Here is a 144179-nt window from a genome sequence, read left to right as displayed (position 1 = left end):
TATGACAGATGCAGTAACTGAGAAGTAGATATAGCTATAACAGTTCCTAATTTAAGGAGATTAGATTTGGGGAAGGGAATTCAGGTAAGGGAAGGTTGGTTTTGATAAAATCTCCATGTTATACCCAGGATTAGAATGAGAAAATTATTTCTTTTTTTTTAATATAACTTTTTATTTATTTATTTTTTATTAAGTCAAATACACCTAGATCATGAATACATTTATGCATATGTGGAATACAATGTTGATTTTTTTTTATACAATCTGACATGGGTTAGATCAAACCAATCAACATAGCTTTCATCTCATTTACTTGATTATTCTGCTAAGACATTTATGTTCTACACTTGACAGATTTGACTTGTCATATGCTCCATAGTTGTGGTCCCGCCTTTTACCCTCCCTCTGTCAAACATTCCCTATCCCCTCCCTTCCCACTCTCTTTCTCTCCTTCATCTTGGGCTATAGTTGTGTTCTATCTTTCATAAGAAAGTGTGAGTAAATATAAGTAGGTTCCATAGAAGTACTGAGTACATTGAATACTTTTTCCTCCACTCTTGAGACACTTTACTCAGGAGAATATGTTCTAGATCCCTCCATGTTAACATAAAAGAGGTAAAGCCTCCATCTTTTTTAAGGTTGCATAGTATTCCATGGTATATTATATATCACAATTTATTAACCCACTCATGGGAGTTACTGTTAAGTTAACCATTCCCCTATAAGTGATTTTATCACTTTAAATGTTCTGTGGTGGCAAAGGAAAGAAAAAAATTGACAAATGTTTTTAGAGCAACTTGCTGAGGATCTGGCTGCTAATTCCTATTTAATTAACTAGGTAAAGAGTCTCCTGAATTGTAACAACATTAATTTTACAAAAACTACTCAAGAGAAAAGGCGTAAAGTCTACTCTGTTCCTTAGCTAGAAATAAATCTACATTAGAAGAAAATTTTTCTTTCTTATTCACTTATACATACACACATGTATTTGTATCTTAGGTTTTTCTGTTCTTAAATGTTTCTCTAAATTATTGTTTTAGTCTTTAGTTAAAGCTTTGTTTGGGCTCTCTTTTTAGAAATATAGATTGTTGGCATGAAAGATATAGAAATTCATGGTTATAAAATTCTGAGATGAGTTTTCACAGAAAAATGCGATTACTCAGTATGCAAAGACATAACAAGATTCAGATGAACAAGTAAACACAGACTCTGGATTAATTCAAACCACCTTTTTAAACTTTGATCCTATACCTCAAATATTGGAAATATTATTTAAGCATTTACCTTTAAAGGACAGATTCTTTATACCCAATTTAAGAAATATTTATGGAGTACCTTCTATGCCAGGTGCTGAGATTGCAGTAGAGGACAAAACAGGTAGCATTTCCCATGATGGTATGTTTGGTTTATCTAAAGAAAAAGGTATCTGGAAAGTAAGTTATAAGTGAACTGAGAGCCTTCTCAAAAGACTCTGATTCGCAAAGTTGTCTTACAAAGTACTTGAGATGATTTTGTAAAATAATGCTCATAAAGTCTCTGGTACTGAATATAGATCATCATACACTCAATAATTTGGAGCTCCCCAACTCCTTGGCAATGAAGCAAACGAAGTGGATTTTTAATATGTTCCATATTTGAAAGGATGATCAGGGGAAAAAACGTATCTACCTATTCCCTACTATAATTCTAATGCTTAGCTTAGGTTAGTGAGTGACTGAATATCAATTCAGCCTCTTAAAGCTTAAAACAATAATACATGATGGAAATGTGCAGTTTTATAGCATTGCCTGTTCTTTAAAGTTTAAAACAGTTTCCCACTCACCTTTTATAATCCCATGGTGACCAACACCATGCCGAAGAAAGTATAGAAACTACAGACCAATGGCAGGAGACTGGTCTGGACTGGCAGAATACGGAGTCCCATCTCTGCCACTTCTCACCTGTAAACTGCATAATCTCAACATGACAGCATCCAAGCTTGCCCAGTAGGTTCTCAAATCTTCGCTTCCCCTGAAAAATAGTCAAATGAAATAATTCAAGTGTAAGTACGCTGAAAATTGTAAGACACAAACTAAGTACCAAGGGGTATTATTGTTAAGACAATTTTGCGCAGTCTGGTTTCCTCCAACCATCTCTTCACTGAGAGTCTTTTCTCAAAAGTTACCCACTAAAGACATTTGAGACAAAGCAGGCAACAAAGTAGTTTTGTTGCCAGGGAAAATCAGCTAGCTGGCTGCCAAGAGTCCTCTCTCTTTGCCATTTACTTTAGTGAACTCAATCAGTGCAGGCTGTGACCCTCAGCCTGGCAACTCCAGAAACTCCACTTTAGCAGTTTTGTAAAGCTGATTCTATTCAGGGTGCTGACTCATGCTGATTTGGGTATATAAACCAGGGTATGTGTTAGAAAAGAGAAATAGAACTATTAAACCATCCCTTTCTGTTGGACTTTCCCTATGGGAAAGTTACATGGGAGTCAATTTGAAGGGACATTGGTGAGCAAAGAATTGGATGTCTTGTAGTTACTCAGGTGATTGGAATGTTTAATGGTACCATGTGTCTGCTTCCATGATAAGGATGCATCTGCCTGAGAAAGTGGCTGTTTACACCATCTAATCAGGGCGCTCTTCTCCGGCTTGTGCCTTTCTGCTGCTTCTTTGCTGGCCAACTTCCCTTCTGAATGACACATTCTTTCTTCAGATAAGGTAATGCCTTCAAATCCAGTCCTGTCTTACTGGCCTGGACACTATTCTGTCTCTTTTATGTAACTTTGCCTATTTCTGGCGTATCAAACCTAAAATGTTTGTTTTATAGTTTAATTCCCATGTGGCCATCTTGTTTCTCTTTTCCCTGTTGTTCTTCAGTGGAACTTCAGTGTTGTCCCATCTTTCACCAACAATAATAACCTTCTAATTCACCAACAAATTCTATGGTTCCTTTCTGGCCCTCATCATCTCTCATGTCTATGAAGCATGCCATCTTGCCTGTAGTGGCCAGTGCCCAGTGTCATCTCCTTTCTTAATAGTACTCCTATTTCTTTTTGGGGGAATTACTTTTTCCCATTTTATGTTTGACCTTGGCGGAAGGGTAAATCTGGGTATGTGAATGTCCAACTGTGGAAGTGTAGGAGACCAGATTCTGGTACTGCCAGGACAGGCACGTGACTAGACTTTAGACACTTCTGGAACTTTTAGTGGCAATTATTCTTGTTGTATGGAAAATTGAGTAGCAATAGTAGCTAAATCACAAGCATACTAGTGTAGATTCCTACTAGAAATATTTGCTGAATGGTTCCAGTTTCCTGTATTTGAGCTTCTAGAATGATATTTGTGTGTGTGTGATATAGTGAAGGGGTTTGGGGTCGCCAGATGAGGGGGTCTTGGCACAAGAAATGAAGAGGCTTGACACAAAGTCTGTGTAGGGGGACTGAGGAACTCTGCGAGGAGTAACCTCGGTCTATATTTATTATCATAAAATGGGAAGAAGTAGACCAAAGCTGCTTGTCCAACATTAGCACTGATTAGGGAGGACATGGAGAAGGTCAGATAGAATGTCTCCACCTCTGTTTTCACAAACGGCAGACTTTGAGCACAACCTCTGCCTCCAACATCAAGTGACCTTTGGAATCTAGAGAATCGTTACCATCGTTATTATTGCCATATCTCACATATACATTTTCGCTTCGAGGCCAGTTTTCTGATCTGCACATACACAACTCACAAGCCATTTTCATGATTCTCTGGGTCTCTCATGTAGGAAGCGAGTCTTACGCTGAAGATCAGGCCTCAATTTCCACTATTTTAGTTATCCCCTACAGATAGATAAATGATTGATAGATAGATAAATAGATGAAAGAAAAAATATACCTTATAAGGCAGCGCCTGTGGCTCAAAGGAGTGGGGCACTGGCCCCATGTACTGGAGGTGGCAGGTTCAAACCCAGCCCCGGCCAAAAACTGCAAAAAATAAAATAAAATAAAATTATATATATATCTGATAGATATTGATAGATAAATAGATAATAGATAGATAGGTGATGGATGGAAGGTTGGCTGGGTTATAGATGGATAGGTAAATAGAGATAGATGATAGATAGATAGATAGATAATAGAGGTGATAGATGATAGAAAGGATATAGATAGGGTAAATAGATGATTGATAGATGATAGATAGATATAGATAGACATAAATATAGATGTAGATACAGACAGATTATTGACAGATAGATGATAGATGAAAGACAAGTAGATAGATGCATGTGCTTGGTTCTTCTCATTCTTAAACCTGTTCTTTCTACTGCCTTTTGATTCTGTAAGTCACTGAAATCTTATTATCAACATTTTTTTTTTTTTGCCTCAAGTAGCCAAATGTGCTTTTTGTTGCTTGCTACCAAGAAGATTTTTGTCTCCTGTACTAGAATGAATGTAGCAAAAATGGCTTTTTATCAACTCACCCAGCTCAGCACCATATACATCATAGGTGCTCAAGGAAGTTCACAGTTTTGAACTATTCTATGTTAGATATTCAGAAACTGTAGCAAAGTTGGATTTACATTATTTGAACAGGCCTTTGTCAAACTCATAGCAACCATCATACTAGAATATTTCACCACCATTCAGAAAATTGTGCTCACAAGATTAAATTCTGGAATCTTGACAGATAAGATTTCAGCAACTCCTTGTTTAAACACTTCTTAAACAAATTACGTATCACACTATGTTTTAGAAGTTCTGGCGAGTATCCTCCAGTGAAATGTCCAAAAGCAACTGCCCACGTTTGTAGGTGGTGTATCATTGTGAAATGGCTATGATGTATTACAGTGTTAGTTGAGGTCTCTGGTTTAACCACAGACTCTGAATTCACTGCAACATTGGTTAGCAAATTCAGATGGAGGAATGCATGTGGAATAGACCTTGTAGGTAATAATGTGGGCTGGAGGTTTCCTTTTGGAGCTCAGAAACAATAAATCTGTCCTTTTCTGATGTGACTAGATTTCTATAGTTCCTATTTATTTTTATAGGTTATGTGCTTTTTTTTCAGATTAATATAAGGGTACCATTCGGTTACATTGTTTACATTTGTTAGGTTAAGTAAAAGTTATAGTTGACTCCTTAACCTAGGAAGTATGCCATACACCCCTACCTTGTGACCATTAGATCAGAGTTTACCAAACTCCCTCCCTCCTCCTCTCTTCCCTCTACTTGAATTTCTCTAGTATTAGAGTAATTCTATTTGGCAGTTGTGAAAAAGTCTGTTAATAATGAAATATTGCAGTTGTGTTTCTGGGAAACTCTTTGTTCAATTAAATACATTTTCAAAATAACTAAAAATAGATTATGATAAAAAAAATGGTCAGTATTTATATGGCTCAATGGTTTACTAAAACCAGACTAGGTACTAACTTTGTGTAGTATTTTTGTTTGTTCCTGAGAGTGAACCTATCCTTGGGAAGAAATGTCGATGGAAACCACAAGTTACTGCTGGCCACAGCAGATCTGGGTTTCATCAGAGGTCACAGAACTTGCTGAACACCCTCCATACTTCTACTGGGTATGTATATACGCCATGTAGACAATAACATATCTGCAGATTTTTAACTCTTGACTTGGTATGTCCTTCCCCTAATTTGCAGAACACTCAAACATGTGCTTTCTTCAAAGCGATCCTTGAATGTCCTTGATAAAATCTCTGCTGAGGAAGGTGAGACACTCAAGTCACATTTTCATCTTTAGTTGCTGATTATGATCCTAAAAGGAGACATTGGGGCAACAGTGTATGGATCAGTTCAGGCAAATTACCTTAAGAGAATTTCTTTAAGAGAGGTGACTAAATACAAAATAAAGCAAAGAGTTTTGACACTAAAAAGAATAGAAGAAGTGAAGTACAAGTATACTCCATCCTGCTTAGAGGCATAAGTAAATAAACACATAAGATAGGATTAGTAGGGAGAGCACCTTTCTAACTCAGAGTAATTGCCTTAATCTATTTGTGATGCTATAACAGAATATAAAAGACTTGGTACTTTATAAACAACAGAAATTTATTTTCTACAGTTCTAGAGGCTGGGAGGTCCCAGATCAAGGCATCAGCAGATTCAGTGTTTGGGGAGACCTCCTTCGTGGTTCAAAGACACCATCTTCCTGATGTGTCCTCACATGACAAAAGGGAGGAAGGAGCTCTCTGGGGTCTATTTTGTTAGGGCATTAATCCCATTCATGAGTGCTCTGCCCTCATGAACTTATTGCCTTCCAAAGGCCCCCACTTTTAAAACCATCACATTGGTAATTATTTTTCAACATGAGTGAATTTTGGGGGAGACACAAATAATCAGACAAAAGTGGCGGTGCTGGGGAGAGTTTAACTAAGGGAAGAAGTGATGTGGATCATGTGGTACCATGCATGATTTTAATTTAGGTTGAATGCTAAACTCAGATTTCAGAAATTCTAAATAATGAAATAAGATATAAAAATTATTAGTTATCTATATGGAAAAAATAGAATTTTTGCCTGCCACGAAAATCAATTCCAGATGGGTTAAACACTTAGATGTCAATAGTAAAAGACTTCAAAGTATACTACAAGGTTATAGTAACCAAAATAGCAAGATATTAGTACAAAAATGGACACATAAACCAATGGAACAGAACAGAAAACCCAGATATGAAACCATCTACCTACAACCAACTGATCTTCAACAAAGCATACATCAATGCACACTGGGGAAAAGAAGCCCTATTTAATAAATGGTGCTGGGAAAATTGAATAGCCACATGCAGAACAATGAAATGGGATCCCTATTTCTCACCATTTACAAAGATTAATTCAAGATGGATAAAAGACTTCAATGTAAGGCATGAAACCACAAAAATTCTAGAAGAAAATGTAGGAAAAACTCTTCTAGATATCAGCCTAGGCAAAGAATTTATGATTAGTACCCCAACGGCAATTACAGCAACAACAAAAATAAATAAATGGGACTTGATTAAATCAAAAAGCTTATTCACAAAAAAGGAAATAATCAACAGGGCAAATAAACAACCTACAAAATCAGAGAAAATATTCATAAACTATGTATCCATTAAAGGGCTAAATATCCAGAATCTACAAAGAACTCAAACAAATCAGCAAGAAAAAACTAACAAACAAATAACACTATTAAAAAGTGGGCAAAAACATAAACAGAAGCTTTTCAAAAGAAAATAAACAAATGGCCAACAGACATGAAAAAAGAAATTCAACATTACTGATCAGGGAAATGCAAATTAAAACCACAATGACTCCAAAACAAAAGGAAAAAAATGGTTTTATAACTTTAACTTAAATGATTCATACATCTCATCTAAAATCGTAATAATAATTTTTTTTTCTTTTTTTGTAGAGAGTTTCACTTAACTGCCCTCGGTAGAGTGCCATGACGTCACATGACTCACAGCAACCTCCAGCTCTTGGGCTTACGCGATTCTCTTGCCTCAGCCTCCCGAGCAGCTAGGACTACAGGCGCCCATCACAATGCCCAGCTATTTTTTTGTTGAAGTTTGGCCGGGGTCAGGTTTGAACCTGCCACCTTCGGTATATGGGGCCAGCGCCCTACTCACTGAGCCACAGGCGCTGCCCCCTAATAATAATTTGTGGTGTGTATCGTTTATGTGTATTTTTTGTTTATATGTATTTTTAAATTTTCTATACCTCGTGATGTACTGAAGTCTTAAAAACCTTTCTGGATAGAAAGAGAATTGGTTACCAATTCTTAGGGATAGCAAAGGGCTCAGGCAGAAGCATGCCTTGAATATGAAAACGAATTTTTCCAGAGCCATATGTTCTCTACCTGGCCCATATAACCCAGGAGGAAATATTCCTCTACCTTTACCAGCCCAGAACCAGGTACCAGGCAAGTAGGGGCCACCTCTGTAGCATAGAGCCTGCTGAAATTATTCAGATTAGCCAGTCCTAAAGCGTTCACCCTGGCTAGCCTTTCCCATAGAAACTCCAGTAAAGGCCTTTCCCTCAGCTCCAACCTTACCCCAATCCCTTCTACCAGCTGACCCAGGCTGGTGTTTTCCCATGTGGCCCTGTGTAGCATACCATACCTCCCATTTCCAGGACCTGTGAGTATTAGAAACTTTGATTTCCTGAGCTTGTCTCCCCAGCCCCACCTGGCTCGTCCATCATAAAAAAGAACACACAACATGTAGCTATTATCATATCCATAATTTACACAAAATAACAATCTCAGAGAATCTAAGTAAGTTGCTCAACACTAATTATCTAAGAAGAATTAAATATCAGATTTGGACCTAATCTATCTGATTGCATAATTTAATTAAGCTACGCCACAGTAACAAATAGTCCAGTCAATGATGCAACACAATAAAAATTTATTTTACATTCATTTGAAGGTCTAAAGAGCACTATCTCGGTGAACAGGGTGGCTACCTTCTGTGTAGTTATACAAGGACCCAAATTCTCATTTTGTGGCACCAGAACTGTGTGTAGGAAAGAACCTGGAAGAGCATACTAGGATAACTTGTATGAGCCAGGTTTGGAAGGGTACTCATTACTCCTACTTTCATTTTATTAAGAGAGAACTTAGTCACATACATGAGCACACTTAACCATGAAGATGATTCACAGAAATGTGAGAAGAGTGAAGGGGAGTAGACAGCTGGTGATGTCCACCACAAGATCCAAATATCATGCTCTTCCCAATGTAACAAAATGTTTCCTATGAAGACAAAGACTCAAGGTCAAAAATGACTTCAAAATATCACATGATAATGTCAGGAAAGTTCTGTAATCCTGGGTTATGTATACTCCCTGGACTAACATACTGGTCTTTCCAGAGTATAAAAGGTGTATCCCAAGCAAAGTTGTGTGACATTTTCCCTCAGTAGGAAAAACGGGATCCATGGATGACCACTAAACAATAGCATTAATCACAGAGCTTACCATCCTTTAACTGGTAACTATGAAGGAAAGAGGGGGATGTGTTGGTGTAGTATGTAAGTATATTTTAATGAAAACAGGTAAATAATGAAATGTGGAAGCAATTATGACACTGAAAATCAGTGTAGTTTGGTTGTTATCCAATATCACCTTTCCTGGAGCATTTTTTATTTTGGCCAGATAGTCATTATAGTCCAAAACATTCAAGAACAATGAATGTGATAACCAGGTCTTTCAAAACCAGGACTTGTGAAAAGAGAGCCTTATTCAAACAAAAGAAGACGGTTTCTACATGAAGTGTGATCAAGAATTTAGTGAACTGTGGCAGATATTCCCTGGCCAAGTATATGTCATACCAACTTACTCAGTAATTTTATTTCAAATTTTTCTAAATAATAACCATTTATAAAGTACCTACTGCATACTATGAGCATTAGATACAATATATCATTTAACCACAGTGATATTGTGAGTAATTATTATGATTCCCAATTTTCAGATGGAGATTTCAAACTTAGAGTTTAAAGTTCCTAAGGTCACACAGCTAGAAAATAGGAGAATCGGGATTACAGATAGCTCTGATTCCATCACTCATATTTGTCCCCATTATGATGAAGTCATAGACAGAAGCCAGAAGTCTAGTTCGAAGGCAATAATGTTATTCACAATGTGTCAAAAAGAAAGATGATTTTCTTATGCAGGTTCCAGCTTTTTTACCAGGAAGTCTATAGCTGGAACTATTCATGGTGAGCATAAGTAATATCCTTGCAGCTCAGGATGGTTCCAGTTACCCTCTCAATGGTAGCCCACCAGGGCACAGGGCGCCAGACAGCTAGACTGGTAATAGAAGAAATTAAGATTCTCTCTTAATTTAGATCTTATGGGAACAATGCTTACCCCTGCACTCCCATCTACTTTTGAATTTAGAAGCATGCATTTTTGACCAGGGAAGAACATGTCTGGGGCACTCAAATTACATTCTGAAGGTGTAACAATTTTCTTGGTGGCATGACTGCTTTTGACCAGAAACCCCAGTTTTCTATATGCCAATATGAAATCAAACTAAGACTTTTTCCACTTCCTTAGAATTGACTCTTGAGACCCAATGCTAATGATAAAGATGCATTAAATCAGAAAACAAGGTGAGCCAGAGTTTCTTGGAGGCTTATTCCAACTCCTACTATTTCTTACTAGATAAGTCATATTCCTCTGTCCAACTCCCCTAAATACAGAGAAAACTAGAAAACCAAAGGCATGTGGGAACAGGGAGTCATTGGTCCAGGGATGAGTGCTCTATTCCCTTCTCAATCCCCACTTTCTGGGGAAGAGAGAAAGATGCCACTCAGCTTCAACCCAAACCAAGTGAGGAGGGCACAAGAGAACCACTCAAAGAACCTGGGAGTGCCTGCACCAGCATCAGATTGGCAACTTATTTACTGGCTAGGCATGTGTGCTACTTAGGTTGCACACATGCTGATCTACCTTTTGTGCCTAGCATGGGTAGAAAGGGATTTGGAGAGAAAGAGCAATGTGAAGGTCAGGGAAAAAGTGTGTAAAATTTTCAAGGTTAAGAGGCCATTGCAAAAGGGAAAATATGTCACTGATAATACATCCAAAAGGGCTGGCCACCCAGGGAGATATCAAGAGCATTAAGAGCCTGTTGGACACAAGATGAAGGGCTCAAGAAAGTTAAGCCAAGAAGCACTTCATGTTAGAAAATTAGGCAGTAAGGGGCAGTGCCTGTGGCTCAAGGAACATGGCACTGGCCCCAAATGCTGGAGGTGGCAGTTTCAAACCCAGCCCCAGCCAAAAACTGCAGAAAAAAAAAAAAGAAAGAAAGAAAATTAGGCAGGAAGGAAGCCTCAAATGGGCCTCCCATAATAGAGCACATAATAGGATGTGCACATTTGTCATATAGAGACATCAACAATCAGTCTTAGCCATAGACTCAGAGATTGCCCAGGGACAAGCAGAATTGCTATAACCTGCTAACTTAGAGATGCTCATCCTACTTTATCATTTACCTTACTAGGAAGACCAAGAAAAGGAAGAGAAAGAGGAAACAAATAACAAACAAACAAATAGATCGTTGCAGTAGCCCTGGGTCAACCTGAAGTTGAATGCCAAAGGATAAAGCATGGGCAGTTAGTTGATCATAACATTGAGGCTCTACATTAAAATACACTGGATTGAACTTCTTCAGACATGAAATTTACTGGAAACCTACATGATCTAAAAGGATTTAGACAATTGGATGGCAGGGTCTAGATGTCATTGGATTATTTGCAAATAGTCACTCACATTTGACCTTTCTGCCATTCATCGTGGGCTCATGTTTTGACCTATAGGGTGTTGGCAAATGCAATGTAAATGAGGACTTCAAAAGCACTTGCATGGATTGGCTGGCCCTCTGCATTCCTGCCTTCCTCCATGAGAAGAGCACGCCTCAGACTGTCACTGGTCCATGGGGAACAGATGTAAATCTAACTCATAAACTTCAGTGAAGAACAGCTGGAGTCTTGCCAACTGGTGCACATGTGAGAAATAGATAGATAAGTATTAGTTAATTTAGCTATTTTACCACATTGATAGGCATTTAATTGTTTACCTTTTCAATTATTTTTAATTCCAGAGATTGATGTAATAAATACCATTTTCAATATATCATTATGCATATGAGAAATTATTTCCATAAGCTAGAAAACTAGAAGTGGAATGTCTAAGCCAAAGGAATTGCATATTAAAATTGTGTTATGTATTGTGATGGTACATAACACATGTAGAATTTTATATGTAAACTTGACTGGGCCAGGAAACACCCAAATAGTTGGTAAAACATTGTTTCTGGGTATGTCTGTGAGATGTTTCCAAGAGAGACCAACTTTTGTTCCAATGAACTGAGTAAAGAAAATCCACCCTGACTTGTGAGTGAGCATCATTCAATCTATTGAAGCTTCAAATAAAAGAAAAAGGCAGAGAAAAGATAAATTTTTCTCCTACTCTTCTTGAGCTAAGATATCCATCTTCTGCTTTCCTCAGACATTAGAGTCCCTGGTTGCTGGACCTTCAGACTCTGAAACATACACCAGCATCTCACCCCTAGTTTCTGCCACCACAGCACTCAGGCTTTCAGCCTCTGCCTGGGAGTACACCATTGTCACCCAACATTCTCAGGCCTGGAAACTTGGTCTGAATTATATCACCAGCTTTCCTAGATTGCTAGGTTGCTGATGGCATATCATGGGAATCCTTGGCTTCTGTAATTGTGGGAACCAATTTCTATAATAAATATCCTCAGTTATATATCTCTATATATTCTCTTGGTTCTGTTTCTCTGATGAACCCTGACTAATACACAGCCTAAATTCCCTAGAAAGATATTGTAATTATTTATGTCACCATTATTTACATCTCCACCTACTGTAGGTGGAATGCAAGGTCTAACAATTAAGCTTGCAAACTTGCCAATGTACACTGGAAATTACATTTCCAGCACTATACAGACAACTTGGTAAGGTTTTATAACCCTAGTATATCAGTGTCTCACAATTGTGTTCATGCAGACATGTGGCATTGTCTTGCTGAGTGGCATTCATTATTGCTCTTGCATGTTTTTGTATGCCATCATGAGAATGTCAGAGCTTGAATTAGAGCAACCAACAAACATTCATAAATTTCTTATTAAACTTGGCAAGAGTGGACATGAAATCAGGGACATGTTAGTCCAAGTTTCTGGAGATAATGCCATGAAGAAAACAACAGTGTAAAAATGGATTAAACATTTTTCTTAGAGGAAAGAAACCCATCAGTGATAACAGGAGATCAGGTTGGCCAGCAGTGAAAGAGAACTGATAAAAACATTTCAAAAGTTCATAAAATTATTTGCCAAAATCATAGCTGATTCTGTGAGAACCATAGCAGACCAAGTGAACACTGATAGAGAAAAGTTAGGAAAATCTTAACTGAAAATCTTGGACAACAATTCATGGCTCTTATATCACCATAATGTACCAGCTTACATGGCACTATCTATGAGGAGTTTTTAGCCAGTAAACAAATCACTGTATTGGAACACCATCTCTACTCACCTGATCTGGCCCCCAATAACTTTTTTCTTTACCTGAAAATAAAGGAAATATTGAAAGGAAGGCATTTTGACGACATTCAGGACATGATGGGTAATACAATGTCAGCTTTGATGGCCATTCCAGAAAAAGAGTTTCAAAATTGCTTTGAAGGGTGGAGTAGGCACTGGCATTGGTTGGAAGTTTCCCCAGGAGAGTACTTTGAAGGTGACCGTAGTGATATTCAACAATGAAATGTGAAGACTTTTTCTAGTATGAGTTCGTTAATTTAATTATCAGACCTTGTAAGACCACCTGTTTCTCCATTTCCTCCTAAAGACAGGCCTTAACAACCTTTTAAAGTTTTAACTGGTGAATAAAACAATAGAATCTCACTGTTTAATACCAGTGGTTGAAAATAGTAAGATATTACACATGCACACAAGGAAAATTTCTATAAGTGAGTAGCAAAAATAGAACTATATGAAAGATGACCTAATTTCTTATATATAAAGCAAGTATAAATGTATGTGTATGTAGACATACTTTTACGTAAGTCTATGTAAACATCAAAGATCTGAAAATACAGATCCCAAATTGTTAGCCTGATTCTCCTTGGAAAATTAATTTGGGAACAGAGAATTAAGGAGAAGATTTTAATCGTGTACTTTATATATTTCTGTATTGTTTAAAATTCTGTGATCATGTAATATTTTGTAATAAGAGAAAATGACAGAGTTGAAAATGCTTATTTAAATATAACATAAAGATTTTCATTATCTGGAACTATGCAGCCATAATCTCTATTTAATGGTTCTCTTATTTATAACCTCATTGAAACAAACAAATACATAACTATATTCACATGGTGTGTCTCAATTTTTGCGTGTCTGGAATGTGTCATTAATGTTATTTAAATTAGTAATATCAAATATGATAGGTTATCAATCAAAAAGTATTTTCAACATTGTTTATCAATAAAGCAGTTAATAATAATAATCCTCTTACTAGAGAGGAATGAAATAAAAAGACTGAGCTCATGAAAGTAATAAAGCAATGTTAATGTATTATAAAAACAAACAAGTTCCAGATTTCCATTTGTATTTCAAGAGTTCAGAAGTATCAAAGTTCTGTGTTTATCAATTTGTTTAAAGCCATTAATGAGCCAACCTTTTAAGTAATTTATTAGGAGAACAAAACAACTTTTCCATTGAGATGTTTTTATATCTCCAGTTTACTATCTAAAAGCATCTCAAAATTAAAATTCACTCCCCCATTTACAAATCAAATACACATGTCTGGATGAAGCATTTTTAGTAGCTTTTGATATTCAACACAACATATTTTTCTGAAGTAGGAAAAAAATAAAGAATATTTTGAGGAGTTGAAATTTGACTAGGCAAATAATGAACCCACAAATAGTTGTTTCCCAAACCCTATGTGAAGGGTTTGCTAATTTTCTTCTCCCACTGCTGAAATGATGCACTGGATAAGGAGCTACCCTCTCTATGCCAGCAATGCAATCTGAGTCTTGGGAGCTAATTGGAAAATGATAATGCTGAGGAAACAAAGAATGCTATAGAAACTTCTAAAACTAAGGACAAATAACAAGTATTGTAAATATATCTTGATAAGGAAGAAATTTGAGATTTAGGATCTAGTTTCAAGTGAGCAAAAGACATTAATATGCTTTTCCAAGTAAATACAAGTTTGCCCACAGAGTTGCTTAAATTGGACAATGTTCTTAAAGAGATTTCAGTGCAGCATACTTTTTCTTCCAGTCACATTATAAATTCATCTTCCACAGCACATTATCAAATCTTAAATCTATCTGTTCAGTGATATGTTTCAGTCTTTTATTGGGGGTACAAATACCTCACAAATACAAAACGACTAAGAGAATACTTTATTTGTTAAACACAAATCAACAAACAAAATTAGTTGTTAATAATTTGATTGCTGACTTGAAGAAAAAGTATGCACAATAAATACAGGAAAATAGTAAGGAAACTTTCTTTGGGTTCCCCTGGATCTCTTAGAATTTCCCCCCAAAGTAAGAGAGTTGTTGCATCTTCTATATCGCTTGAACCTTTGCCTTGAGACTCAGAAGAAACCCATTAATCTTAAAAGGTTTATTTGAGAACCATCTGATAATTGTAGGAAGGCATCCGTTTATTCACAGGTAACATTTGTTCCACCCCATTTCCAGATTTTGAGTTAACCATTAGTTTGTTGTGCATGTTTTTGAATATACAAATTCTGAAGGTAGCAGTGGGTGTCAAACTCCCCCTTACATTGTTAGCCCATTATTACAGCTGTTTATAATAATGCAAGTTTGACATGACTTAGGTCAACACTAGAAAATCTCTCCCATCAGGTATTCAACAAGTGCTTCAAGGAAAGCAATGTTTTGCATATTTAAAAACAAATTGGTATTACACATTACGGGTTCTTACGGGGCATAAAAGTTAAGAAAAACTTGAAGAGACAGCCCTTGGAAAGAGGCACAAAGGAAAAGATTGTGGCACTGGTTGGACACAGTGGCTGAGTCTGTAATTCTAGCACTCTGGGAGGCCAAAGCAGGAGGATCACTTGAGATCAAGATTTTGAGACCAGCCTGAGCAAAGTGAGACCTTCTCTACTAAAAACAGAAAACTTAGTGGGGCTTGGTGGTGCTCATGTGTAGTCCCAGCTACCCAGGAGGTTGAGGTTGTTGTGAGCTAGGCTGAGGCCATGGCACTGTAGCCAGGAAAGCAAAACACAGAAGAAAAGAAGGAAGGAAGGAAGGAAGGGAGGGAAGAAGGGAAGTTTCCTGAGACTCCCCACCTTTCCTCTCATATACTTTTACTTGAGTCTACAAGTAGATGCTGCTCCCTTCTTTTCATGCTCTGCTAGATCCTAAATAACTTGCTTCCTGCTCATCTCTCTCACCTAGTTCCTCCCATTCTCCCCTTTACCCTTACATGCATTTACAGTGGCCTGTCTGTTCCTCAAATGCACCAAGCAAATCACTAACCCAAACATTTTTGCATTGATCTTTTCCTTGCCTGGAATGTTCTCTCTAGCCCTGCTGTTTTCTCTATCTGGTATGTTTTACATCTTCCCCCAAATGCTGACTCCTTCTTGAAATTCAGGTCCCAGCCTGAGTATTTTCCTCCTTTAAAAAAAAAACCTTTTCATGATCAATACATATATCTTCATCAAATTTCTCTCTATTTTATTATTTTGTTTAGTATTTTTTATAGCATTCACCACTAACTGAAATGATCTTATCCCTAAATTTACTTATTATCTGTGTTGTTCAAATGAATAAAAGCTCCTCAAGGAGTTTTTGGTGAGCTTTTCAACATGCTCATTGATTAAATGAGTAAATGAATATTATAGACATTTTAGTTTCTTCATTGTTATATAACAATATACTTTATATAACAATAAAGAGCTCAGGTCTCAAGGTTAAAATTACATTTTAATCCCATCCTTACCAATTAGTAGCGTGGGGCAAATTATCTAAGTTTTGCAAGTTTTCTTCCTCATCTGTACTAAGAGTAATAGTGTCTACCTCATTGGGTTTTGTGAAGATTAAACAAAATAAAGCATAATATACTGACTAAAGTATCTGCTCTACAATAAATGCTCAATAAACATTAGTGACAAAGGAATGCTTCTCTCAAAGTACATTTGCATTTGAAAAGATCACAGGAAGAGACTAAATTTTAATAAGAAGATGCTGTGTGTGACTATCAACAGGACAGCTACCACTCTTGAGACAGAGAAGAGCTCTCCTTACTGGAGTACAATTCATAATTGCAAACATGTGGAATCAACCCAAATGTCCTCAATACATGAGTGGATTACCAAAATGTGGTATGTGTATACCATGGAATACTACTCAGCCACAAAGAAGGGTGACTTAATGCTTTTTGTAACAATATGGATAAAACTGGAGACCATTATCCTAAGTGAAGTATCTAAAGAATTGAAAATCAAACACCACATGTATTCACTATTAAGTTGTAACCAATAAGTACACGTGTGCATAGAGGGAAAAACAATTCAATGGAAATCAAATGGGGGAGGTAGAAAAGAGGATGGGTGAAAACCTACCTCACAGATACAATGAACACTATCTCAGGGACAAGCACACTTATAACCCTGACTCAAGCATTAAAAAAGCAATTCATGTAACCTAAAACATTTTTTACCCCCATAATACTTTAAAATTTAAAAAGAGAAGGAAATGTAAATAGAATTCGTCACATTACACTTCAAAGATAACTTTACAAATAGAGAAAGCAAGCAAGAACTATCTATTGCAGGTGAGAGATGCTGAGAGAGGAGGTCAGATTTTTCCAGAAGGTCACCTGGCTGGGGAATAGAAGGTTGCCTCCAGTATCATTTCCTCAGTGACCCCACCACAATTAGACATGGGCCTTGCAGTCTCTCAGAGCTGAAAACACTTATGAGACTGCCTTGCATTGTCCAAAGTGAAGCATAGAAAAATGAGATCAGTTTGATGAATTATAGTAAGAACTCCAACTTCCACATGTCAAACATTCATATCACCTGAGCCGTCCCTTTTCTTCCTCTAAGAAATAAATACTTGGAAGTGAAATTTTGAGGCATTAAAGGTTAGAGCAAGGAAAATAATTTATAGGTATCAAATATCATTGGTTATATACTATAGAGACTAATGCTTCCATCTGCACTGCCAAATCCTTCAGCCAGCACAGGAAGAATGCTATGCGCTTTCCCCCTCTAACTCTTTGTCAATGTTTTCTCACATTTCAACTAATCCTTCTCTTACATATCTCACTATCATTTTATCCCACAGTAACTTGGGTCTTACTAATTCAGCCAGGTGACAATGTGGTCTCTAGGATGGAAGAAACTATTCAGCCTCTTGGTTACACAGTAGTATTCTAGAATGCATCTTATATAGTTGCATTTTCAAAGCACTAAGGTCTTACTATGCCTCAGTGAATTCCATGTTTACTAATTCTGTGTATTAACATGTTTGAAAATTGTCAATGACTATAAGAGTAATAAGGATTTGTAAATACAGTGACTATTCAGAACTATTCCATCTTTCTTCCTCCCAAGAACACAGCAGGATTGTAGTTCCTTTGTCCTTGAATGGATACTTATTTGATTAATGAAGTGAGTGGAAGTGATATGTGACACTCGCAGGTCTTTAAATTCTAGGCGTGATTTAGCTATGCTTGTTTTCCCTGTGCCATAGCATCTGGCGTTGTTCCAGGTAATGCAGGCTTCATCATTTCCCAGGCCATGGATGGGCCATCCATGGAGGACAGGTCATATTTCTGAGAAACACCCCTCTGTCTTAAGCCATTGAGCTTTTGCACTTATTTATGTACATACTATAATCTAACTCGTTCCATCTAATATAAAGATGAAAATGCCTGGAGTGTCCCTTGATGCTGTCTGGTTTTACTTTAGCTTAGAAGTATCTCGTGTTCATCATATATAAAATCAGATCATTGTGTGAGAAAATGTCTAAGTTTCTTCCAAATCACAAATTATTGTATGCTTCTAAATTTACTGGTGATTTTCCTGGGCTCTGCCTTTAATTTGATGTCCATACAGATGCATCTGTGCTTTAATTCAGTAGCCCATTTCTACATTTTTTAATCTGATTATAAGATTCCCTCTCCAAGAGATCTTTTGGAGAAAGGATAGATTTTGATAGCATTTTAAAAAAGACTGCCAGATAAGATCTTTACTATGTTTAGAAGAGACTCTTTTTCTAACGATTTGAGCTTATAGAAACAGAACTCAGCCAAAGCAACTTTTTCTTAGGAATTGGTAGATAAAACAAAAAGCCATTTGTGGCACTATGAAGAGTTAAAAAAAAAAATCTAACTACTGAGAAAAGACTGAGAAGAGAGGAAACTGGCTCATTTTGGGCATGGTAGCAACATTGAAATACTTCTAGAGGAATAAAATGTACTTAAGAAGGGTAAAATATCTGCTAGTAGAAAATACTGTGAAAAGGAAAATGCTTATATTAAGTGTATAAACTATCAACCAGTAAAATATGTTCATGGCTGACAACTGTTTCAGACAAAAATCATCACTCATCATTACACTTTATCCAACTAACCAAGCAAATGAGAGAGAGGGCACTGCTGGATCTTTTATATTTCTTTATTTCTCACATGTTCACTGTGAAATCTCATGACATTACTCACTAAAGGCAACATATGGAATGACTAAATCCCAAGCATTAATGCAAAGCCATCTTTTTTTCTTTTCACTATGCCAGGATGCAAAATACAGCTGAGAGCAGAGTCAGAGCGTAAGACACAGACTTTCTCCCCCTGGGCTCAGATAACAGACGTGCAGCCAAATGGAATTTTACCAAACTTTCTAAAGTGAGTAACATTGTGTGAGCACCATTCCCTTGGGAACTTTATGAAAATGAGATATCTGTCACAAAGTGTTCTCTAAAAAAAACCTAAAAGAAATGGGCATTTGTCGTGACCTGGAGACAATTTCAGAACACTACAAACCCCTTAAACGAAAAAACTTGAACTTCTCTCAAATATGATTATTATCAAAGGAAATTAAAATTTATTGAATGTCCATTCCTCATTCTTTCAGCAACATTTATTGGCTGTATATAACATGCCAATAACTATGCTAGATGCTGTCACATGAACTGGCTCGTTTAGTCAAGAACTCTGTAAAGTACATATTAATTTATAGATGCATCACTTGCTTAAAGTCATGAAATAATATAATCTTTTATGCAAGAGGCATTTATTAAACATCAACTACATTTTGTCACTTTTCTGTGCACTAGAGCCCATGATTAACATTTGGGTGGCCCAGGATAAGGTAAAAACTGAGATCCCTGTGCCACACCTAAATATTTAAAATTATAAACTGTGGTGTGCTGGAGGCAGGTCTTATAGGCGTGGGAGAGCTGATCAAAAGCATGTCTTTCCAGACTCAGTGTTAAGAAATGTTGCCATTTGATCCAGCAATCCCACCAGTGGCTATCCATCCAAAGGGAAAAAAGTCATTTTATCAAAACGACACCTCTACTTGAATGTTTATTGCAGCACAATTCACAATGCAAAGATATAGAATAAACTTAAGTGCCCATCAATTAATGAGAGGATTAAGCACTACTCAGCCATGAGAAGAAAGGAATTGCTATCTTTTGCAGCAATTTGTATGAAACTAGAGACCATTATCTTAAGTGAAGTATCTCAAGAATGAAGATACAAGCACCACATGTACTTTCTAGTAATTTGGAACTAATAGATGGGCACACATAGGCACAGAGAGAAGTCACAGTTATTAAAGTCAAACAAAGAAGGGGAAAAACCAACAGGTACAAAAAACACTATTCAGATGATGAGCGCACTTACAGCCCTGACCTAAGCAATGCAAAAGCTATCCATTTCACAAAAACATTTATACCCAATTAATATTTTGAAATAAAAAATAATAATAAAAAAAAGAAATGTTGTATTGGTATCTTGGCATCACCATGGTGGGAGCACTTTTAGACTATGGTAAATGGCAAATACTATAAGTTGGTTTTTCTTGTTTGTCTTCAGTCAGCCTCTTGTAAGCATTTGCCAGTGGAGCAAATATATGCTTATAACAACCTATTGAATAAAATGTGTTCTATTCCCCAACCCTGAAAAATATACCTTCATAATAACCAGGAAGGCTAAGTTTGAATTTAGTCTCAGATTCCTTGTTGTTCCACAAGAATCTGGCAGGGAGCTGAGCATGGTAGCTCACGCTTGAAATCCTATCACTCTGGGAGGCCGAGGCAGATGAATTCCTATAGTTCAGGATTTCAACACCAGCCTGAGGAAGAACAAGACCCAAGAACTACTAAAAATAGAAAAACTAGCTGCGTGTAGTGGCACATGCCTGTAGTTCTGGCTATTCAGGAGGCTGAAGCAAGAGGATTGCTCAAGCCCAAGAGTTGGAGGTTGTTGTGAGCTGTGATGCTACTGTACTCTACCCAGGGCCACAGAGTGAGACTCTGTCTCAAAAAAAAAAAAAGCATCTGGCAAGGAAGAGTCATTCCCTAGAACTCTAGCTCCTTGACTGTATGTAGCCTGAGGCTTTGGCTCTCTCCACTCTTCATCCCATCCCAATTTTCATCAGGTACTGGGAAGGAGCCATGTGAATGCAAGTAGTTTCTCCAGCACACAAATCTAAGCTTCATCTTACCTATTCACCACACACACACACACAAGCACATAGAGCTGTTCAAAAACTACTCCCTTGTGCTTAGGAGCCCACATACCAGAGGTGCAGAACAACTTTGCTGCTCTGGGCAGAAGGAAGAGAACACTCACAGACCCTGAAAGCAGACACAAGTCTTTACAAGTCTGAAATTTCAGGGTCCTGGATCCCAAAGCATTATTGGAATAGGGAATGGTGTAGCCTCTGAGTGTGTCCCTGGGTCCCATAGCTGAATCACCCAGTGGGGAGTGATACAGATAGAACAGGGCCAGAAGAGAGCCCTCTAAGGGTCCAGGGTAGAGGCCCCTATTACATGATCTAAGAATGATATCTAATACAGAGGTCCCAGAGCCCTCATGGAATTCCCATTCCACTGAGAGAGGATATAAACAGAAACGAATCATTTTCAAAATCAAATTGTCTATAGTACCAACCCTTTTTCTAGCCTAAGTAAAATATTATTAGCAATTGCTATTTATTGGCAGCTTATTATTTAGTCAGCATTTACTAAAGTGGAGACCAAATGAGGAAAACTTCACAATGTGGTTATTAATTGTCATAAATAAAATGATTACCTGTACCAATATTTGTTTATCACAAAATATCTCTCATTCAGGACTCAGAACAACCTCTCATTCTATGACTGTGTTTCTTCTACCTACCCACCTGGATCCTTTTGTAAATTCTGGGTCATCCTTGCTGTTTGTTCACAGGTCTTTTTACCATTGGTAATAAACACACTTTCATCATTTACACCATAATTAGAAATACATGGGCAAAGTGTCAGCTTTGCTATTGCCTACATTTTGTGACCTTATGTAGTTTGTGAACTGATATGTTTCTAATTTTTTCCACTAGAGAAATGCTTACCATTTTTTCCATCTTTTAAAGAGATAAATTTCTTTTTAATTGAGATACAGTTGACAAATAAAAATTATACGCAAGGTCTAATAATTAAGGTCACCAGCTCATCACTATGGTCACCTCTGAAGTACTCCTGCTGAAAGCTTTGTACCAATGCCAAATGCTAGTCTGTCCTTGAAAGCAATTTTGGAACTCTTTCTGCAATGACCATCAGAGCAGTCATCGTGTGAGATCTGACCATTAAGTTTGCAAACTTGCCACTGTGCCCTTACATTCGCAGCACTGTACAAACAACTCAGTAAGGTTTCATAACCTTAGTATATCAGTGTCTAACAGCTCTGTTCCTGTTGACATATAGTAGTGTCTTGCTGAGTGGCATTCATTATTGTTCTTACGTGTTGTTGTTTTTGTGTGTGTGTGTGTGCCATACAATGACAGTTTTGATTGTCATTCCAGAAAAAGACTTCCAAAATTTCTTTAATGGGTGGAGTAGGCACTGGCATTGGTGCATAGCTTCCAAGGGGATTATTTCAAAGGTGACATAGTGATATTTAGCAATGAGATATGTAGCACTTTTTCTAGGATGAGCTCATAAACTTAATTATTAGAATTCTTCATATATTTATGATGTACAATGTGATCTTTTAGGGGCAAGACATGATTGCAAGAGGGACTTTGCCGAACAATTGCAATCAATGTAACCTGGCTTATTGTACCCTCAATGAATCCCCAAGAATAAATATATATATATATTTTTTTAGCATGTGAAATAGTTAAATCAAGCTAATAACATATCCGTCCCTAACACACTTATTTTTTGTCGTAGGAACATTTATAATCTACTCTCTTAGCAAGTTTTAATAATATACAATATGTTATTAACTATAGTCACCATGCTATAAAATAGATCTCTCAAACTTACTCATCCTGTCTGACAGAAACTTTGCCCAAGATCTCCCCGCCCCTATTGCCTGGTAACCACTATCCTATTCTCTGCTTCTATGAGTTTGACTTTTTTATATTCCACATGTAAGTGAGCTCATGTATTACTTGTTCCTCTGTGCTTGGCTTATTTCACTCAGCACATGTCTTCTAAGCTCATCCATGCAGTTACAAATGACAGAACTTTTCTTTCCCTCTGTGGTTAGTTCTTCTTTTTTTAAGAATGAATAATTTTCCATAAAATATATATGTGTGTGTTGTGTGTGTGTGTATATATATATAATCTTTTTTCAATTATTCATTGATGGACACTTAAGTTGATTTCCCTACCTTGGCTATTGTGAGCAATACTGCAATGACATTGGTCTGAGCAATAATTTTTTTTATGATTTTATTAATTTTTTTTTGCAATTTTTGGCCAAGGCCAGGTTTGAACCCACCACCTCCATATATGGGGCCAGTGTCCTACTCCTTTGAGTCATAGGCATCACCCAGAGCAATGATTTTTTTGTATATAAACACAAAACTATGGCAAAAAAAAGCAAAAATAGATAAGCAGGATGGTATCAAGTTTTAAAAACTTCTGAATAACCAAGGAAACAATCAACAGGGTGAAGAGACAAAGTATGGAATAGGAGAAAATAATTTTAAACTATCCATCTGACAAAGGGTTCATATCCACAAGACATGAAAACAACACAATAACAAGAAAATAAATAAATGAAAAAACAGGTGAAGGATCTGAATAGACATTTCTCAAGAGAAGATACAGAAATGGCCAATAAGAACATAAAAAATGCTCAAAACCACTAGTCATCAGAGAAATGCTAATAAAGCCACAATGAGATATCAGCAGACATTATCAGAATGACTTTTATCAAAAGACAAAAGGCAAGTATTGAAGAGGACGTGGAGGGAAGGGAATCCTTGTATACTGTTGGTGGGAATATAAATTGCTACAACCATTATGGAAAGCTTCAAGGAAGTTTCTCAAAAAATTAAAAATAGAATTACCATATAATCCAGCAACCTCACTTTGGGTATATATCCAAAAGATACAAAATCAGTATGTCAAAGAGTCAGCTGCTCTCCCGGGTTCACTTGAAAGTCTTCTTACAGTGAAGAGCAGGGTTTTGCTTAACTGTCTGTTCTGTTTATTTACCTATTTGTGGGAATTGATTCCTCATGGGCAGGTTTTTAAACATTAGCTATTGACAGGTTTATTTGTTGTTTGTTTTGCTTTATTTACTCACTCCATTAGAAACCATGCACATGCAACTCATTTTTTTCAACAACTTAAAGCTGGAACACAATTTATCTTGTTCTAGTCAATACTATGAAAGCCAAAAAGGTGAAATAAATTGTTGTATTTCCATTATACTGTGAATTATTAAAACATAGTAGACTGATTACTTCTGGCATTCCTACAGGTCCAGGCTCCGTTTATGGTGACAACCTGTATACACACACCTCCTCCCAGGCATGGATGACAAACTCACTGCTATTTTCACTGGACACTGGGTGTCAGTAATTTAACCTGGAGACTTGGGGAAGAAAGCGGATGAGGAGACCAGAGATGCAGGGACATAGTTTAAATTTCATGCTAAAGGGAACTGACAGAGTGTCATTAAGGGAGAGAACAGGGCAGTTCTGGAAGGGAGTGGGTTGTCCCATAAAGGAGGCCATCAGACAGTTGGGCTGAATTTTCTTTCCCTCTGTGGTTAGTTCTTTTGTTCCCTTTTGCCTAAGTCCCACTCACAACCATGTGAGTTCTTTGGGCAAGAAGCAACAAGTTGCAGGCTGAGGCTGCTTGTGTGTTTATCAAGGAAGGGTGGTGGAGGTGGGAGGAAGGCAGAGGACTTATGCATCTCTCTCCTGGACTTTAGTTGCCATGTCACCAGCAGATTCTTTTTTCTGCCCAGCAAGCCCTCCCCCTACTGGTCACAATCCAAGTTCATGCCTGGTAGCCAGACTCCCAGTCCCTGGCACAGGCGCACTCTGGCCTTTCCCTTTTGTTGCCCTAGGGACTGTGTGTTGTGAGTCAAGTCATTGGGCAACCAGGTGCCTTCAGAAAACCTCCAAGCTCTCTGATAACTACTGCTCATTCTAGCCAAAACTGCAGAAAAAGGAGGGCAGCAGACTTAGGAGACCAATCCTAGCCTTCCTAGCATCCCCTTACAACTAATCAAGCTCCCTCCAAAGAGACTCATGTTAGAATATTTTATTGGCAAGTAAATACCAAGTCACCTCCGCTCAGGTGAGAGCTGATAGCTCCTCCCTATTATAGGCGCTTCTCAATGTCTCTTCTCCAGTGGGTTGTGCAATAAAACAGCTGTCACTGGGAACAGGTGGGAAGTCAGTGAACACCTTGTTCAATTGCTCCTGCTGCTACTGGTCCAGCAACTGGAGATGTGACAGGTAAAAATGGCTTTTCCTTCTATTCAGGAAAGATTCTAAACTGAGCCCTGGGGTTTTGTGAGTAATTGAAAGTATTTTCCCGTGCTAACTGCTTCCCCTATATACCATAAAACCTCCTTACTTTTCTTCTTTTTTGTTTTTAAACCTCAAAGCTCCTTTCAGGAGTTGCTACACCTTCAGATTGAGACATCCTTCCTCATTTGCAAACCTCAGCTGTGTCTGGGGGCAGGGCCATTGTGGAGCTGCCAGGAGCAAAAAGGCTTCCAAGGAAAAGCACCACATCAGACTGGGAACTGAGGGAAGATCAATCCTGGGATGTGACAGGCACCAGAAGGCTCCCTTGCCAAAGGACTTTAAGGAACAAAGCTGGTGTTTTCTTTACTTGGTGAGTATGGGATGGTTTGGTGCCTAAAGTATATCTGCAAACAGGTCCGATTGAGCTCAACTTTCCCTTATCTGGAGGGTTTGTGGCTTCAGGTTTGTGGATTGGGGGTTTGGGAGAGCATCTAATTGGGACTCCAGTCACATATAGCCCATAGCCTTGTGGGCTGCGATGAGGCTGATCCATCAGCCATTTGGAATAGGTTTGATTTTGGAATGCAGTACATTGATTGTTTCTTGGCAGCTTCACTTTCCCAATTATATTTGGCTTAGTCTGGTAGTCAAATTACTTTGCAATCCCTATACTGATCCAGAAAGTATACAAGAGGGGACAGAGAGAACACTCACTGAAAAGCAGAACTGGGGTTGGGGGAAGAAGGGTTCTGTCTGGATTTTCAAAATGTTCTCTGAATGATCCATAATCCAGCCCAAAGAAAGGTGACTACATATTATACTCCTATACTTTGTTAAACCCCTAAAGCTGAATATAACCTGCTTCTTTAAACTGCTAGTCAATTAAAGCCATTGTGTATGCTTTCAATTGCTTGGCTCCCTTCATGAAGCTCAAGAAGATACATTACAGATATTTTGATATTACAGGTATTTCAACTTAATATAATTCAAAACATAAGTTTCTCATAATGAATATATGTTCTGGTTCGAAGTATTTAGAAATCTTTCTAAAATCTAGACCTAATACTCTGCATTACATTGGTAAGCAAATGCCAAATAATTTAAGTTCCAATCTGAATGTGATAAATCCACCAGAGTGAAGTTAAGTTTGCCTTTTTGTAATTTACAAAGAAAGTGTTTGCATGAAATTCGATACTTAAACTAGGCAGAATAAACTGGCTTTTCGAATAGCTTTATAGAATTCATTATTCACATAAGAATATATTTGCAAATTACTAAGTTTCTCAGCCACTTATGTAGTATTAAATAAAGATTAATAATAATTATGATAAACATTTAAAAATCTAAAAAATCTCCAAGCTGAAGGGCTTTAGGTAGCAAGTGTTTTGGGTAGCGTATGTATTGTGCCTTCAAATGATATTAAAGTTTCTGGAGCACAAATATAGTGTGGTCAACTTCTACATTACCAAGTGGAAATTAATTGAGTTTTATGATTTAAAAGTTTCAAAATGAAAGAGTAATAATTATTTAAGCATATATGGTATAAAGTCAGGAAAACTGCTTCTTCCTGCCCTCTTTTCCAAAGCTGAAATGTCTGATAATGAGGTTAGCTAAAAACCAATAATATTAAGATTAAACTATTATTTTACTAGCACATTTTTGGTACATTGGAGTATTTGGCCATACATTTTTCACAATGACGTGGAATGTCAAAATTTCTATTTCATTTGCTTTCACATCAGTTACTTCCCATCTTTAAACTCATGGTCATAAGATGGAGGTGAATGGCACTGGTCTTATGGGGTTCCCTGGAGGTAAATGCCTAGGGGAAGAAAGTGTCAATTGAGTGGCTAGAAAACAATTACTGCTGAATAAATGGTTTTGTACACACACCTCACATATATACCCATACAATCTCCAAGGTTCTTTCATTTGGATCAATTTCTGATCCTATTATCTAGAACAGTGATTTTCAACCCAGCATACTGGTGTACCATGAGAGGATCTTGGGTGTGCCACAAAAATTTTTAAAGATCATTAATTAAATTGTTTTCAAAAGAAGTTCAAAGCACATTAAGTATATTCTTTTTTTTCCTCCCTTTTTCAATCAACATAATTTAAAGTGTGTCACGGAGGTTTAACTACAGGTTCAAGTGTGCCATGAGATTAATAAACTTTGATCTAGAGGCAAGAGTTCAAACATATTAGGATCCTGCTCTATGAGGCAGGTCTGATAACCTACCTTAAGGAAGAGAAGATAGAAATTAACAGATACTGACATTTGATAACACAGGCCATACGATTCTTACCTTTTATTACTAAAAGCATTCAAGAAGTGACAGCCTTTTATTCTGGGGGTGATGAGTAATCCAGTAGATGAATCAGCAACCTCAGGTCCCTATTATTGATTTCCTATAATTTTATTGTATGTGTAGAAGCTATGAATTTTACCTCAATTTCCTTTGAAATTCCTCCAAAGCCTATGATTGAAATTAGTTGTAATTAACATTTGAGGAATTTTTTTCATTCTCTCTTATTAGAGTTTGAAAATGTTCACTTTATACGGACACACTGAGCTAGCAAACCTAGTTTTGGGGCAATCTCTCTAACAAAACAACAGTGTGGTATCAGCAAATCACAGCCAACATCTCTGAGCTTCACTTTCCCTGCATGTCTGATGAGGGCCTTGAATTCAGTGATATCACAGTTTGTTTCTTTCTACCCCTAAAAGTTCTAAGTTAGTTCTAAGTAGTTCTAAGTTACTTTTATTTCCAAGATTACTGCATAAAACAATTTTCAGAATTCTTCTTGGTTTTCCAATAGTGCTAGAGCAATCAGGTAACAAATTTGAATTTATAACATTAGGGAAAAGCAAAATAGGTAAAACCCACATCCATCACTGAAGTAGAATAATCTCTAAAATAAATCATTTGTTGTGCCAAACAGAAGTCACAGACACACTTTCATAACTCTTCAGAGAAAAAATATAGTAGGTGAATTAGGCAGGAAAACACACACACACAGACGGTGTCTCAAGTGTTAACATGAAATGAAACCTATCCCATCAGATAGGAATCTGCCAAAATCCAAGGGATGTTTTTCAAAAGACGCAAAATTACTCCTTCCCACCAGCAGTAATCTAAGATTTCATAAACCATAATTTTAAGGAGAAGGAAACTGAAAATTTAGTATAAAATAATAAGAATTTTTATTTTATATGTTTTTTTTAATTTAGAAAAAAGAAATCTCTAATAAAAATACATGTCTAGGAGTATCTACTTTTTTCTTTTTTTCAGAGAAACACAATAGCTTATCATCTAACTAAATCTTCTGCCCTTATGCTTCAACTGAGCTCAGTTCTAACAAGTCATGTGGGTTAAGTTAAAAAACAGATTTCAACAAATCATTCCTATACTCATGAATAAGCCCATAAATTTTCAGAAAGAATTTGCTTTTAAATATTGATAGTCCTTGCTGTTTTTTTTTTTGTTTTTTTTTTTAATTTTCACTACATTGGCCCTATTAGAGCTTTAAATAATTCAAAAAAAGTTAGGCTGGGTGTTATGTTCCCGTAAAGCTAAGAAAGGGATTGTAAAGAGAAAGAATGGCCCAACACATTCCTGCAGAGTTACCCAAATAATTTAACTTCAGCAACACCCACATCTTTCCAGTTCTACCACACTCTCCTATGTGCTTTGGGCAGCCTCCCATCAGCCACAGACCTGACATCTCCACCTCTCTTGGAATACCTTTCTCAGGATACCCATTTGACCAGATAATCAGAGAGAGGGGTCTCAGCTTGTCCTAATAGCTGGAATATTCTACTTATTGCTTCCATGAGTTCAACATCAAATGAGATCACCCAATACTGGTCTTTCTTCTGCCTGGCTTATCTCATTTAGCATCTATGTTACCTATGTTATTGCAAATGATGTAATTTCCTTCTTTTTCAAGGCTGAAAAATATCTGTATGTGTGTTTGTGTGTTTATGCACATACGAGATCTGACAATTAAGTACATGAACTTGCCACCATTCGTTTATGTTGGCAGCACTGTATAAACATCTTGGTAGAGTTTCATAACCTTGGTATATCAGTATCTCACAGCTATGTCAACTTGTGATATCTTGCTGAGTGGCTTTCATTGTAGCAGAAAAATGAGGCCCAATGGAGAAAAAGATTCACCTGTGTTTGAAAGAAGAAAGGCTTTATTTCATCCATGGTGGACTAAAGTCCACAATGGCTGAGCTTCCCAATCAGCTCTGTCCCTGTCCTTAGGATTCACACTAGGCAGACAAAGGAATTATTATATTGTACCTCATTGGAGGTTTCAAAACATATGCGGGGTTTACAGAAGCAGAAGCAAGCATTAGTTTCAAGGTTCCAGGAAGCTAAGTTTTTACAATTCTTAAGAGCTGAGTCACTATGGATAGGATTTTGCAGGAGTGTCCTTAAGTTTCTGTGAGAAGCCTTTTGTCCTTCTAGATTAGAACATACTCTTCCCATGTGTTCTTTCTCATAATTATTGTTTTTGCTTATTTTTGTGTGCCATCATGAGAATATTGGAGCTTGAATTAGAACAGTGAACAAACACTAAATTTCTTGTTAAAATTGGCAAGAGTGGTAACCTGGTTCTTTGTACCCTCAATGAATTCCAAGAAAGAAAGAAAGAAAAGAAAGAGGGGGGGTGAGGGAGAGGGAGGGAGGGAGGGAGGGAAAGGAAAAGAAAAGAAAGAAAAGGAAAGAAAGAAAAGAAATGGAAAGTAGATGAGAGGTTTACCAGAAGCTGGGTAGAAGTGGCAAAGGCGGAGTTTTGCTTCATCATTACAGATTTTCTGTTTGAGGTTGGTAAAAATTTTGGAAGTAGGAAATGGTGATAGTGCACAACCCTGTGAACATAATTGATAGCACTGAATTATATGCAAAAATGGCAAATTGTATGTTGTATTATTTTGCCACAATAAAAAATTTCAAAAAAAAACTTGGCAAGAATGGAAATAAAATCAGGGAGATATTGGTGTAAGTTTATAAATGGATTAAATGTTTTTCTGAGGGGACAGAAAGTGTCATTGATGGAGAGATGTCAGGGTGGATATTAATAAGTACAGCTGACACAAACATTGCAAAAATTTGTCAAATTGTGTGTCAAAATCATTATCTGACTGTGATAAGCATAGCAGACTGAGTAAACATTAAAAGTCTTAACTGAAAATCTTGGCATGAGACAGGTAAGTACAAAAATGGTCCCAAAGGAGGTCACTGATGAACAAAAGCAAAGGAGAGATAAAGTTTTCCAAGACCTGTTGCAGAGACAACACTATGCTTTTGGTCTTGGTATCACTGGTGATGAAACATGGGTGTACCAATATGATCCCAAAACAAAACTTCAACGTGCACAATGGAAGTCAGCCAGTTCTTCACAACCAAAAATGTTCCCCTCAGTCCAAATGGAGTCAAAGCAGTGTTGCTAACCCTGTTTGATATAATATTGATTGTTTGTTGTGAATTTGCACTAACTGGACAGTTAACCAAGTTTACTATTCAGAAGTGCTAAAAAGTCTGTGTGAAAAAGTTAGACAAAAAAACACCTGACCTTTTCACCAACATCTCATGGCTCTTGGATCATGACAATGCACCAGTTCACATGGCACTGTCTATGAGGGAATTTTTAGCCAGTAAAAAAATTACTATATTGGAACACCCTTCCTACTTACTTCTTCTGGCCCCCAATGACTTTTCTTTTCCTGAAGATAAAAGAAATATCAAAAGGAAGACACTTTACTGACATTCAGGACATGAGGGGTAATATGATGACACCTCTTATGACCATTCCAGAAAAGTTGCTTTGAAGGGTAGATCAGCAAAATACTCCAAGGGGAATACTTTGAAAGTGACCATAGTGATATTCGGCAATGAGGTCTGTAACAATTTTTCTATGCATTTAGTCACAAAGAGAAACTTTAAGTTGATTCCATATCTTGGTTATTGTGAATAATGTAATGAACATGGAAATACAGATATCTCATCAACATATTGATGTCATTTCTTTTGGCTATATGCCCAGTTGTGAGATTGCCAAATCATATAGTAGTTCTATTTCTAATATTTTGAGGAACCTCCATACTGTTTTTCATAATGACTGAAACAACTGACATTCCCACTAACATGTACAGGGTTCTTTTTTCTCTATAACCTCATCAACACATTATCTTTTTTCTTTTTGATGACAGCAATTCTAACAAATGTGTGGTGATAGTTTGTGGTGATTTTGGTTTGAATTTACCTGATGATGATTGAGCATTTTTATATATCTGCTGGTTATTTGTGTATATTCTTTCGATAAATGACTACTTAGTTCCTTTTCCTATTTTAAATTGAATAATTTGTTTGTTGCTATTGAGTTGTTTGAATTCTTTATGTATTTTGGATATATTAACTCCTTATCAGATATATGAGCCCTACAATATGAGATATATTAGCAACCCTCAGCTATATGTATGGTTTACAAATATTTTCCCTCATTCTGTAGGTTATCTCCTCATTGTCTATTGTGTTTTGTTTTGTTTTGTTTTGCTATGTGTTTGCTGTGCAGGAATTTAATTTGATGCCATTCCATTTGTTCATTTGTGCTTTCATTGCCTGTGCTTTTGAGTTTATATCCGAAAAAAATCATTGTACAAATCAATGCATGAGATTTTCCCCTATGTTTGCGTCTAGTAGTTTTATTTTATTTTTATTATTAAATCATAGCTGTGTACATTAATGCGATCATGGGGCACCATACACTGGTTTTATAGACAGTTTGACACATTTTCATCACAATGGTTAACATAGCCTTCCTGGCATTTTCTTAGTTATTGTGTTAAGACATTTATATTCTACATTTACTAAGTTTCACATGTACTCTTGTAAAATGCACCGCAGGTGTAATCCCAACAATCACCGGCCCTCCGCCCATCCTCCCCCTCCCTCTCCTCCCTCTCCCCCTTCCTCTTATTCTTAGGTTATAACTGGGTTATAGCTTTCATATGAAAGCCATAAATTAGTTTCATAGTAGGGCTGAGTATATTGGATACTTTTTCTTCCCTTCTTGAGATACCTTACTAAGAAGAATATGTTCCAGCTCCATCCATGTAAACATGAAAGAGGTAAAGTCTCCATCTTTCTTTAAAGTGCGTAATATTCCATGGTGTACATATACCACAATTTATTAATCCATTCGTGGATCGATGGGCACTTGGGCTTTTTCCATGACTTAGCAATTATGAATTGGGCTGCAATAAAGATTCTGGTACAAATATCTTTGTTAGGATTGATTTTTGGTCTTCTGAGTATATACAGATAGAGATATAGAGAGTGCAGAGAAAACCCTTGAAGAAATAAATCTGGGCAAGTATTTTATGAGGAGAACCCCCTGGGCAATTAAAGCAGCTTCAAAAATACACTACTGGGACTTGATCAAACTAAAAAGCTTCTGCCCAGCCATGAACACGGTTAAGTAAAGCAAGCAAATAGCCCTCAGAATGGGAGAAGATATTTGCACGTTATGTCTCCGACAAAGGTTTAATAACCAGAATCCACAGAGAACTCAAACGTATAAGCAAGAAAAGAACAAGCGATCCCATCGCAGGCTGGGCAAGGGACTTGAAGAGAAACTTCTCTGAAGAAGACAGGTGCATGGCCTACAGACATATGAAAAAATGCTCATCATCTTTAATCATCAGAGAAATGCATATCAAAATTACTTTGAGAGATCATCTAACTCCAGTAAGATTAGCCCACATAATAAAATCGCAAGACCAGAGATGTTGGCGTGGATATGGAGAAAAGGGAACACTTCTACACTGCTGGTGGGAATCCAAATTAATACATTCCTTTTGGAAAGATGTTTGGAGAACTAAAAATATGTCTAGAATCCTAACAAACAGAATCAAACAACACATCAAAAAAAATTAAACACCACGACCAAGTGGGATTTATCCCAGGGTCTCAAGGCTGGTTCAATATACGTAAATCTATAAATGTAATTCAGCACATAAACAAACTAAAAAATAAGAACCATATGAATCTTTCAATTGATGCAGAAAAAGCTTTTGATAATATCCAGCATCCCTTCATGATCAGAACACTTAAGAAAATTGGTATAGCAGGGACATTCCTTTTTTTTTTTTTTGTAGAGACAGAGTTTCACTTTACCACCCTCGGTATAGTGCCATGATGTCACAGGACTCACAGTAACCTCCAGCTCTTGGGCTTTCCTGAGTCTCCTGTCTCAGCCTCCCGAGCAGCTGGGACTACAGGTGCCTGCCACAATGCCCAGCTATTTTTTGGTTACAGTTCAGCCGGGGCTGGGTTTGAACCCGCCAACCTCGGTATATGGGGCCGGGACATTTCTTAAACTAGTAGAGGCTATCTACAGCAAACCCATAGCCAATAATGTATTGAATGGAGTCAAACTGAAATCATTTCCACTTAGATCAGGAACCAGGCAAGGTTGCCCATTGTCTCCATTGCTCTTTAACATTGTAATGGAAGTTTTAGCCATTGCAATTAGAGAAGAAAAGGCGATCAAGGGTATCCACACAGGGTCAGAAGAGATCAAACTTTCACTCTTCGCACATGATATGATCGTATATCTGGAAAACACTAGGGATTCTACTACAAAACTTTTAGAAGTGATCAAGGAATATAGCAATGTCTCAGGCTACAAAATCGAGATCCATAAATCTGTAGCCTTTATATATACAAACAATAACCAAGCCGAAAAAACAGTCAAGGACTCTATTCCTTTCACAGTAGTGCCAAAGAAGATGAACTATTTGGGAGTATACCTAACAAAGGACGTGAAAGATCTCTACAAAGAGAACTATGAAACTTTAAGAAAAGAAATAGCTGAAGATGTTAACAAATGGAAAAACATACCATGTTCATGGCTGGGAAGAATCAATATTGTTAAAATGTCTATACTACCCAAAGCAATATATAATTTTAATGCAATTCCTATTAAAGCTCCATTGTCATATTTTAAAGATCTTGAAAAAATAATGAAAAAATAATAACTTTGTATTATATGGAATCAGAAAAAAACTCAAATAGCCAAAACATTACTCAGCAATAAAAACACAGCAGGAAGAATCTTGCTACCAGACCTGAGACTGTACTATAAATTGATAGTGATCAAAACAGCATGGTATTGGCACAAAAACAGAGAAGTAGATGTCTGGAACAGAATAGAGAACCAAGAGATGAATCCAGCTACTTACTGTTATTTGATCTTTGACAAGCCAATTAAAAACATTCAGTGGGGAAAAGATTTCCTATTTAACAAATGGTGCTGGGTGAACTGGCCAGCAACCTGTAGAAGATTGAAACTGGACACACACCTTTCACCATTAACTAAGATAGACTCTCACTGAATCAAAGATTTAAACTTAAGACATGAAACTATAAAAATACTTGAAGAAAGTGCAGGAAAAACTCTTGAAGGAATCGGCCTGGGTGAATATTTTATGAGGAGGACTCCCCAGGCAAATTGAAGTGGTATCAAAAATACACTATTGGGACCTGATCAAACTAAAAATCTCTGAACAGCCAAGAACATAGTAAGTAAAGCAAGCAGACAGCCCTCAGAATGGGAGAAAATATTTGCAGGTTATACCTCTGATAAAGGTCTAATAACCAGAATCCACAGAGAACTCAAACATATTAGCAAGAAAAGAACACATGATCCCATCTCAGGGTGGGCAAGGGACTTGAAGAGAAACTTCTCTAAAGAAGACAGATGCAGGATCTACAAACACATGAAAAAAAGCTCATCATTCTTAATCATCAGAGAAATGCAAATCAAAACTACTTTGAGATATCACCTAACCCCAATAAGAGTAGCCCACATAAGAAAATCCCAAAACCAGAGATGTTGGTGTGGATGTGGAGAAAGGGGCACACTTCTACACTGCTGGTAGGAATGCACAGTAATATGTTCCTTCTGGAAGGATGTTTGGAGAATACGTAGAGACCTAAAAATAGACCTGCCATTCAATCCTATAATTCCTTTACTAGGTTTATACCCAGAAGACCAAAAATCAATATAACAAAGACATCTGTACCAGAATATTTATTGCATCCCAATTCATAATTGCTAAGTCATGGAAGAAGCCCAAGTGCCCATCGACCCACTAATGGACTAGCAAATTGTGGTACATGTATACCATGGAATATTATGCAGCCTTAAAGAAAGATGGAGACTTTACCTCTTTCATGTTTACATGGATGGAGCTGGAACATATTCTTCTTAGCATAGTATCTCAGAAATGGAAGAAAAAGTATCCAATGTACTCAGCCCTACTATGAAGCTAAACTATAGCTTTCACATGAAGGCTATAATCCAACTATAACACAAGACTATGAGGAAAGGGCCAAGGATGGGGAAGGGAGGGGGGAGATTAGGGTGGAGGGAGGGTAATGGGTGGGGCCACACCTACGGTGCATCTTAGAATGGGTACAGGCGAAACTTACTAAAGGCAGAATACAAATGTCTACGTACAATAACTAAGAAAATGCCATGAAGGCTACGTTGAACAGTTTGATGAGAATATTTCAGATTATATATGAAACCAGCACGTTGTACCCCTTGATTGCACTAATGTACACAGCTATGATTTAACAATAAAAAAAGAAAAAGAAAGAAAGAAATAAAAATATGTCTAGTAGTTTTATAGTTTGAGGTCTTTTGTTTAAATCTTTACTCCACTTTGAGTTGATTTTTGTACACAGTGTGAGATAGTAGTTTCATTCTTCTTCATATAGATATCTAGTAAAAACACTATTTGTTGAAAAGATTATTTTCTCCATATGTATTCTTAACATGTTTGTCAAAGATTAATCAACTTTAAATGTGTGGATTTATTTCTGGGATAACTATTCCATTCCATTGGTTTGTATTGTTTTTAATACAGTCCCATGCTGTTTTGATTACCATAGTTTTGAAGTATATTTTGAGATCAGGTAATGTGATGCATCCAACTTTGTTTTTCTTTTTCAAGATTGCTATGGCAATTCAGGGTTTTTGTGGTCTCATATAAATTTGGCAGTGTTTTTACTAATTCCCTAAAAAACATCATTGCACTGAATCTGTAGCTAACTCTGGGCAGTATGGATATTTTAACAATACTAATTCTTCCAACCCAGGAACATGGGGTATTTTTCTTTTTTTTTTGTGGGTTTTTTTTTGGCCGGGGCTGGGTTTGAACCCACCACCTCCGGCATATGGGACCAGCGCCCTACTCCTTGAGTCACAGGCGCCGCCCGACATGGGGTATTTTTCTAATTATTGTGTCTTCCTCAATTCCTTTTATTGTTGTCTTATAGTTTTCAATGTATATATCTTTTGCTTCTTTGGTTAAATTTAGTCCTAAGTATTTTTAATGGTATTATAAGAGATTGTTTCCTTGATACCTTTTTCAGGATGTTAATTGGTGTTATATAGAAATTCTGAAAATACATGTATGTTGATTTTGTATCCTGAAACATTACTAAATTAGTTATTTATCAGTTCTGAATATTTTTCTGGAATCTTTAGTTTTTTCTGTACATAAGATCATGTCATCAGCAATGACAGATAATTATTTACTTCTTTCTTTCAGATTTGGATGCCTTTTGTTTCTTTTTTTTTTTTCTTTGCCTAATTGCTCTGCCTACGACTCCAGTACTTTGTTGATTGGAAGTGGTGAGAGTGAACATCTTTGTCTCCTTCCTGATCTTAGAAGAGATTTCAACTTTTCATAATTGAGTATAATGTTATTGTGGGCTTGTCATATATGCCATTTATTATTCTAAAGTACATTCCTTTTATAACTATTTGTTGAGAGTTGTTACCATGAAAGAATGTTGAATTTTATCAAATGTTCATTCTGCATCTATTGAGATGATCATCTAATGTTTATCCTACCACCAACTCATGTGATTTGTTACATTTATTGCCTGTGTGTATCAAGCCACCTTTGCATTCCTGGAATAAATTCCATTCTATCATACTGTGTGACCCTTTCATTGCACTGCTGAATTCATTTTGCTGCTATTTTGTTGAAATTTTTGCCTCTTTGTTCATCAGGAATATTGGCCTGTAATTTCCTACTCTTCAAATGTCCTAATCTGGCCTTGGTTTAAGAGTAATGCTGGACTCCTAAAATGAGTTGGGAAGTATTTCCTCTTCTTCACTTTTCTGGGAAACTTTGAGAAGAACTTGCATTTATTCTTCTTTAAATGTTTGACAGAATTCACCAGCAAAGCCAGAAGACCCTAAAACTTTCATAGTTTGGAGGGTTCTGGTTACTGATTATTCTCCTTACTTGTTACTCTTCCATTCAGCTTTTCTATTCTTCATGATTCAGTCTAGGTAGGTTATTATGTTTCTATGAATTTATGAATTTCTTCTAGGTTATTCCATTTTTGGCATATTGTTTTTCATAGTATTCTTTTATAATCCTCTGTATTTATGTGATATCAATTATAATGACTCCTCTTTCATTTATTACTTGAGTCTTCTCTGTTTTTCTTAGTTTAGCTAATGATTTGTCAATTTTAAGACTTTTTAAGAAAAAAGTTTGAGTTTCATTGTTTTGTCTGCATTTCACTTCTTTCTTCTCTAGTCTTTATAATTTATTTCCTCCTGCTAATTTAGAGTTTAGTGTATTCTTCTTTTTTCTAATTCCTTGAGGTACAAGCAAGTTCATTTACTTAAAATATTTTTGTTCTCATATAGGCATTTATCACTGTGGATTTCCTTTTAGCATTATTTTTGGGGCATCCCTTAAGTTTGGTATTTGTGCCTAGTACAGTGCCTACTAAATATAAGGGATTTTATAAAAGGTATTTTATAAACAGTCTGTGTGGGTGCATGTGTGTGTGTGTATGTGTGCCTACCTCCCCTTCATTTCAAGGCAATAAAGTCTTGTTTCCATTGTCACATGTCACTTTCTATTAATGATGAGTTGATCATTACATGGAAGAAGTTAAGTTCTTTTTCTTTCATATAAACTCTACATTTCATCCATCTGAGTTTAGAGTCCTAGAAAATAGTATGTGAAGATTGGCATGATTTCTGAAGGCCAAATAATATGTCATTATGAAATCGGGATGGACACAGGTGCTAAGTTAAAAATATCACAGTGCTTATTTTTCACTAACTTTTCTTTCCTATAAATATTGCAGGTCCTCAAAGTTGGTTAATTTTTTAATAAAAAATAAATCATTTATTCCCAAGTAATATGAAAGTAACTAAAAATACTCCATATGGGCTCAGAATAAACTAACTAAAATTTGTTGAAGTATATTAAAGCAGAAAATCTCAGAGGACAAACCAAACAAGTTCTTTGCAGAGCTTAGGACCTTTATACATCATTGAGAAAACATACTCTGTAAGTAGAAAATTAAAGATAGAACAGAAATAGCACAATGTTCTGAATTACAATGCCCCTTAAAATAAATAAATCGTATTAACATTCCATTAGTACCATAGAAGCTTTTTTTCCAAAAGCCATATGCAATTGGGCATCAGTTAAAATAACACAGATATGATTGTTACACTTTCAATTTCTGGAACATTTTTTCCCTTCAAAAATTCCAGAACTTTTATGCAAACAGAAAAGTGCTCTTGTCACTGGTTTTGAACTTATTACCTCAAATTTCTGTGTTAAAAGAAATCCTTTTCATCTGGATCCTGACACAACACTTTTATTTACTTTTAGTCACTATGTTTCTGTTTACAGCATATCAAAAACGCTTACCAGAACAAAGGTTCCAGTGTTGATACGTCAAACCACAGACTCTGACAGCTGAACAAATAGCAGGGGCTAAAGTCCACTTGAAATATTCACACTCCTGCAGGTCAGGTTTGGGGCTGCTCTGCCTGAGATTCCTTTAACATTGGCTTGTCATTGCAGGTAGCTGACCAGATTTACTCTTGAAGACTGCAGACATGCATTGTGCCATCCAAAAGGCAGAAGCACTGGATGGGGCTCATTTGATGCAGATCCTCTGGCATGATGGTGCAGAATCTCTCTACCCAGCCGTGTGGCTGAGAGACAACTGCCAGTGCTCCAACTGCTACCTGGATTCCGCAAAAGCAAGGAAACTTCTCATTGAAGCTCTTGATGTGAACATTGGTATTAAAGGCTTGACGTTTGACAGGAAAAAGGTACTCATCTTAAATTATCTCTCTCTCTTGCCCAAGTTAAATAAAAGAGCTACTCTACAATAATTTAAATAACTTTTTATTTGGTCATATCTATAACCATGTATGGAGTCATGTTTGCACAGTGCTTACAGCAAATTATGCACACTCAGTCAATGGAAGTTTCTCCTATTGTTAGAAGTGTTATCATTATTACTAATACTTCTATTTTTAATCATTATTTTTTCAGTGAATGTAGCAGCTTTGAAGACACAAACTATTTCTTCAATAAGAGCAATACTCCCGGGCTTTAGTTTACTCATCTTTAGAACAGGAATAACAAACAGAACTTGCTTATAAAAATGTGATGATTCACTGAGATAAGATGGGTAAAAAATGCTTAACATAGTGCCTGACCTACAGTGAGCACTTAAAATGCAATATTAAAAATATTTGTCCATCGGGCGGCGCCTGTGGCTCAAGGAGTAGGGCGCCGGTCCCATATGCCAGAGGTGGTAGGTTCAAACCTAGCCCCGGCCAAAAAAAAAAAAAAAGAATCAAAAAAAAAAAAAAATATTTGTCCATCAAATTAATAGGTAAATGGACAAGGTTTGCTCTGATATTCTCAAAAACACAGCCCTCAACACCACAAACTAGATGTGGCCACCACGCCTGTTTCTCTCTTCCAAAGTTACCAGGATTCTTATTATCCTTTTGTCCACATCTCAAATGGAGGACTTGCTCCCAGGTTTCACTGATTGTTATAAATATGACCTTAGAAATGTTATTTTGTTTTACATTCCTCACCTTAAAATGGATAATAATAATAATAGTAGCACCTTCTCATGAAAGTTGTTGTGAAGACTAGGTGTTATGTCTACAATGCTTTTTATATAGTAAGTACTCAAAATGGTATTATTTTCATTATTGCTATCATTGTTTTCATTATCATCATTACTATTTCTAATATTCTTGGCAGGATTCTTAGTTGAAATATAGCTGAGGTCATCACAGAAAGTTTGGGGACCACAGATTTAGAAGACATAGGACAAGAACTTAAGACCTAATCAGACTCTATTTCTTGCATGGTACTTAGGGGCATCAAAGTTCATATGTATCCCTTTGGCTTGTAGTTTTTTCTTGTTTTCCAAAACATTAAATTTACTATATGGGTTTTAAAAAAGGAATCTAAGAATAAATGGGTTCCCCGATTATTTTAAATAACATTCAGAAATAGCAATAGTAGAGAATTGAAGTACATAGAAGCATAACATGCACACAGCTGATTTTTTTCTTCCTGTGTTACAAGGTGTATATCACATGGCCTGATGAGCATTACAGTGAATTCCAAGCTGATTGGCTGAAGAAAAGATGCTTTTCCCACCAGGCCAGAACAAAGCTCCAAAGAGAATTGTTTTTGCCAGGTAACCCTGCCAAAGTCTTCAATGTCTTTAAAAGCCCTTATAAGGCGGATCTTACAGTAAGAATTTGCTCAGCAGAAAATTCTAACTTTTATGCTTTGGTTAAAATATTATTATAATTTATGTGGTACGTTTAAAGTTTTGCCAACAAAGATCATTTGATAAGCAATTCTAGACATTCTACAGAAGAAGAAACAAAATAAGTGCAGTAAACGTATGCTCTTGTCATTTAAAGCTAAATCTGGCACAGCACAGCACAGATACCCCATAAAAACTCACTGCAAAGAGGCAAGATGAACTAGATGTGGGCTGGCCCTTTTTAACTGTTTTGTCTAAGGCCGGAGCAACACAAATCAAAGCAGAAGAAATTCCTAAGCTCACGTCCACCAACGTAATGATGATACCAACAAAGCTGTGAAATGGTATGCACAGCCTTGAGTGTGCACATTAGTGTATGAGAGTACGTGTGTCTGTGGACAGGCAAGTGTACACACAAGTGCATGCAGACACATTTGACTGAGAAGAGCAATTTATGTAGGTCTCAAGGGCATCTGTGACCAGAAAAAAATGTTACAAATAGCTACAAAGGATAGATTCACTGGAAAGACAGGACTTTATTGCTGAGCTAAGAAACAAAAATAAAATAAATATTTAAGAAAGGTAGAAAAAAAGTATTTAATGTAACTTTTAGGAGATAACAACATACTTGAAGCAGAGTCGCTGGTGAGGGGTGAAAGGTGTTTAATCTTCACTTTCTAACTATTTTGAAGATTTGTTACATGAGATTATGTAGGTCAAAGGCAAACTGAACATTGTGATGATTCTTATGTATTTATTAGAACCTTGACTTCTACAAACACACTGACAAGGCAAGTTTCCCTGAGCTTTCTTTTCTACTGTGAACTAGGCATAGTAAACTACAGTCCTATTGAACCATCTAAACAGTCTTGCTGAATTTTGTAATACTTCTGAGAATTCTGGTTCCTATACCAAGATAGAGTTTTTGCCTTCTTTCCTTTGAAATTGAAATTCTCAAACATGTGTGGTAACTTTCCATGGCTTTAAATGCTGGACTTACAATAGTTCACCAGGTATGATGATGTTACTGATGAATCATCTTGAACGGAAAAGCTTTACCATTTCCTGCGGTTATCAATGATAGGGTATAACATGGTCCCCTTCCTCTTCAAGCATAAACCACTCTCGTAAAGAATTAGGTTCCTCAGTTCCCTTCTCACCATTCTGACAACTGACAAGGTTTTGTCCTAATGCTTTCTGTCTTATCCACCAATCCATTTTCCCCTTGGTCTAACTTGTTGAATCCACATGAGTATCCAAGGAAAGATGGTTTTCCTGCCTTCCTCCAAGGAGTGCTTTGCTAGATTCTTCAAGAAGTCTCCAGTTACATAACTTAGTAGCAATGGTCTGGGCCAAATAGCAGTGTCATGAATGTACTATTTTTTTTTTTATTTATTTTAGATTTCTTCTGGTACTCAAAATATTTTTCTTTAACTCTGACCTGATTTTGCAATCCTGTTGGATTTTACTTTCATTTCCTTCAAGTTCTTCTTTTGATTCCTTTAGAAATAAAATCCCACTTTTTATTATTACAGCTTAAGCTTTTATGCATTGTAAAAGGGTCTGGCCACCCCCCTCCATTAATATTTCTTGATGAGCACAGTCTCATAGTTAACAGTTCTCAGGACTATCAGGCAGTAGCAAAGTGGAAATGATACAATGTTCAGTTAAGTAGTGGAAAAAACTAGTCACGATGACAGGCTAGGATGGTGAATAATATACAAGGAGCACGGGCTGCTACTTAGACACTGGAAAATATTTTCATCATTTAAAACAAGATCAAATTTTTAAAACTCATTCTCAAGCTGTGCAGTTGGTGAATAAAAGAAGAAATTAACAGGCCATTTTTGGAATGTTGGTTCTATGGCTTTTTGCCTGAAGAATTTGATACCTTATTTCACTGCCATTGCATATTTTCAAATGCTTATGCTACACAGCAGGTAAACAAACTCAGTGGGACTTGTGAGAGGATTATGTTTTTTAATCCCAGTGGCAATGTTTCCTCTTCTGCGAGCACAATCCATGGAGTGAGGGTTATAGGCTGTTTAAAATCTGGAGTCAAGATGCAGAGTAGTTTTCCTTGATGTTCTTCTGGCACTCGCTGTTGAACTCAAAAATGAAAATACAAATGTTCACCGTCCAAAAATACTTTTGTCATGGGACAATCACAGCTGAAAGGAAGACATGGATAATAATCATTCCTTCATAAATTTCTACCCAGTTGCACATACATTGGGTACTTCTTTTGTGCCAAAAATTCCATAAGGAAATAGCAAGATAAAAAAAGACACAGATTCTTTCCTTGAAGGTTTATCAAGCCCAGAAGAGAGCAATAGCCAGGAAAGCAAATACATATAACACATGACTTTAAGGGCATTAGAACCACACAGAGAAGGTTTATGATGACATAGATGGAGGAAATTGAAGAGATGAGGGAATGATCCTCAGGAATGAGGTAATGCTTGAGCTGGGTTTTGAAGAATAAATCAGTATGTCAGGCAAAGATAGAAAGTAAAGGCATTCTCAAGATTACTGAAGGATAAAACAGGATGCATTTAAGAAACTGAAATTAGCTTAATATTGGCAAAGTTAAAATTGTTAGGCAACAAATAAAAGATAAGGGACCAAACCAGAAAGTGGCTTATGTGCACTACTCGGTGCTGGACTTGTAGGCAAGGCAGAGTTTTCCCAACATGAACTCAGGGAATCCAATTCCATTCATTTCTCTAGGCTGGCTCTCTTCCTACAGAGCCAGAGAAATGAGTTTTAAGATCATAATAAATTTAAGGAGATGATTGCCCTAATTAATTTTTCAGTCTACATTTTAGAGTTGTGTATTTTTGATTTTGATCAAATGAGTGTAATTTTTTCAAAGCCTATAAATGTGTGAACATAGTCTATACGTCATTTTTCCCTTCCTACAGTGTTTCCTCCACCAGGGTGCCCCTTTGGCTTGGTTTTACTATTTTAAATTGTACTATTTTAAATTTACTATTTTTAATTGTAAACTTTATGACCACCCTGTAGTTAACTTATAGAAGAGAGTGAAGTGATCACTCATAGAAGACCTTGGTCCAGGCGGTGTTAGTTGGATGGACCAGCCTGGAGAGTGACTGGGAGCAGGGTGACCACAGCATGAGAGCCAAAGAGTCTCAGGGGATGTGGGGGGAGAATCTGTATTCACTAGAACATATGCTGACCTTTGGATAAGATGTTGCTCATCCTGTCCCCTACCCTCTACCAAGGGAGAACCTGATCATTGAAGTCTGGCAGGCCTATGTTTCCAAACAGCTGAATGAAAACCAAGAACTTTAATAGAATATTAAAAACATGAATATTTTATACGTACTAATTGTATTTTACCTTCCATGTAAAATTTTGAATTAATTACATATTCATTTTGTGATTAACTCAGAGATACAAAATTCTGAATATATAATTGGCAGAACTGAAATGAAAAAAATTGCTATATACTATGATTCTACATATATAAATATATATGTGTGTGTTCTTTTTATTAATACTTAACATCAGAACAAATAAATGCTTGCTTTAACTCTTTGAACTGATACTGAAATAGTTTTATGTTAATCGCTGACTTTAATAATATTCATTTTTGAAAACTGAAATTTTAAAAGTTGTGATTAGAAGAAAATCTTTCTTCCGTGGAGATAGTCTGCTTAGTTTTCACAGCAGCCCAGGGACTGAGTGTACCGTACAGTTGAAAGAGAACATTTCCCCACAATTCCCTATGCCTCTCTTATAGCAGAATCAGTCTTTGCTACCTACTGAATCAGAATACAACATTTTAGCCTATAATTATAACCCCTCCCTTGTTTCAAAAGGGGCATTCCTCAAGAGAATGTAAAAACTGTCAAGTAACTATCAAGACCCTCTAAAATCTATTTGCTTTGCACATGGCAAGAAAAATTAGTAAGCTCCCTCCTTTTTTGCAGAGTACCATGTGTTTACAATGAAGATTTTATGATAGTACAAAGAACAAAGTTGGTTTAGTGAAGAGACCATTTTGACAGAGTCTTGTCAAAAAGCAAAAACCACATATTTTTAAATTAGCAAGTAGCACATACAATAAATACCCCTTGCCCATGTGATATTTTACCCTTATCTCTAAGCCTTGGCCCATCCATTCTTGAATACTGAGAGGTGAAAGTCTGTCATGCAAGTTAGCAGTGGATAAGGGCATTTGAAGTATTGTTTAGTAATTATAAAAATAGCAAAAGAACTGGGAGGTTGTTTTTTGTTTTGTTTCTTATTTTTTTCATGGTGCTTTAGAATGTCCCAACAGTAGTAAGGATGCCAAGTCAGAATGGCTTCCAAATAGTCCTATCAACACAGCAGCCCCAGAGTAATCAATCAAGCCTCATGTCATTTACCCCAGTGTCTTCCCTTTCAAGGCAGACTTAATAAAGCTTCCTTCCCTGAGATCACCCAGACTTGTGTTCTGATGTGCAGACTTGAGAATAGCCTACAGACTTCACAGGTTTTTCAACAGAAGCAATATTCTATTCTGGTATGCCTGTCATATGTGAAGTGGACCTATTAACTTTCAAAGAAATACCTTTGGGATTTTGATGAAATTAATACAGCAATGTCACATGCATGTAAGTTTATAAATGTGTACTTTGCTCCATTTTTTCTGTTGTGCCATATTGATGTCTTTCAATGTACCATTTTCTGAACTTCATGTAACCTAGTATTCCTACTTCATTTCTGCATTGCACTTAGGAAAGTACGCATCATATCTAAAGGGTCTAATGCGTCTAGACGGGATAGGGATGCCCTTGTTCTGACAGTATACCCAAGATGGGAGACTGAAAACCTGGGATGCAGCTGCAATGCCCTGTGCTTTTAGCAGACGCCACTATACTGGAGGTTGTTTTCACAGCCCTATCCCAAGCTTTGGTTTTCACTTGTAAACTCTGTGTAAGCTCTTCTTCCTCTTTCAACTCCACCCATACTTGTAGCTAGAAAACACATAAGTGCATGCTCAGAGATAAATATTTAAAATAAGTCTGTTTTACAACAGGATACATTATAGACAATTTTTAGAATCTGTTCACTGCATCTATTACTTTTTTAAATGCTTAGGTAAGAGATATAGTAATTATATCCTTTTTGAAAAATCATTTGCTTTAGCAACTTCACAAGACAATGTTAGTGCTAGGCAGAAGCTTAAAACCTGGCATCCTATAATATTTAAAAGCCTTGGAAAAGTTTAAAGATATTTTTGAGAACCCCAAAAAAATTTAATTCAAAAATTATTATAGTTTACTCCTTTTTCATATTTTTTCAGTATAGTTGATATAACAAGATTTAAGGGAAATATTCTAACTTTCTAACTCTTGGAAAAATAATTTTCTATAGTTCTACTGAAGTATATATATATATATATATATATTTTTTTTTTTTTTTTCAAACAGGGTAAAAGTAGAGTGGGTTTTCTTTAAAGCATGATGAGCTTCCAGGGTGGCGCCTGTGGCTCAAGGAGTAGGGCGCCGGTCCCATATGCCGGAGGTGGCGGGTTCAAACCTAGCCCCGGCCAAAAACCACAAGAAAAAAAAAAAGCATGATGAGCTTCCATTTTTTACAAGCAAGGCTTACTTTTGTTTTCTGCAGCCAAGGAATGAGTTTTATAACATTGGCATTTGGACTATAAATTTAGAATCTATAAATTTAGAAAATTTCCAAAGTGTTGCAGTTTTTAAAAGTAAAGCTGGATTACTATATACCCTGGTTTCACATTTACCAAACCTATTCATAAAATAAATTTAGCCTTGCGTTTTTGCTAGTTGCCTACACATTAGGAGATTCACCAGTTAATTTAAAAAAAGGAAGACAACTGATTCAAAAGCAGAACTAGATTTATAAAATTTTAGTTTTGGACTTGTGGTTAGCTTCATCATATTTAATTTTTTTTTTTTAAACTCTAGACCCAAACTTTCAAATGTGCCCAGGACCACTAGCTGTAGGTTCTCCACGAAGGGGAAAAAAAAAATGGATCTTAAAAAAATGTTAACATTATTATTCAAATCTATTGATTTTCCTAATTTCTGCTATGCAAACTAATTAAATGTTTAAATTCTATTCCATTCAATGAATTCTCTCACCTTACTGTTTTGGGTTTTTTTCTCAAAATTCTATATTTTTCTCAATCTGTAACTTTGTTCTTAATCCAGAATGCAGGACAGCAGTGAAAGTAAGAATACTCTGAGCCAGAGGCCTTGCTAGGGCTGTGACCTTGAGCAACTTACTTAACCTTTCTATGCCCCCAAATCTTCCTCTGGAGAATACAGATAATAATAGTATCTACCTGCCTTCTTGAGTAGTGCAATGTTGGGTGCAGTGCAGCACAATCCCTATGAACTCACGTTTTCTTCTTGTGTTTTCCTTGATAGTGGTTGTAAATAACTATAGACAGCATCCCTGAGAGTTTTAATGGCCATCTTGAACAGTACATATATTTTTTTCTTTAATGCAGAGTTCTGTGATCAAAATTCCTTCTTCTTTGACTCTCCTTGGCTTTCACATTCCCATGCATATTGCCTGTTTGCACAGAGAACACTGATATGCTTATGGGGAGGTTACTGAGTAAAGATTTAATACAATGTCCATCTTACCAACAATTTAGCCTTTTCTCATCTCATATCTGGAGTATGGAAATAACATGGCCTTTGTTCACACCCAGCTTGCACAACTAACTCTGCAGGGTAACCCCCTGATGCCCACAATCATCTCTCTTTCCCCTGGCGCTGGGGGCTCATGGCCTGCAGGGTAAAAGTCTTCACTGGGGCTTTCTAATCATCTCACAATCTAATACCCCCTCCATAAGCATCTGGACTCTTATTTTTTCCCAAGCTTTGCCTGCTTCCTGGATCATGAACTCCACCCTTTCTGTCTGGTTAAACTTTACCTACCCATCCTAAAAGGTCTACTCACATCCAGTGAAGCTCATTTCTGATAATTCTGCCCTATGTTTATATTTATAGTACCATTATAATATCTTATGCTTGGAAAATTATCATCTATATTCATAAGACTATCTCAAAGATTAATAATTTTGCCATTTAAAAAAATAAAAACTTTAGCCATCCAAACAGTGTTTTGATCATTGGCCAAAATTTACCTAGCTGGCAGATGGTTTCACTTAAATATGATTAAAGAAGGCTGTGAAAAGATTGTTTAATTATATAGAAATGTTTGTTGAAGCTGGAATAACCAGGAAACTTAAGAGAAAGTGGCTGTGTTATCTATTAATTAGCTAAGGATAGCATTAGGTGAAAAATACCATAAATTATCAGCTGTATTATGTGCCACCTATGTGGCACAGATGTGCTAGATGCTTGGGAAAGAAAAAAGAAAATTTCTAAATGCAATGTAAGTATCCTCCTATCACTATATAAAAGCAGATCATTTTAATAAGGAAAATAAGGAATAAATCTAAAGAAAAACATCTAAAGAAAGAAATCTAAAGAAATTGATGTGCTCATACGAAAAGGATGCACAGTCTCTGTAAGTCTTAACTTCAGTAGGGCATAATCAGAATTTCTAGCCCAGAATAAACTTATCAACATACAGTAGAACCTCCAGAGATGGCCATCTCCTTATGTTTACCTCCTCCTAACATTGACTTAATCTTCATAAACTAGACATGTACAAGGTCTGACAATTAAGTTTGCAAATTTGCCACTGTGCACTTAAGTTGGTAGCATTATACAAACAACTCGGTAGGGTTTCATAACATTGGTATACCAGAGTCTCATAGCTGTGTTTATGTCAACACGTGGTAGTGCCTTGCTGAGGGGTGTTTGTTATTGTTCTTACGTGTTTTCACATGCCATTGCAAGAAAAATCAGAGCTTAAATTAGAGCAATGAACAAACATTAAATTTCTTCTTAAATTGGCAAGAATGGAAGTGAAATCAGAGACATGTTAGTCCTACCTCATGGGGATAATTCCATGAAGAAAATAGCTGTGTACAAATGGAGTAAATGATTTTTTTAAGGGAGAGAAAACTGTACTGGTGAAGAAGTCAGGATGGCCAGTAGTGAGCAGAACTGATAAAAAAAAATGTGGCAAAAATGTGTTGAGTTGTATGTCAAAATCATCAGCTGACTGTGAGAAGCATAGCAGACCCTGTAAACATTAATAGAGAAATAGTAAAATTTTAACTGTTTGGCCTGAGAAAGGTGTGCACAAAAATGGTTCCAAAGGAGCTCACTGATGAATGCCGTCTGTAAGAGAGTTTTTAGCCAGTAAACAAATAACTGTATTGGAACACCCACCCTACTCACCTGGTCTGGCTCCAAATGACATTTTTCTTCACCCAAAGATAAAAGAAATTGAAAAGAAGATAGGTTGATGACATTCAGAACATCAAGGGTGATACAATGGCAGCTTTCATAGCTATTCTAGAAAAGAGTGCCAAAAAGGATAGTCTATGTACTGGTGCTGGTGCTGATGCATAGCTTCCCCAGGGGAGAACTTTGAAGGTGACAATAGTGATATTCAGCGGTGAAGTATGAATGAGTTTGTGAACTTAATTGTCAGAGCTCATACCTGTCACTGCAACAGGCCTAGTTCCTTACATTGACCACCTGTATATGTTGACCAGTTTGTTACAGTCCTTTGAGTGGCCAACTTACAATGACCAATGATGAAGGGAATTAATTAAGTGATTCACCTGGAATAATGAGGAAAACCAGAGACATGGTGAGCCCTCTGCTCAGAGCAGATGGTCTAAGATAATTCTGCTCCATTAAGAGCCTTCCCCATCTCAGCTAATGCCAACTCCCGCTCTCCAGCAGCATCTCATCCTGGTCTCATCTCTCTCTCTCATGCCACCCATCCAATTTATTGAAAAGATATATTACTTCTATCATGAAAATAATCCAGAATCCAACCATGTCTAACTGCCTTCCACTATTAGCCTGTCTAAACCACCTGTATTGTATGTCCTTCTTCTTCCTATGTCTTTTATCCTACTCCCAAACTACGCTTCCTTCTTCACAATTTTTTAACGCATTGCCATATGGTAGTAACTGAGCTCAGGGGTTAATACTTATTGTCTTATTTAACACTAGGAATAACTCCACTTAGGCAGCAATAGTACTACAACCATTTTATACATGAGAAAATGAAATTGATAGAAATTAATAATAACTAATCTAAACTCAAGGAGACAAGAAGAAGAGCCAAGATTTGACTAAAGGACACGCATCGATTAAATACTTCCTATTGTCCTCCTCTTATATGTGCTCACAGCACTTTTGTGGCTTCTCTTTCTGTCACTTCAATTACTGCCCTGTATGGTTATTATCTGTATATTGACTCTCTTTTCCACGGGACAGTCAAAATTCAAAGAAATAACTAACATTAGTAGCAGATGCCATTTATTGAGCATCTATCATGCCCTGTGCATTTATTCACTCATTCCTCAATGATTGTCTGATACATATTAGGCACTGAACTAGACGCTCAGGATTCAGTGGTGAACAAAATAGAGAAAGACCCTGCCCCTTAGCAGTTTACATTTTAGTAGAGAAAGAGACCCATAAGTTTACAAATATATGTATAATACATCACGTCCAATAAGGACACAGTCATAGGCAGGTTGGTGGATGTGGTGGTCAGAGCGTGTGAAAATTCTCTTATGAGTTCTTCTATTTTTTCACTAACATAAGAAGCAAATTTCCATGATTTAGCAATTATGAATAGGGCTGCAATAAACATTCTGGTACAAATATCTTTGTTATGATGTGATTTTTGGTCTTCTGGGTATATACCTAGTAGAGGAATTATAGGATTGAATGGCAGATCTATTTTTAGATCTCTAAGTGTTATCCATATATCTTTCCAAAAGGAATGTATTAATTTGCATTCCCACCAGCAGTGTAAAAGTGTTCCCTTTTCTCTGTGGTATATGTACACCATGGAATATTATGCAGCCTTAAAGAAAGATGGAGACTTTACCTCTTTCATGTTTACATGGATGGAGCTGAAACATATTCTTCTTAGTAAAGTATCTCAAGAATGGAAGAAAAACTATCCAATGTACTCAGCCCTACTATGAAACTAATTTATGGCTTTCACATGAAAGCTATAACCCAGTTACAACTTAAGAATAGGGGGAAGGGGAAAAGGGAGGGGAGGGAGAGGGGAGGTGGGCAGAGGGAGGGCGATTGGTGGGATTACACCTGCGGTGCATCTTACAAGGGTATATGTGAAACTTAGTAAATGTGGAATGTAAATGTCTTAGCACAATAACTAAGAAAATGCCAGGAAGGCTATGTTAACCAGTGTGATGAAAATGTGTCAAACAGTCTATGAAACTAGTGTATGGTGCCCCATGATCACATTAATGTACACAGCTATGATTTAATAAAAATAAATAAATAAAAATTAAAAAAAAAAGAAGAAGCAAAGTTGACAGCTAAGCATTAAATATGAGGAGGAAGTGGATAGAGGTTGAGGGTGGAGAATGTGGGTATCTGTAAACTAGGTAAGCATCAATATCATTAACTGGAGATTAATGGCCACACAATAAAATCAGTGTGTTTTGTTCCAGCCATGTTCAGCTGCTTTGGTTCGAGTGAAGGTTTAACCAGGCATCAGGCATATGTTAAGCTCCCTGGAGATGTTATCTCATTTAAATTTCACCCTGTAGGTTTCTTTCATTCTGTATCTTTCAGATAAAAAAGTTTATCTTAGAGAATTTCTCGTACACAGCTATGATTTAATAAAAAAAAAAAAAAGAGAGAGAGAATTTCTCACTTTCTGAAGGGCAGGCACAAGGGAAGTATCAGAATTAGGATTTGAATCCAGATCTATCATCTTCAAATCTTTAAGTTATTAGCTTTGACACTATGTCCATACCAGGCAGGTCCTTTGTCCTCATCTCTATGGGGCTAGATGAACTAGCTTAGGAAATGAAGTGTATGAGTCCAGGAGACAAAGATTTGGCTAACAAGCAATTCTAATGTGTTCTTGTAGACTGAAAAGTTAGTTTGAGACAACAGAGTTGAGACTGCCAAAAAAGACTAATTAGATATGGGCTGCATTAATAAAAGTGTAGTAGCAAGTCCACTGTGCAGGCATAGGCCAGACCATACCTGCAATAATATTATGCCTGATTCAAGATTCCAGCATTGTCATGGGGCATCAGCAAACTTGAACATATCATCCAAAGGAGGGTGTGAAGGGTTTGGCACCCAGAAATCATGAAGAAATGTGGGAGAAGAAAGAGGCTACTTACTCTCGGAAAGAAATACTGTTCTTAGCACAGTAGCTGTCTTTACGCACATCTTCAAGACTGCCATAATCTATCATTCTGGGGCACAGAATTAGGGGCTAAATACAGGGGGATGTCCACTCTGCGGCCCATGGGCTGAATACTATTTTTGTGAGGACTTTTTTTGTTTATCTGTGGTGTCAGCTATCACAAAAAGTATGCATGGAATTTTTTTTTTGCTTATCAGCTCTCATTGCTGTTTGTGTATTTAACATGTGGCGCAACAATTCTTATTCTTCCAATGTGTGGCAGAGAAAAAAACATGTTGAACACCCCTGGTCTAAAAGAAAGGTCACCAAGGTAAACTGTGGCTCAGCATGAGGAAGGAGCTATGACAATTGGAGCTGTTTGAAGCCAGCTGCTCCATGGGTATGTGTGTGTTGTGTCATTGAAAAGGATCAAGAAAGTGTTCTATAACTTTTTATGGATGTCATAGAGAAAGATGTCAAGAAACAGCAAGGTTAGAAGGCAAGACTGAATTATCTGTTTGGCCCTACCCTCTTTAAGGAAGTCTAGGAAAAATAGATAATACTCTCTCTCCCTGACATCTTTCAGTGCTTGTTTTCTTTCACCATACAGCTCTTTTTCTCAAAGTCCTCAGTCAAAATCGGTGGGAATCCCAGTACTGACACGTGCTAGCTGTGTGCTGTTGGACAAATTATCTACATTTCTTTGCCTGTCTCGTCATCTATAAAATGGGAACAATCACAGAGCATCTCTTACAGGGTGGTTATGAGGGTCACATGAATTAACTATAGACTGCTCAGAAGTATGCTTGGAATTGTAAGTGCTCAGTAAATGTTAGCTGTCACTATTTATTTATTTATTTATTTATATGCTTCCATTTAGTGTTTTGTCACTGTTTTATGTGTCATTCTTTTTTTTTTATTATTGTTGGGGATTCATTGAGGGTACAAGAAACCAGGTTACGCTGATTGCATTTGTTAGGTAAAGTCCCTCTTATACTTGTGTCTTGCCCCCAAAAGGTGTGTCACTCACTGAGACCCCTACTCCCCCCCTCCTTTCCTCTCTCTGCTCTTCCTTCTCCCCCCCTCCCTCCTTCCCACTCTCCACCCCCCTCCTTTTTTCTGTCTCTCTCTGCTCTCCCCTTCCCTCATTCCATACTCAGTCATTAATTGTCCTCATATCAAAACTGAGTACATAGGATTCATGTTTCTCCCTTCTTGTGATGTTTTACTAAGAATAACGTGCTCCACTTCCATCCAGATTAATGCAAAAGATATAAAGTCTCCATCTTTTTAATGGCTGAGTAGTATTCCATGGTGTACGTATACCACAGCTTGTTAATCCATTCCTGGGTTGGTGGGCATTTAGACTGTTTCCACATTTTAGCAATTATAAATTGACCTATTATAAACAGTCTAGTGCAAGTTTCCTTTTGGTAAAAGGATTTTTTTCCTTCTGGGTAGATGCCCAGTAATGGGATTGCAGGATCAAATGGGAGGTCTAGCTTTAGTGCTTTGAGGGTTCTCCATACTTCCTTCCAGAAAGGTTGTACTAGTTTGCAGTCCCACCAGCAGTGTAAAAGTGTTCCCTTCGCTCCACATCCATGCCAGCATCTGCAGTTTTGAGATTTTGTGATGTGGGCCATGCTCACTGGGGTTACATAATATCTGAGGTTGGTTTTGATTTGCATTTCTCTAATAATTATGGACAATGAGCAATTTTTCATATGTTTGTTAGCCATTCCTCTGTCTTCTTTAGAGAAGGTTCTATTCATCTCTCTTACCCATTGATAATATGGGATTGTTGAATTAATTTGACTTCTCTATAGATTCTAGTTATCAAGCTTTTGTCTGATTCAAAATATGCAAATATCTTTTCCCATTGTGTAGGTTGTCTATTTGCTTTGGTTGTTGTCTCCTTAGCTGTACAGAAGCTTTTCAGTTAATTAAGTCCCACTCGTTTATTTTTGTTGTTGTTACAATTGTCACGAAGTCTTCTTCATAAAGTCTTTTCCCAGGCCAATATTTTCCAGTGTTTTTCCTATGCTTTCTTTGAGGAATTTTTCCCCCCATCGGTAGAGTCACACAGCTCACAGCAACCTCCAGCTCTTGGGCTTAGGCAATTCTCTTGCCTCTGCCTCCCGAGTAGCTGGGACCACAGGCACTCGCTATATTTTTGTTGCAGTTTGGCTGGGGCTGGGTTCGAACCCACCACCCTTGGTATATGAGGCTGGCGCCCTACCCACTGAGCCACAGGCACCACCCTCTTTGAGGATTTTTATCATTTGTCCTTTATCCATCTTGAATCAATTTTTGTGAGTGGAGAAAGGTGTGGGTCCAGTCAGTTCTCCCAGCACCATTTATTTAACAAGGATTCTTTCCCCAAGTGTATGTTCTTGTTTGGTTTATTGAATATTAGGTGGCTGTAGAATCTTAGTTTCATTTCCTGGTTTTCTATTCAATTCCAAATGTCTATGTCTCTATTTTTGTGCCAGTATCATGCTGTCTTGACCACTATGGCTTTGTAGTACAGCCTAAAGTCTGGTATGCTGATGCCCCTGGCTTTATTTTTATTACTAAGAACTGCCTTAGCTATACGGGTTTTTTTCCAGTTCCATACAAAATGAAGAATTATTTTTCCCAAGTCTTGAAAGTACGATGTTGGTATTTTAATAGGGATGGCATTGAATCCATAGATTGCTTTGGAAAGTAACAGTGTTGATTCTTCCTAGCCATGAGCATGGTATGTTCTTCCATTTGTTAATACCCTCTGCTATTTCTTTTCTTAGAGTTTCATAATTTTCTTTATAGATGTCCTTCATCTCTTTCGTTAGGCATATTCCTAGGTATTTAATTTTCTTTGGAGCTATGGTAAAAAGGAGTTGTGTCCTTAATTAGCCTCTCATCTTGGCTGTTATTGGCGTATACAAAGGCTACTGACTTGTGAACATTGATTTTATATCCTGAGACATTACTGTATTTTTTGATGATTTCCAGGAGTCTTGTGGTTGAGTCTTTGGAGTTCTCTAAGTATAAGATTATATCATTAGCAAAGAGGGAGAGTTTGACCTCCTCTGCTCCCATTTGGATGCCCTTTACTTCCTTCTCTTAATTCTTGATTTCTCCAGCCAGATGGTCAATTTTGTCATAGGGCTGAGCATATGGAATATGCTGGATACTTAATAGTCCTTCACAAAAATATGCTCCCTCCTTTCAAGCCACTTAAAGTTGTTTAGAAGCCTCATTTATATACATTGTCTGGGAGGCTTTCAAAATTTGGCTGGTTATCACCTAGAGTAGTGATTTTCCAACCAGTGTGCCACCGCACGCTGAGAGGATATTCAGTGTGCCTTGAGAGGCCCTTCAGTGTGCCACAAACATTTTAAAAGACCATTAATTAAGACATTTTTGAAAGAAGTTCAAAGCACAATAAGTGTATTCTTTTTTTATTCTTTTCTTTTATCAACATAATTTGAGTGTGTGACGGAAGTTTAACTACAGGTTCAAGTGTGCTATGAGATAAAAATGGTTGTAAAACACTGACCTAGGGCAAATATTTTATGGATTTCTTAATCTTTTGAAATGCTAAGTTGTGTTCAGACACAATCCCATTTTTGGTGGGTCACTTCTAGTCTCTAGTTGTCATTAATATATAGGAAAATATTTGTTTAGAATACAGAACATATTAGTTTTCTGAAAACGTTTTATGTGACAGCCCTGAACTACACACCAGGGTGGAGGGGAGAAAGGGAAAGAGTGAGTTTGGAGAGAAAATAAAGAAAAATGACATGATCCCCAGCTCACAAGCAGCTTACAGTGCAGTGGAGGAGAAGAAATCCTGCCGGAGCAGCCTCCTTTTTCACCTCATCTGTTTTACAGCTCCCTCTTGTCCCAGTTCTAGCTTCAGTGACTTTGAGTTCCTCAAGCAAGAAGAGCCCCCATCTCTCCACTGTCCCTCCAGCACCTTTCCTCCTGTCCTTTGCATGCCTGCCTTCCTTCATCTCTCAGGATTTGGCGTAAATAGCTTGTCTTCAGCATAGCTGCTCTCAACCACCATATCTAAGTAAATCTCCCACCTGACTCCCCACAGCTGTTTATCATTGTTATATACCCCCTTGGGAACCCTCAGGGCACTTGCCAGCATTTTCCTCTTATGTAGTTATCTCTCTGCTTCCTTGTTTAGGCACCCTTTTCCCCCAACAAGGGAAGCCATCATACCTGTCTTTATTCATGAATGTTGAATGTGATCTCTTTCCCCTAGCAAGGTTTTCCACAAATAGGCATCAAGTAAGTGAACTACTTCAACAAAATGTGGCAAACACTGGGAATGAGATGCTGAGGGTACCCAGAGAAATCAGATCCAGGGGATTCAAGAAGGAGGGCATTGCAGAGGCTGTCAGTGCCTACCATAGCCCCTCTGCGTTTGCCCCATATGTGCCAGCAGCTTCTCCTGTCTGCCTGAGGAAGCATCCTTGGCAGGCACAAAGGGGAGCCCAAAATGACCCAGGACCAGGCGCCCAGGGGAGCAGCCCTCAACCGACCAGGAAGGGCGGGGAGGCATGCACATCTCAGCCTGTATGCACCCCGGGGAAACACCTCTGAGGGATACTCACAGTGTTCCTATGAAGTCTGGTGGTGCAGAGCCCCCACTGCCAAAAGCAAGAATGCGTTCATCACAACACCTTCCAGGGGACTTCTTCCCTGTCTTACTGCCCCATTTCACATGAGGGCTTCCAGGAGCTCTTTAATATGTTTGCTGCATTCAAATCTTATCTCAAGGCCAGCTTCTGAAAGATCTCAATGAAAGAGACAATAAATGACAAGAATCTTTAAAGATACGTGGATTTCAATGGACAAGAAATAAAGAGTTAAAAAAAAAAAGAAAGAAAGAAAGAAAAGGAAAAAAGGGAATAAAAAAATCAAAATAAGACAGGACAGGATCCCCATAGAGCAAAATAAGAAAATTAAGTAAAACCCTATTTCTACTCAGCTGCCTTTTTCTACTAAGGGTCATATTTTGGTTTGGGTAGGGCCCCAGAAGGTATTTACAGAAAATGACCGTAAGAGAGCAGCTGATCCCCTACGCATTAGATAAGCTGTTTCAGGGCCAGCAGTTCCACTCAGGGCAGGTGGACTGAAAGTCCTAAGTTCTTGAAATAACACATTGCAACCCAGCAGGCTGCACTCATGAATCTGTAACCAAAGAGCTTCTTTGTGTCTTTTCCTTTTTGAAATACAACTCAGGATCCAGGAATGTGATGCTTAACCCTGAGAAGGAAACCTTGTACAAATGGCTCCTTGAAAGCCAGCATGTAGCCCGCTCATAAATTTTATGGTGTGTGAAGCACATGTCCAAAGAAGTATTTATTAGGAAGGCCATAAGTTAAATTAGGAATGGTTCATACCTTAAATATTCCATCACTTCTCATACTGTTTATGTATCCAGACCCAAGTGTGAAATTTCAGTTTGTATTTAGTGTATTCTCCTTACAAATCCTTTACTACAGTTGAATGTGTTTTGTTTTGAATGGTTCTGTTTTACAGTTGGGGAAAAATGAGAGAATGATTTAAAATTACTCTTTGCATGTTAAAGCGTCTGTGCAGACATCACAGAATGATTTTCCTGTGGACTTAATGCAGTGTAATATTAGCCCAGGCAAACTTTTTTCATTGCACTTTACCTTACCACTCTGTGCAGATCCTGTGTTTTTACAAATGGAAGGTTTATAGCAACCTTAAAGGAAGTCTATTGGTGCCATTTTTCCAACACCACACGCTATCTCTGTGTCACATTTTGGTAATGCTCTCAATATTTCAAACTTTTCCATCACCATTATGTTATTGTGATCTGTGATCTGTTATAGTGATCTTTGATGTTACTATTGCATTGTTTGAGACCACAAAACATACACATATATGACAGCAAACTTAATCAGTAAATATTTGCGTGCTGACTGTTCAACCTACTGGACATTTCTTGATCTCTCTCTCTCTCCTAGGGCCTCCCTAATCCTAAGGCCAGTGAATAACTCTGTAGTGGCTTTTAAGTGTTCAAGCAAAAAGAATAGTCTTTCACTTTAAATCAAAAGCTAAAAATGATTAAGCTTAGTGAAGAAAGCATATCAAAAGCTGAGATAGGCCAAAAGCTAGGCCTCTTGCACCAGTTAGCCAAGATGTGAAAGCAAAGGAAACGTTTTTGAAGGAAATTAAAAGTCCTACTCCAGGAAACACACAAATAATAAAAAAAGCAAAACAGCCTTATTGCTAATATGGAAAAAGTTTGAGTAGTCTGGACAGAAGATCAAACAAGCCACTGTAACTCCATAAGCCAAAGCCTAATCCAGAGCAAGGCCCTGACTTTCTTTACTTCTGTGAAGGCTGAGAGAGGTGAGGTAACAGCAGAAACAAAAAAGCTGACGTAAGCAGAGGTCGGTTCAGAAAGCTTTTGTTATCTCTGTAATGCAAAAGTGCAAAGTGAAGCAGCAAGCGCTGATGGAGAAACTTCAGGAAATTATCTAGAGGATCTAACTAAGATGATTGAGGAAGGTGGCTACATTAAACAATAGATTTTCAACATAGACAGACAGCCTTATATGGGCAGCGCCTGTGGCTCAAGGAGTAGGGTGCCGGCCCCATATGTTGAGGGTGGCGGGTTTAAACCCAGACCCAGGCCAAAAAACTGCAAAAAAAAAAAAAAAGCCTTATATTAGAAGAAGATGCCATCTAGGATTTTCATGACTAAAAAGAAGTCAAACCTGGCTTCAGAAACTAGCATGACTCTCTTGTAGAGAGTAATGCAGGTAGCAACTTTAAGTTAAAGTAAATTCTCACCATTCTGTCAATATAACTTGTCACTTAAGAATTATGCTAAAATAGTCCGCTTATGCTCTGTAAATGGAAGAACAAATCGTGCACAACAGCACATTCATTTAAAGCATGGTTTGCTGAGTATTTTAAGCCCACTGTTGAAACCTATTGCTTAGAAAAAAAGTTGGGTTTTTCAGGTATTATTGCTCATCGACAATGCATTTGGTCACCCAAGAGCTCTAAAGAAAGTGAATAAGGAGTTAAAGTTTTTCTAATGCCTATTAATACAACATTCATTCTCAGCCCGGAGAACCAGGAGTAATTTTGAATTTCAAGTCTTTTTGTTTAAGAAATATTGTACAGTTTATGAAACTATAGCTTTTACAGCTAGTGATTCCTCTGTTGAATCTGTGCAAAGTAAATTGAAAACCTTATGGAAAAGACTCACTATTCCACATGCCCTCAATTTTGATATGAGGACAATTAATGACAATTAAGATTATGGAGGGGGGAAGCAGAAAGAGGGAAGGAGGGAGGGGGGTGGGGCCTTGGTGTGTGTCACACTTTATGGGGGCAAGACATGATTGCAAGAGGGACTTTACCTAACAATCAGTGTAACCTGGTTTATTGTACCCTCAATGAATCTCCAACAATAAAAAAAAAAAAAATGGTGAAGACGGTAAAAAAAAAAAAGAATGTTAATAACTTATGGGAGGGGGCAAAATATCAACGTTAATGGGAGTTCAGAAGAAGTTGACTTTCATGGATGACTTTAAAAGTTCAAGACTTAAGTGGAGAAAGTAAGTGCAGATGTAGTGGAAATAGCAAGAAAACAGGAATTAGAAATAGAGCCTGAAGATGTGTCTGAATTGCCACAATCTCAATCAAAAAAAGTTCTTTTTTTCTTTTTGAGACAGAGTCCCACTCCATGCTCTGGATAGAGTGCTATGGCATCATTATAGTTCATAGCAACCTTAAACTCTTGAAATCAGGTGATCTTCTTGCCTCAGTCTCCCAAGTAACTGGGACTATAGGCACCTGCTACAATAGGCACCTGGCTAGTTTTTCTATGTTAGGTAGAGATGGAGTCTCACTCTTGCTGAGGCTGGTCTCAAACTCCTGAGTTCAAGCAATCTACCTGCCTCTGCCTCCCAGAGTGCGAGGATTACAGGCATGAGCCACCATGCCCAGCCTCCGTCAAACTTTACCAGATGAGGATTTGCTTCTTGTGGATAAAGAAAGTGGTTTCTTTTTTTTTTTTTTTTTAATTAAATCATAGCTGTGTACATTAATGCAATCATGGGGTACAATGTGCTGGTTTTATATACAATTTGAAATATTTTCATCAAACTGGTTAACATAGCCTTCACAGCATTTTCTTAGAAGAAAGTGGTTTCTTGAGATGAAATTACTGATGATGAAAATTCCATGGACATTACTGAAATTACAACAAAGGTTTAGAATATTACACAAACTTAGTTGGTAAAGCAGTGGTTGAGTTGACTCTAATTTTGAAAGAAGTTCTACTGTGGGTAAAATGCTATCAAACATCATCGCATTGTACAGAAAAATCTTTCATGAAAGGAAGAGTTAATCAATGTGGCAAATGTGACCGATACCTAATTTTAAGAAACTGCCACAGCCACCCCCAACCTTCAGCAACCACCGCCTTGGTGAGTCAGCAACAGTCACCATCAAGCCAAGATCCTCTACCAAGAAAAAGATTACTAGCTGCTGAAGGCTCAGATGATCGTTAGCATTTTTTAGCAATAAAGCATTTTTTAAATATATATTGTTTTATTACATATAATGCTCTTAATAGACTGAAATATAGTATAAACATAACTTTTATATATATTGGGAAACAAAAAGAATTGTGGTGTTCACTTTATTTTGGTGGCCTCCAACCAAACCCACAATCTCTCCAAGGTAGGCCTGTGTATCTCTGAAAATTAGAGTATCCTACATTCAGGTCATGATGATGGATTTGGAAACTGATTAGTCACAGCGCTGTCTCTGAAAGTCATGGTTAGCATAATCCAGTATAGTAGTGACTCATGTTGGGACGCAGTATGGGCTGTGGTTCTTCTGCAAAGCTCCTCCCAAAAATAGGCACTCCAAAATAAGAGTTCTGATTGGAAAACTGCAAACTTTGCAGAACTTAAAACTGTCGTAACCCCACTCTAATAGTAAAATCCTATAAATTTGAAATGATTTATGTTACAGACTATGCTGCCCATTATGTTGACAGCCTTGCATTATCCTGGAGTCCCTCAGTGTGAATATTGTTAATTGTATATATCTAAAGTGTGACATATTTATTAAAACCATTCTAAGCTGTTCTGTGAGTTTAAAATAAAGAATATTTTGTGTGAATGGATGTGTTGTTCTATGGTGGGAAAAATGACTCATGTAAAGACAAAAATTCATTAAAACACACGTATAGAGTGTGCCCTAAACAAATCCTCTTTGAATCCACAAAGCAGTCAAAATATGAACTCAAAGTTTAAAGAAATTTCTATCTTGTGAAAATGATTTTTCAATCTCTATTTTATTTGACTGCCACATAGTTACTAAAACTCTCTGGAAAGTGACAATGGCCTTAAGTAAAACCAAAATTAAGCATGGTTCAGTGAAACAGGCTGGCATGAAAATAAGCTAGCTGATTTTTTAAGTAGGCAAAGCCATGGTTCATTTCACAAAAGGTGAACAGCAATGTTGTTGCAGTGTTGTGCAATAAAACTTGCTTATAATGTTTTTTCTGCATTTAAAATTCTAGACCAGGAGCCAAGGTTTATCTTTAAACATCCATGCTTGAACAAGTTCAGACAAAATGTTCCTAATTATAACTTGCTCTGCTTTCTTTCTTATCTACTAGATTTCCTTTGTAAGAGACAGAATAAGCTATGGACATATAGACACAGGACATAAAACCTCTAATGGTTGTATATTAAGGCATCAACTCTTTATTCTATGTATGATTGGTTGTTAAAATTATGGATGTTGGGATCAGTCACCAGCATTTGATTAACAACCTCTGGAAATCATTAGCAGCATGATTTGGGCCTCAGTTCCTTTCTCTATAACATGGTGATACTGAAATTATCAATCACATATACTTGTAGTGGAGAGTAAAAGAAATAATATATGGAAAGCATCTAACATTGTGCCTGACTCTTAGAAAGTACACAGCAAAGATGAGCTATTACCATTGTTTTTATGGGTCTACTATGCGTCAGGCACGATACTAGGCTTCCAGACATAATATCATTGCATAGTCATATAAGACCCGCAGGATAAATATAATTCTATTTTATTAATTAAGAGGACAGAGAAAAGGCCAAGAAATCAGGTGGAAGGCCAAATAATGATTCAAACCCAGGCCTCCCTGCCTCTGTGTTCTTTTCTCCATGTATGTACCAGTCACATACCACTATTTAAATTAACTAAAATCATATAAAGTTAAAACTTTCATCCCTCATTTCATCAGCCAGATATTAAGTCTCATTAGCCATATGTTTCTAGTAGCTATGGTATTGGACAATGAAGATATAGAAGTTTTCAAGCATTGCAGAAAGTTCTATTGAATAGTAGTGTAATTTATACCAATTTCTAGGCTGGCTTATTTTCAATGGAAAATAATAAATTTTTCTAATTATAATAAATGTACTCTAATAAATTACTTAAACCTCTGTGATAAAGACAACGCATTTACTATAAATAATCATAAAGATAATAGCTAATTCTATTCAAAAATCTGCATTGGACTAAAAAACATATGTTTGGGCAGACCACCACAGTGCCATAAAATTAGAAGAAACTTCAGTTGCAGTTCAGGCAACCTTTTTTGGACAACGATAAGAACTAATGGTGATGGGAAATCCTAAAGCCAATATGAAAAAGCCAGACGAGTGTCTAACATTCCATGAACCTCTGATGCACCATAGGTCCATGATTTCCACTTGAGGTTCAATAAGCTTAAAGCTATTTTCAACATTTCTTTAAATTTTCCGGATATAGTTCACTTAAGTATTGATTTTGGAAAGAGGAGACAGTGATATGTTATTTATGACCTTAACACTGACTGAGTGAATTTTTTCTCCTAACTAGAAACCAAATGATCTTCCTAGTTAGGCAGCCAATACTAAGCATATATTATTTATAATATTTATCATCCTCTCTCTGCAGAACATTTTGATTGGTATCAGATATTACGATCCAGGGACTTTAGATGTAATGAGCAAATGGGAGGGGCGAAGAAAATATCCCCTTAATTAAATATTCAAAACAAAGATACATCAGTTGCCTCTTTGAAAAAAGGCTCTTTCACATAAAACCAACTCTGATTTTAGATGAAATAGCTCAGGCATGAGGGACAGACAAGGGAGAATTTCATGCATGTTAAAGAGTTGCTGGGCATCATAGAAAGAACATTAGATAAGGAATTAGAAGATGTGATACCTTCTCAGTATCCTGAATGTAACTCAACTATATAGTATTTCTCATACTGTGTTTTTTTTTTAATTATTAAATCATAGCTATGTACATTAATGCGATCATGGGGCACCATACACTGGTTTTATATACCATTTGACATATTTTCTTTTTTTTTTATTTTTTTTATTAAATCATAACTGTATACATTGATATGATCATGGGGCATCATACACTCGCTTCATAAACCATTTGACACATTTTTATCACAGTGGTTAACATAGCCTTTCCGGCGTTATCTCAGTTACTGTGCCAAAACATTTACATTCTACATTTACCAAGTTTCGCAAATACCCCTGTAAGATGCACCACAGGGGTAATCCCACCGATTCCCCTCCCTCTACCCGCCCCCCCTTCCCACTTCCCCCTATTGTTAAGTTGTAGCTGGGTTATAGCTTTCATGTGAGAGTCCCAAATTAGTTTCATAGTAGGGCTGTGTACATTGGGTACTTTTTCTTCCATTCTTGGGATACTTTACTAAGAAGAATATGTTCCAGCTCCATCCATATAAACATGAAAGAGGTAAAGTCTCCATCTTTCTTTAAGGCTGCATAGTATTCCATGGTATACATATACCACAATTTATTAATCCATTCGTGGATCGATGGGCACTTGGGCTTTTTCCATGACTTAGCTATCATGAATTGGGCTGCAATAAACATTCTGGTACAAATATCTTTGTTATGTTGTGATTTTTGGTCTTCTGGGTATATGCCCAGCAGAGGAATTACAGGATTGAATGGCAGATCTATTTTTAGATCTCTGAGTGTTCTCCATATATCTTTCCAAAAGGAATGTATTAATTTGCATTCCCACCAGCAGTGCAGAAGTGTTCCCTTTTCTCCGCATCCACGCCAGCATCTCTGGTCTTGAGATTTTGTGATATAGGCTAGTCTCATTGGAGTTAGATGATATCTCAAAGTAGTTTTGATTTGCATTTCTCTGATGATTAAAGATGATGAGCATTTTTTCATATGTCTGAAGGCCTTGCGCCTGTCTTCTTCAGAGAAGTTTCTTCAAATCCCTTGCCCAGCCTGCGATGGGATCCCTTGTTTTTTTCTTGCTGATGCGTTTGAGTTCTCTGTGGATTCTGGTTATTAAACCTTTGTCAGAGATATACCCTGCAAATATCTTCTCCCATTCTGAGGGCTGTCTGCTTGCTCTGCTTACTGTGTTCTTAGCTGTGCAGAAGCTTTTTAGTTTGATCAAGTCCCAGTAGTGTATTTTTGAAGCTGCTTCAATTGCCCGGGGGGGTCTCCTCATGAAATACTCACCCAGACCAATTTCTTCAAGGGTTTTCCCTGCATTCTCCTCTAGTATTTTTATAGTTTCATGTCTTAAGTTTAAATCTTTAATCCAATGAGAGTCTATCTTAGTTAATGGTGAAAGGTGTGGGTCCAATTTCAGTCTTCTGCAGGTTGCCAGCCAGTTCAGCCAGCACCATTTGTTAAATAGGGAATCTTTTCCCCACTGAATGTTTTTAATTGGCTTGTCAAAAATCAAATAGCGGTAAGTAGCTGGATTCATCTCTTGGTTCTCTATTCTGTTCCAGATATCTACTTCTCTGTTTTTGTGCCAATACCATGCTGTTTTGATCACTATCGATTTGTAGTAAAGTCTGAGGTCTGGTAGTGTGATTCCTCCTGTTTTGTTTTTATTTCTGAGTAATGTCTTGGCTATTCGAGGTTTTTTCTGATTCCATATAAAACGAAGTAATGTTTTTTCAAGATCTTTAAAATATGACAGTGGAGCTTTAATAGGGAGTGCGTTGAAATTATATATTGCTTTGGGTAGTATGGACATTTTGATAATGTTGATTCTTCCCAGCCATGAGCACCATTTGACATATTTTCATCACACTGGTTAACATAGCCTTCCTGGCATTTTCTAAGTTATTGTGTTAAGACATTTATATTCTACATTTACTAAGTTTCACATGTACCCTTGTAAGATGCACCGTAGGTGTAATCCCACCAATCACCCTACCTCCGCCCATTCTCCCCCCTCCCTCCTCTCCCTCTCCCCCTTCCTCTTATTCTTAGGTTATAACTGGGTTATAGCTTTCATATGAAAGCCATAAATTCGTTTCATAGTAGAGCTGAGTACATTGGATACTTTTTCTTCCATTCTTGAGATACTTTACTAAGAAGAATATGTCCCAGCTCCATCCATGTAAACATGAAAGAGGTAAAGTCTCCATCTTTCTTTAAGGCTGCATAATATTCCATGGTGTACATATACCACAAGTTACTAATCCATTCGTGGATCGATGGGCACTTGGGCTTTTTCCATGACTTAGCAATTATGAATTGGGCTGCAATAAACATTCTGGTACAAGTATCTTTGTTATAATGTGATTTTTGGTCTTCTGGGTATATACCTAGTAAAGGAATTATAGAATTGAATGGCAGCTCTATTTTTAGATCTCTAAGTGTTCTCCAAACATATTTCAAAAAGGGATGTATTAATTTGCATTCCCACCAGCAGTGTAGAAGTGTTCCCTTTTCTCCACATCCACGCCAACACCTCTGGTCTTGGGATTTTGTGATATGGGTTAATCTTACTGGAGTTAGATGATATCTCAAAGTAGTTTTGATTTGCATTTTTCTGATGATTAAGGATGATGAGCATTTTTTCATATGTCTATAGGCAGTGCATCTGTCTTCTTCAGAGAAGTTTCTCTTCAAGTCCCTTGCCCAGCCTGCGATGGGATCACTTGTTCTTTTCTTGTTTATACGTTTGAGTTCTCTGTGGATTCTGGTTATTAAACTTTTGTCAGAGACATAACGTGCAAATATCTTCTCCCATTCTGAGGGCTGTTTGCTTGCTTTACTTACTGTGTTCTTGGCTGTGCAGAAGCTTTTTAGTTTGATCAGGTCTCAGTAGTGTATTTTTGAAGCTGCTTCTGCCCAGGGGGTGCTCTTCATAATATACTCGCCCAGTGCCACGGACCGCCCTGTCGGTGGGCTCCAGTCCGAGGGAAAGTAGGGAGAAGGAACGAGGAAGGTTGAGAGGTCGGCGCAGGAATGACAGTCTGGCACACTACGGGTGAAGTATGCAGCTGTAAATTTATTGGGTACACATGTTGGTATTTATACATTTTTACAGAGCTTGTAATCTTTCTGCTTACGTGCACGGGTTATCTTTGTGTTTGTAAGTGTGATTTATCATGCATTGTTATGTCTTAAGGTTCCGCTTCCCGGAGGGTAGCGGTTATTAGTTAACTCTGCCCGCTTCTTCCTATCTCAGGAATGTTACTGCCTCTAACTCTTTTCTTAGTTTCTTATTATCTTTTTAGAACAGCTTGACATCTTCTTTATGTTAATGCTTGACTAATTCTACATTTACTATTTGATCTTATTGTTATTGATAATTATAATTTTGATTTAGAGTAAATTTCTTGACAAGTATTAGTTTTTTTATTGATTTTTATTATGCGTGACAGCTGGTGAAGTAAGATGTTCTGAACAGGACTTCACGGTGGGTGGATGTGTTTCAGTGACTTTGTAACTTATGTAGATAATTTGTATTTCGTGTCCTTAAGCTTATCGTCTTAGCTCACTGGTATTTATGGTGGGAAAACATCTTTATGTGCTCATTGTTGGTGCCACTGAGTCTAATAGCTCATGAGGTGGTGTTATATCTGGATTAACAGTGTATTGTGTTCATTCTTAAGAAAGTACATATTGATAGTTTATCAGAACAAACAGACTTCTGGTACAGGATGACAAACACATGAGTAGACGCCACAATCTTTAAACTTAAGCGGGTAACTGAGCATGCTAGGCAACATTTCTGATGCTGTGCATACTGGGGGCGCTGGGGGCAAAGCTCCGGGGAGCACAAACCACCTTCCCGTCGTTCTATAACGCGGACAGCACTGCCTCACTACGGCTATATGCCGTGGGCGCGGCAGCCCAGACCAATTACTTCAAGAGTTTTCCCTGCACTCTCTTCTAGTATTTTTATAGTTTCATGTCTTAAGTTTAAATCTTTAATCCAGTGAGAGTCTATCTTAGTTAATGGTGAAAGGTGTGGATCCAGTTTCAGTCTTCTACAGGTTGCCAGCCAGTTCACCCAACACCATTTGTTAAATAGGGAATCTTTTCCCCACTGAATGTTTTTAATTGGCTTGTCAAAGATCAAATAACAGAAAGTAGCTGGGTTAATCTCTTGGTTCTCTATTCTGTTCCATACATCTACCTCTCCATTTTGTGTCAGTACCATGCTGTTTTGATCACTATTGATTTATAGTATAGTCTGAGGTCCGGTAGTGTGATTCCTCCTGCTTTGTTTTTATTTGTGAGTAATGTCTTGGCTATTCGAGGTTTTTTCTAATTCCATATAAAATGAAGTATTATTTTTTCAAGATCTTTAAAGTATGACAGTGGAGCTTTAATAGAGATTGCATTAAAATTGTATATTGCTTTGGGTAATATGGACATTTTAACAATGTTGATTCTTCCCAGGCAGGAGCATGGTATGTTTTTCCATTTGTTAACATTTTCAGCTATTTCTTTTCTTAGAGTTTTATAGTTCTCTTTATAGAGATCTTTCACATCCTTTGTTAGATAAACTCCCAAATATTTCATCTTCTTTGGCACTACTGTGAATGGAATAGAGTCCTTAATAACTGTTTTTTCAGCTTGACTATTGTTGGTATATATAAAGGCTACCGATTTATGAATGTTGATTTTGTAACCTGAGAAGCTGCTGTATTCCTTGATCACTTCTAAGAGTTTTGTAGTAGAATCTCTGGTATTTTCCAGATATACAATCATATCATCTTCGAAGAGCAAAAGTTTGATCTCTTCTGACCCTATATGGATACCCTTGATCACCTTTACTTCCCTAATTGCGATGGCTAAAACTTCCATTACAATGTTAAAGAGCAGTGGAGACAATGGGCAACTTTGGTTCCTGATCTGAGTGGAAATGATTTCAATTTAATTCCATTCAATATGATATTGGCTGTAGGTTTGCTGTAGATGGCCTCTATCAGTTTAAGAAATGTCCCTTCTATACCAATTTTCTTAAATGTTCTGATCATGAAGGGATGCTGTATATTATCAAAAGCTTTTTCTGCATCAATTGAGAGAATCATATGGTCTTTGTTTTTTAATTTGTTTATGTGCTGAATTATATCATACTGTGTTTTAATCATCAACTTCCATGTTCAATTCATCCATAGACTGTGAGCTCCTTAAAACCTACTCCCCATCACAGTGCCTTGTGGCATGGTAAAATACTAAGCTAATTGAGAAAATAAAATAATAAGCAATTACTGCGTAGCTAATATAATCAAGAAATACCAAGAAACTATATAAAACTCCCTTCTCTTTTCTCCCCTTAAATTTATAATCATTACCCTGAAGCCTTCACGCCTCATTGTCTATTATTGTTTTAACCAACTTGTCCTGTTCTAATACAACATGATCTGTGTGTTGACCTGTTTGCCTTTACCAAAGTGACTTGGTTAATATTAAATTCAAAAGTTTTCTTAAATGGCAGAAGCACGTGAAGAGTGATACTAAAACTTAAAAAGAAATTAAAACTAAGGGACAAGAAGGAGCAGGAAAGACTACAGTTCTTTCGGTTCTGGTTAGTCTGAAGGAGGAAAGCCAAAATGAGAAATTACCAGCTCCACTTCCTGAGAAGATATAGTAACTGACTTGGGCCTGTGGAGTGTATTCAATACTAAAGAATATTAATGTAGTAAAAAAAAAAAAAAAAAGTTAATTTAGTCACTAGGGAGGCCTAATTTACAGTTTGCAATTAAGGTCCCGGAAATTCTGGTTCATTATTCAAGCTATTATGCTTAATAACCCAGAAACTTTGGCAATAAGGGCATTTATAAGCTGATTAGCTTTTCCTACATAAACAAACCCACTTACCTCTGCAAATGTTCTTATGCAGCTAGATGGTAAAATACCAAGAAGTGGCTCCTGGCATCTGCAAGTATCTTTTCACTACTAAAGCCACTATTTGGCTCCTAAAAAAAAAAAATCTATTTCTGCAGAAACAGCCATGCTGACATCAAAGAGGGGGCTTTGGTTTTGTTTTTCATAACATATTCCGCAGTTGGAAAAGTAAAGCATTGCTCAGGGTGATCTTGTGATCATAAGTTTTTCTGTCATTTGTTAGGAAGGTTTGCATCCCCAAGGCAACTTCCTTCCCAAGAAAGGAAGAAATCAACTAGATTAGCTAGAGCTAGGTCTTTCCTGAATGTGGTTGGTAATGTCTGCATTGTTTTCTTTGGCAAATTTCCATTTCCTCTATGTTTCATTTCCTTGGGGAGCCCAGTTTGCAAATCAGTTATTGTTAATATTTGGGTTTATTTTTCCTGTTTTCTCAAGTAAAAATTTTATGAGTATTTATCAGGAAGGAGAAAGCTAAGGGAAGGCATTGGACCTCTCCTTGTGTGACACTGCCACTAAAGGGTCTATGCATCCCAGGAACATATCCTTGTCTTTTCTTCTTGGTCCCAAAGAATGAAGTCCCACAGAAGGCTTCACATCAGCTGAAAGAAGGGGAAAAAAGAGCTGTACCTACTATGGCAAAACACGCCCTCAAACCCAAGAATGGGCAAAATGTTCTAGTCCACCATCCTGACTGTGTTTTCAACTTGGAGTTGAGAAATAAAGCTTGGCCATTCACATACACACTGTCTCAAGATTATTGCTAAGCAGTGTTCTGGAAGAGAAGCCCTGGGATGTACAGATCAAGAGCTATCCATAAGATAAACAGTATGCCCTCAACAAATGGGGCACATTGAATACCTGTTATGCGGCAGACATGGTTGTAGGCAGGAGGCAGATAGCAGATTTGCATGGCAATAAAGAAGAAAGGCCTAGTTGGTGACTTGGGCATCTTTAACATGGCTAACATTTAGTGAACCCCATGATAAAGACCAACCCTAGTGAACTAGTCCCTTCTCTGAGGTTATCACTGTATGTAAAACCAACGTCATCCCATCTTGTTTCTTCATTTTCTTAATTTACAGAATGTCAATACTGGGGCTCAGAGCTCCAAATGCCTACTCTGGACTTTGAAGATGTTTTAAAAGATGACGAACATGCATACAAGTGGCTCTCCAGCCTCAAGAAAGTCGGGATAGTACGGCTCACAGGAGCATCTGTCAAACGAGGAGAAATTCTAAAACTTGGGAAAAGGATTGGTTTCTTATATCTCACATTTTACGGGTGAGTCACGAAATGGTTTTGTACTCTATCATCACTAAGAAGGTGTGATACTTTGGATGAAGACACAGAAATTTCCATCATTTCTTTTTAATTTTTTATTTTTAGTTATGATGGGCACATAATAGTTATATATACGTGTATTTATAGGGTGTATGTGATGTATTGTTAGGGGCAAATAAGATTCATTGATGTATCCATCACCTCAGGCATTTATCATTTCTTTTTGTTAGGTTTCTAGAGCAGGAAGTCAGATGGAAAGAGGCATCTAAAAGCAGTATTTCTATGAAAATGCCAGGAATTTTTAGGAAACCTAAGAGATAAAAAATGAGAGGCACCAAAGATACCAGGCTAGTTACAGGTGGTGTATTACTCTGTTCTGGTTTCCATAAAAATATACCACAAGCTGGATGACTTAAATAAGAGAAATTTATTTTTTCATAGTTGTGGAAGCTGGAAGTTCAAGATCAACATACTGGCAGGGCTGGTTTCTGATGAGACCCTTTTCCAGCTTACAGATGACTATGTTGTCACATGTCTTCACAGGGTCTTTTCTCTGTGTGTAGCACCCGGCTGCTGTCTCTCTCTCTCCTGTGAACATCAGTCCTGTCCAGTTAGAACCTTACTCTTACAAGCTCATTTCACCTTATTTACTTCTTTAAAGGCCCTATCTCTAAATACATTGGGGATTGGTGCTTCACCATAAGAATTGTGGGGAACAAATTTTAGTGCAGAGGAGATGGGTGGGAAGAATATATTTCTCCAAAACTTTATAAAGCTGAGTACACTGAGTACACATTAAATATCATTAAACTTTTACCTCCCAGGAGTTGGCACAAAGTTGGGTGCTGGGGGATTGATATGAGCCAGTGGATATGTTAAACCATTCATAAAACCAAGCCTATGTGCTTTAGTAAGTAACGGGAGATATATTTAATATTAATCCTGGAACAAGAAGCTGTTTGGATACAAATTTCCAAGGAGGTAACATTAGTTATGAATAATGAAATACTAATAGTTTTCATTAGGGTATATCTAGAAGTTAGGGTGTAACTCCATTTCGAATATTGAGGATGAGGCCTCATGTGAAATTAGTGTAAGTATTCTGAAGATTCCAGAGTAGAGAGTATGGGAAGTGAAAGGGACTTCCAAAATTGAAAGGTCAAGACTGGTAGCACACAGGCTGTAATCTGATGTTTAGTTTGGCTCACATGATGTTGAAAGAAAATGGAATTTGTTGTCAACGCTATAAAAACTGGGAGATTTTATGTTAAATATAGACCTGACTTACCTTGAAAAATCAAATCTCGCAACAATTAAGCCTGAACACCTACATGCCAACAATCCGCTGCATATAAGAAGAGGCTGCCTTGAAGACAGCAAAGACCTACTCCCCCATTTGTCAAAGTCATCCCCCTTCTCCACACCTGCAAGGGCCCTGTTAGCCTTTGAGTTTGCCACCCCTAATCTAGAGGGACACCTTGTTTATAGATGAACAGAGGATCAAAAGTATTCAAGCATTTGCCCAGTTATTAATCTGTAACCCAAGAGCCCAAAGTTAGGAAGAAAAAGACCAGAGTGTGAATCTAGGTCTGTTTCATCCGTGGGCTTTCTACCCAACCACACTGTAAGTAATAGGAAAAAAGCACATGGAAATATGCCTTCAGCCACCAGAGTTAAACAGAATGCTTCAAAATAATTCTCTTCAAAGTTGTTTTACTTAATTTTTATTTGCTGACAACAAATTTGTATCTATTCCAAGGCAATTCACAATTTCATAACAGTGGCCAGATTTGGGGGTCTTTGTTGGAGTTCCCTAATCCTCCCCCACCACCATCACACTAAGGGTCAAAATTTGAGCCTTGATGTATGATTTGTGTTTTATTTTGCTTTGTTTTGTTTTTATAGGTTTCATAATGGGGCTTAATTTGGGAGCTGATCTAATATTGTGAAATGTATTGGAATAAATACTAATGTTCTGTTGTCAAAACAAATCAGACCTTCTCACCACCCTTCCACGTCCTTTGTGGGCCTGCCCAGCTAACAGGATAAATTGAACCTACCCCACCTCACCTTGCTTAGATCATCACTTTTCTCCCCTGAATCTCTCAAACTACATACAAACCAAGAAATCCCTTTCTTGTCATATTTCCACCACTGATACCAAGACCTCCCCGTTTTGTCTTTTAGCAATTTTTGTCCTCAAGAATTAACAGAACAGCACATATCTATTGGCATTGCTATTGCTATTTTATTTGCTTATTTGTTTTTTAGTTAAGAGAATAAGAAAAGTGATTATTTTCTCTAAAGTTATCTTCCTTTTCTGTTCCTCTCTACCATCATGTGCTAAAGTGATACTGAAATCTGGGTAACATGATATTTAAAAGAAAAAGGGATCCTTAAAATAGTGGTTCTCAGCAATAGCCAATTTTAAAAATACTGACATCTGTGTCCCATTTCCAGATTTTTTTTTTTTTGGCAGGGCGGGGGGGACCGAGTCTCAGGACTTATCAAAACTCCACGGGGAAATTCTCATGTACAGCCAAGGTTGAGAACCTCTGGCTGAGAGGAAGGAGAACTTCACAAGAAGGCAGGTTTCAGTGGAAATGGAACTTGGGTCCTTGACATCCTCTGAGCACTCCCAGTGCTGTGCACCCAGTGACATTTACTGCATTCTTTTTTCTACTTTGGTTGTGCCTGGATGTGACTTATCTTCATAACAAAATCAGTAGCTGCCTTAAACAAGGACCTTCTCTTTCCTAACTTTGTTCCCGCGCCAGGAAAGCATCTCTCTCTTGTTTGAAAAATAACAGGATGGTGAGGGAGTGAAAGGAATGAATAAATGAAAGCAATAAATAATGGAAAAGAAGTAATAATAGGAGAGAAACAGAACAAGGAAAGTACCAGCAGGTTAAAGGTAAACTTTACTTTCCATGTAGATTTTTCAAGGAAGTCTGTGACTACTCTTGTTTAGACACCAAAAACAATACTAGCTGGTTTGTGGAGCCACTTTAGACGTGACTCTCTTAGGAAAGTCATACCCATCTGGCACTTTTCATTCAAGCAGGCGTATTAGTTTGAAGAATGTTAAGTGCATGGGCCTAAAATGAGAATTTGAGTAGCTGTTTTTGGTTCTTGGCTGTCTTCTCAATTGTTATGTGGTCAGTTGGATGAACAAGAAACAGTAGATTCCAGTATTTCATGTAGTCTCTGTGTAAAGTAGGCAAAAAATAAATATTTAATGAATGAGTGTTCCTAGATGTTTTTAAAGAACTATAAACCACCAGATGAATGCAGTAATTATTAGAGCATTTCATAATTATAAACGTATGCTCAAATCCAAATGATAATAGCTTTTAGGACAAAAGCATATGTCATTTTCCACATCTGTCTTTTTCAGATGCTTGTTATTATTATGTCAGCACATCATCTAGACAATATATTTTTATAAAACCATGCAATAATTTTCAGTAACCTTTCTGCCTTGATAATGACAAAAGCTTCCCTGGGAGAAAAGAATGAGAGCTGCTAAAGAAATTCCTATTGTCAATTTTGATAAATATACGTGGATGTGAAATGGTATATTAAAAGATGACCTTTTTTTAGGAGGACTTAAACCTTTGATTTTGGACAATGTTGTTTTAACAGAGTAGAGCCAAGAAGGTTTATCCCCCTGTTTTCATACTCCTCCCCCCACTCCCAAAATTAATAAAAATCACTTTCTAGAGCCCTTTTGGGACAGGTGATATTATTGAAATTTTCTAAGTTTTATGACATGATTTAATCCAATGGGAAACAGTCATTGTAAACTACACCTATATACTACCATCTCTAACAATTCCAAAGTTAGAATGTTTTCAAGAATGTATCCTACAAAATAAATCCCAAGGAAAGAACAATTACTCTCCATCAAACAGAGTATCTTTCATGAATACTAGTGTGTGCAAGGCACTGTGCTAGGCATTTTGTTTTGAACTATATTTGGGCTTCTGCTTCCTGGAATATTATCTTGTGTGCTTGCTGTATGTGAGTAAATGTAAACACTTGAGTTGGCTTCATCTACATAATCTGGGCCAATACAAATTCCATAAAATCAAGGAACAAACTGAAAAGTAACCCCAGATTTTTGGCATTACAAAGGAGGGAACAATCAGTATATGCCAGCAGCAGTTCCAACAGGGCAGATGACCAGAAGGTGATGCCCTCCTGGCAGGATGAAAGGAATGGTCAGAATGGGGCAATACCCAGCTAACGATATGATTATTAGATGAAATGAAGCCAGATTTCTCAATTTACACAGGCTGCCACTGGGTAAGCAGGTGTGGCAGTAAGAACATAATCAGGATGAAGCAATGCCTTGTAACCCTTCCTCCCTATGCCCAAGCTAATCCAATTCAGACACAAGCCATTTCTGTCATATGCCATCGTCCTCCATTTCCAGTCATACCCACTAACCCTCCCCATTCCTCCCCACTCCCCCAACTCCAACCAAGAAGTGCAGGTAAGAGACAACTCTAGCCACTGTCTCGTTCTCACAACTGCTCCCCCCACTTAACCCCTTCCTTGCTGCATGCATCACTCTTGTTTTCCTATCTCCTGGACTTTTATCCTGCCTGAAGACAACCTGCATGGAGTCTTCCTCTGTTTGAAAGCCGCCCTTTGTACTTTCTTGTCCGTCCCACTTGACTAGCTAACCTACAGGGGGTTACATCTCTAGAACTAGCTCAGTGCCTGACACAATTATCTCTCAGGAAATTTTAATGAGAGGAGATGTGTGCTGAGATATTGAACACTTCCATGTGTTCAAGACAACAAAATTTTTTTCATAGCAGTGTCTACATTTATCGGTCCTTAATTCAAAAACTAACTTTATGGGCAACTCAAAGTGAATCTTCTTCCTCAGAAAGTCAAGCAGAAAAGAGTATAACTTTTAACCTGACTTACCAAGATTGTTGTCTTTCCAGAATTGAACCAAGAAGTTCAAATGTGCTTTTTTTCTAAGAAGGTCTTACTTGCTGGCACAAACAACTTGCGTTAATACACGTAGCAAGGGTTAAACTGATAAGAATAATGGGGTGAGGCTGAAATAATATCTTTAACGAATAAAATGAAGAAAGGAGGTAAATTTCAAAAAATACAGATCTTGGTAGCAGTCAGATTTTATCTTATGGAGTATTGCGCGGAAGTTATGCAACTGCTGAATAAAACTTATAAAGCCAAAAGTTGCAGTGGAAAATACAACTAGATGCATTGAAACATGTATCTAGTTTAGGAAAGAATTGAGGACCCAGGGCCCCAGAGCACCTGTATTGCATTACTGCTCAGAGAGCTACCCAGGAGACCAAGAGAGAAACAGTCTAATCATGGCTTCCCTGGGGGCTATTTCTGAGTGAACAGTTGACCTGAACTTTTCATGTAACTTCCCAGAGCTCTTGATTCTCCTCTACTGAAGACACGTCTCATTCTTTCTGCAGGGATATTTCAATACCTGTAATGCCTTTTGAGGCCCTTGGATAAAAGTTTGCTAGAAAAAATGTAAAGTGCTAGTATCACTGCCTCCTCTTACATCTGTATGAATGCCTTGTGTTCATACGAAGTCAAACGGAAGATGTTTCTAGGAAGCTGTTCATCATAATCCACCAGCCAGACCAGTTAAGAATTAACAATATTTAAATAGCCTCTGGGAAGTACAAGTTTATAGCTTTCCAGCACTCAACTGAGTTTCTGCTAGCATTTCTGAAATACATCTTGTAAGCCAGTCCGGAGGCATTTCACACATTAGGTTGAATTAGAGCTTGATGGACAAGTGAAAAATGTTATTATTCCTTGGCACCTTGCCCTTAAGAAATTACTCTTACTATTATTAGCACTGCCTCCAAATCTGACTTTGAAACAGCTCCTTGTGGGCGGCGCCTGTGGCTCAGTTGGTAAGACGCCAGCCCCATATACCGAGGGTGGCGGGTTCAAAACCCGGCCCCGGCTGAACTGCAAACCAAAAAATAGCTGGGCGTTGTGGCGGGCGCCTGTAGTCCCAGCTGCTCGGGAGGCTGAGGCAAGAGAATCACTTAAGCCCAGGAGTTGGAGGTTGCTGTGAGCTGTGTAAGGCCACGGCACTGTACCGAGGGCTATAAAGTGAGACTCTGTCTCTACAAAAAAAAAAGAAAGAAACAGCTACTTGTTTGATACACATCTTACCAGAAAACATGTGTGAAGTATGGGGATTGAACAGAGAGAAGGGGAGGGAAATTACCCATTTTGTTGACATTTCTAGCCAAGAAATTGCTTGAGAAAATGACATAAAATAAATTAAATAAAAATAGCTTTGGAGTTATGAAAAACAAACCTAGAAGCAAAACAGACTTAGGAAGAAAACAAAGCAAACTTGTCTGAGTTCTGAATATAGTTGTAATCTCATCCACCTTTGTAGAAAGAAAAATCACACCGGGACTACATAATGACTTGTTTTGATATAGTACTGACTAGTCTGTTTGGGTGGGGGGGGGAGCCTTTAAAATGTGTATTCTAGTAAGTATTATGGTTTCTTAAGCAGAGTAACAAGCTGTATTCTTTCAGTCATTGTGAACCGCACTTTACGTTATCGGCCAAGAGCCAGTCCCCGGGGTTCCCTTTGTAATATTAAGTTTCATAGTAATTAATGTTGCTGCCAACTAAACCACTTGGGTATGAAGTCATCTCATGAATGAAAGGAAAAGTAATTTCTGTGTCTTACACTCTTCTAGAAATCACTGGAGGAAATGTATGAGATGAACTGGTAAGGCAATTGCTTCTCCACAAGTCCTCGGATCCCCATTGCCTCCTTGGTTATGTTCTGTGCAGCCAGGGAGGGCAGCTATTTGGGGGATGGTTCTATTAAGAACTTCTTATGTACTAAATATTTATCTCAGTGATTTATAGTCACCATTTTGAATCTTCATAATTCTTTAAGAATCATTATCCCCAAGAAAACTGAGGCAGAAGAGTCAGGCCGCACACCTAAGTTTACTTGACTCAACAGCCTGCAGCCTTCCCTGTGGCTGTAGTAATTTGCTGTCATCTAACATTTCCCCCGTAGTTTCTCATACCGTAATCGTTACCTGCCCAATGTGCCCAATTCTAGTCATATAGATCCTTCAGATGCAAGAAAATAGGATTATATGGAAATTTCTTTCTTTTTTTTTTTTTGTAGGGACAGAGTCTCACTTTACTTCCCTCGGTAGAGTGTCGTGGCGTCACACGGCTCACAGCAACCTCTAACTCTTGGGCTTACGCGATTGTCTTGCCTCAGCCTCCCAAGCAGCTGGGACTACAGGCTCCCGCCACAACGCCGGGCTATTTTTTTGTTGCAGTTTGGCCGGGGCTGGGTTTGAACCTGCCACCCTCGGTATATGGGGCCAGCTCCCTACTCACTGAGCCACAGGCGCTGCCCTATATGGAAATTTCTTAAGACCAAGTCACAATGACAGCACCAGAGTATTCATTCCCATCCCGTCTTTTATGTTCAAATTATAGCCAACTGTTTATGCAAAGAGAAAATGATAGTTGTCACAGAATCAGATAACTTACCACAAGAAAAGAGAGAATTTAATCTTTCATGTTAAAAATCAAAACCAGTATCAAGTCTTTGTTTGATAAAATAAATGAAGCACAATTTGACCCCCATGCACAAAAACCCTAATAAATATGCCTAATGTGGGGTTCTCATAAGTTATTTCAATTTTGTTTTGCAATGTTCTTCATTATTAGTTTTTCCTAATGAAGGTTTATGGACTTCCTTTGGAACAAACTGCTATACCTTTTCTTTATGTTTTTAGAGGTAGTTGTTATCTTTCTATCACTACCTGACTTCATTTCTTAAGGAGATTAGTATCTATTAATGCTTAAAAGAATATTTAAAAATAAACACTTCTTTTGCAATTTTACCTCTTTGATTTCTTTTATTATTTTTTCCAACTTTTTTGAGGTCTGATTGACAAAAGTTATATATACTTAAGGTGTACAACAGGATGGTTTTATAAATGTGAAATGATTGCCACAATCAAGCTTATTAACATATCCAGCCCCTCACATAGTTACCTTTTTATTTTGTGGCAAGAACATTTGACATCTATTCTCTTAGAACATTTTGATTATATAATACATTATTATTAACTATAGTCACCATGCTGTCCATTAGCTCTCCAGTCCTTTCTCGTACCATAACCTAAGGTTTGTACCCTTTAACAAATATCTCCCCTTTTCTCCCATCCTAGCCCCAGCTAACTACCATTCTAGTCTGTCACTATGAATTCTCATATTAAAATGTGATATAGAAGGGTGGCACCTGTGGCTCAAAGGAGTAGGACACCGGCCCCATATGCCAGAGGTGGCAGGTTCAAACCCAGCCCCAGCCAAAAACTGCAAAAAAAAAAAAAAAATGTAATACAGAAAATAACATATAAAAAAAAAATCTATAGATTAATGAATTATTACAAGGTGAATACCCTTAAACACTACCAAAGAAGTAGAATATTATCCGGCCCTCTAAAACCTGTCTACATAACCAAACTAATCATAAACCTCCTTCTCCCCAAATGTAAGGGCTCTCTTGAAATTTATGGTATTCATTCTTGCATGGTTTAGAATATTGTCACCCACATATGCAACCCATGGCACTACAGTTTGCTTTTTCTATTTTTTAGTTTTTCAATATCTTGGTTTTCTTCCTCCACAACTAATTCAAGTAAATATAATTTTAGTGCTCAGCACTAATCCTGCGTAAAAGAATTTCTATTTATTTTAGTGGTCTGAAGCCCATTCTCTCATATATTCCTAAGGAAGAACTTAAGGGAACAATATTCTCTGGATTTTTGTATGTTAACAGCAGTTTAAGGCCTTTATACTTGAAAATTGGCTTGGCTAAATAAAAATTCTTGGCTCAAAGCATTTTTAATATGGTTTTATTGGTAATATGATTTTCTTTTCCTTGTAAGTAATTTAATATTTTTACCTGGATGCCTCAAAAATTACTTTTTTTTTTCTTTAAAGTCCAGTCATTTTATAAACTATGCCTTAGTGTTAATGGCCTAGGGCAGCTTTTCCAGGGAGGATATAATTTGGTCTTTGCAAACCAATGCACAGTTTTGAATCTTTTTAAAATAATTTCAAGAAATTTTTCGTAAATTATAATTTCTGTTTGTGTTCTGTTCCTTCTTTGGAGGACTCCTATCATGCATATATTAAGTCTCTTCTCCTCTCCTCCTCTTATTTTCTCCCAATTTGTTTTCATCTCTTTCTTATTTTGGTATTTAAATTTTCTCCCTTTTAACTCCTAGTTACCTAAAGGCCTTGTCTGTTATACTTATTATTATTGTTTTATGCTTATTATAATCCTATTTTAGTCTTTATTTAATCTTTATTTTTCTTTCCTGAATATATCATTCCACTTTTGAAGTTCTAATTCTGATGTAGGTTATTCTTTCATATATTTTGTTAAAGGCTTTTAGATTCATTAGAAGTAGTTACAAAATATAAAATAGAAGTTAGAAATACAAAAATACGATTTTATTGTTTAGGGGCTATGTTTTTCTGGCATGTATTGTCTGTAGGCATGCTATTTTGCTACTTATTCTTTTTCTTCTAGTTAGTCTAGTCAAAGGTTTATCTATTTTATTAATTTTTCAAAAAACCAACTCCTTATTTCATTAATTTTCTGAATAATTCTTTTGTTTTCAATTTCATTAATCTCTGATTTAATTTTAGATATTTCTTTTCTTCTGCTGGGTTTAGGCTTAGATTGTTCTTCTTTTTCCAATTCCATCAGATGGCTTGTGAGTTTGTTTATATGTTCTCTTTCTGTTTTTCAAATGTAGTCTTCTAAAGAGATAAATTTTCCTCTCAGGACTGCTTTTGCTGTATCCCATAGGTTTTGGTAACTTGTGTCTTCATTGTTGTTATACTCAAGGAAGTTAATGATTTCCTTTTTTATTTCTTCCTGCACCCAACTGTCATTCAGCGTAAGGTTATTTAACTTCCTTGCCTTTGTGTGAGGTTGAGCATTTTTGTTGGAGTTGAGTTCCACTTTTAGTGCCTTGTGGTCTGAGAAGATGCAAGGTAGAATTTCAATTCTTTTTATTCTGTTGAGGTTTGTTTTGTGCCCTAGGATGTGATCAATTTTGGAGACTGTTCCATGGGACAATGAGAAGAATGTATATTCTTTATCTTTGGGATGGAGTGTTCTATATACATCTATCAAGCACAGTTGTTCTAGGGTCTCATTTAAATCTCTAACATCTTTGTTTAATTTCTGTTTAGAGGATCTGTCCAGCTCTGAGAGAGGGGTGTTGAAGTCTCCTGTTACTATGGTGTTATAGGATATCATATTGCTCAAACTAAGCAAGGTCTGTTTCAAGAATCTGGAAGCAGTTAAATTGGGTGCGTAAATATTTAGAATTGAAATGTCTTCTTGTTGTATTTTTCCCTTGACCAATCTGAAGTGACCATCATTGTCTTTTTTGACTTTAGTTGCTTTAAATCCACATGTATCTGAAAATAAGATTGCAACCCCTCTTTTCTTCTGAATTCTATTTGCCTGAAAAATTGACTTCCAACCTTTAACTCTGAGTTTTAATTTGTCTTTTGATGTGAGGTGTGTTTCCTGCAGACAGCCAATAGATGGCTTGTGTTTTTTTAATCCAATCAGCCAATCTATGCCTCTTCAGTGGCGAATTCAAGCCATTGACATTTATTGAGATAATTGATAAGTGTGGTAGCATTCTATTCATCTTATTTTGTGAGAGTCCATTGCTTAGTTTTGTCTTTTGCATCATTGTGGAAACAAGGTTCTGTCCTTTAATTTCTGGGTGTTTACTTTGCTGAAGGTCCATTGTGATGGTCAGTGTGTAGAACAAGTTGAAATATTTCCTGTAGGGCTGGTCTTCTTGTGGCAAATTTCCTCAATGTTTGCATATCAATAAAATATTTGATTTCTCCATCAGTTTTAAAGCTTAGCATAGTGGGATATAGAATTCTGGGCTGGAAGTTGTTCTGTTTAAATAGATTAAAGACAACTGACCATTGTTTTCTGGCCTGAAAAGTTTCATTAGAGAAGTCCCCAGTGACCCTGATGGGTTTGCCCCTGTAGGTCAGTTGGCGCTTATTCCTGGCAGCTTGCAAAATCTTTACTTTTGTCTTGACTTTAGATAGATTCAACACAATGTGCCTTGGAGAAGCTCTGTTTGAATTGAGGTGGCCAGGGGACCAATATCCCTCTGAAAGGAGTATGTCAGAATCTTTGGTGATATTAGGGAAATTTTCATTTGTAAAATTTTCTAGAATGGCTTCCATTCCTCTGGGGCATTCTTCTTCCCTTTCTGGGATACCTATAACTCATATGTTTGAACGCTTCATAGAGTCCCATAATTGTGTCAGTGAACATTCTGCTTTCTCTCTCTTCTTTTCTGCCTCTTTAACTATCTGAGTTATCTCAAGAGCTTTGCCCTCTACCTCTGAGATTCTTTCTTCTGCATGATCTAATCTGTTGTTGATACTTTCTATTGTATCCTTAAGTTCCCTAATTGCTTCAGTTCCTTCAGCTCTGCTATATCCTTTCTATATTCTTCGTATCTTTCATCTCTTATTTGATTCTGTTTTTGGATTTCCTTTTGGTTATTTTCTACTTTCTCAGCAATTTCCTTCATTTTTTTATCATCTGTATTTTAAATTCCCCTTCTATCATTTCTAACATTTCTTTATAGGAGGATTCCTCTGCTGTAGCTACCCTGCGATCCCTAGAAGGGGTTACTCTGAACTGGTATTTCATGTTACCAGGATTTTTCTGCTGATTCTTCTTTGTATTTGTTTCCTTATCCTAATTATTCTTTCACTTCTTCTTGCTCTTTAAAGCTTTAATGAGTTCTTTTGGTAGGGGACCAGAAGTATGAGAAAATTGAAGAGCAAGATGGGAAAAATTTTTAAAAGAAAGAAAAAAAAGAAAGAAGGGGGGTGAGTAAAAGGAAATATTGACAAAAAGAAAAAAGGCACTGAAAGAAATAAACAAGAGTAATATAGGTGTATTGTAGGGTACTATGACCCAACCTTGAAGACCCCCAACCTCTGGGGGTGCTGGGTTGAGTGATTCACTTGAGGTCAACCACTCTTTGCCAGCTGGATCAAACACAGTACCCCACCTCCACTAGGTAGAGAGGAAAGCCAAAAATTCTATAAATCAAACCAAAACAAATAAGAACCCTTATGGGGTAACATTGGAGGGGGGAAATAAAAACAAACAATAGAGGCAGAAACACTGGAAAAAATGAAATTCTAATTGTTAACAAAGGCAAAAATGGAAGATTGTATTTAAACTAAGATAGTGGGAAAAGAAAAGAAAAGAAAAAATAACAAGAAAAATACCAAGGAAAAATGTTGAAATTAAGAAAAAAAAACAAAACCCTAAAACCCCCCAAACCAAAAAACCAAATAGTATATATCTCTTGCTTAATATTGTCCAGGACACAGGTCATCTTCTGAGGTATAAGATGTTAATCACAATTTTGATACAGCTGTACAAGATGGAGACTGGAGGCCTCTGTTGATCTCTCAGACCCCACAGGCTTGGGAGCCCAAAAATGTCCTCAGCCCACTTAACAGACACTCCAAACAATGAACCTTGGCCAAGCAGAAGCTTTCCAAGGAAAGCACTTATCCCTGGGATCTCTCCCGGTGTGGCTGCAGGCTTATCCAGAGCACCACGTCCAGACTCCCACTATGCCCCTGAGGGCCAAGGCTGTTAATCCACCACACTTGGAACTCTCGACTTCCCCAGTGTCTCAGTACCCTCCTTTGGGCAGCTCAGTCACTAGATTGCTCACCCAAGGTCTCCCTGCTGATCTCTGCACTGCAACACACAGGGGCAGCTCTCCCATAGCAGCTGTGTGGGCAGCCCACAGCTAAACAATATTAGCTCCTTTCCAGCTCAGCAGCTCAGACTGAGGCCCCATACAATGCCCAAAATCGTCTATACACACCGGTCCAAGATCTCCCAACACAGTTAAATGGAGTGCCCAAATCCAAGAAAACCAAAACAACCCACAGGTAAGGCTTTTCCTGCTTGCAGTCTCACTGTTGCTATGGGTACAGCTGCGGGCAACCTCCAACCCAACAAACGCACCTGCCACTTGCCAGATTTTCCACCACTTCTGTCCTCTTCGCAGGGTCCAGACGTCTCTCACTGGCTTCCTGTGTCACCAAAGGGAAGCCTCTGGGCAAAACCCACCGGCCAGAGATGCCTGAAGTCTTCTCTTGCCACTCTCACTGTGCCAAGTTGCACAGAAGCTGTTACTCGGCCGCCATCTTTTCTTCCCCCCTTATTCTTTTTCTTAAAATGATTTTGAGTTTAGGGCTGGGTGCGGTGCCTCCTACCTTTAACCCTAGCACTCTGGGAGGCTGAGGTAGGTGAATTGCTTTAGCTCAGGAGCTCCAGACCAGTCTAAGCAAAAGCAAGACCCCACCTCTACTAAAAATTTAGCCAAGCATTGTGGTGGATACCTGTAGTCTCAGCTACTGAGGAGGTTGAGGCAAGAGCACTGCTTTGAGCTCAAGAGCTTGTAGTTGCTGTGAGGTAAGCTGATGCCACAGCACCTTATCCAGGGCAACAGAATGAGACTGTCTCAAAATAAATTTATTAATTAATTACTAATAATAATTTTGAGTTTAAGTCTTAACTATTCTTTGTTGCTAATTTTATGTGAAATTCATGTTTTATAATTATTAAGAGGAGACATGATTCAGAAACCTTCATAAATTTATGGCCTTCAACTATATTTCAAAACTGGTTGATAACTTTCAAGTTTCTCTCCTTCACTTTTATCTGGACCTTCTTTTCTCTTTGTCTTTTTTGTTCTTGTACTGCTTGTTATGTGTTCTTTTTCTCAGAAGGAAGCTTTATCACAGAAGGGAGCTTTGGTGGGTTAATTTCTAGAATTCATGAGGTCCATACTATCCCAATTCCTTACCATAGGCCTCTGGTACTCAGCTATATTGGACTGTGGAAATCCCCTCACAGGGTTAACTGCTGTTCTCAGATTTCCCCGTTGCGCTTCCCAGTGAAGGCCTGTTAGTGGCTGGGAATTTTCTAGCTCCATTGTTGCTTCCCTCTGCTTTCTCCTACACAGTTGCTGCTTTGTCTCTGTCCACTCGTAGTGGGGGTTCAAGGGAATATCTTGTCACCTAATTTTGGTTTAGATGCTGTCCATGAGATTTTGAGTTTTCAATGTAGATGTTCTGCAGGGGGAATTCAGACAGATGTGTTTCAATTGTGTCACCACCATCCCTTCCTTGTTTATTTTACATCTTTAGGTGTCATGGAGATTTTCACATCACAGTAAAGGAATGAGTAAGAACAATACTAGATAATCAGAAAGATGGTTTTGTGTTTGGGGATATTAATTCTCACCTAAAAAAAATAGTACAAAATATTTCATTTTCAGGAATGAATTCAATATCAGTGAAGGTCCATAATACACACAGAACTGAAAAGATGATGAGTGTTCAAAACACGGCCCTTGAAATCTTGCCACTTGTTCACAAATCACTATAAGCACTTCTCCCTGGGAAAAAGACAATAGCAATGACTGATGGCTAATGTAGTCATGATTTAAATGTGCTTGGAATATAGGGCATAGACCAAAATTAATGTCAATAGTCAATCAGGAAAATAACACAACTTACTATTCTAGAATTCAGGTCTTAACATTTTTGACAATGAGCTAATGTTATGAGATAAAGAATATGTTTGAACTTGGTTCCCTAAAGTAATAATATTTTTCTAAGACTTTACATGATGAAACAGACTTTAAGGGAAGCAGAAATTTGAAGAGATACTAAGAATAATGATAGAGTAAACCCTCCCCTCTCCAACCACACTGGACTTCTCTCGCTTCCTCTCAGAGGTGATATTCTCTCCCTCCACTGGGCCTTGCTGTGCGTTATTTTTTCTGCCTGCAATGACTTTTACCCTGCTCTTTGCCTTGGTAAATCTATTCAATCTTCACGTCTCCATATAGTCTCACTTCATCACTCTCGCAACACTCACACTTTAGCTTTTACAAATCAAACTAATTTTTCTTCCCCATAGACTGTAAATATCATATGGTACAAGTACCATATCTATCCCATTCACTTCTAGACCCCTGTTTTCTGGCCCATTATGGGTATCTAATAAATGATAATGGAAAAATAAATATCTGGAGCACTAGTGAGTGTTTGCATCTAGAATTCTTATGTGAAAGTATCCCAACTATAATAAGCAATATAATACTCCTTTGGATAGGTAACTTAAAAATCTGTTTTATGTTTATTTTAGCTAGGGGACCATTTTTCACATTCAAATTTTAAACAAATAACTTGTGAACGCTGTGACTTGGAGCCAATGGGGTGAATAATGATGCTCAAAAGTAGGCATTCCTGCATTATCTAATGAGAAGAGCTAGCATCAGGTAGATTGAAGATTGTAGATGCTGGTAATAATAAATCTAGGTTTGCACACATAGAAAATCTTTACATATAAGAAGCACTTTGGGGCGGCACTTATGACTTAGTGAGTAGGGCACCAGCCCCATATACTGAGGGTGGCGGGATGGAACCTGGCCCCAGTCAAACTGCAACAATAAATAAATAAAGAAGAGGAGGAAGAGGAAGAAGAAGAACTTTGAAAGAGAAAAATATTATGAATAAATCCAGCATGATTTTCCAAGTATGAACCACTAAGCAAGAGTATAAATCTATCACCAAAGGTATAAAGAATAAATCCAGCAAAAAACAATATTTAAGCATTTTTTAAGCACTAATAGATTCAGATTTGTCACAAAACACTGAAATATCATGAACATCTATGACCATTTAGATTTGCATAAATCTTGTGAATTAGCATTAAAACTAAACCCAGAATATATTTTCTAAAAATCATGTCCTTAAAAAAGATGTGATAGACAAAAGAATGTAAGGGAATTTTCTAGTGAACTGCTTCGAATAACAAGAATAGCTCAGTGGAAATACTTAGGTTTGTTAAAAATAGCATCTTTGATAAAAACAAGATTATTTGTAGTTTCGATTACTTTCGATTACTTTCCCCAGCATAATAGCAAATAAATGTATATCACTGGATCAAGGTGCTATGTTAAGTTCACCTCTTTAATTTTAGAAGAATTTGGTCCCATTGCTTCTGCTGTAGTTAAGGCAATTCTCTGAAATGCATGCTCAGAATAATATTAGAACCTGTCTCTAATGAGAGGTAAAGGCAAATGGACCTGCATTTCACTAAAGCCCCAGAAGTGGATTTTAAAAAGTATTTTCTACACAGGCTGGTGGATGACATTTGTATTCATTTTGGCTGTGCTTTCTTAGAGATTTGCATTTGGGGTGGATAAGTAAAAACAGAAGCATCAACACTCAGGAGCAACCTTCTTGATATGATTTACTTCTACAAGAAGATAGAAAGTGTAAACCAGATGACATTTCCAGGATTTTTACAGCCTTGTGCTATAATCATCAGGAGAGTGTTTTATGATTGGAATTGGTGAGCTCCTTTCCTGGGATTTATCACAATGTGTGAGCATAAACTTGTAGGCTGCACATCCCATACCATGCGTGAGACACTCGAGGGATAAAAAATGTTTATCTTCTGCTTCCAGTTAGCTCAGAGGGCCAGAGAACCACTCAGGTGAAGCCAAGTCACAGGCCCCATCCCTGTAGAAGCCAGTTAATGTCAAACAAAGAAATATCTGTTCTCTGGCTCAAGCTAATACCTTGAATCTCAGCCAACTCCTGGCTGCACCAAAATTCATCAGTTTACCTTCATCATAGATGGAAGCAAGAAAGAGAATGTAGGTGGATCAATGCAAAACCAACACCACTCTTTTTTTTTTTTTTTTTTTTTTTGCAGTGTTTGGCTGGGGCTGGGTTTGAACCTGCCACCTCTAGCATATGGGGCGGGCGCCCTACTCCTTTGAGCCACAGGTGCCACCACGCCAATACCACTCTTGTTAAGAAAATCCAAATAGTCGTTTCCTACTGATAGTGTCAGAAGAAGCCCCTTCTTAGTCAGAAGATATTATACAGTCTAAGGCTTGATGACGTGACTGTTTTACTCTTCTTAAATCCCTTCCCACATGTTGATTATTCTTGAAATGCCAATGTTGACAGTAGTTTGGATCTGTATTGTATATGGGCTATGGAATGAGATGAGCTTTATAGAGAACAAGTATTTCTTGGCTACAGTCACTGCAATATGATAGATTCCCTGACCCACACCTGACATGAGTTGTAACAGACTATATATGCCCCACATCTCCTCTCACTCAGTCAATATTCTAGTTTATGGCCACGTATGTATGGATGTTTGAATTTTAGTGAAAGACATACAAGTTTTCCATTCTAATTTTAAATGAGAAAAATAGCCCATTTTTTCCTCAATCCCAGAGAACAAGTAAGAAACTCTACTTTCCCTAATTAAGAAAAATATAAGGGCAGTGCCTGTGGCTCAACGGAGTAGGGTGCTGGCCCCATATGCTGGAGGTGGCAAGTTCAAACCCAGCCCTGGCCAAAAACTGCCAAAAAAATAATAATAATAATAATAAATAAAGAGAGGAACATTTAAAAAAAAAAAGAAAAATATGAATAAATTTAACCAAAGAGGTAAAACACTTATACAATGAAAACTACAAAACATTGCTGAAAGAAAGTAAAGAAGACCAAAATAAATGAAAGAGCATCCTGTGTTCACGGATTAGGAAATATTGTTAAGTTGTCAGTATTACCCAAAGAAATCTACAGAGTCAACACAATTCCTACTGAAATCCCAAGGTCTATTTTTTGAAAATAAAAAGCCAATTATTGCATTCATGTGAAATTGTCAGCATTTCCAAGTAGACAAAACAATCATTAAAAAAAAAATTGAAGGGCTCGTACTGCCTGATTTTGAAACTTACTACCATCTATGGCAACCAAAATAGCACAATACTAGCCTGAGAATAGACAGATCAACAAATGTAATAAAATTGAAAGCTCAGAAACAAGCCCATACATCAATTGGTCAATTGATTTTTAACAAATGTGCTGATATCATTTAATAGGGAAAGAACAACTTCTTCAACAAATTGCGGGGGAATAACTGATGCATTTGGACCCCTAACATCATATACAAAGCTTAACTCAAAATGAACCAATGAACTAAGAGCTAAAACTAAAAAACTCTGAGAAGAAAACATAGGAGTAAAGCTTCATAACCTGGATTGGGCAACAGATTCTTAGACGTAATATCAAAAGCATGAGCAAAAACAACAACAACAAAAAAAAAAAATAGATAATTTGAGCTTTATAAAATTTTAAAACTTTAGGGCATCAAAGGATATTATCAAGAAAATGGAAAGATTACGTGCAGAATACAGGAAAATATGTTCAAATTCTGTCTGGCAAGGGTCTAGGATATATAAAGAACTCTTACAACCCAACAAAAAAGATAACTCAATTTTAAAAATGGGCAGAGGGGAAGAAAATGCCATGAAGGCTATGTTAACCTGTTTGATGAAAACATTTCAAATTGTATATAAAACCAGCACAGCTGGTTTGCATTAATGTACACAGCTATGATTTAATAAAAAATTTAATTAATTAAAAATGGGCAGAGGAATTGCATAGACAATTTTTAAAAGAAATTATGCAAATAGCCAATGATCACATGAAAAATACTGAATATCATTAATCATTTAAGAAATATAAATCAAAACCGTAATGAGCCACCACTTTATACCCACTAGGATAATTATAATAAAACAAATTTTTAAATAGGAAATAACCCATGTAGGTAAGGTTATGGAAGAATTGGAACCTTCACGCACTAGTGGAATGAAAAATGATGTAGCCACTGTAGAAAATGGTTTTGCAGTTCCTCAACAAATCATACATAGATTTATGGGATGATTCCACAATTACACATCCAAAAAATTAAAAACAAGTACTTAATAACTACATGTGCAAACATGTTCATGCCAGCATTAGTCACAATAACCAAAAACTAGAAACAGCCCAAATGCCCCTCAATAGATGAATGGATAAACAAATCAGAGTAGATCCCTACAAAAACAATATTATTCCGCCATAAATGATATACTACATCCATGTTCTAAGTAAATGGAGCCAAAGACAAGAGGTTACATACCATACAATCCCATTTATATAAAATATCCAAAACAGGTAAATCCATAAACACAGAGCTAAGTGTTTGCCAAGGCCTTAGGAATAGACAGTATGCTAAGAAACTTCTTACTGGGTAAGAGGTTTTAGTTTGGAGTGATAGAAATATTATAAAACTAGATAGAGGAGGTGGCTGCCAACATTGTGAATTGTTCACATTAAAATGGTTTATTTTATGTGGATTTCACCTCAATAAATCATTCTTTAGAATGTAGCAAGGCTAACCAGACAAGGCTGCCTATTGTCTCCATTGCTTTTCAACATTGTAATGGAAGTTTTACCCACCGCAATTAGGGAAGAAAAGGCGATCAAGGGTATCCATATAGGGTCAGAAGAGATCAAACTCTCGCTCTTTGCAGATGATATGATTGTGTATCTGGAAAACACTAGGGACTCTACTACAAAACTCCTAGAAGTGATCAAGGAATACAGCAGCGTCTCAGGTTACAAAATCAACATTCATAAATCGGTAGCCTTTATATACACCAACAACAGTCAAATTGAAAAAGCAGTTAAGGACTCTATCCCATTCACAGTAGTGCCAAAGAAGATGAAATATTTGGGAATTTACCTAACAAAAGACGTGAAAGATCTCTATAAAGAGAACTATGAAACTCTAAGAAAAGAAATAGCTGAAAATGTTAACAAATGGAAAAACATACCATGCTCATGGCTGGGAAGAATCAACATTATCAAAATGTCCATACTACCCAAAGCAATATATAATTTCAACGCACTCCCTATTAAAGCTCCACTGTCATATTTTAAAGATCTTGAAAAAACATTACTTCATTTTATATGGAATCAGAAAAAACCTCGAATAGCCAAGACATTACTCAGAAATAAAAACAAAACAGGAGGAATCACACTACCAGACCTCAGACTTTACTACAAATCGATAGTGATCAAAACAGCATGGTATTGGCACAAAAACAGAGAAGTAGATATCTGGAACAGAATAGAGAACCAAGAGATGAATCCAGCTACTTACCGCTATTTGATTTTTGACAAGCCAATTAAAAACATTCAGTGGGGAAAAGATTCCCTATTTAACAAATGGTGCTGGGTGAACTGGCTGGCAACCTGCAGAAGACTGAAATTGGACCCACACCTTTCACCATTAACTAAGATAGACTCTCACTGGATTAAAGATTTAAACTTAAAACATGAAACTATAAAAATACTAGAGGAGAATGCAGGGAAAACCCTTGAAGAAATTGGTCTGGGTGAGTATTTCATGAGGAGAACCCCCCGGGCAATTGAAGCAGCTTCAAAAATACACTACTGGGACTTGATCAAACTGAAAAGCTTCTGCACAGCTAAGAACACAGTAAGCAGAGCAAGCAGACAGCCCTCAGAATGGGAGAAGATATTTGCAGGGTATATCTCTGACAAAGGTTTAATAACCAGAATCCACAGAGAACTTAAACGCATCAGCAAGAAAAAAACAAGGGATCCCATCGCAGGCTGGGCAAGGGATTTGAAGAGAAACTTCTCTGAAGAAGACAGGCGCAAGGCCTTCAGACATATGAAAAAATGCTCATCATCTTTAATCATCAGAGAAATGCAAATCAAAACTACTTTGAGATATCATCTAACTCCAATGAGACTAGCCTATATCACAAAATCTCAAGACCAGAGATGTTGGCGTGGATGCGGAGAAAAGGGAACACTTCTGCACTGCTGGTGGGAATGCAAATTAATACATTCCTTTTGGAAAGATATATGGAGAACACTCAGAGATCTAAAAATAGATCTGCCATTCAATCCTGTAATCCCTCTGCTGGGCATATACCCAGAAGACCAAAAATCACAACATAACAAAGATATTTGTACCAGAATGTTTATTGCAGCCCAATTCATAATAGCTAAGTCATGGAAAAAGCCCAAGTGCCCATCGATCCACGAATGGATTAATAAATTGTGGTATATGTATACCATGGAATACTATGCAGCCTTAAAGAAAGATGGAGACTTTACCTCTTTCATGTTTACATGGATGGAGCTGGAACTTATTCTTCTTAGTAAAGTATCCCAAGAATGGAAGAAAAAGTACCCAATGTACACAGCCCTACTATGAAACTAATTTGGGACTCTCACATGAAAGCTATAACCCAGCTACAACTTAACAATAGGGGGAAGTGGGAAGGGGGGGTGGGTAGAGGGAGGGGGATCGGTGGGATCACACCTGTGGTGCATCTTACAGGGGTATTTGCGAAACTTGGTAAATGTAGAATGTAAATGTTTTGGCACAGTAACTGAGATAACACCAGAAAGGCTATGTTAACCACTGTGATAAAAATGTGTCAAATGGTTTATGAAGCGAGTGTATGATGCCCCATGATCATATCAATGTATACAGTTATGATTTAATAAAAAAAAATAGTTTAAAAATTAAAAAAAAAAAAAAAAAAGAATGTAGCAAGGCTACTAAAAAAAAAAAAAAACCTACAAGTCCACATAAACGTCTTCGTAAACTCTGTAGGACAGACTCGTGTAAATATTCCTTTTGTTGAGAGGAGAAATGAGGAAATGCTCATTCTGAAATAGTCATGTTGGACAAAGGAAGGTCAGATCGCCTCCCTGGCTCACAGTCATTACGGTAATTATTTCATAGAACCAAAAGTTTCCATTTCCTCCCACATATCAGATTCATTCTAACACATTTCCTCTGGCTCAGTGACAACCAGTTTAAACATGTTTCTTGTATTTTACAGACATACTTGGCAAGTGCAAGACAAAATCGATGCAAACAATGTGGCTTACACAACTGGGAAACTAAGCTTTCACACTGATTATCCAGCCCTGCACCATCCACCTGGGGTAAGGTGAGCCTGAAAAAATTTCCACAAGGCAGGCCAAGGACCAATATCCTTCCCTCTTTGGAGTCCAGATGATTCTATGTTTCACCAGCTAATTCGTCTTACATAAATATTCTTTCTACAAACACGACCCAAGCTCACAAAAATCTCTATACCTAGATCCTGAATGAAAACATACCTAAAGGATAGGATATTTTCATGCATCCTTTTTAAAGTGTTTTTTTCTAGAAATAATTATTGGCATATTTTTTGCTTTGCCAACACAGATAGTGGTGTATCTTGAGGTCTTTCTGCACATATATCACTCCCAAAAGAATCAAAAGAGAAAAAAGAAATCAGTGAGCTACAATGTAGAGTTTCCCATGTAGTCACTAAGTATTATTCTTATCAGTAAGCTATTGCTGCATAAAAACTGTACTCCTGGGTGGTGCCTGTGGCTCAAGGAGTAGGACGCCAGCCCTATATACCAGGGGTGGTGGGTTCAAACCCGGCCCCGGCCAAAAACTGCAAAAAAACAAAAAAACTATACTCTATAACTTGATGGCATAAAAGAAGAGCCATTCACTTAGTCCATGTTTTTATAATTTGTGCTACATTTGGCTGAACAGCTCTTCTTATCTGTACTGGCAGTCAGCTGCTAAGTTGGCCACGGACTGGCTGACTTCACTTGACTGTGACAGCTTGTTTCGACTCCCCTTGATCTATTGTCCCCCCAGCAGGCTAGCCCAGGTTTAATGCACATGGCTGCTGGCAGAGTTTCCAGAGAGCTGCACAGATTCCCAAGGCCCAGGTTAGTCACTTCTACATTGGTGTAAGGAAGTCATCAGTCTAGCCCAGATTCAAGAGGTAAGGCAGTAGACCCTACATGGAAGGCAAGAGCTGTGAAAATGCATTACAAAGAAGGTGTGAATACAAGGACCTGGAATAACCAACCGGGGCTAGTCTTGGAAACCATCCCCCTTCCACTCTGTCAGATTCCTCATCAAGGAGGGAGATGCTCCGTGTGGAGCCCACAGATCCCCGGGAGGATCTCTGAATGAACATTCTTCCTCTACACTTTAACAAAAACCATCATTTTCCTAAACTAAAAAATAAATGGTCGGGAAGCTACCTTCTAAAAGACATGTCCCAATTTTTAGAGCTCAATTGAACTAAATAAAATAATCATAATCTCCATCTGCAAAGGTAAGTGGAAATGTGGGCAATTCTCAAGTCAATGAAGGAGAAATGAGCCAAAATCAAAATTAATCCATTTTTTCCCCATCATCTTAACAGAACACATCTTTTCTCTGCCTTTGTTGATACTCACTGTTCTCACTAGCATTAGCTACAAAATGTGGTATTTCACTTCACTTGTTTTTGATTGTTGATAATAAAGAGCCATGTGATTCCCTTGAACTAAATGAAGAGGGTAAAATGACCCCTGCAGACACCTTTTTGAGTAAGGGTTGGGAAGGAGAGGAGACTTACAACGTGATCTTATCTAAATATAGCTCAGAGATTTTTCTGAAATCCTGGAGTTTTTTTAAAATTTGTCTTCTTTTATGAGTTTAAGTCTTATTTCTATGTTTAACTGAAAGCCTAACAAAAAATTATTAAATGACTTCATAAATATCCCTGAAGTTTAATATGTATAATACTTGATATTTTCAAGGCATTTTTTACATTTTCAAAGCCTTTTTATTTGCATTACTTCATTTGATTCTTCTTAACATTTCTTTAAGATAGATAGGCTTGATCATATCTTTTTCATGTTTGATGAAGAGATGAAGCACAAGGTTAAATACTTTTATAAGGCGACATCTCATAAGGTGACATCTCATTAATGAGGAACTTAGACTTGACCCCAGACCTTCATCTAATTTTTCATCACACCACACTAGTTAGGTGTGAAATTTGTAAATACCATAGTTTATGTAATGACATAGATTTTTATAGACATTGTCATTCTTTACAAACTCTTTAAAGATAGAATTTGAAACACACTTCTCTGCATCTAAAGAATAAATAGAGCACCATGCACATCATAGAGACAACAGATAAGCTATCAAAGAGGCAAAGAAGTCCAACAAATTGTCACCTGTCTCCATCAGCAAAAAAAAAAAAAAAAATCAAAAGCAGAATGACTTGTAGAGTATTTTTAAATAACAGATGGTCCTAAAATGTCTAGGTTCTAGCAAAAGAATAAAATGTAGGCACCTGTTTGTACCATTATTCAAGTTTCCATTTTTGAATTATTCAGGGGTTGTTGCACCAAAGTTTGAGATTTCTATAGGAAAGAGAAGCAACCAAAGTTTTTTTCAGCACAGATGAAATGATCTGGATAGTGATTCCCTCTAGAGAGCTCAGTTTGATCAGTTTGGATCATGTGAGGCAAGAATAAAGGAATACATCTTTAATGGAGCACAGATGTTCCTGCGTTCACTGTCTTCCTCTGGACCAAAAGTCACATGTTGCCATAAAGCAACATTTAGAAAGGAAATATTTTTTATTCTGAATGACTCACATGAAATAAAATTAGATTTTATACACAATAGGCATACATTTATCTTCTCAATTAGCGCTGGAAGTGTTGTCCGGCTCCATCATCTTTCTTCTTCAATAAAATTGTATTGAAAGTGCAACTGTACAAAAGAGATACCACTGGGCCTTGCCCTATGTAAATAACATCAGCTGACCTTTTTAAGGATTAACCTTTGAAATATTCTGTCCATTCATTATTGCAAAATCTAAAATGATTTAAAGAACACTGATTCTCACAAAGGCAAAGTTATGCTATTATTTTGCCTTTTTGGAGGTTAATAAACTTCGGATCATCTTTCTCACTTCCAATCCTTTTTCATCGTGCTACCTCACCCCTCATCACCCTGGGAGATGAGTTTTCTATAATGACTGATCAGCCTATGTGCTTATTTTTCAATCTCAACAAAATGGTTTAGGATTGAACCATTATTAATTTAGACTAGTTCTCTCCCAACATCAGAAAATAGGATGACTACTTCCTTTAAATAGATATATAAAACACATGCATACACACCACACAAACTGAATCATTAAGAATACTGGGGAGGGTTATCCCCCTTTGTGGGAAAGTCACTTGGCTTTCTGTAAATTTTGAGACAAATGAGCCAAGGTTTGAATACCACCTTTTGTACCACATTCCTATTAACTGGCCAGATTTGACACTTCTGTGTCTCAATCTTTTCATCTGTGAAATGGAGATAGAAGGATCAAATTTTAAGGCCTGTTGTATGGAGTAAAACCATGACACAATGACAGTCTGAGTGCTAGTATATATCAAATTATAAAAATTGGTTTTTGATAAGAGGCAGGATTTATGTTCTAGACCAGCACTGTCTAATTTGGTAGCCACTAGCCACTATTTAAATTCTAATTTAAATTAAATTCAAATAAAACTTAAAATTTGTTCCTCACTCACTCTAGCTACATTTCAAATTGCACAATAGCCATGTGCATTAGTGACGACTATCTTGGGCAGCACAGAACATTTCCATCATCACAGCAAGTGTTGATGGACAGCATTGTTCTAGACCATCTATGGGAAAACCATTCTAAATGGATATATTTTTCCCCCTTATGGAAGAGAGAGTATTTTCTAAATGGATATTTTTTCTACTAAGATTGATGGGCATTTGGTTGTGTTTGTGCCTCTTCCAATCTATAAGAAACTTAGGTAATGGTTTTTATTTTATTTCGGTAAGAATGAAGTTTTCACAGCTAAATAGTGTTAGCATCTTCTAACAGAAAACTAGGGTCTAAATTTAGGTTTTAAGAATAACCCATTCAGGGCAGCACCTGTGGCTCAACGGAGTAAGGCACTGGCCCCATATGCCGGAGGTGGTGGGTTCAAACCCAGCCCCAGCCAAAAAATAAAAATAAAAATAAAAAAATAACCCATTCATGCTGACTTACAAAAGGACTCACAAAACCGATAAAAATCTCCGTTCAGTGTTTTTTAAATTTTACCATGTTTTGTTTTTCAAAATGAAATAATATTAAACATTTTCCCCCAAACCTTAGTAAAAAGAATTAATATTTACTATCCTTTTGGTTTATCCATCCCCATATTCCTCCTACCCTACCCCATTCCCTTGTTATCCGTATACCTGAGATTCGCATTAGACTCTCAAGATTTCTCTGACCAGTTCACCACTCAGAGAAAAAAGAAAAAAAAAAATTATCCTATGTTACACCACTGGGCTAATAAATATTCTGCAGCTCAGTTCTGACTATATTACTTTCACTTTCAAAAGCCTTCAATGATTCCTTTCTCTGCACAAGAGAAAGTTCAAAAATCCTTCATCTGATATTTAAGAATCTCTATGATGTGGCCTCAAATTACTCTTTGGACCTGACCCACTCTATCCATTTATAGCCCCCTGGGGCAGCCAAAGCTTTTGTTACCCAGTGAAATGTGCATTTTTGTACTTCATTGTCACTGTCATCTGATCCCCTTTCCCATTCTAGGCTACATTTCCCAGATCTTAATCATCTTCTTTTACCCAGCTTAAATCTTACCTCCTCTGTGACTTTCCCTCTGCCTACTCCAACATGAAGTGCTTACTCTCTGCAACTCTTCTGAGCTGTGCCTTATTTACTAATGAACATTACTATGCCTGTGTCTTCAACCGTACCATGTTTGAACTATATAGTATGGATTATGGGCAACTTTTTTCTCCCCAACTCTTTTCTCTGCTTACACAAGAAAAACAAATAAAAAAGGTTTGTTGACTTGGGTTCATTCATAGTTTTTTAAATCTTTAACACAATATCAAAAAAGTGTACATCCCTGTTATTCGTTTATTTTATTTAACATTATTTAAATATTATTTTGTTTTAATATTCATTTTAAATTAAATGAAATATTTATTTAATAATGCTTATTATTTTATTTTGATAGGTTCAGCTTCTGCATTGCATAAAGCAAACAGTCACAGGAGGTGATTCAGAAATTGTAGATGGATTTAATGTATGCCAGAAGCTCAAGGAAAAAAATCCTCGGGCCTTCCAGGTTTTGTCCTCCACCTTTGTGGACTTCACAGACATCGGAGTGGACTACTGTGATTTCTCTGTACAATCAAAACACAAAATTATCGAGTAAGTACTATTTATAAATTTCCTACAACAATAAAATCATTGAGAGCAAAACTTCCACTATCCTAAAGCTTAAATAGCACAAAGCTTTAATGAACTCTGGAACTTTCTTTTTTAACTATTAATACTTAATAAAATTTTAAAAGGGGAGAAAAAGTCTTTTCACCATAAAATTGTTTTATGATATTACATGAAATCTATTCTTTTTTTTTTTAATTTTTTTATTAAATCATAACTGTATACAATGATATGATTATGGGGCATCATACACTCACTTCATAAACCATTTGACACATTTTTATCACAGTGGTTAACATAGCCTTTCCGGCGTTATCTCAGTTACTGTGCCAAAACATTTACATTCTACATTTACCAAGTTTCGCAAATACCCCTATAATATGCACCACAGGTGTGATCCCACCGATTCCCCTCCCTCTACCCACCCCCCCCTTTCCCACTTCCCCCTATTGTTAAGTTGTAGCTGGGTTATAGCTTTCATGTGAGAGTCCCAAATTAGTTTCATAGTAGGGCTGTGTACATTGGGTATTTTTTCTTCCATTCTTGGGATACTTTACTAAGAAGAATATGTTCCAGCTCCATCCATGTAAACATGAAAGAGGTAAAGTCTCCATCTTTCTTTAAGGCTGCATAGTATTCCATGGTATACATATACCACAATTTATTAATCCATTCGTGGATCGATGGACACTTGGGCTTTTTCCATGACTTAGCTATTATGAATTGGGCTGCAATAAACATTCTGGTACAAATATCTTTGTTATGTTGTGATTTTTGGTCTTCTGGGTATATGCCCAGCAGAGGAATTACAGGATTGAATGGCAGATCTATTTTTAGATCTCTGAGTGTTCTCCATATATCTTTCCAAAAGGAATGTATTAATTTGCATTCCCACCAGCAGTGCAGAAGTGTTCCCTTTTCTCCGCATCCACGCCAGCATCTCTGGTCTTGAGATTTTGTGATATAGGCTAGTCTCATTGGAGTTAGATGATATCTCAAAGTAGTTTTGATTTGCATTTCTCTGATGATTAAAGATGATGAGCATTTTTTCATATGTCTGAAGGCCGTGCGCCTGTCTTCTTCAGAGAAGTTTCTCTTCAAATCCCTTGCCCAGCCTGCGATGGGATCCCTTGTTTTTTTCTTGCTGATGCGTTTGAGTTCTCTGTGGATTCTGGTTATTAAACCTTTGTCAGAGATATACCCTGCAAATATCTTCTCCCATTCTGAGGGCTGTCTGCTTGCTCTGCTTACTGTGTTCTTAGCTGTGCAGAAGCTTTTTAGTTTGATCAAGTCCCAGTAGTGTATTTTTGAAGCTGCTTCAATTGCCCGGGGGGTTCTCCTCATGAAATACTCACCCAGACCCAAGGTGTTTCTTCAAGGGTTTTCCCTGCATTCTCCTCTAGTATTTTTATAGTTTCATGTCTTAAGTTTAAATCTTTAATCCAATGAGAGTCTATCTTAGTTAATGGTGAAAGGTGTGGGTCCAATTTCAGTCTTCTGCAGGTTGCCAGCCAGTTCACCCAGCACCATTTGTTAAATAGGGAATCTTTTCCCCACTGAATGTTTTTAATTGGCTTGTCAAAAATCAAATAGCGGTAAGTAGCTGGATTCATCTCTTGGTTCTCTATTCTGTTCCAGATATCTACTTCTCTGTTTTTGTGCCAATACCATGCTGTTTTGATCACTATCGATTTGTAGTAAAGTCTGAGGTCTGGTAGTGTGATTCCTCCTGTTTTGTTTTTATTTCTGAGTAATGTCTTGGCTATTCGAGGTTTTTTCTGATTCCATATAAAACGAAGTAATGTTTTTTCAAGATCTTTAAAATATGACAGTGGAGCTTTAATAGGGAGTGTGTTGAAATTATATATTGCTTTGGGTAGTATGGACATTTTGATAATGTTGATTCTTCCTAGCCATGAGCATGGTATGTTTTTCCATTTGTTAACATTTTCAGCTATTTCTTTTCTTAGAGTTTCATAGTTCTCTTTATAGAGATCTTTCACGTCTTTTGTTAGGTAAATTCCCAAATATTTCATCTTCTTTGGCACTACTGTGAATGGGATAGAGTCCTTAACTGCTTTTTCAATTTGACTGTTGTTGGTGTATATAAAGGCTACCGATTTATGAATGTTGATTTTGTAACCTGAGACGCTGCTGTATTCCTTGATCACTTCTAGGAGTTTTGTAGTAGAGTCCCTAGTGTTTTCCAGATACACAATCATATCATCTGCGAAGAGCGAGAGTTTGATCTCTTCTGACCCTATATGGATACCCTTGATCGCCTTTTCTTCCCTAATTGCGGTGGCTAAAACTTCCATTACAATGTTGAAAAGCAATGGAGACAATGGGCAGCCTTGTCTGGTTCCTGATCTGAGTGGAAATGATTCCAATTTAACTCCATTCAATATGATATTGGCTGTGGGTTTGCTGTAGATAGCCTCTATCAGTTTAAGAAAAGTCCCTTCTAGACCAATTTTCTTGAGTGTTCTGATCATGAAGGGATGCTGGATATTATCAAAAGCTTTTTCTGCATCAATTGAGAGAATCATATGGTCTTTGTTTTTTAATTTGTTTATGTGCTGAATTACATTTATAGATTTACGTATATTGAACCAGCCTTGAGACCCTGGGATAAAACCAACTTGGTCATGATGTATAATTTGTTTGATGTGTTGCTGGATTCTGTTTGTTAGGATCTTGTTGAATATTTTTGCATCTATATTCATTAGTGATATTGGTCTATAATTTTCTTTTCTTGTTGGGTCTTTTCCTGGTTTGGGGATCAGGGTGATGTTTGCTTCATAGAACGTGTTGGGTAGTCTTCCTTCTTTTTCTACATTTTGGAACAGGTTGAGTAATATAGGTATTAATTCCTCTTTAAAGGTTTGGTAGAATTCTGACGTGAAACCATCTGGTCCCAGGCTTTTCTTTTTAGGGAGGTTTTGTATAGTTGATGCTATTTCTGAACTTGATATGGGTCTGTTCAACATTTCCACTTGATTCTGGTTAAGTCTTGGAAGGTGGCGTGCTTCCAAGTATTGGTCTATTTCCTTCAGATTTTCATATTTCTGAGAATAAAGTTTCTTGTAATATTCATTAAGGATTTTTTGGATTTCTGATGAGTCTGTGGTTATTTCGTCTTTGTTGTTTCTGATTGATGATATTAGAGATTTTACTCTTTTTTTCCTGATTAGGTTGGCCAGAGGTTTATCTATTTTATTGACCTTTTCAAAAAACCAGCTTTTTGATTTATTGATCTGTTGTATTATTCTTTTGTTTTCAATTTCATTTAATTCTGCTCTAATTTTGGTTATTTCTTTTCTTCTACTGGGTTTGGGGTTGGAATGTTCTTCCTTTTCCAGTTGCGTGAGATGTCCCATTAAGTTGTTAACTTCCTCTCTTTCCGTTCTCTTGAGGAAGGCTTGCAGTGCTATAAATTTCCCTCTTAGAACTGCCTTTGCAGTGTCCCAGAGGTTCTGATAGTTTGTGTCTTCATTGTCGTTTTGTTCCAAAAAATTGGTCATTTCTTTCTTAATCTCATCTCTGACCCAGCTATCATTCAGCATAAGGTTATTTAACTTCCATGTTTTTGTATGGGTATGCAGATTCCTGTTGTTACTCAATTCAAGTTTTATTCCATGATGGTCCGAGAAGATGCATGGAATAATTTCTATTCCTTTAAATTTACTGAGGTTAGACTTGTGACCTAAAATGTGATCAATTTTGGAGTAAGTTCCGTGGGCTGATGAGAAGTATGTGTATTCAGTTTTGTTGGGATGAAATGTTCTGTAGATGTCTGCTAAATCTAAATATTGGATGGTTAGGTTTAAATCTAAGATTTCTTTGCTCAGCTTCTTTCTGGAGGATCGATCCAACACTGCCAAGGGAGTGTTGAAATCTCCAACGATTATGGAGCTGGAGGAAATCAAGTTACTCATGTCTGTTAGAGTTTCTCTTATAAATTGAGGTGCATTCTGGTTGGGTGCATAGATATTAATAATTGTGATCTCGTCATATTGAGTATTACCCTTAACAAATATGAAGTGACCATTCTTGTCCTTCCTTACTTTTGATGGTTTAAAGCCTACTGTATCTGCAAATAAAATTGCAACACCTGCTTTTTTCTGATTACCATTTGCCTGAAATATGGATGACCATCCTTTCACCCTGAGTCTGTATTTGTCTTTTAAGTTGAGATGTGACTCTTGTATGCAACAAATTCTGGCTTGAGTTTTTGTATCCAGTCAGCTAACCTATGCCTCTTTAGAGGACAGTTTAAGCCATTCACATTGATGGAGAGTATTGATAAGTCTGGTGGAATTTTGGGTATCGAGTTTTTCAAAGGTCCAGTGGACATTTTTAATCCTTTCGCCAGTGTGGAAGTTGGAGTTTGATCCAAAGTTTCTGAGTGAGTTTACTTTTGTGGTATAGGATTGGGTTGGTCATTGTGGAGCATAGGTCTGAGAACATCCTGAAGAGCTGGTTTACTTATGGCAAATTTTTTCAACATATGAATGTCATTGAAGTATTTAATTTCTCCATCATAGATGAAACTCAGTTTAGCTGGATACAAGATCCTGGGTTGAAAGTTTTTTTGCTTTAGGAGATTAAAAGTTGATGACCAGCCTCTTCTTGCTTGAAAAGTTTCAGCAGAGAGATCTGCAGTTATTCTAATATTCTTACCTTTGTACGTTATAGTTTTCTTTCGCCGGGCTGCTTTGAGAATCTTCTCTTTCATGTTAACTTTAGTGAAGCTAATTATGATATGTCTGGGAGATGGCTTATTGGGGTTGAATCGTGCTGGAGTTCTGAAGCTGTCTGCTATCTGAATTTCAGATTCTCTAGGCATGTCTGGAAAATTTTCTTTCATAATTTCATGTAGAAGGGCCTCTGTGTCCTTGGCAGCTACTTCATCAGTCTCCGAAATTCCTATAACCCATATGTTGTTTTTTTTTCGAATTATCTGAGAGCTCTCTGAGTGAGTGATCTGTTTTTGCTCTCCATTTCTCTTCCTCTTTGAGAGATTGGGAGCGTTCGAAGACTTTATCTTCAATGTCAGAAATCCTTTCTTCTGCTTGCTCCATTCTGTTACTGAGGGATTCTACTGTATTTTTCATATCTTTGAGGGCTGTAAGTTCTTGTTTCAGTGTGTCTAAGTCTTTGGTGGTTTTGTCTTTAAATTCGTTAAATTCTTGAGACAATTTTTGAATTTCTCCTCGAATTCCTAGTTCCATTTTATTAATCTTGTCTGCAAACCAAATTCTGAATTCGACTTCTGACATCTCAGCCAGTTGTTTATGAATGGGATCTTCAATCACATCTGCCGTATCTTTTCTTGGGGGGGTTGATCTATTCTGGTTATTCATGTTACCAGAGTTTTTCCGCTGATTCCGCCCCATGGTTTACTCCCTTTGGTTTTTCCCCTGGGGTTTTATCGAGGGCCCGTACAGTGTTGTGGCCTGAGAAACTGGGGCCCTGTCTGGTGTGGTGGAGCAAAGTGGTTCTGTCTTGTTTTCAGCTGGTTTCTGTTCGATCCTATTGCAACTTCTACTCTGGCTTGAAGTCTCAGCTGTGTGGAAAAATCAGCAATTAAGTCACCCCGCCTGCCCACCTCTGGCCCCAGTTGGAAAAGGAGAATCAAACCTTCCTACAATCGCACACCCAGGGCACCGCCTGAAGAGTCCTCAGTCTATTAGCCCAGTTCAAAAGGTCCGAATCAACTGTCTCAATCGGCACTTGTCTCGGGTGGAAGGGTTCAAGAGGTCTCTGGGAACTGGATCACAGGGGCCTGGTGACTCCTCTGACACGGCTCACCCCAGTGCAGCGTGGAGTCAGGAGGAGCCACCCAGCAAACAGAGCAGTCTGGGAAGGTTGACGTCTCCTTCCCCACTTTGCCCCTCCGTCGGACCCAGTCACTGGTATCTCTGCAGATGGCTAACCCAGTTGCCTGCTGTGAACAGACACTCCAGGGGTTTGCACCTGCCTGAATCGCAAGGAAGTCTGCCAGGCCCCCGCAGACTGCCGCTATCTAGCAGGAGGAGATGGGGCCTGACATCTTTGAGTGTTTGATGCAGGTGATGGGAAGGAGGTGTTCACTCAGGCTTAGCCCCGTCCCTGATGGATGCTGCTAACAGAACAGAACAGACAACTTTGTGAGGTTCTGTCTCTGTTCTTGTCGTCGCCTACAGGAGACGGGCTGTTTTGAGTTCAAACGTCTTTGCTGCTGGAGAATTGCGTCTGAACACCTCTCTGGGTCGGCCCCGCCCTGGAGGCTTCCGGGTTTGTGAGCCGTGTCACCGGTGGCCTCCTCTGGTTGCCCAGGGAGACAGGGGGTGTGGCCTCAGAATATCCAGAAGTGAGCATTCTGCCGTTAAAGAAAAAACAGCTGTTGATCTACCTCCAGGGAACTGCTGCTCTGGTGTGGGCACTCAGGCGACCCTTTTCTCCTCTGTCCCACGCCCCAGAGTCAGCACTGAGCGGCCGCAGTTTGTGCTGGGTCCACACCCCTTAAGAGATCCCCCAAGAATCAGAACTCTGGGGGATGGGCCCCCAGACCCCGATTGGGAGTGGGGCGGGGGGAAGCTAGAGTTTCATTCAGTTTCACGCAATACTACGGTCCGGGGAGGGCTCCTGCACTGCACCGCAGGGAAGTGCCGCCAAGGCTTGATTTCCCCTCAGCAGAGTGCCCTCTCCTCGCTCACGTGTCCCAGAGTCAGCGCTGACCTGACGCAGCTCAGGCACTGTGCACTCCCCTCGAGAAATCACCCAAGGAGCCGAACTCCTGGGGGATAGGCCCTCAGACCCCGAGTGAGAGTAGGGGTTGTCAGCTCTCAGCGGGGAGGCCAGAGTCTGATTCAGTCTTGGGCCCCGTATGCCCGGGGAGGGTTGCTGCACTGCACCGCAGGGAAGTGCCGTGAGGCGTGACTCCCCCTCAGCCCGGTGCCCTCTCCTCACTCGGCGCGCCTCAGAGTCAATGCTGACCAGTCACACTCAAGGGGACTGTCCACTCCCCTTGAGAAATCACCCAAGGATCCGAAGTCCTGGGGGACAGGCCTCCAGACCTCAGTGGGCGGGAGGGGAGCGCCGGGGATTCAGGGTTGCCGGCAAAGGATTCCCAAAGTTTTATTCAGCCCTATGTCCGGCAGGAGAACGCCACGGCACCCCAGTAGGGGAGGTAGGTCCAGTTTTTAGAAGGTCTCTCCCGTGGAGTGTAGTGGGAGGGCCTTTAATTTCTGCCCGCTTGTTCAATTATGGGGCTCTAGAGCCGGTCTCATGGGGGAGGGGGACTCCCGTCCGCTTGGTGGTGGATTTTGTACCTTTTGTTTGCGTCCTTGTGATCACAACTTGCCTCAGCGGTGTTGATGTGCGTTCTTCAGCCTTCTCTCTTGGTGAGGCTCAAGTCCACCAGGATACTTACTAAATTCCTGTCCCTTAACTCTCCTTCTGGATGGGAGCCTTTGTTGAAAGCTGGCTTCAGTCCGCCATCTTGTCTCCATGAAATCTATTCTTAATCAATATTACAGGAAAAGTGCTAAGACTTTACACATTCTTTATTCTAAAAATATAAGTTGTACAGTTGTACATAGTTATAATTGATGTGATTATACTCCTCAGAGCCCATTAAGCCAGAAGTGAGAAAATGTAATTCAAAATAATCAGATCCAGGAATTAAACAATGTCATCTAAAATTGGTCTGGGTTTTTTGGGCTTAGCTTGGTCATCTTCTTCTAGGTAGCTTCATTTTAAAGATGATCATTTCATTGTCTTGGAGCTATTAAACTGCAGCACAAAGAATGCATTTATTTCTCAATACCTATAAAAAAGCTACATGACTCACTATCCAAATAGTTCTGTTCAAGATTACTGGCCTTGGAGCAATCACCATGTCTAGGAGGTTGAAGAATTCTGATTGGCCATGTGTGGGTCACATGTTCAACTCTGGACCATGGCCAGCCTCTTCTGAACCATGAGGACAAAGAATGCAATAGGGAGTCTTCCCAAAAAGATGCTCAGCCAAAGGAGACCATATATTCCCTACATAGAACATTTTGTGTTCTCTTTTTTTTTTTCATTTAACATGATTTTTCCAAATACCTACAGAGGCCACAGATTTATCCTTCTACTTGAAAAAAATATCTTACATTGTGTTTCTAGGACACAGTTTAATTAGACATTAATTAATGTGGGTGTTTCTAATTTTAGAATTGAGTTCATATTCTTCTCCTAAGAGAAGTAGCCATATGTACGAAAAGAAATTCATTTAGTAAGTAATCAAATCCCTAGTACAGTAACCCAGCCCTCGGATACACACATATAGCCTTCATTTATTCATTCAACAAATATTTATTGAGGCCGGTCACTCATCTTGGTACTTGGGACACATAAGTGGATAAAAGAAAGATCTCCTCCCTCATATAGCCCACATTCTAATGGTGGAGAGGAGAATTAAAAATATTTTTAAACCAATAGGTAAATTATAATGAATCTTAAAAAAATGTCAAATGCTTAAGAAAAAGAGGAAAAGTAGGGCAGGAAAAAGGAATCTGTGGGACCAAAGACTTAGCAAGGATGGAGAAATAACATCGCTTAATAGTGTGGTGAGAGAACAGTTTAATGAGTGATATTGGAGCAAAGGCTTAAAGGAGCGAGAGTTTACCCACAAGAAAAGTGGTTTCCAGAAGCTGCCAGAGCAAAGGTTCTTACAAGGCCCTAAGAACAGATCTGGCGTGTTCAAGGAACAGCAAGGAGGCAAAAATGGCTAGAGCAGAGTGAGGGGGAAGAGTACTGGAGAGGAAGGTGGGTCGGGGCCAGTTATGTACACTGTAATTGTTAGCAATTATAAGAACACTTTATTCTGAGTGAAATAAGGAGGGAGCTTCTGCAAGATTTTACAAAAGGAAAGACATTTATATTTATATACATTTAATTATATTTTAATTGGATCCTCTGACTGCTGTGTTGAATACAACATAAAAAAGCAAAAACTGTGGCGGAAAGACCGGTTAGGAAGCTCCCGCAGGACTCCAGGCTGCAACCATGGTTCCCAAATAGTTGAAGTTTTAATATTAATAGTAGCAGTATGGAAAGGGATTAGTTGGGGGTTATATTTTGCAGGTAGAAACAGAATGTTTTCCTGATAGATTGTATGAGGGGTCTGAGAGAAAGGAAGACATGAGGGATAAATTCTAGTTCAGTATAAACCTGAGGCATTTCTTGGGTTCTCAGTCATAAAGGTAGGAAAGAGAAGAAATAACTCAAAGATTGTTATTTATAACATCACAGTCTTAACTAGTCAAACATTACCATAAAAGTCTACAACAAATAGAAATTTTGTTGAGACACAGTAAGATTACAGATTCTACAACACTAGAAAACAGAGGCAAAAATTTAGCTATTGGTTGAGATTAACTGAATATCTACCCTCTGAATCATGGCTTGGCTTTGAAAATTTTTGTAGGAAAATTCCAGAATTTGTCCATTTGCAAGATCTCTGAAATATCCCTAGAGAATATGAACTGCTTAGCACAAATCCACTTAAAGATATATTTCTAACACCTGGAGATGAAATAAAGAAGGTTTTCAGTTAACAGAGGGCCTCCACTTTCTGAGTGTTTGGGTTAATTTAATTTTCCTTGTGGTTAAATTTTTATGTCCTGTTTAGTACAGAAACATATTTTAGGCTGCTGACTAAATTCATTATAATTCAGTGCAATAAAAATAGGCCAATAAAGAAACTGGGACAAAAATAATGATGGTAGGATTAAGCAATTCTATTTACTACAAAGTCAGTCATAGGAATTTAAGTCTTTTACTTGCCAGCTGATAATCTCTTATATTATAATTTACTCTTGCTGGATCCACAGCATCTTTTTCAGTTAAAAAACAAAAACAAAAGTGCATACCTTCCACATACCATTGAGGTAGGAATTATAGAGTTAATAGATGGTAGCTCCTGGTATAGTGTCTAGCTTAGAAAATGCAAAATAGATTTTAGCTAGCTATAATTTGCATGAAGTCGAACATGTTTACTGGTGATAGTTTCTAGAGACCAAAGCAAGGGGAGAACATAATCACAAGATTCTAGATGCTTCATATGTCTGAAAAAGAGTTTTCCCACAGATTCTCAAAAAATACGACGTGGTAGACATAGTTGCAGTCCCATAACAAATGCTGGAAGTTCCACAAAGCATCACATCTGTCAATGAGATGTAACGGTGTTAACTCATGAGGCATATTCACAGCACTCTCTGATTGTAGGAAACGGTTCTGTATTCCTTTCACTGGGTTGTTTTATCAGCAATCACTAGTAACATTTTGCTTTTTCTGGTTCACAGTCATCGTATTATTGGTTTATGTTTAAATACTGTCTTTTATATATAGTCAGTTTCTCTTATATTTTGTGATTTTTACCCTTCCTCAGCATGCAACACTGCATTAGACTCCTCGTTTCACTGTGCTGTCAGCATAGAATTGATTGCTTACCAAGATTCAACTTTACATTTTAGTTTGATCTTCAAGGTACCAGCCACCCACCTCCTATAACATTCTTCAATCCTAAGAATAATGTTCCTTTAGACTTTTAACCAACGTTTCTTTCTATTTTCCCTAATTTCTTTGCTGAAAATGCTAAATGATAAATTTCGTGTCTTGTCTTTTCACATAGAAACCAGTTAAGAGGAAGCAGGGACTAAGTTACACACAAAAAGTTGATTTTTTTCTGTATATCTGGACTCTTAAAAATGAAAGCTTAATCCAGTGTACCATTAGCACCTAATTCTAACTTTCTATCATTTTTTTTTTTTTTAGCCTGTCACCCTGGGTACAGTGTCATGGTGTCATAGCTCACAGCACCCTCAAACTCTTGGTCTCAAGACATCCTTTTACCTCAGGCTCCCCCATTGCTGGGACTACGGCTAGTTTTTTCTGTTTGTAGTAGAGACAGGGTCTGCCTCTTGCTCAGTCTGGCCTCCAACTCCTATGCTCAGGTGATCTACCTACCTCAGCCTCCCAGAGTGCTAAGATGACAGGTGTGAGCCACCATGCCCAGTCATGATTGTCATTAATATTTTTTTAAGACAGAGTCTCACTCTGTTGCCCTAGGCTTTAATGCCATGACATCAGCCTAGTTCACAGCAACCTCAAACTCTTAGATTCAAGTGATCCTGCTGCTCCAGCCTCCTAAGTAGCCAGGACAACAGGCACCCACCACAACACTTGGCTAATTTTTTCTATTTAGTAGAGATGGAGGTCTTCTTTTGACTTAGGCTGGTCTCGAACTACTGAGCTCAAGTAATCCTCCCACCTTGGCCTCCCAGAGTGCTAGGATCACAGCATGAGCCATTGTGCCCAACCAATTTTATTAATATTTCTTTTCTTTGAAAGATTTTTGTGTACTTTATCAAGGTATGATTAATATAAATTGTATACATTTAACATAAACAGCATGATGTTTTAATATTTCTTAATCAAGTATCTTTCACTGATCCATAAGGATATATGCATGGACTCTAGGATGGTCAGCTCATAACTAGCATAGCATAATCATTCAAATAGAGTAACCATGGGATTGGGGGAAGAGGGGCATATCGTGATGGCAGCTAGAATGACAGACACCCCAGAAGTTCCAAAATCACATCTTTATAGAATCATGGCAGACAACACAGAGGCTTATATTACTCATACAGAATGTATAACAAGGAGAAAAGAGAGAAAGTAGGTCCGGAGCAGTGGGACTAGAATCTTAAAGACAAGATTCAAAAGGAAAAGACTTCAGGCCCGACAGGCCCTATAGGCTCAAGCCTATAATCCCAGCACTCTGGGGGTACTTAAGCTTAAGAGTTGGAGGCCAGCCTAAGCAAGAGTGAGACCCCTGTCGCTAAAAATAGCCAGGCATTATGGTAATCCCAGCTGCCATAGGAGGCCGAGGCCAGAGAATCACTGAAGCCCAAGAGTTGGAGGTTGCTGTGAGCTACGACACCACAGCATCTACAGAAGGCAACAAAGTGAGACTCTGTATCAGAAAAGAAAAGAAAAGAAAAGAAAAGAAAAGAAAAGAAAAGAAAAGAAAAGAAAAGAAAAGAGCTTCAGATACTGTGGTGCAGTTGTGAAATCAGCAGCATGAACTCTAAAAGGACAAGTGAAAGGTCCTATATTCTCCTTCACGTCCCTGCATTGTGGAGTTTCATAATCTTTTCTACTGACTTAACCTTTTCTTTGATTCTTTGTTCATAAATCCACACCCTACGGCCCCCGAGTAGTCTTTATTATGTGGAAGTATATAGGTGGGGGTTGGGGAGGTATTTTATTACCTGCTGAGTCATATTTGTATTATTATCAATATATGGAAATTCATGTTTCAAATTTCTAAGATCCTTTTTGAAAACCTGTTTCTTCCTTTGACTTTCTTTGCCAGTGTGGGTTCAATTGGTAGATTTCGATTGCTACCCAATAAGCAAAGGATTGGTGCTAATCGCCAACTGTAGAGTTTGCAATTATGGTTGCCCTTGGTTCAGAGAATTTAACATTCATCTGAGACTTGATGCAAAGGGGCCCTGATGGTCACAATTTGTATGCAACAATCACATCTTTCTTCCTGTACCCTGATTTGTTGACAATGTTCATTCCATGTGACTCAAACCCAAAAACAGAATCACCAAGCCCAGGCACACACAGTGTATTTGGTCTGACCAACCAGGCCTGGGCCACAGTTGATTTCTGGCCCTCATTACTGACTACCGGGCTCACCCTCCAGGGTCACTACTCCTGGGATTAATCCTAGGCAATTTGCCACCATCCTTGACCACATTCAGTTTACATCCATCCATCCTGTTTCTACTTAAAGCAAAGATAAAGTAGGTTAACATTTTAGGACTGACTAAAAGTCCACCTTCCCTATAAGTTAAAATAAAATGTTTACCTTGTGTGTGTGTCACACTTTATGGGGGCAAGACATGATTGCAAGAGGGACTTTACCTAACAATTGCAATCAGTGTAACCTGGCTTATTGCACCCTCAATGAATCCCCAACAATAAATAAATAAATAAATAAATAAATAAACAAATAAATAAATAAATAAAATAAAAAAGTAGTAGCTGTGAGCTGCTGATTGTTAAAACTGAAAAAAAAAAAATGTTTGCCTCTGTATCTGGGTGACATCTATGTCTCATGATTATCATCAGCACAGCTCAAGTTCCAGAAATGATACTATCTTTTCTCATATTAAAAGCTGTATTACTTTATACTGTCATGATCATAATCCATAATCTAAATGAAGATGTAGAGAACACAACATTAAGACTAAAAAGTGTTCTCCTGAGGTACTAAAAAATACACAGAGTTGCATATGCAACAAATATTTATTAACTTCCTATTATATCCAGGATTTATGCTGAGTGCTGGGAATACAACTTTGAATGAGACACAGTGTAAGTCTTCTAGACCACTAGAATACTTCTAGTATACTTCTGGTATACCATCTATACTAAGATAGGTAGTATAGGTAGATAGGCAGAAAGAATTTACCTAAAGGATAATCTCTTATTTCCTCTGTTCTTCAGTTTCCCTACATATAAAGATTGAATGAGAGCCATGTATTCCAGACTTTTAAAGAATAAAACTTTCTTCTCATCACACACTCCCAATAAAACCATACTTAGAACGCCATTGGATGAAACATATAAAGCAACTGACCTATAAACTTATAACATAAAAGGATGTTATTATGTAAAACCTGTAGAATAGGAGAAGATATTTGCATGCTATGTATCTGATAGAGGGCTGATACCTAGAAGCTACAGAGAAGTCAAATTAACCAACAGGAAAAGAACAAACAATCCCATTTATAAGTGGGCAAAAGACTTGAATAGAAACCCCTTTGAAGATGAAAGATGAATGTGCAACAAACACATAAAACAAAGTTCATCATCCCTAATCATCAGAGAAACGCAAATCAAAACCACTTGGAGATATCACCTAACCCAGTGAGAACACCCCACATCACAAAATTATGTAAGTGTAGATGCTGTCATGGATGTAGAGAGAAGGGAACACTTTTGCACTAATGGTGGGATTACAAACTCTTACAACCTTTATGGAAAGAAGCATGAAGAATTCTCAAAGAACTAAAAGTGGGCCTTCCATTTGATCTTATCATAATCCCACTACTAAGTATCTACCCAGAGGGAAAAAAATAATTTTACCACAAGGACATTTGCACTAGAATATTTATTGCAGCTCAATTCACAATTGCCAAGATGTGGAAGCAACTCAGATGCCCATCAACCCATGAATGGATTAGCGAACTGTGGTATACGTATACCATGGAGTACTATTCAGCCATAAGAAAAGATAAAGAGTTTATAGCTATTGTGTTTACCTATATGGAGTTGAAACACATCCTTCTTAGTAAAGTATCTCAAGAATGGAAAAACAAGTATCCAATGTACTCAATACTAATATGAAACCAATATATAAACAATTACATGCCCAAACAAAAGAAAAACACAAGTATATTGTGGGGGTGAGAAGGGACGATGATTGATGGGTTCTCACCTAACGTGCACAATGTGAGGGTGTTCAGCACACCCTCTGGGTGAAGAGCTCAACTACAACTTGAACTTCACCTTAGAAACGAAAACAATGTAACCCAAATATTTATACCCTCATATTAATCTGAAATAAATAAATAAAAGAACAAAGAATAAATAGATTTTACTAAGCATAACAAAATTTTTAATTCAAATCTCTCAGTAACATTTATTTTAAGTTGAATCCTCCTGGAACTTATGTAGTAACATTTCAAAAAACACTTGCTAAATGAATAAATGAAAAACCAAAAGAATACATTGTTCCACAGATAACCTTAAGATCTTCTGTACACCAGTTCAGATTCTTTAATACCATGTTTCAGAAATATCTTCTAAGAGGTTTTGACCCTTACAAATGTAAATAGATACTTTGAGATTTATATATTAACTTTTTCTCTTAAAACAGGTTAGATGATAAAGGCCAAGTGGTACGCATCAACTTCAATAATGCAACAAGGGATACAATATTTGATGTACCTGTTGAAAGAGTTCAGCCTTTTTATGCTGCTTTAAAGGAGTTTGTTAGCCTCATGAATAGCAAACAATTCAAGTTTACCTTCAAGATGAATCCAGGTCAGTAAATACATTTTCTCAAACAACGGAAAGCATGGATTTCCTTCAGCCATAACCAACTGTATTCTAGAATATAGGGCAGTCTTTCTCAAGTATGACTCATGAAAACACTGATAACAGGATCTTGGTAAAGCACAGAGTTTCATAAATGGCAAACTCCTGGCCCTCACCTATGCTATGTAGATTCTTACAAGCTCCTAGATAATTTTTAAGCACTCTAAAATTTAAGGACCTCCAACCTAAAGAATAAATACCTGAAAGACAACCTATAAGCCAAATCCCATCTCACATATGATTTTTTTTTCTTTTTGAGACACAGATTCACTCCATTACCCTGAGGTTGAGTGCCATGGGGTCACAGCTCACAGCAACCTCAAACTCTTGGGCTCAAGTGATTCTCTTGCCTCAGCCTCCTGAGTAGCTGAGACTACAGGCTCAACTATTTTGGCTATTTTTTAGAGATGGGGGTCTCACTCTTGCTTAGGCCGGTCTCAAACTCCTGAGCTCAAGCAATCTGCCCGCCTCAGCCTTTCAGAGTTCTGATCACATATGATATTAGGACTGACAATTTATGTTTCTATCTTGGTAGCCCATCAACAGAAATTGAGGCTTGTACTTAATTTTACCATAGTAGAGAAATTATCCCTCTGATTCTCACTCAAAAGTACAGGAGTAATGTTTATTCATTAGGCTGACTAGCAGAGATGGTACTACCAGAAATTTTCTTGAAGTATTCCAGTTACTCGAAATAAGTAAGGAGAAGCATTACCTTTTTTTCTGGACCATCTCTACTCAATAAAATGCCACTACACATAAGGCTTTTTGTATCAGTAGGAAAAGGAATAATTTCTCTCTGCTATTGATTTGGCAAAATGGAACATTCTTTTAATTTGTAATTATTTCTTACTTGATCTTTGGAATAATAAGGTAAACTAGGAACCTACATAAACCCACTGCCATGCATTTATAGGTTGATTTTAAGATTAACAACATAAGAAATTAAAACATTATAGGAAAAAAATTTTAAAGCAGCAGTCAAAATCCAGGCTAAACCATTTGATTGGCAGTGCAGTTTTTCAACAAATCACTCAACTTCTCAAAGTCTTGGTTTTTTCGTGTATGAAAAGATAATACTTTCTCTTCAGGATTCTAATGAGGTTTAGGAACAATATACATAAAATACCAAGAACATAGTTGACAAAGAATGTCATTGTCCTTTTTATTATTAGAAGCTTTTAAGCTGGGGAGATACATTTTAGATTAAAGGATAAGTATCAATCAGAAAAAAAAAATCAAAAGGTTTACACAAAGTCAATATTTTAAGAAAAAGTATATTGTCTTTAGGAACCTATCAGGCTATGTATTAAGAGATTAAGGCCTAAAGCAATTTGCATCCAGAGGCCTGATTTGTGTAAAGAAGCAAATATGTGGTTTTATGTAAAAAACTAAGCAATTCTTAGTAGAAACCAAAGAGTGGTAATATTTTACATGTTAAATTTTAAAGCCCTGCAAGTCATTTAACCAGATGATTATTCATACTGAAAAATTCTTTTATTTAGGGGATGTGATTACTTTTGATAACTGGCGCTTACTTCACGGCCGAAGTAGCTATGAAGCAGGAACAGAGATATCCCGCCATCTAGAAGGAGCCTATGCTGACTGGGATGTGGTGATGTCAAGGCTTCGTATCTTAGGGCAGAATGTCGAGAATGGAAACTGAAAATCCTGTCATAACGTTAGTCAGATTCCAGGGAGCATATTTGCTAAGATATGGGGGTTATTCACAGACCATGATCTATGTTACTTACATATAATTTCTTTAACATGGAATACATAACCCCTCTCTTACAAAAGTACTCCTTTCTGTGTAATCAGATACAATGTCAACATTTTACATGTTTTAATAGTATGCACTCTGCTCTAAATAAAACATTCCTTCTGTTCCATTGCCTGCATGCTCCAATTTCTTTTGCCCCTACATGAGTGTCTACACAATGCCTACAAATAGTTTTTGTATCAAATAAAAATTAAGTAAATTTTTTGTTTCAAAGAAAGTTAATGTTTCAAATAAAACATGCCTCTTCTCTGTTGCATATAGAGTCTCATTTTTTGATGACTTCCTATGACCATCTTTAGCCTGCTTAGGAAAAGTTTCATATTTTCAAAGATTGGTTTTATTCTCTTTACTTTTTAAATTCTGTTACCTATGTGTCCAGACCTCACCAACTTGGAGATCTCAACATTTTCCTTTTAATACTTAAATTATGACACCAGAATCAAAGCATACCAAAATAAACAAAAATTTAGTCTGACTGATTTTCCCTTCCCCCAAATAAATACTCCCAAGGATTTCCAGAATTGCTTACACCTGTCCGTGAATCAGTTCTCCTCCTTACTTCTCTGAAATTAACAACTGGGAAAGGAAAAACCAACATGCATGAGCCATTGTTGAATGAACAGTGTATCTGCTAATCTCCGAGCAATCTCACCTGTTGGTCTCAGCTTCCTTGATAGCCACTGCCTTGTCCCAGTAGTGGAAGGCAAGTGTCACTGCCAGTCATAGAAGTCAATCCTGTTGAGTTCAGTTTTTCCCTACTCTTGCCAAAAAGAAGAGTCTTAGCATTACCAATAGCTGAAATCCTCTTAGTATACAGATATTGTTCGTCCATAGATCTTTGGACCTAACCAAAATTTCAGTTCTAAAAGTCTTAATCATTGAGGAGCTCTACCTGTGGCCTCAAGACCAAATGAAAACACTATTTTCATCCATGTTTTAACTTTTACTCCAGACCCACTGTAGTTTCTATAAAGTGTGCTCATGGCACTGGAAGTCTAAATAAGGAACACCTGGAGCCCACGTGGCCATACCCCTGGACACTCTGAACTCTGCTATCAAGTGTATGTCACCAGCTCAGATGCCCTCTTCCCTATAAGAGTTCCTTTCTGGAGCCCTATTCATCCTTTCCTATCATCTGGCCTTGACTTGGGCTATTGCAGTGTATCATACGTGTTTGATTCCTTTGAACTGCAAAGGGAATGGGTTGAGTTCTCACCCGCATCTCTCCTAAAATGCTCCTGGAATAAAACAGGTGAGTTCAATGGCCTAGTTCTGAGGGGCAACATTCAATAATTAAAATCAAATAACTTGCTGGAGTGACCATAGATTCATCCATTCATAGCATTTAAACCCATGGCACCTGCCCAGCTAAAGTGACTTCTTAGACTTTTGTTCATCTGGCAGATGTTTACCACATATCTGGAATATATCAGGCATTCTGTTAGGCTAAGGATAGCGAAGGACTCAAAGGGTGCCTTCTTATAGTCTGATAGGGAAGCAAATAAAGATATGGGTGATGATGTGCCATGTGAACAGAATGGTTCACAGGAAGGCAACAAAGCCAGACCAAGGAGGCTAAGGAAGGCTTCGACCTGAGTTGAATTCTGAGAGTTAATAGCCATCTTGGGGAAATGATTCCAAATTAAAAGCAGAAGCAGCACAGAGAATTGAGAGTGAAAACAGGGCATGTGCTGACTTTGAAGTAAAAGTAGAAGACCGTGGCAGTGGCATCAATTGTGGATTTGGATGCCTAGATTCAAATCAAAATAATGGAATCAGTTAACCATGTGTCTTTGGACAAATAACTTTTCCCCTTAAACCTCAAGTTTTTATTCTATAAATGATACTAATGACAGTTCTTCTCTCATTAAATTTTTATGAGGCTTAAATGAAAATTCATGTGAAACAGTGTTTTCCCAAATTTCTCAGACAGAAAGTCACACCCATGGTGACTTTTTGAAAAAATACAGCTTCCCAGACCATTCCCTGAAGATTATGATTCAATGGGTCTGGGATGAGGATCAAGAATTATATTTTTAGCAAGGATCCCAGGTGATATGTATCATCAGTGAAGTTTGGAAAACAGATATAAATCATTTAGCATATTTCCAGGATCAGGGTAAGCACTCAGTAGACATTAACTATTTTAGTTATAATAATAAGGTTGTAGAGAGAGAGGATGGTTAGGGTACAAAGAGATACGTGAGGCTGGAAATAGAGACAGGGGCCAAGTCATGAAATGTCTAAATGCATGTTGCATAAAGGAGTTAGTATTTTATCCTGAAAGCAATGAGGAGCCATTTAAAGGCTTTTAAGCATTAAAGTGCCTTGATCAGACATTCACTTTTAAAGATGCATCTGGCTCCACTCTGGAGGGAATTATAAATGGACAAGACTAAATACCATAAATCGAGTTATGAGCTGACTGTAGGAAGCCAGAAGAAAAATTGAGAAGGATTGGATAAGAACCCAGGGAGAGGGAGTGAAGAGATACTTAGAAGGTAGAGGACTTGACCCATTGCATATAAAGAATGAGAAATGTTATCTCATAGTTTTCTAGTTGGGGAAACCGGGTTATGCATGGGAAAAGAAGCCACAATAGCAGAAACAAGCTTGTTCAGCGAGAAAATGAATTCAGTTTTGAATAATCTGAGCTTGAGCTTCCTCTGAGCTAATTTTTTTGGCAGTTGGCTATATATACACATAGAGCACAGAACAGAGATTTGGATTAGAGATCTACATTTGGAAAGTATATAAATGATAGTTGCAATCATTTGTTTTCCTGGAGACATTTAATGATATGACCAAAGTCACAATGCTACTGGTTTGATGATAAGCAAATGATATTGGCTTAGCGTATGGAATCAGCTACACTCAGCAAATCAGTAGGGGCTTATATTCAAAATCAGATAAACCTCTTACATACCTCTCTAGAAGACAACATTCCAAGCCACCACCCCATGGCCTTGTTTCTTTGTCTGTTGCAAATATTATTTCTACCCTGGAAAGGAAAGACAGAAGGTTTGGATGCTGTCGTAACAATTTCTGAAGTGTTACATAGAACATGACATATTATGGGCTACAGCAGCTGGTGCTGATTGAAGATGATTAGGTTTCCTGGACATAACCATCTAAAGATTTGACTTAATCCCAAATTCATAATAGACCTGAGGTAACTTGGATTAGAATTCACCCCTATTTGGCAGTATGGACTTTTACTCTCTGTTAGATTTGTCTGAATTGACTTGGAGAATGCTAGCAGCTTGGCTAGTTAATTGAAATAACTCTGCAGGTCACCAGAATAATATATCACCAAATATCTTCATTGGTATCTATTTCTTCCCCTAGCTTACCATTAAAAGATGAGTAAATGAATATTTTTAGAGAGAATTTAAACAGAATAATGAATTCTATAGAAAAACTGAGTGATTCTGAGGGTAATTTCTCTTCAGGAATTAAAGCTATAAAATAAGAGATATTTTATAAACCAAACTTTTTTATGCTAAACATCATCTTGGGAAGAGATCTGAGCCAAAATTTCTTGCAATAAAAATACAATTTGGTTGGACTTTATAGCTTGGAGCATATTTCTGAATCTATGCACATTTTTCCCCAGCTATCTGAATAGCCCCTCTATGACCCTTTATGCCTGAAAAAGTTCTCTTCCTCCTTCAAAGTTCAGCTCAAGATTGGTCAGCAACATGATGGAATAGGAGGTACCCCAATCATATTCTTCACAGAAACAATAAATTGGCAGCCATTCACAGACAAAAGTGCCTTTGCAGGAGTTTGGGGAACCAGATAGGAAAACCCAGCAGAAATCAAGAGCAACAAGCGCTATTTTAAGAAGGCAGGTCTACACCTAGGTATCAGGATGACTGGCCATGATCCTAGCCACAGACTTGGAAACATCCATGTTTGGCCTTGGTCCTGTCATCAGTACCATCTCCCAAGAGTCCTAGGAGGAGTCACACCCTCACCCCAGGCCTTAGGGAACAGGCCTGCTAATTACAGATGAGGACCCTGAAGTAGCCATGACCCAACCATGATGGTCTTGGAACAGTCCTGCCTACACAGTGACCCAGCAGGAGATAAGCCTGTCCATGTCCTATGAGGCAGACTTGCCCACTTCAATCCTATAACTATTCTGAAACAGACTGCAATGTGGCTCCAGAACCTCTCAGCTCCAGATCAGGCATGTTCCTGTCCACCCAGGGACGCTTTAAGAGAGAAACCCACCCATGTCCCAAGGAAGCAGCCCTGCCAACCTAAGTCAGACTGCAGATCCTGAAGCAACTCCAGAAAATGGATCCCACGAATCTAGCAGTTGACACACTTATACATGAACCTGAGGCATACTTACAGACCCCAGCCCAGCTATAGACTCAGAAGCAGACCTGTGTCTCAGTTCAAGGTTTGTCTGCTCAGAAACTAATCCACAAATTCACCCAGTAACCAGGCAAGGGCCCTCCCAGGGATCTGGTGGTAGGAGCCACAGCTGTCTGTGAATCTGGTAGTAGGTCCTCTCTCTATGGACCTACTAGCTGCAGAACCTAAAGTGGCTCTTGCCCCTATTGCAAACCTATTATCCCAGGTCCTAGAGGCAGTCCAGTCCACCCAGGGGCTGGGGACCAGACAAGATCCACACCTGCCCAACCTCTGCCCACCAATCACAGAACACACTGCAGACCCATCAGTATCTGTGTAACCCGGCCCAACCCCTCTCAACTGAGATCCTGCAAGTAATCCCATTGTGGCAAGGACCCAACAGGTTAAAGCCTTTAACTGTCAAAACTGATCTATCAAAACTGAAAGAGAAAGCATATGGGATGTTCAGGACAGCATCAAGTGAAAAACATATGCCTTGTGGGAATCTAAGGAGAAGGGAGAAAGCAGCAGAAATCTTACTTAAGAAGTAGTAATGGAAAATGTCCCAACTCTTGGGAGGGAAGTGGACATCCATATTCATCCAAGATACATTATGATCAAATTGCCAAAAGTCAAAGACAGAGAGACTCATAAAAGTAACAGGAGAAAAGCAAATGTGACATACAAGAAAACCTTCATAGCGCTACCCGTCAACTTCTAACAGAAAGCTTACAGTCCAAGAGAGAATAGGATGCTATGTTCAACGTGAAAAAATAAAAGGTCAATCTGAAGAGCCTAGAACTGGTCAGCTGACGTAGACTCCATTCCCAGCCTGAACAATGTGCATGAGTTAGACCTAAAAGAAAATAGCCTTAAAACCACAGAAGAGATCATTAGCCTTCAGCATCTTCAGAACTGCCCTGCTTAAAGTTATGGCACAAGAACATTGCTTATATTCTTGCACAGATCAGGGCATTATCCAATCTAGAGATGCTCTCTTTGGACCATAATAATATAGAGAATCTGCCCTTGAAGCTTTTCCTTTGCATCAGACTTCATTATTTGGATCTAAGCCAGTGGTTCTCAACCTGTGGGTCGCGACCCACAGGAACTGCACTAAAGGCCCATGGCATTAGGAAGGTTGAGAACCACTGATCCAAGCTATAACCACCTGACCTTCATTCCAGAAGAAATCCAGTATCTGGGTAATTTGAAGTACTTTGCTGTGACCAACAAAAATATTGAGATGTTACCAGATGGGCTGTTTCAGTGCAAAAAGCTGCAGTGTTTACTTTTGGGGAAAAATAGCCTGATGAACTTGTCTCTCCTTATGAGTCAATTCTCAAGCCTTACCCATCTGGAGCTTGTTGGTAATTACCTGGAAATACTTCCTCCTGGACTAGAAGGATGTCAGTCTCTAAAACAAAGCTGGCTGATTATCCAGGAGAATTTGCTCAATACTTTTCCAAACACTGTAACAGAATGTTAGCAGTCAAACATGCTTAGACAAATGTTGACTGAAGGAAAAGAGAATTGTATCTCAAAATAATTTTGTTTTTATTGTTTGGGATTCATGAAGGGTATGAAGAATTAGGTTGCACTGATTGCATTTGTTAGGTAGAGTCCCTCTTGTGGTTTTGTCCTGCCCCCAGGAGGTGTGCCGTACACTGTGACCCTCCATCACACTCTCTCCTCCCCTCTCCCCACTCCCTTATTCCCCTACTCCCCACTTTGTATTAGATCAAAATAATTTTTAAAAGTATGTTCTGGGGAGGAGGCGGAGCAAGATGGCGGCCAAGTAACGGCTTCCTTGCATCTGGGCACAGTGAGTCTGGGGATATAGGACTCCAGGCATCTCTGGCTTGTGGGAACTGCCTATCATCACTCCTATGAGGATACAGGGAGTCAGCGAGAGACTTCTGGACCCCAAGAGGAGGACTAAAACAGTGGAAAACCGGCAAGTGGTCGCGTGTGTTCAATCCATCTAAACCTGCCCACAACTGTAAGTTCAGTAGCAGCGAGACTGCAAACCAGAAAGGCCTTACCTGTGAACTGTTTTGGTGTCTTTGGACTTGGCACTCAGATGAACTGCCTTGGGGAGAGCCTGAGCGGGAGTGCGGAGAACTTTGGCCATTGTCTAGGGCCCCAGTCGGAGCCGCTGAGCCAGACGGAGCTAATAGTGTTTGGCGGTGGGTCACACGGAACCATTGTCAGTGATCTGCCCTGGCAAGCTCCGCCCTCAGGGTCGCAGAGCTAGAAACGGGTGGGAGCTGGTAACCCAGCAACCAAGTAGCCTAAGGGTGGGGTCTGAGCCGCCTTGCAGCCCTAATCCTCAGGGGCAGAGTGAGACGGGTTTTGGCACACTGGGTAAGTGGATAGCCACTTCAGCAGCGATTCCAGCGAGAAAGCTGGGAAAGCTTCTGCTCAGCAAGTTTACAAGTTCAAAGTGCCTTTTAAGTGGGCTGAAGAGAGATTTAGGGTGTCTACCTGCTGGGGTTTGAGAAATCAGCAGCCTCCAGTCGTATCAGAACTGTGATTAACATCTCATACCCCAGAAGACCACGTGTTGCCCAGACAATATTCAATAACATATACAAACTGCTTTGTTTTTGGTTGTGTATTTTTTTCTTTTTTTTTGTTTGGTTGTTTTTTTTTTGTTTATTTTGACGTTGTTGATGTTCTTTTGTTTTTTAATTTCAATCTTTTCCGTACAGATCCCTTTTTCTTTCTCAATTTTTCTAGTTTAATTATAATTTCCCATTGCTGCCTTTTTCAATAACTAGAACTTCATTTTTGCTAGTGTTTCTACCCCTATCATTTGGTTTTTCACCCAATTTTATCCCCGTAAAGTTTTCTGTTTGCTTGCTTTCGTGTGATTTATAGCATTTTTCTCTTTCCTCTCTACTTGGTGGAGGTGGGGTACGGTGTCTGATCAGGTTAGCAAAGAGCCGCTGACCTCAAGGGAACCACCCAACTGGGCACCCCCAGAAGGTGGGGTTTTTTAAGGTTGTGTCAAAGTACCCTACTATACACCTATATTGCCCTGTCTCCCTCTTTCTGTGCCTCTCTTCTTTTTGTCAATATTCCTTATACCCAATCCCACTGCTTTCTCTTTCTTTTTTTTCTTATCACTCGGTCCTCCTTTCTTTCATCCCTTTTTTGCTCTTCAACCTTCTCATCCTTCTGGTCCTGTAACCCTTAGTCCACAGGCACAAGAACTTAAAGAGCAAGAGGAAGTGAAAGGAAAATTAGGGCAAGGAAACAGATAAAAGAAATCACTCATGAGGAAGAATCAGCAGAAAACTCCAGGCAACATGAAGAACCAGTCCAGAACAACCCCACCAAGGGACCATGAGGTAGCTACTGCAGATGATTCCACCTGTAAAGAAATGTTAGGAATGACAGAAAGGGAATTTAGAATACACATGTTGAAAACAATGAAAGAAATGATGGAAACAATGAAGGAAACTGCTAATAAAGTGGAAAATAACCAAAGGGAAATCCAAAAACAGAATCAAATAAGAGATGAACAATATGAAGAATATAGAAAGGATATAGCAGAGCTGAAGGAACTGAAACAGTCAATTAGGGAACTTAAAGATGCAATGGAGAGTATCAGCAACATGTTAGACCATGCAGAAGAAAGAATTTCAGAGGTAGAAGACAAAGTTCTTGAGATAACTCAGATAGTAAAAGAGGCAGAAAAGAAGAGAGAGAAAGCAGAACGTTCACTGTCAGAATTATGGGACTTTATGAAACGTTCCAACATACGAGTTATAGGAATCCCAGAAGGGGAAGAAGAATGTCCCAGAGGAATGGAAGCCATACTAGAGAATATTATAAAAGAAAATTTCCCAAACATCACCAAAGATTCTGACACACTGCTTTCAGAGGGATATCGGACCCCAGGTCACCTCAACTCTAACCGAGCTTCTCCAAGACACATTGTGATGAACCTGTCCAAAGTCAAGACAAAAGAAAAGATTCTGCAAGCTGCCAGGAGTAAACGCCAGTTGACCTACAGGGGCAAATACATCAGAGTGACCGCAGACTTCTCTAATGAAACTTTCCAAGCAAGAAGACAATGGTCATCTACCTTTAATCTACTTAAACAGAACAATTTTCAGCCCAGAATTCTGTACCCTGCTAAGCTAAGCTTCAAAATTGACGGAGAAATCAAATCATTTACGGATATACAAACATTGAGGAAATTCACCACAACAAGACCAGCTCTACAGGAAATACTTCAACCTGTTCTGCACACTGACCACCACAATGGATCAGCAGCAAAGTAAGAACTCAGAAATCAAAGGACAGAACCTAACCTCCACACTGATGCAAAAGATAAAACTAAGCAATGGACTCTCACCAAATAAGATGAATAGAATACTACCACACTTATCAATTATCTCAATAAATGTTAATGGCTTGAATTCCCCACTGAAGAGACATAGATTGGCTGACTGGATTAAAAAACACAAGCCATCCATTTGCTGTCTGCAAGAAACACACCTGGCTTCAAAAGACAAATTAAAGCTCTGAGTCAAGGGTTGGAAGACAATTTTTCAGGCAAATGGAATTCAGAAGAAAAGAGGAGTTGCAATCTTATTTTCAGATACATGTGGATTTAAAGCAACTAAAGTCAAAAAAGACAAAGATGGTCACTTTATATTGGTCAAGGGAAAACTACAACAAGAAGACATTTCAATTCTAAATATTTATGCACCCAATTTAAATGCTCCCAGATTCTTGAAGCAGACCTTACTCAGTCTGAGCAATATGATATCTGATAATACCATCATAACAGGGGACTTTAACACTCCTCTTACAGAGCTGGACAGATCCTCTAAACAGAAATTAAACAAAGATATAAGAGATTTAAATGAGACCCTAGAACAACTATGCTTGACAGACGAATATAGAACACTCCACCCCAAAGATAAAGAATATACATTCTTCTCATCACCCCATGGAACATTCTCCAAAATTGATCATATCCTGGGACACAAAACAAATATCAACAGAATCAAAAGAATTGAAATTTTACCTTGTATCTTTTCAGACCATAAGGCACTAAAGGTGAAACTCAACTCTAAAAAAAATGCTCAAGCCCACCCAAAGGCATGGAAATTAAACAATCTTCTGTTGAATAACAGATGGGTGCATGAAGAAATAAAACAGGAAATCATTAACTTCCTTGAGCATAACAACAATGAAGACACAAGCTACCAAAACCTGTGGGATACTGCAAAAGCAGTTTTCAGAGGAAAATTCATCGCTTTAGATGCCTACATTCGAAAAACAGAAAGAGAGCACATCAACAATCTCACCAGAGATCTTATGGAATTGGAAAAAGAAGAACAATCTAAGCCTAAACTCAGTAGAAGAAAAGAAATCTCCAAAATCAAATCAGAGATCAATGAAATTGAAAACAAAATAATCATTCAGTAAATTAATGAAACAAGGAGTTGGTTTTTTGAAAAAATAAATAAACTAGATAAACCATTGGCCAGACTAACTAGAAATAGAAAAGTAAAATCTCTAGTAACCTCAATCAGAAACGATAAAGGGGAAATAACAACTGATCCCACAGAGATACAAGAGATCATCTCTGAATACTACCAGAAACTCCATGCCCAGAAATTTGACAATCTGAAGGAAATGGATCAATATTTGGAATCACACCCTCTCCCTAGACTCAGCCAGGAAGAAATAGAGCTCCTGAACAGACCAATTTCAAGCACTGAGATCAAAGAAACAATAAAAAAGCTTCCAACCAAAAAATGCCCTGGTCCACATGGCTTCACTCCAGAATTCTGTCAAACCTTCAAGGAAGAGCTTATTCCTGTACTGCAGAAATTATTCCAAAAAACTGAGGAAGAAGGAATCTTCCCCAACACATTCTATGAAGCAAACATCACCCTGATACCAAAACCAGGAAAAGACCCAAACAAAAAGGAGAATTTCAGACCAATCTCACTCATGAATATAGATGCAAAAATTCTCAACAAAATCCTAGCCAATAGATTACAGCTTATCCTCAAAAAAGTCATTCATCATGATCAAGTAGGCTTCATCCCAGCGATACAAGGCTGGTTTAACATACGCAAGTCCATAAACGTTATCCACCATATTAACAGAGGCAAAAATAAAGATCACATGATCCTCTCAATAGATGCACAAAAAGCATTTGATAAAATCCAGTATCCTTTTCTAATCAGAACACTGAAGAGTATAGGCATAGGTGGCACATTTCTAAAACTGATTGAAGCTATCTATGACAAACCCACAGCCAATATTTTACTGAATGGAGTAAAACTCAAAGCTTTTCCTCTTAGAACTGGAACCAGACAAGGTTGTCCTCTGTCACCTTTACTATTCAACATAGTGCTGGAAGTTCTAGCCAATACAATTAGGCAAGACAAGGAAATAAAGGGAATCCAAATGGGAGCAGAGGAGGTCAAACTCTCCCTCTTTGCTGATGACATGATCTTATACTTAGAGAACCCCAAAGACTCAACCACGAGACTCCTAGAAGTCATCAAAAAATACAGTAATGTTTCAGGATATAAAATCAATGTCCACAAGTCAGTAGCCTTTGTATACACCAATAACAGTCAAGATGAGAAGCTAATTAAGGACACAACTCCCTTCACCATAGTTTCAAAGAAAATGAAATACCTAGGAATATACCTAACGAAGGAGGTGAAGGACCTCTATAAAGAAAACTATGAAATCCTCAGAAAGGAAACAGCAGTAGGATATTAACAAATGTAAGAACATACCATGCTCATGGATGGGAAGAATCAACATTGTTAAAATGTCTATACTTCCCAAAGCAATCTACCTATTCAATGCCATTCCTATCAAAGTACCTACATCGTACTTTCAAGATTTGGAAAAAATGATTCTGCGTTTTGTATGGAACCGGAAAAAACCCCGTATAGCTAAGGCAGTTCTTAGTAACAAAAATAAAGCTGGGGGCATCAGCATACCAGATTTTAGTCTGTACTACAAAGCCATAGTGCTCAAGACAGCATGGTACTGGCACAAAAACAGAGACATAGACACTTGGAATTGAATTGAAAACCAAGAAATGAAACTAACATCTTACAACCACCTAATCTTCGATAAACCAAACAAGAACTTACCTTGGGGGAAAGACTCCCTATTCAATAAATGGTGTTAGGAGAACTGGATGTCTACATGTAAAAGACTGAAACTGGACCTACACCTTTCCCCACTCACAAAAATTGATTCAAGATGGATAAAGGACTTAAATTTAAGGCATGAAACAATAAAAATCCTCAAAGAAAGCATAGGAAATACACTGGAAGATATTGGCCTGGGGAAAGACTTCATGAAGAAGACTGCCATGGCAATTGCAACAACAACAAAAATAAACAAATGGGACTTCATTAAACTAAAAAGCTTCTGTACAGCTAAGGAGACAATAACCAAAGCAAAGAGACAACCTACACAATGGGAAAGGATATTTGCATATTTTCAATCAGACAAAAGCTTGATAACTAGGATCTATAGAGAACTCAAATTAATCCACATGAAAAAAGCCAACAATCCCATATATCAATGGGCAAGAGACATGAATAGAACTTTCTCTAAAGATGACAGACAAATGGCTAACAAACACATGAAAAAATGTTCATCATCTCTATATATTAGAGAAAGGCAAATCAAAACAACCCTGAGATATCATCTAACCCCAGTGAGAATGGCCCACATCACAAAATCTCAAAACTGCAGATGCTGGCGTGGATGTGGAGAGAAGGGAACACTTTTACACTGCTGGTGGGACTGCCAACTAGTACAACCTTTCTGGAAGGAAGTATGGAGAAACCTCAAAGCACTCAACCTAGACCTCCCATTCGATCCTGCAATCCCATTACTGGGCATCTACCCAGAAGGAAAAAAAATCCTTTTATCATAAGGACACTTGTACTAGACTGTTTATTGCAGCTCAATTTACAATCGCCAAAAGGTGGAAACAGCCTAAATGCCCACCAACCCAGGAATGGATTAACAAGCTGTGGTATATGTATACCATGGAATACTATTCAGCCATTAAAAAAATGGAGACTTTACATCCTTCGTATTAACCTGGATGGAAGTGGAAGACATTATTCTTAGTAAAGCATCACAAGAATGGAGAAGCATGAATCCTATGTACTCAATCTTGATATGAGGACAAATAATGACAATTAAGGTTATGGGGGGGAGCAGAAAGAGGGATGGAGGGAGGGGGGTGGGGCCTTAGTGTGTGTCACACTTTATGGGGGCAAGACATCATTGCAAGAGGGACTTTACCTAACAATTGCAATCAGTGTAACTGGCTTATTGTACCCTCAATGAATCCCCAACAATAAAAAAAAAAAAAAAAGTATGTTCTGGGCCTTACAGTCACAGACCAATGGGTGGGCTGGGGGGGGGATCAGAGACATGGGAAAACCAACCATCCTGAACCCCCCACGCATTAGTAATCAGTATGTGACTGATTACTAAATGAGAAGTAAAATTTTCTAAGTCATGGAGATGAGAAAGGAGTGATGATCATGATGATGTATAAATGTCTTATTAAAGCAACTCACCCACATCACAGTCCCAAAGCTGCAGATGCTGGTGTTGATATGGAAAGAGGGGAACACGTTTATACTCCCAGTGGGACTGCAAACTAAGACAACCTCTTTAGAAAGAAGTATGGAGAATCCTCAAAGAACTCATGACCTCCCATGTTATCCCTCAATCTCAGTACTAGGCATCTACCCAGAAGAAAAAAATATCATTTTATCAAAAGGTCATTTGCACTGGATTGTTCATTGGAGCTCAATTTACAATTGCCAGGATGTGGAAACAACCTAAATGCCCATCAACACAGGAACGAATTAATAAACTGTGGTATATGTATACCATGGAATACTATTCATCTATTAAAAAAGAAAAAAGAAAGATGGGGACTTTATACCTTTTCTGTTAACCTGGAGTTGAAACACATTTTTCTTAGTATCACAAGAATGGAAAGCAAGTATCCAATTTTCTCAGTACTAATATGAAGCCAGTAAACGATCTAATTCACGCTCACATAAGAGAAAAACTCAATTCGAGTTGAAGGGAAGGGGAGGGAGCGAGATGAGAAGGAAGGAGGGAGGGGGATGAATGGGCACAATGTAAGGGTGCACAGCAGCCTTTTGGGTGCAGGACACAACTACAACAGGGCTCAACCTAACAAGGGCAAACATCGAAACCTGTTTGTACCCTCAAATTCATCTGAAATAAAAATAAATAAATAAATAAAACGTTAAAGGAAGCTCTTCAGAAAGAAAAAAAAAATGATATGGGCCAGAAACTCAAATTTACATTTTAAAAAGGAAGAACCTCAGAGAATGAAGGGGTAAAGGTAAAATCCCGTAACGCATCACAATACCTTGTAGGTGGGGTCTCAAGTATTTGGTTGCATTAATCTGTCACAATGATTCTGACAAGAACCAGCTTTTTTTCAGCTGCTTTGAGTTGTAACATGAAATAATTTGATGAAATCACAGGACATTTTTCTCTCACTTGATATTAGTAGAGATCACTTCACAGTTTTTTAAAAAACAATTATATCGGGCAGCGCCTGTGGCTCAAGGAGTAGGGCACCGGCCCATATGCCAGAGGTGGCAGGTTCAAACCCAGCCCCGGCCAAAAAAAAAGAAAAGAAAAGAAAACAATTATATTTGGAAGGTTGTACTCAATGCTGCTGTCAAGCAGGAAAAGGATTAGCATGCTGACAGTGAACTCCAATCATTATAAAATCAAAAACTCTTGCTCTCTCTTTCGCGGGATACTGGACTCAAGTGTCTGACTTTAGGAAGTTCTTGAACATTCTGAAATTACATTACTGTGGATCTATGTATGTGCTGAGTACCACACATTTTTCTGAGGCAAAAGACTGTGAAGGACATCTGATTTTTATAGATAACTGTAAAAAAAAAAATAAGAAACCATGCTTATAAAGTTCTCATTGACTCTAGAAGGAAAAAAAATGACATAACAATCTCTTAGGCTATTAGCCTTCATGGTTTTTTGAAACATTTTCAATCCATGACCTTGCTTAGACTCAAACAATTCTCTGAAAAGGGCAAGGTAGAAGATTCCATCTTGTTGGGTAGAACATGAAATCCAAATAAGAGTGTGTGTTCACTTTTACTTCTTCAGTATCGCTGGTGAACAGGGGGATTAGTCAGTCCCACAGAGGGTTGTTAATTTGTATAATCTAGTTTCAATTATCTTTTTTTGGACTGAATTAACCAATTATTTTACCAGGTACACAAAACCATAATAAATGCCTTCAGTGATAATCATTGGACTAAGTCTTACTGGAAGCTGCCCCTTTTTTACCTTTAACATAAACCGTATGAATAGGACAGTTGTACGGTCCTAGAGTACTGTCTAACATTATTAAAAAGTATCACTTTGGATGGTACTATACTCATATTCATCACCACAAACACCCACTTTCCCCACCTCCACCATCTATTAACCTAAAGAAAGCGTAGTAAATGTACTGAGAACTGAGTTGGAATTTCATTTCTGCTCAAACTGTAAATTTTTTTTCTAATTCCAATTTTGTTTTAAAGATTTGAAAAAAGAAACAGACGGCGTTAGCAGATGTTATTAAGGAAAATGTTTCCTGCTTAAATACTGTATACTTGCTGATGGAAGCATTTAATTAAATATTTGAGTAACATTAAAAGCCATTTGGAGGAGCTATTATATTTGCAGAACTTTTATTATAAAATATTTGCCTGATTATTACCCAAGGTTGATTTTTCAGAAATTGCTTCATAAGCTTGGAATCTCCTTCCCCTGGAAATAATGAAATAACCATTTGCATGACACTCCAATATATATTTGAACCTATAAAACAGAAAATGCTCTCAAATATCATTAAATTCACTATTTCCAAAAGTGTGGTAACAATATAATTAGTAGTAATTAAGATTAATTTAGAGCTTCATAGATAGACATTTTGATTGTTATATGTTTTACTGTTCAAACTTTCTAATCATGGTAAGTGATGTTCGCTTTCCATTTGTAATAATAATATAAAGTTCCTTTTCACATTAAACTTTAATAACTATTAAAATAAAAATATTACTATTAATAACAGTGCAGGTGGCACTAGTATATTTCAAAGGTAGTCCTCAATTGGCTAAAATTTGGAAAATGCTGATCATTTTATGAAAAAGCATAATCACAGAAGAGAAATTACCTTCCATGGCCATATATAATAAGTGACAGAGCCAGATTGCAAACGTAAGTTCTGGTTTGCAATTCTGTCCTCGCTGGACTATTTCACACTGTGAGGACTTCAATTTCATGTGGAATTAGCTTGGCTCCTTACACTTTCCAAACGTCTGACCAATGGATTTACTTTACATTTCCTCTGAAATAATCCTAGAACTGATTCAGGAAGAAATGTGGAAAGGAACAGAGGTCATTGGAAGGTCTAATAGGCAGGAGAATCTAAATCAGTGCAAAAGTTCTCAAATTGTAGAGTAAGTTGGGATCCCCTGGGAAACTTATTTAAAATGTTGACCACCCAGCCCACTCCCATTCAGATTCAATTGGCCTAAGTCTATGAACATGGGTATTTATCTAGCATCCCAGGGATCTGGCAGTAGCTGGTCCAAAAAGCAAGGTTTAAAAAACAACTTTTGGATCACTTGGTCCAAAGGAAGCATTTCAATTCTGACTGAAAAAGCCTCAGGGACCTTTAATAGCCCAGCATGGTCTATGATTGCCTCACTCTCTTCCCAGAGCAAAGATTTCCCTTGTTTTCTTTGGTGCACTAATAGCAAAGACAGGTGTTACACAGAGGCTCTGCTTACCCTTGTCTACAATTATAGGCGTTGGTAACGAGATCACTTTCTCGGGCCCAGTAAGTCATATTTCTTCCTCAGCCTTTCACCCACCACATGCTCTCCCTCTCAGCTGAACTTTTCCTTCAAAGCATTTACAACAAATTAACTGAAGAATTGTCTGCCTAATTAATTATCTAAATTGTTTTTTCTCCTTGGGCAAACACAATGATATTGGCATTGTTACTAAAATACTGTTAGGTTATTAAGTATGAAATGTCCTGTTTCCTTAAGAACCAAGTTTGATACCTGTGACTTTTTACTTTGACACTTCTCGTTTTTATTGTGAAGGCATATCCTCATTTCTTCAAATTATCTTTCTAATGTCTTTTAGTGCAAGTTTTGTGAGTCCATGGATAAGTCAAAAAATTTGTGTTATTTTTCACTAAGAGTTTCGTCGTGGAACCAGTGCTGCACAGACAGCTAGAAATATCAACAAAGCGGGAAGAATGCAGGTAATAAATTCACAGTGCGTGGCTGGTGTAAGAAGCTCCCTTTTGGTGATTTTAACCTTGAAAATGAGCCAGATGGGTGACCTGACACCAAGGTGGATAATGATGGAGCTGAAGGCTGCAGTGGAAGGGGATCCATCTCAACCTACCTGTGAATTAGCTACAAGGTTTGATGTTACTATTCCCATAATATCGCACCATTTGAAACAAATCCACAAGGTAAAGAAGCTGACTAGATGGGTTCTGTGTGAATTAAAGGAGCGTCAGAAGAGAAACTGTCTCAAAGCTTGCCTTTCTTTGTTGTCACGACATAAAGGCGAACCATGTCTACACCATATCGCTTTGTGTGATGAAAACTGGATATTTTTTTGACAACTGCAAGTGTTTGGCACAATGGCTAGATAAAGATGAAGTGTCAAAACATGGTTCAAAACCAAATATTCATCCACAACAGCTAATGGTGTTTTTTGGTGGTCCAGTGCTGGTATTGTCCAGTACAGTTCCATGCAATCTGGTCAACTGATTACAGCAGATGGCTACTGCAACCAAGTAGATGGAGGATGGTTACAGTTAAGCAGCCAAGATTGGTAAGTAGAGACAGGCCAATGCTCTTGCAAGACAATGCTTGACCACATGTCCCACAAACAGCACTGCTCAAACTACAGAAGTTGGACTTTGAAATTCTCTGTCTTCCACTATATTCACCAGACCTGGCAACAGATGACTACCACTTCTTTCAGACTTTTGAAAGAAAAAATTTGCAATTCTCAACAAGCTATGGAAAACACCTTTTGCAATTTCAGCACCACTCACTCTCCAGGCTTCTTTGCTATTGGCATACACAAGTACTGTTAAAATCACAAAACCATGTCGATAGTTTAGGTGCATACTTTGATTAATTGTACTGCTTCCTGTTTGAGAGATAGTAAACTAAACTTTGGATTCGAAATCAGACATTTCCTATTTAATAACCTAAATAACAATACATGTACACAGCATACATGGGACCCAACAGACACTCAATAAATAGTTGCCAAGTAAAAAAGCGAAGTGTCACTTTAGGTGCACAGTTTTTTTTCTTTGCATTTGATAGGTAGAAGAGAGGAAATTTTATCTTCCTTTTGTTTTCAGCGAATGTAGCAGTTCCAATAGTCATCCTACATTGTGGCTGAGAAGATACTGTGGTTATATTCTCTCAAGTTACTGAACTCAATATAATGATAAAACATCTACACGTAAGTACAAAAAGAGTGTTTTCGCTTATTTGCTTATGATATAAGCAGAAGAACTGAGCTAATAATCTTTATACTCTCCAGAAGCCCTATGGAAAATATCACTGTCGGTGATGCATGATGAACTCAAATATTGCTATAGAGTCTAAGAAATATCGATGTCTGGCCTGGATGCTTATGTTTCATTACATATTAAAAGATACAAACCATGAAGTTTCCCTTTTAATTCACTTACGCAAAATTACAGATTTTGCCACCGAAGTTGTTCAGGGTTAAATCACACCCAGAGAGACCTAATACTTTGACAGGAGGTAGGCCAGGAGGGTGCAGAAGATGGAATAAATACAGATATACAGTATTGTTTTAAGATATATATCACATTTTCTTTTTAACATACTTATGCAAAATTGCCGTTCTTGCCACTCTAGTTATTTTAAGGTAAGTCAGATATATATGGTAAGTCTAAGACACTTCATTCTTAGACCAGCAATGGGGCAAGGCAGATAGGGAAAGGATGCAATGAATATAAATATACAAAGGAAAAGAAAACTTCTTTAACAGTTTCTATTTTCCCCTATACAATTTGATTTCAATTTTTAGGCAGTGCCTTTGAAACATTCGATTCAACTAAAATAAAAATAAAACTTTCACAAAAGCTAGCATTTAATGATCTCTGGAATTTCCAATACATTTTCTTGGATACAGTTGAAAGTATTGGCAGTGATGAATAACATACCTTCTTTCCTGGGAATTAAAGAAAGACCTTATCTCAAGCTTGAATAAGCCCACATCTGAAGTCATCTCTAAATCATTCCCCACTGACATCATCTAGTGAAGAAACTGAGTCAGGATGCAATCATAAATCTTAGAAGTAAGGTAATCTAAGTTGTTATTTGCTTTCCCTTAGCAGCAGCCACTAACTTTATAGCTTTTAAAATTAACTTTGTAAAACGATGTGAGCAGAGTGATATCAGTAAGGCAGTGGAATAGGAGATACCAGCCTTCCACCCCACCCACCCCCATAAAGACAGCAATTAGCCGGCTATTCATGAACAAAAATAGCTCTGGGAGGGTTCAATAGTCCAATCAACAACTACAGCAGTGACACAGTGGAGCCAAAAAGGGAGAATAACTGCCCAGACAGCATCACTGGGGAGATCAGTTTAGTGGAGATGTCTGGAGATGTCTAGGAACAAAGAAAAAAAGAGCAGAGGCCATCTGGATCAGCCATGGGGAGGGTGGCCTCACAGTCCCCAGGGCCCTGCTCTGTGGAGGAACTTAACAGCCTTTGTTGCTAGGAGCTCAACAGTCTTGCAAAAGCCATGGACTCCTCATAGTTTTTATGGCAGAGGACACTGTTATTTGTCAGAACTAATCCCAGTGGCCTGGTCTGCAGAGGACATCAGCAGCATTCACCTGTGAGATAAGCAATAGCTATCATCTCATGGATAAGGAGATGCTATTGCGCCCCCTACATGCGCGCGCACACACACACACACACACACACACACACACACACACACACACACATACTCAGAAAAACAAGTCATGTTGTACCATACCAGGAAAAGGTTGCCACACCCTAACCCCATGATGCTCCGGACCCCAGGAGAGCACCACCACATGTATGCACACGTCACATCCCAAATCTGTGGCTGCTCTGTGTTTTCCTGTACTCCAAACCTCTTCCAAGGCTGCTCTAAATGCACCATCATAATCAGGCACTAAGGCCACTGTTGCTATAATCTGTCCAGCACGTTGGAGCCTAGATACCACTGTCTCTTTACACATCATATGCTCCCAACTCCACTTCCCTGGATACTCAGTACACACCCACATCACAAACACCAGGGTCATTACCACTGTGGGCTACCCAATTCTCTAGACCCTATAGCCACCAGCTCTTCCCTAGAGCCCATGATCCTGACCCAAGCTCCATGGCTGCTTCCTGTTGCATTTGCATCTCAGGCACTGAAGTCACCACCACTGTGGCTTAGCCATTGCCACTGCATCCTAGCCAGCACATACCACACCTGCCACCACAAGGATACCCATGAGCTGGACCTCACACCAAGAGGGATCCCCTTAATCACAAAGTCCCCCATGAGAAAAGAGATCAGGAGATCTCCAGCAGCCTTCCCCCAAAGATGGCAGCAGCCCTCACTCTGGCTGAAGATCCTCACAGCCATGGTCACGGAGGAATTTTTAATATTGATCCCAGGGGACAGAGCTACATGGAGATGACATTGCTGTGCCCTCTCTAGAACTGGAACTGCCACACTCAACCCAGGGACACCCTTGCACCTACCCAAAGATAAAGGTCTTTCCCTACCAAATCCAGTCCATAAAGTCTGGAAGAGGTAACTGCTCCATCAAATGTGCAGACAGTAATACAAGGCTATAAGAAAAATCATGATACCACCAAAAGAATACAATAACCAACTTCAAATGTGGAGACATGCAATTTGCTGAAGAACAAATTCAAAATAATTGTTTTAAGAAAGCTCAGTGAGCTACAAGGAACCAGAGATGGATAACTCAGTGAAATCAGAAAAATAATGCATAAACAAAGTGAGAAGTTCAGAGAAAAAGAAATTATTAAATGGTAGAATGAATAAAAAGTAAAAAATTACAAATATGTTGCTTTCAAGAGACCCACTTAACTCATAAAGATTTTTATAGACTCAAAGAAGGGGTGAAAAAAATATTCCAGGAAAATGGAAACCAAAATCAAGCAGGGGAAGCTATTTTTATATCAGATAAAACAGACTTTAAATCCGCAACAATAAAAAGAGACAAAGTTGGTCATTATTTAATGACTAAGGGATCAAACTAACTAGAAGATATAACAATCCTAAATATAAATGCATCTAATGTCAGAGCTCCCAGACTCATAAAATAAATACTACTAGACCTAAGGAAAGAGTTAACAACAATACAATAATACTGGGGGATGTTGACATTCTACTCACAGCAATAAACAGATCATTGATGCAGAAAGTCAGAAAAGAAACACTGAACTTAAACTAGACCCTAGAACAAAAGGACCTAATGAACAGTTACAAAACATTGTACCCCAAAACATTAGAATATACATTCTTCTCACCATCACATGGAACATTCTCAAAGAAACACCAAATAATAGGCCACACAGCAAATCTCAGTAAATATTTAAAAATGAAAGTTATACCAAGTATTTTATCTAACCACAGTAGAATAAAACAAGAAATTAATTCCAAGAGATAAGGTCAAAATCAGACAAATACCTGGAAAGTAAACAACCTGTTTCTGAATGATCTCTGGGTCAATAATGAAATCAAGAAATAAAGTTCAAAATTTTCCAAAATTAACTATAACAATGATACAAATTATCAAAACCTCTGAAATACAAAAAATGAAAAGCAGTGCTCACAGGAAAGTTTATAGTACAAAATAAATTAAATTAATTAAAATACAGAAATATCAAAAATTGACTACCCAATGGTATACATCAAAGAACTAGAAAAACAAGAACAAAACAAACCCAAAATTAGAAAAAAAATACCAAAGACTAGAGCAGAACTAAACAAAACCAAAAAAAAAAAAAAAATCTACAGAAAGGGAGCAATGAAATAAAAAGATAAACAAACTGATAGAATACTAGTTAGACTAACCAAAGAGGAAAAGAGAGAACTCTAATAAGCAAAATTAACAGTGGTAAAGGGGACATTATAAGTGATGCACAGAAATACAAAAGATCATCTAAGTCCACTAGGAACACCTCTATGCACATTTATAGAAAAAATCTAGGCAAAATGGAAAATCCCTAGGCAGATACAAACCCCTGAACATGAATCAAGAAGAAAAAGAAATCTTGGGCAGAACTATAATGAGTAGTGAGTAAATCAATAATTAAAAAAAAAAAAAACAATCTTCTTCCCAATATCTCAGGACCAAAGCCAGATTCTACCAAACCTTCAAAGAAGAACTGATACCAATTCTACTGAAGCTATTCCAAAATATCCACAAGGAGAGAATCCTACCTGCTTGCTAATCAAAGCCAGCATCACCCTGCTACAAAAACTAGAAAAAGATACACACACACAAAAGAAAAGTGCACAACATTATCCCCGATGAACATAAAAAACCCTCAACAAAGTATTAGTGAACCAAATACAACAGCACGTCAAAAAGATAATTCATCACAGGCAAGTGGGCTTCATCCTAGGGATGCAAGGATGACTCCATAAATGCAAGTTAATAAATGTGATTCACCACATAAAGATAATTAAAAACAAAACCCATATTATCATTTCAATAAATGCAGAAAAGCATTTGATAAAATCCATGATGAAATCACCCAACACACTATGCATAGAAGGAACATATCTCAAATTAATGAACGCCATATATAACAAATCTCAAAGCAACATCATACTGAACAGGAAAGTTGAAGGAATTTTGCCTAAGAACTGGAACAAGACACTTTCCCCACTTCTATTCAACATAGCACTGAAAGTTTTAGCCAGAGTAGTAAGGCAAGAGAAAGAAAGGCATCCAGATTGGAAAATAGGAGGTCAAACTGTTTCCTGATGATATGATTTTATACCTGGAAAAACATAAAGACTCCCCCTACGCATCCTAGATTGAATTAAATTTGAATTTAGTAAAGTCTCAGGTTACAAAATCAACATATGCAAATCAGTACCATTGCTATACTCCAATAATAATCAAGCTGAGGATCAGATCAACAACTCAGTCTCATTTAAAATAGCTGCAAATATAAACTACCTGGAAATACACTTCACCAAGGAAGGGAATAGTCTCTCTAAGAACTACAGAATACTCACCCTCCCAGCGGTGCATCTTACAAGGGTATATGTGAAATTTGGTAAACGGTCTGTGAAGCTAGTGAATAATGGCCCATGATCATATCAATGTACACTGCTATGATTTAATAAAAAAATAAATAAGTAAATTTAAAAAAATAACTACAGAATACTGATGAATATTTAAAGAATCAAAGAATACATAGTGTGATTCCACCCACATAAAATTCCAGAAAACACAAACTAATCTACAATGATAGAACACAGATCAGTGCATTGCCTCGGGCTGGGGCCAGGGAAGCTTTAGAGCAGGCGTCCTCAAACTGTGGCCCGCGGGCCACATGAAGTGGTGTGAATTGTATTTGTTCCTGTTTTGTTTTTTACTTCAAAATAAGATATGTGCAGTGTGCATAGGAATTTGTTCATAGTTTGTTTTTGTTTTTTTTTAAACTATAGTCCGGCCCTCCAATGGTCTGAGGGACAGTGAATTGGCCCCCTGTTTAAAAAGTTTGAGGACGCCTGCTTTAGAGGGTGATGAGAATGTTCCATATCTTGATTGTGGCTGTGGTTTTCCTGTGTCAAAACTCATCTGTGTCCCATACTTCAAATGGCTCCAGTTTATTGTATATAAAAGTCTTCAACAAATCTGATCAAAAAATTTCAGAGTTAAAAAAAGTAAGAATAAATTACTTAAGTTTAGGATACTAAGCAGAATAGAATGTGGTAAAAATGAAAGGTGTTTAAATTACTGGAAGAAATAAACTGCTGTAGTTTACATATGCCCACAAATGAGAGTAACATGGATTTTTAAAAGCCTTCCTCTTTCTCAAAAGATGATTTTACTTTAACTGATACATACTTTCAGGTCAGCGGATTTATTTTCCCCTGCCATTGACCCATAGTCATCAAATAACTGCTGTCTCAGGACAAAATTCCTTGCTCAAGAATATCTAAAAATATACGATGCCAAAGCAAAATTCTATAATAAAGTATATTCAAAGGGGGAAAAAGGAATATCCTAATAATTGCATAAAACAATTTTGGAAGTTGAGAGACTGGAGCATTTAATTATAAATTGCACTATAATTACATTTAATATCTATTCAATCAAATTATTTATTTTGGATGAGTTGATTTGCTTTGCTGTCATCAGGGTTTGATTGAAATGCACAGATTACTTCTTAGAGTCTTAAAAGATTAACTGTACCATGCTATCCAGCAATTACTGGATATTTACACAAATGAAATGAAACTTATGTCCACACAAAAACCTGCACATGGATATTTACGACACCTATATCCATAATTGCCAAAACTGAGAAATAACCATTCCCTCGGTGTGGGGTCCCACTCCAGGACCAGGGTCCGCTAAGACCTGGGGAAACTGGCAGTGACCAACTGAAGAAATAGAGAGTTAGAAACAATGGTAAAGAAAGAGACATGAGACAAAGAGTGGAATTAAAAGTGGGAGCTCAGGGGTCCATTGCCCATTTGTGGGATTCCAGCAATGGCACCCAGTGTTTGCTCCACTCTGCTTTTATTGAAGTCTATTTGCCCAGAGGGTAAGATGAGGGAGGGACCAAAGACACCAGCAGTTTCTCTGATGGAGCATATCAGCTCCTATTGTTATTATTATTAACCTTAAGTGTAGCCTTGAGAAATCTGAAATCTGAGCCTTGTATCAGGAGAGCCCTCTCCCCCAGACCCCCACCCCCAACTGCTTGAGATCACACACACAGGTTTCTAGGGAGGTGTTAAACTCCACTAATTCACTGCAGAGTAAAACACTACCTGCATTAATCTTTTCTGAGGAATCCATGAAAGGGAGGAATTGTCCTTCAGTCACAACCACAGAGGATCTTGTGATAAGGGATATAAGCTCTTCTGCCCATATCTCAAGGCTCAAGCTACTCCCTCGACCTCTGCCCCAGGCAAATGCAAATCTCCACAATGGGTATCTGCTTTGCCTGTTTACTAGGTAGGAAATGACCCAGTTAGTATATCTTTCTAGGTCTTTGCCATAGCCTATTCTACGACCATTTTTCCTCAGAGTGCTCACAGACCCAGCAGAGGTGTTCTTAAGGTATATCCCTAACAGGCTAGAATTTCAGAAAAGGCATTTGCTAGCAATGGCTAACTTAAATGTAAACTAGCTGACTTTTCTTTGTTTCCACTCACTCAATTGCTTTTTTTTTTTTTCCAGTTTTGCCACCTCCAGCATATGGGGCCGGTGCCCTACTCCTTTGAGCCACAGACACTGCCCTCAGCTTACTTCTTTATTTTCCTCTTTTTCTGGGGGTGCTTTCCCTTGCCAAGAATGGGGTCTTTGGTCCCCATTCTCCCAGCACCTTGCTAAGTGAATGGCTAAATAAACTGTAGTACATGCAGACAATGGAATATTATTCAATGCTAAAAAGAAATGAGAGAGGGAGGAGACAAGATGGCTGACTGAAGCCAGCTTTCCACAGAGGCTCCCGTTCAGAAGGAGAGTTAAAGGACAAAAATTCAGCAAGTAACCTGGTGGATTTGAGCTGCACTAAGAGAGAAGGTTGTAGAACACACGTCAACCCCACTGAGGCAAACTGCGACCACAAGGATACAAACAAAAGGTACAAAATCCATCACCAAGTGGACGGGAGTCCCCTCCCCCATGAGAACGGCTCAGAGTGCCCCACAAACAACCGGGCAGAGTTCAAAGGTCCTCCCACTACACTCCATGGGAGAGACCCTCTAAAAACTGGACCTACCTCCCCTACTGGGGTGCCACGGCATCCTCCTGCCAGACATAGAGCTGTGTGAACTGTGTGTGGTCTCTGCCTGGAATTCTGAGCTTCCAGCGCTCTCCTTCGCTCACACTGGGGTCTGGAGGCCAGTCCCGGTCGGTCGGCAGAGAGGGGACTGCACCAGAGTGGCAGTTCCCTGAGGTACAGTGCGACAGCCGTCTTTTGGTGATAATATGGCCAGGCATAAAACTGTGTAGAGCTGTGTGTGTTCTCTGCCCGCAACCCCAGGCTTCCAGTGCTCCCCGCGCTCCCCTCTACTCTCGCTCCAAGGTCTGGAGGCCTGTCCCCCAGGGGTCCAGACTCTTGGGCGATTGCTCGAGGGGTGTAGACAGTGCTGGGCTGCAGCCTGTCAGTGCAGACTCTGGGGTGCGGAGCAGAGAGAGGACGATTGGCCGCAGGGGAGCTACACCGGTGCAATGGTTGCCTGAGCCATGGGGCAGCAGCCCTCTTTTCCTAGCAATACGGCTCACTACAGAATATTCTGAAGCCACATCCCCTGATTCCCTGGGCAACCAGAGACTCTGAGTTTGCCTGAGGCAACATAAACTTGCAAACCAGGGAAACTCCCAGGGCGGGGCTGACCCAGAGGTCCGCTTTACTAAACCTAAGACGCACCTGGCCCTCAGGGGATCGTCAGCCTATAGACAATACAAGAGCAAAGACAAGCTGATTTGGAACTCAATTCAGCTTCTCTTCTGCAGGGGAAATGCAGAGTTGTTCTGTTTTGTTCTGTCAGTAACATTAATCAGGGGTGAGACTGGACCTGAGTGAAAACCCCTCAACCTCCATCTAGCGCCCGAGGTTGTCAGGCCTCACCTCCTCCTGCTGGAGAGAGGCAGAGCGCAGCGGCCTGGCAGACTTCCTTGTGATTCAGGCAGGTACAAACTCCTGGAGTACTGATTCACTACAGGCAACTGGGTCAGCCAACTGCAGGGCTATCAGTGACTGGGTGTGAAGTGGTGCAAGGTGGGGAAGGAAGCAGCAAACTTCCCAGACTGATTTATAGGCTGGGTGGCTTCTCCTGACTCCACGCAGCACTGGAGCAAGCCACACCAGAGTAGTCACCAGACCCCTGTGATCCAGTTCCCTGAGACCTCTTAAACTCTCTCACCCGAGACAGGTGCAGACTGAGACAATTGATTTGGACATTTTTGAACTGAACCAATCACCTGAGGACAAATCAGGTGGTGCCCTAGATGCACGGTGGTAGGAAGGTTTGATTTTTCTTTTCCAATTGTTTGCCGGTGGGGGGGCGGGGTGACTTAATTGCTGATATTTCTCCACAGCTGAGACTTCAATCCAAAGTATCTGTTTCACTAGGCTGGAACAGAAACCAGCTGAAAACAAGGCAGAACCATTTAGCCCTACCACACCAGACAGGGCCCCAGTTTCTCAGGCCACAACACTGTACGTGCCCTCGACAAAGCCCCAGGGGAAAAAATCAGAGGGAGTAAAACAACCATGGGGTGGAATCAGCGGAAAAACTCTGATAACATGAATAACCAGAATAGATCAACCCCCCAAGGAAAGATATGGCAGATGCAATTGAAGATCCCATTCATAAACAACTGGCTGAGATGTCAGAAATTGAATTCAGAATTTGGATTGCAGACAAGATTAACAAAGTGGAATTAGGAATTCGAGGAGAAATTCAAAAGTTGTCTTTAACGAATTTAAAGACAAAATCACCAAAGATTTAGACACACTGAAGCAAGAATTTGCCGCCCTCAAAGATATGAAAAATACAGTAGAATCCCTCAGTAACAGAATGGAGCAAGCAGAAGAAAGGATTTCTGACATCGAAGATAAAGCCTTTGAACGCTCCCAAACTCTCAGAGAAGAAGAGAAATGGAGAGCAAAAACGGATCACTCACTCAGAGAGCTCTGGGATAATTGAAAGAAGGCGAATATCCGAATCATAGGAGTTCCAGAAACAGATGAAGTGGCCTCGCTGGGCACAGAGGCCCTTCTGCATGAAATTATGAAAGAGAATTTTCCAGACATGCCTAGAGATTCTGAAATTCAGATAGCGGATAGCTTCAGAACCCCAGCACGACTCCACCCCAATAAGACATCCCCAAGGCATATCATAATTAACTTCACTAAAGTTAATATGAAGGAGAAAATCCTCAAAGCTACCAGGAGAAAGAAAACCATTACCCTCAAAGGCAAGAATATTAGAATGACTGCAGATCTCTCTGCTGAAACTTTTCAAGCCAGAAGAGGGTGGTCACTGACTTTTAATCTCCTAAAGCAAAATAACTTTCAACCCCGGATCTTGTATCCAGCTAAACTGAGTTTCATTTATGATGGAGAAATTAAATACTTTCATGACATTCATATGTTGAAGAAATTTGCCATAAACAAACCAGCTCTTCAGGATATTCTCAGACCTATCCTCCATAATGACCAACCCAATCCTATACCACAAAAGTAAACTCACTCAGAAACTTCGGATCAAACTCCAATTTCCACACTGGCGAAAGGATTAAAAATGGCCACTGGACTTTTGAAAAACTCGATACCCAAAACTTCACCAGACTTATCAATATTCTCCATTAATATGAACAGCTTCAACTGTCCTCTAAAGAGGCATAGGCTAGCTGACTGGATACAAAAACTCAGGCCAGATATCTGTTGCATACAAGAGTCACATCTTAACCTAAAAGACAAATACAGACTCAGGGTGAAAGGATGGTCGTCCATATTTCAGGCAAATGGTAATCAGAAAAAAGCAGGTGTTGCAATTTTATTTGCAGATACAATAGGCTTTAAACCAACAAAAGTAAGGAAGGACAAGAACGGTCACTTCATATTTGTTAAGGGTAATACTCACTATGATGAGATCTCAATTATTAATATCTATGCACCCAACCAGAATGCACCTCAATTTATAAGAGAAACTCTAACAGACATGAGCAACTTGATTTCCTCCAGCTCCATAATCGTCGGAGATTTCAACACTCCTTTGGCAGTGTTGGATCAATCCTCCAACAAGAAGCTGAACAAAGAAATCTTAGATTTAAACCTAACCATCCAACATTTGGATTTAGCAGACATCTACAGAACATTTCATCCCAACAAAAGTGAATACACATACTTCTCATCAGCCCATGGAACTTACTCCAAAATCGATCACATCTTAGGTCACAAGTCTAACCTCAGTAAATTTAAAGGAATAGAAATTATTCCATGCATCTTATTGGACCACCATGGAATAAAACTTGAGCTGAGTAACAACTGGAATCTGCATACTCATACAAAAACATGGAAGTTAAATAACCTTATGCTGAATGATAGCTGGGTCAGAGATGAGATTAAGAAAGAAATTGCCAATTTTTTGGAACAAAACAACAATGAAGACACGAACTATCAGACCCTCTGGGACACCGCAAAGGCAGTTCTAAGAGGGAAATTTATAGCACTGCAAGCCTTCCTCAAGAGAACGGAAAGAGAGGAAGTTAACAACTTAATGGGACATCTCAAGCAACTGGAAAAGGAAGAATATTCCAACCCCAAACCCA

At 38.0% G+C, this 144179-nt stretch overlaps 1 protein-coding gene across 1 annotated transcript; it reads left to right on the top strand.

The window, feature by feature from the left end:
* The first annotated feature begins 25603 nt into the window (after positions 1-25603).
* BBOX1 (gamma-butyrobetaine hydroxylase 1) lies at positions 25604-115201 on the top strand. The gene is made up of 8 exons (XM_053561411.1): positions 25604-25847; positions 39417-39670; positions 40956-41070; positions 70724-70922; positions 92861-92966; positions 97887-98083; positions 113091-113257; positions 114817-115201. Exons 2-8 carry the CDS (start codon positions 39452-39454, stop codon positions 114975-114977), a joined length of 1164 nt encoding a protein of 387 aa, XP_053417386.1. The 5' UTR covers positions 25604-25847; positions 39417-39451; the 3' UTR covers positions 114978-115201.
* Positions 115202-144179: the final 28978 nt, after the last annotated feature.

The sequence above is a fragment of the Nycticebus coucang genome, chromosome 14, assembly GCF_027406575.1.
Source record: "Nycticebus coucang isolate mNycCou1 chromosome 14, mNycCou1.pri, whole genome shotgun sequence".
NCBI classification, from domain to species: domain Eukaryota; kingdom Metazoa; phylum Chordata; class Mammalia; order Primates; family Lorisidae; genus Nycticebus; species Nycticebus coucang.
The sequence above is the reverse complement of the archived record's forward strand: the minus strand, read 5'-3'. Positions and strand labels throughout refer to the sequence as shown.

Bases quoted from the DNA above. Each gene is read 5' to 3' on its own strand.
- BBOX1 (XM_053561411.1), top strand. From the start codon at position 39,452: ATGCATTGTGCCATCCAAAAGGCAGAAGCACTGGATGGGGCTCATTTG. The intron at 39,671-40,955 runs GTACTCATCTTA...CTGTGTTACAAG, and splicing joins TGACGTTTGACAGGAAAAAG to GTGTATATCACATGGCCTGA. The intron at 41,071-70,723 runs GTAACCCTGCCA...CTTAATTTACAG, and splicing joins AAGAGAATTGTTTTTGCCAG to AATGTCAATACTGGGGCTCA.